At 36.2% G+C, this 121,896-nt stretch overlaps 3 protein-coding genes, 1 long non-coding RNA gene and 3 pseudogenes across 10 annotated transcripts; 1 reads left to right on the forward strand and 6 right to left on the reverse strand.

Moving 5' to 3' along the window:
• The first annotated feature begins 12,341 nt into the window (after positions 1-12,341).
• LOC142617141 (putative RING-type E3 ubiquitin transferase C3H69) lies at positions 12,342-20,027 on the forward strand. 2 transcript variants are annotated; one of them, XM_075789856.1, is made up of 8 exons: positions 12,350-12,533; positions 13,377-13,464; positions 13,575-14,368; positions 14,726-14,795; positions 18,098-18,186; positions 18,285-18,345; positions 18,805-18,891; positions 19,568-20,027. In XM_075789856.1, the coding sequence occupies exons 1-6, from the start codon at positions 12,523-12,525 to the stop codon at positions 18,319-18,321; spliced, it is 1,089 nt and encodes a 362-aa protein (XP_075645971.1). In that variant the 5' UTR covers positions 12,350-12,522; the 3' UTR covers positions 18,322-18,345; positions 18,805-18,891; positions 19,568-20,027. The 2 variants fall into 2 exon arrangements, with proteins under 2 accessions (XP_075645972.1, XP_075645971.1); XM_075789857.1 differs by lacking the exons at positions 18,098-18,186; positions 18,285-18,345; positions 18,805-18,891; positions 19,568-20,027 and adding an exon at positions 16,987-17,662 and having other exon boundaries at positions 12,342-12,533.
• Positions 20,028-25,345: 5,318 nt separating this feature from the next.
• LOC142617787 (putative disease resistance protein RGA1) lies at positions 25,346-37,270 on the reverse strand. 6 transcript variants are annotated; one of them, XM_075790756.1, is made up of 20 exons: positions 33,553-37,270; positions 33,138-33,245; positions 32,788-32,876; positions 32,321-32,604; positions 31,819-31,902; positions 31,662-31,724; positions 31,425-31,568; positions 30,929-30,989; positions 30,341-30,765; positions 30,152-30,180; positions 29,869-29,949; positions 29,684-29,781; positions 29,475-29,575; positions 29,172-29,336; positions 28,102-28,435; positions 27,872-27,943; positions 27,409-27,526; positions 27,055-27,143; positions 26,587-26,903; positions 25,346-25,875 (listed from the first exon to the last, which is right to left on the reverse strand). In XM_075790756.1, the coding sequence occupies exon 1, from the start codon at positions 37,268-37,270 to the stop codon at positions 33,614-33,616; it is 3,657 nt and encodes a 1,218-aa protein (XP_075646871.1). In that variant the 3' UTR covers positions 25,346-25,875; positions 26,587-26,903; positions 27,055-27,143; positions 27,409-27,526; positions 27,872-27,943; positions 28,102-28,435; positions 29,172-29,336; positions 29,475-29,575; positions 29,684-29,781; positions 29,869-29,949; positions 30,152-30,180; positions 30,341-30,765; positions 30,929-30,989; positions 31,425-31,568; positions 31,662-31,724; positions 31,819-31,902; positions 32,321-32,604; positions 32,788-32,876; positions 33,138-33,245; positions 33,553-33,613. The 6 variants fall into 6 exon arrangements, with proteins under 6 accessions (XP_075646871.1, XP_075646868.1, XP_075646867.1 ...); XM_075790753.1 differs by having other exon boundaries at positions 26,587-26,844; positions 29,084-29,336; XM_075790752.1 differs by having other exon boundaries at positions 29,084-29,336.
• A 15,675-nt stretch (positions 37,271-52,945) lies between these two features.
• On the reverse strand, positions 52,946-71,141 carry LOC142617789 (stromal 70 kDa heat shock-related protein, chloroplastic-like; annotated as a pseudogene).
• Positions 71,142-71,619: 478 nt separating this feature from the next.
• Positions 71,620-76,800, reverse strand: LOC142617788 (putative disease resistance protein RGA1). Its single transcript, XM_075790759.1, has 6 exons — positions 73,537-76,800; positions 73,104-73,211; positions 72,745-72,831; positions 72,278-72,561; positions 71,776-71,859; positions 71,620-71,681 (listed from the first exon to the last, which is right to left on the reverse strand). The coding sequence occupies exon 1, from the start codon at positions 76,763-76,765 to the stop codon at positions 73,598-73,600; it is 3,168 nt and encodes a 1,055-aa protein (XP_075646874.1). The 5' UTR covers positions 76,766-76,800; the 3' UTR covers positions 71,620-71,681; positions 71,776-71,859; positions 72,278-72,561; positions 72,745-72,831; positions 73,104-73,211; positions 73,537-73,597.
• Positions 76,801-93,586: 16,786 nt separating this feature from the next.
• On the reverse strand, positions 93,587-95,252 carry LOC142617790 (uncharacterized). The gene is made up of 3 exons (XR_012841042.1): positions 95,186-95,252; positions 95,001-95,099; positions 93,587-93,847 (listed from the first exon to the last, which is right to left on the reverse strand). It is a non-coding gene; the product is annotated as an uncharacterized LOC142617790 (long non-coding RNA).
• Positions 95,253-95,421: 169 nt separating this feature from the next.
• On the reverse strand, positions 95,422-100,573 carry LOC142617003 (stromal 70 kDa heat shock-related protein, chloroplastic-like; annotated as a pseudogene).
• An 8,982-nt stretch (positions 100,574-109,555) lies between these two features.
• Positions 109,556-121,185, reverse strand: LOC142617795 (putative disease resistance protein RGA1; annotated as a pseudogene).
• Positions 121,186-121,896: the final 711 nt, after the last annotated feature.

A 121,896-nucleotide genomic window follows, 5' to 3' on the forward strand; every position in this document is an offset into this window, starting at 1 on the left:
TGTTTGTTTCTTAAAAAAAAAAAAAACACTAGTCTGTTTTTAATGTAGGTGGGGATTGAACTCTACATTTTTTATTCAACCATCAGAAATTTTACAAGTTGAGTTAACTGGAACTTACAAATTTTAATAATTAAGTATGCTAACATTTATTACCTCATTGAAATAAAGTTACTAAATTTTAAAAAAGCATTTCTTTAAAATATGAAAAATGCATGCAGTCTAATCTTTGTACATGGTAACTAAGGGCTGGATTGGTAGGAGGGTTTTTGTTTTTGTTTTCAAAATAGTATAAAAACAATTTTCAAAAAATTGAACTTGAAACTAGTTTTTAGATAATAAATTTTTTTTTTATTTTACGTGTTTGGCTTCCACTTTAAGAATAATTTTCAAAATACTAAAAACAAAAAATAATTGTTTAGGAGACCATTTCTGTTTTTGATATTTTTAAAAAAAATTACAAAAAGTAATGTGTAAAATTTGTAGATTACTTTTTTCTTTTATGGATAATGATAAGGAAATAGAGCTCATCGCGTATTTTTTTTTTTTTTAATGATAAGTTTCAAATTTGAAGTGTGAGAATTCTTTTTGTGATAAAGATAAGTTTCTTAATTTAGGAGATAAAATAAATCATGTTCTAGACTAGGAAAATATGATACATCTTTTAAAAACTGTATTTTGAAAATATTAGCCCAAACAATAAATTCAAGTGTAAGATCCACCATTTTATGGATTGCAAAACAAAAAACTATATTTAAATACTCTTATCAAACAGGTCCTAATAATTTTAATGTGTAGTTTTGAAGTTTTTGTGATCAAAGATTGATTTGGCCATATCAGGGGAAGCTTGGTAGTGTCGTCTCTAGAGATATGTAAGTTGTTTTTTTCAAAGAGAATTTATTCAAATGGTGCTTCTATTATTGCAAGTTTGCAACATTCTCCAATGGATTAAAAATATAATTAGTGTAATCAGTTAAATTTGTATCTATTGAATTGTCCTTCCATGAGTGTGAGAATGCATTAAGCCCTGCTCAAATTTTTTTTTCTTTTTCTTTTTTACAATTGATTTGGAATTTATGACATTAGCTTGCTCATATTTAGTTTCTTCAGCAACATTTGATACATATACAATCAAGAGTACTAAAAAAATTATGCCCTTCCCATTGTATTCCAAACAATGGGTTGATGTTTTAAATTAACCAAAAAACTTAAATCTTTAATATGCATTTATTATTTTAAATGATTTAGATAGAGTCAATGGATGACTTTTCAATGTAAAATTGCAAGAGTCAAATTTAACAGATTGAGTAATATGATTATTTGTCTCTACACATTTGACCAATCAAGCATAATTAGCAACCTCCTTCATAGTTTTCCTTCAAGAACTAAGTTCAATGTAGAATTGCATGAGTCAAATTCAATGGATTTGGGTAATAAAATTATTTGTCTCTACACATTTGTGCAATCAAATATAAATAGCAACCTCCTTAAAAGTTGTCCTTCAAAATAAATTTTGATGGTGTTACTTTTACAGAATAAAGGAGAAGTAGGAGTTTTGACTAATTGTGATAACAAGCCACTCAATGCTAAAAGTAGGAGTTTTGACTAATTGTGATAACAAGCCACTCAATGCAGCATTGAGTAGCAAAGAGAGAGAAATTCAAATTCAGGGGAAGCAAAACCAGCAACAGCTGTTTAGGTAACTAATTTTGCAATTTAAATACGTGTATGCAATTAAGATATGTGTAAGATATATCATGTTATAAGGAGATTTAGAATATGTTATTGACAAGTTTCAATATAAGGAGGAAGATAATTCATGGTTGGAAGCGATGGTAGAGGCAGCAATCTTAGGAAAATATTATGTAGTCATAAAGATAATTTCATATAAAATATATATAATTTTTTATAAAATATTTTAAAATAAGTTTATACGGTACTCGTGCATTGCACAAGACATTTACTAGTACGTGATAAAAGCCAAGTCCTAGAAACTGTGGTGTTACCGATGGACTATCTTTTCTTCATGATAAGTGATTAGTAGTTATGCTCTTTTTTTTTCCTTTTTTTTTTTTTGAACAACATTAATTATTAAGCTAGTTTAGTTTAAATGAAATTCTATTATCAAAATATCAAGTGATAATAATTGATGATAGGATAGTTTATTCTTGTTAACTAAGTTTCAAAAAATTAATTAAAAACAAACATTTCAAAAAATTTAATTTTCAACTCCAACTAAAAATCTTTTATCATGGAAAATAATCAAAATTTACATTCCACCCATTTACCAGCTAATTTTTTTTTTAAGAAGGATTTACCAGCAAAACTTGGACAAGTGAAATTGTTTCTTTCTTAAAATTATAAGTTATAACAAAGATGATTGTGGGACTTGAATAATGAATGTCTTATTTAAAAACACTAGAAAGTAGTGGTTTACTACAAAACTCTTGGCAAGTGAAACTAATTTTGAAATCACTAGAACTGCTTTTTTTTTTTTCTTTTTTTCTTTTTTGAGAATGAAACCTGCTCCTTTAATTAATCAAAAGAGGCTAAATCAACTTGAACAACATGAAGAATGTCTGGTGGTACATCACTGGAACTACTATTTTGTATTGCTAATTTCAAGTTCATTAGAGGAAAAAAAAAGTGTGAAAAAATTATATGAAATTATCAATTAAGTGCATGGTATTTCAAGCTCATTAGACATTGTCTCATGAATAAATAAAGTGATTTCCTGATTTGTGGTCGATTTCATGATTGCATGAAATTGACACTAAAGAAAAAAGAGTTCAAGTGTCAATCTCTCCTCTTTTTTTCTTTTCTTTTTTTTTTTTTTTTTGGAAATTTGAGCTTGAAATTTTCAGGCAATAATTCAAATTCAAGATCTTTCAATTAAAAAGAAAAATTCATTCCATGTAATTATCCATATATCACTTTTGAAATTGGCGCCTAGCAGCCATTATTAAGTAAAAGTCTAATATGTTTGTGGGCAAACAGTTTTAATAATAAATTTCCAATAGACTAGAAATGGAAAACTAATTGCAAACTAATATTATTTATATAATAATTTTGATAAAAAATAATAAACTACTAATCTAAATTTAAAAACTTAATTAAAATATTTTTTAAAATTTTGTGAAATATATCTATATCAATGCTGGCATAATAATAATATCCTTCCTACTCGAGCTAACACTTTCCATGAGGAAAATTGTTTCAAACACAATTTGTGTGATATGCGAAGAAGAGGCAGAAACACTTGCACAATTTAAGCTAGTTCTTTGGATTTGGTTGATAGATTGAGTAGCAATTTGAACTTTAGTGAGAGTTGGTGCATTGAGATTGAGTTTCCACACCTGTGTCACAAGCATGTGTTCTCCATGATCTTAAAAGTACAGGACATAAAACTAGAAGAATAACTTCTTAATTCACTATTACAGTGATATTTTTTCTATAAATTACTTGAAAAACTACGGGAGCTATGTTTTATTTCTTTTGCTGCATAAATTTCCTTCAGTTAGTATGATGGCCTCATTCATATCATATTTTTTAGTGATTTTGTTTGAGAAAACACTATTATTAATTTATTGTTGTATCTGTGTTTTATACTGTTCGGTTCAATGGTACTAAATCTTTATTTTTTAAAATTTTATAATTTGATTTATGAAATACCATTGTTCATGCTTCGTAATTCTGTCCATGAAATACAGTTGTATTTATTTGACTTACTGTTTCCAATCATATTGATGAAATACTGTATTCTCGATATTCGATATGTATTGGCCAGAGAGAGTTCACGAAATAAAGTAAATTTTATCAAAATGACCTACGCTCTGTTTGTTTCAATAAAAACTCTTGTGTAAAGATAATTTTTTTTATTTTTCAATGTTTGGTAGCATAAAAAGTGAGTCAAAGAAAAACTATTTTTGGTCAATATAAAAAGTATGGCTTACTTTTAAAAATTATTTTCCATTAAATTTTTTTGGAAAACAACTCTATCTCACAGCAAGCTAAATAAGGGAAGTTAAGAGGTTGTTTTTCAACTTACTTAAAGTTATTACCAAACATTGGAAAATGAGATAGTTTTTTAGAAAATGACTCATTTTCTAACATCATTATTAAAACAAACAGAGCATAATTAGTCCAGAACTGGTTAGGAGTTATTATGGCTACGTCAAAATACAAAAGCCACACTAATCACCTTTTCCTAAACTTTTTTTTCCTACCCAAAAAAAAAAAGTGTCAATTTCGATCACTCCAAAGAATTTATGGTAACGCTGATACCCCCAATTTATGCATTTTATTTATTTATTCTTCATATGCACTAAAACTTATAAGTTGGTAAATAAAATATTAATCTGAACTTCTTCACTTTTCAAATATATAAACAGGCCAACAATTTAAAGTTGTAGTCAAATGGTATTCATGATGATACAAAATATCAAGTGTGACACTGTCACTATGTTATGCGTGATTTTAAAATTTTATGGTTATACATGAAAATTTAGTCAATAAATCATTAGAATGAATAATACTCTTTTTTTTATAGGAAGAGTGGATAATACTTTAAGCATGTTTAAAGTTTCTTTGCACTTATGTTGTTTGAAATATTAATTTATGTCATTATTTTAAATTTTTGACCCAGCTTATGAATGTTAAAATGATTGGAGATTTGCTATAGCATATTAAGGCATGATGATAATAATATAAAAATAATTTTCTATGAAATTCATAATTTATAGTATATTGGCATATATTCATAAAGAAAAATAGTGTATATAGTGGTAATTAATCATGAAGCTAGTGACTTGGTCCCATAAAACAGTAATTATTTTTATGATTTAAATCATACTGTTTTTTCAAAACCATTTTGTGAATCAATACTACTGAAAAGGTATGTAAACCTTTGATTTTGGTAGCACATTCTCTTTGTACACAATATATATTCACTGAATTTGTTTTCTGTTCATGCAGATTTTTCACTAGAGTCAGTTTATGATGGAATTGCACAAATCAACACAGTTGAAAATGAACATATGCAATAGTAAACCTTAAATTTTGGTAGTCATTAAATTTATTCTTACGGTTCATTACATTTTGGTTGACAAAGTGTTTTTTTTTCTTTTTTTGTTCATGCAGATTTTTTGCTAGAGCCATTTTGTGATAGAGCTGCACAATCAACACTACTGGAAAGGAAGGTATGTAATCATAAACCTTAAGGTGTGTTTGTTTGGAGGTGAAGTAAGGTGAATGGAAAACTTTGGAGAGAAAATAGGAAGGAAAATTTTTTTGAAGTGTGTTTTTTTGGGTGAAGAAGAAGGAAAATAAATGGTAGGGTTTAAGTGTTTTCTCTTCGGACTCACTAAAAAGTTTTATCACCAAAATGGAGAGAAAACTGAAAAGAAAAAATAGAGCTGCTTAATGGACAAAAATGTCCTTATGCACTTGCACATGAGCTGTCCGTACATTGCTCTTCTTTACTTTTTTATTTTTCATTTTTCTTGAACATTGTTTCCTCTTCTTCCTCTTTTTTTTTTTTTTTCCTTCCTCCTAGACATTGCCTCCTCTTCTTCTTCTTCTTTTTTTTTTTCCTAGACATTGCCTCTCTTTTTTTCTTTTGATTTATTGAGCAGGCTTCGTCTAGTCTCATATTCTTTTCTTTTTTCCTTTTGCTCTCTTTTGTGTTTTTTTTTTTTCACTTTTTTTGGTTTTAATTGAGCATCATTTTAAACAAGGATATATGAGTAAATTTATACAAACTCACTTTTTCTATTTCTCCACTTTTTTACTCCCAACCAAACAAAAAGGAGGGAAATTAAAATCTTTTCTATCCTCTCACTTTTCTATCCTCCTACCATTTTCTATCCTCCAACTTTCCACCATCCCAACCAAACGAACCCTAAATTTTGGTTGACAGAATGTTCACTAATTTTTTTTTTTTGGAGAAAAAAAATACAAAATTCATGCATATTTTTTTGCTAGATCTGATAGAGTTGTACAATTAACATTGCTGGAAAAAAAAATCATGCAGATTTTTTTGCTAGATCTATTTTGTGACAGAGCTACACAATCAACATTGCTAGAAAAAAGAGAAAAAAAAAAAAAGAGAGAGAGAGAGGTATGTAACAGTAAACTTTAAACTTTGGTAGTCATTGAATTGATTATTATTGTTCATTTGAGTTGTACAGTAATGGATTGGATGATCTTTTACCCAAATTATTGTCATATGATCTTTCTTCATCTTGGTTTGGAAAGAAAAAGAGCGAGGGCTTTCTTATAAGCAAGCCGCCAAAACAAAACCAACACGTCACCACCCCATTTCTCCTCATGTAAATCTCCACGTTTCCGTCTAGACCTTTATGGCCTGTTTGGAAGTTTAAACAAGGAGGGGGAGTAGAGCAAAGGGAGGGAGAGTAATTCAATTACCTTATTTGAAAGTTTTTTAAGAAAGGAGGGGAGGGGTTTGAAGGGGTTTCAACTACCTCTAACTTCTCATTTTTAATTCCTCCAAATTGGAGAGATTTGGAGGGAGAGTAGAGTAGATAAATTATTGACCAAATGAATTCTCTAATTTACCCTTTCTAAATTAACAAAATTACAAACCGATTATATAAATAACCTTTGTTTGTTATAATTTTGGGCAAAAGTTAGACTAATTAAGCCTAAGCTTTTGTCTTTTCATCTAGCATTATGAGAAATACAATAGTTTCTTCCTTTCTCAGCAACCAAATAGATAGACATCAATTGAGAAACAATGTTTCAACTTTCCTACATTTTTCTAGGCAAAACCAAACACAGCCTTACACACACAAAAAAGAAAGAAATTGAGTGTAGTTTCAGGAATGGGGAAAAAAAGATAGATGGATACGTACGGAGAGGTGTCGAAGAAGTTGATACCGAGACAAAAGGCTTAACGAATGGAGGCATTTGCTTCTTTCTCAGAGACTGTGTCGAAAACGTTGCTGAGAGGCAATGCACCGAAGCCTACACAGCTAAACTTTAACCCCGTGTTCCCTAGCTCCCGGAGCTCGAGCTTGGACATTGGATTCTGAGTTATTAGGGTGTTTGGGAAGTGAGAAAATTGTTGAAGATGAAGAAAGAGAGAAAGAGATTTTAACGGTCAGATGATGGAAACTGGATTGGAGTTTACTGGATTGGTCCCAATAATTTGGACCTAATCACATCGGAAATTGGAGGAGGTTTTTGATTTTTTATTATAAATTTTTTTGAGGTAATAAAAATTATTTTATAATAGTTAATAGTAGTTTTATATACTTTTATTAGTGGTATTTGATGGAATGAGAATGTTGATTAAATAATTTTTTAATCTAACAAATTAATCATAGACCAATGTTGCAAGTCCATTTTCAAATAGGGGTAAATTTGTCTATTTAAATCATTTTCTCTCGTTTCCCTCTTAATTTTTAAAACATCCAAACAAGAGGAATGACTAATTAGTCCATTTCTCCTTACTAATTTTAAAAACATCCAAATAAAGTGGAGGATAATCATTCCCCTCTACTCTCCTCCCTCTTTAAACTTCCAAACAGGCCATTAAAATAGAATATAAGATAAATAAAGGTTAAATAGTATAAACTGTTTTCTAAATAACAAATAACCAATATTTTGTCTTTTTTATTTTTCACTTTTTAAAAATGAAGGTATAAAGTTATCCTCACCAATGTGAAATTAGGTTAATGGCAAACGCAGTTGGAAAGCAATTATAATGGTGAACAAAAGATATTGCTCCACCAACTTCTTCAATAGCTTGCATAGTTTGAATATGATTTTTTACGATATTTCTAATGTGGTGAATTTATATACAATTTCTTTTAATGTAAATATTTCAAATTCCTTACATTGATCCATTAACTTCTTAATAACAGATTCCATAAACAATTGCACACACTATTTTAAACTGCTTATAATTGCAAAATCGTACTATACATTTTTACTTGATGTAAATTTTTTATAATTTATTTTGATAGTCTAAAATTAACACTAATCACGCATTCTTTGCTATTGGAAAAACTAGCTTCCAAGCACGTGAGTTGCGCATGCTCAAAGGCTCTTCTATTTTTTTGGGTAAAGGTTAATAATTTGCATTTATTATGATTTGAGATTGCTACATTTTCTAATCACAAAAAAAAAAAAAAACCCTAAGAGGGTGATGAGTATTATGCGTTTGTGGGTGAATTTTGTTTTATCACACCCTTATATTTTTTTGTGATTGAAAAATGTAGTAATTCCAAATTATAATAGATGCAAATGATTAACCTTTATCCAAAAAAATAGAAGAGTCTCTGAGTACGTGCAACGCAGTAATATTTATAAGTATTTGAGTCAAAATTTTGGTCTAATACACTATTAGTAATTGTTAAATAAAATATTTTAATTAATATTTATATGGTTTTTTTAAGGAATATATGGCTTATAAATCATATAGAATACATGACATGCGATTTGAGAATTGAGAGGGAAAGAAAGGGTACAATAATATAATATCACTTTACATTTTTTCTTCAATAAAATAGATTTTAAAATTTTACATGTTAATGATCAAGAACGAAACCAGGACTTGGAGTTAGGGAGGTGGCTTTGTTGCTAGCTGTGTGCGGCAGTTCTGACCTTTGACTCTACTACTTTATCACTAAGGATTTTTGTTTAAAACTTTTTAAATGGCCAAGTTGTTTGTTTTTGGTAAAATAGATTGATTTGACTTAATTTTTTTTAAACTTTATTATTGATAATTTTTGTTATTGGGCTAATTTTTTTGGACTTGTATATTTTGTTTTAGATTTAATCTATTAATTTTTAGGGCCTTTAAAAGGTGGAAAATGCTAAAACTACAAAAAAAAAATTCAAATTGCTAATGTGGTAAGTGGTTATTGACAAGTAAAAAGTTATGTAAACGTGTGAACCAATAAAAATTTGCTATCTCAATAGTTTGTAAAAATGTTGTAAAAATATGTGTGATTATAACATTACTCTTAAAAAAATTGATAGCATTGTTAAGGGGGACACAATGTAATTTTATTGAGCAAAATTGCTAAAATTAGTACCTATTAATATCCTATATTTTTATATTAAAAAAAAAATTAGGGGGGCCATTGCCGTAGTCAATATACAGATCGGTCCCTGTTAATGATGTAAACTCTTTTTCTTGAGTTCTTACTTAGTTATGTGTTTTGGAAATATATATAGTAATTTAAAGAATACTTATATTTTAAGTTACAAAGAAAAATTGATGGCTATGGCTATGCCACTTTGGCAATGCAGTCTCAGCAGCAATGTTCAAAAATCTACTGATGTGGTAATAAATGATACTGGAAAAACTATGGCTACTAGTACTGGGTAAAGCTTTTTGATTTGGGGAAGGTAACCATACCATAGACCTCTTAGTGCATTTATGTCCGATTCTGTATAGTTTGGTTTAATTCTTTTTTTTTTTTTTTTTCTCATGTACTTATGAAAAATACCTTAATAGGCTACACTCTCTACTCTTCTACCACGCTTCATCATTTAAATATTATTTTATTCTTTCTCCATATGTAGATGGTTAAGAAAATATTGCTTCTTTATATATTTTATTTTTCCATACATAAATAGCTAAGAGCATAAGTGTTTATTATGGCAAAAAAATTTTGCTCTTTTTTTTCCTTCTTATAATTTGATAGTTGCGAATAAATTATTTGATCTGTGGATGCTTTCTTTTGTATATTTAGTGAAAAAACTATCGAAAGCTACAAAATACTTAATGTAAACTAGGTATAACTTGGCCAAAATGGGAATATACACTTAATTTTAAAATTAAGTAACAAAATACCCCACTTTTCAAACTATTTAGCAAAATATCATTGTGAACTCGATTTTAACAAAATCTAGTTCTGTATAAAACTTGATATCCTTAAAATCAAGTTCTAAGTGTATTTTTAAGTAGAACTCGACATTAGCAATTTCAATTTTCACTTAAATTTTCAAAAAAAATTTAAGTGACAAAATATGCATAGAACTTGACATTGCTAATACTGAGTTCTACCTGTAACTTGATTTTGTTAAAATCCAATTCCAAAAATAGGGATATTTTGCTAGATACTTTCAAAATAGTGGCATTTTCTTACATAGTCTTAAAATTAAGGGTATTTACCCATTTTGCCTGTATAACTTGATGAGTGAATAGATGACAGTATCAACTCAACAATGTCGAACCAATAGTATTGACCCAGGCAATACTACTGATGAGAGAAAGGGAGATTTTAGTTTAAAATACTCTTTATTTTGAAATTCGAAGAATCGAGTGTGAATGCTTTTATGGAAGCTTTTAAATCACACGATTTTGCCTCTTGTGCTGATCATCTCATAGATGATTATAATCGACCTAGAACCATTAGTTGACATTGATGAGAGAGAGAGAGAGAGAGAGAGATTCTAATTAACAATACTCTCTATTTTGACTTTCGAAGAATGGAGTGTGAATGTTTTTTTATGAAGTTTTTTAATCACACCAATTGTGCCTCTCATGTTGACTGTCTAGTAGATGACTGTAGTACACATTGATGAGAGAGAGATTCTTGTTTACTATATTATCTATTTTGATTTCGAAGAATCGAGTGTGAATGCTTTTATGGAAGCTTTTTAATCACATAATTTTTGCCTCCCATGTTGACCACTCTGTATATGACTATAGTGGATCATTAGCCACTAGTCGTCATTTATGAGAGAGAGAGAGAGAGAGAGAGAGAGAGAGTTTACAATACTCTCTATTTTGACTTTCGAAGAATCGAGTGTGAATGCTTTTATGGAAGCTTTTTAATTACATGATTTGTGCCTCTCATGTTGACAATCTAGTAGATGATTATAATGGACCTAGAACCACTAGTCGGCATTGATGAGAGAGAGAATCTACGTTACAAAACTCTTTGTTTTGGCTTTTGAAGAATCTAGTGTGAATGCTTTTATGGAAGATTTTTTAATCACATGATTTGTGCCTCTCATATTGAACATCTAGCAGATAACTATAGTCAGCATTGATATGAGAGAGAGAGAGAGAGAGAGAGAGAGAGCAAGTCTACGTTACAAAACTCTTTGTGTTTTGGCTTTCGAAGAATCGAGTGTGAATACTTCTATGGAAACTTTTTAATCACATGATTTGTGCCTCTCATATTGAACATCTAGCTAAAAACTATAATCGAGCCGGAACCACTAGTTGGCATTGATGAGAGACAGAGAGAGTCTACATTACAAAACTCTTTGTTTTGGCTTTCAAAGAATCAAGTGTGAATGCTTCTATGGAAGCTTTTTAATCACATGAATTGTGCATTTCATATTGAACATTTGGTAGATAACTATAATCAACCCAAAACCACTAGTCGACATTGATGAGTGTGTGTGTGTGTGTGTGTGTGTGTGTGTGTGTGTGTGTGTGTGTGTGTGTGAGAGAGAGAGAGAGAGAGAGAGAGAGAGAGAGAGAGTCTACGTTACAAAACTCTTCGTATTTTAGCTTATGAAGAATCGAGTGTGAATGCTTTTATGGAAGCTTTTTAATCACATGATTTGTGTCTCTCATATTGAATATCTGGCAGATAAATATAACCGACCCAAAACCATTAGTCGGCTTTGATGAGAGAGAGAGAGAGAGAGTATAGTTTACAATACTCTGTATTTTAAATTTCAAAGAATCATGTGTGAATTTTTTTATGGAATTTTTTTAATCACATGATTTATGCCTCTCATGATAACCATCAGGAAGATAACTACGAACGAGAGGAACAAAATATAAAAATATTCTATCTTCTAACAAAATATAAAAATATTCTATCTTCTAACAAAATATAAAAATATTCTATCTTCTACTTATGACAAAGTATTATTATTATTTTTTATAACAAGAGATCATTAATCGGTTAAAACTTAGATACAATCCTTAACTATAATGCATTAGATTCATCAATTAAATTTAAATACATAATTGCATTAACCAATAAAATACAAACAATAATATATTTCTAAAAATAATTAAAATTAATGTAATAAACCGTATTTATGTTTTACTCATATTTCCAACAAAGGTGTATAATTGTAATTTACAAAAAAAAAAAAAAAAACTTCTTTCAACATCGCAAACCAATTACTGTCTTAACAATACACAACCAATCACAAAGTAGAAGCAAAGGCTCATATCCTATCAAATTCATTTAAAAAAAAAAAAAAAAAAAACTTCACCACAATTTCACTACTACCCCTACTCTTAACCAACAACACACCCTATCTCTCTTTCCCACCAAGGGCCATTTCCGTAATTTCACCTCCAAAAACCCAATAACCCCCAAAAAAATTCACACACCGTACACAGTAGTACACGTACAGCCAAAAAGCCCTAAGTCTTCTCACAGACTCTCTCTCTCTCTCTCTTTCTCTCTCCTCCTTTCTTTTTCTTCTCTTTTCAGCTCCCTTCATTTCAAATCAATTCGATCTCCAGCTTTAGGGTTTCGAATTTTCTCTCTCTCTCTCTCTCAATATCTATCCATGTCCAAGAGGTGAGTGATTCTTCCTATTCTTTTTTCTGTTTTTATTTTTCAATTTAATTTGATATTATTCTATGCTTGATTTTTGATCTTTGTGGCATTCATAGCGATTGGATTGATTTTTTTAATTTTTAATTTTTAATTTTCGATTTTTTTTCTTGTTCAATTTTGTGAAAATTTGATCTTGGTTGAGTATGGAATTGAATTGATTTTGTGATTATTTTGTGCTTATATGCTTGTTGTTACTGTGCTTTAATAAAAAAGAATGGGTTTTTTTTTTTTTGGGTATGTTTAAGTTCTTGGCTTTTGTGAGGTTGATGTATTTCGAAAAGATTTGATTTTTTTGATGTTTCTGAGTTTTGTTTGGTTGCAAAGAAAATGTGGGAGCTGGGTTTTTATGTTTAAGTGGTTACCTTTTGTGAAAGACTATGGCTATCAATTCATGTAACTTTGATGTGTTAGAGTTTTTTTTTTGTTGTTGTTGTTGAAGTTTCTGACTTTTGTTTGGTGGCAATGATAATTTGAGAGTTGGGTTTTTATGTTTAATTGGTTGCCTTTTGTAAGGAATTATTAATGGGTTTAAAGAGGAAGATCAATTCATGTAACTTTGATGTATTTTAAAATTTTTCTTAAGAAAAAAAGATTTTTTTTGGGGGTTGAAGTTTCTGACTTTTGTTTGGTGGCAAAGAAGATTTGGGAGCTGAAATGAAGATTTTGTAATCAGGATTGTTTTTTTTTCTATGGGACACCTAAATTGGGTGGGGTAGGGGTTCTATAGAAATTAATTGATTTATTTATTTTTGGGGTTAAAGTTGATTGGAATTTTTATGATCTTTGATTTTCTTGCTCCTGCAGGGTTCTCTGCAAGTTCTTTGCTCATGGGGCGTGTCTGAAAGGGGAGCATTGTGAGTTTTCACATGATTGGAAGGATCCTCCACATAACGTAAATCTTTTGATCTCAGCTTGATTTCATTATATTTGCCCATTAATTTTCATTTAGTAAGGTTTCCTTCTTTCTTTATCATTGACTCTTGCTGGCTTTTTTGGTCACAGATTTGCACCTATTATCAGAAAGGACTTTGTGCATATGGTAGTCGTTGCAGATACGAACATGTTAAAGCTGCTCGAAGCCATTCTTCTGCTTCATCTTCATCAACAAATGCACGCCAATCTCTCGTTTCAGATATTGTTCCTTTGGGTAATAGTACTAGATCTGTATTTGGTGGTTTAACGCCTGTCCCAGGAAGTCCTATGGAGCTATCTGCTTCAAGTAGACCTTTCATTCCTCCTACTAAACCTGCCTGGAATCAAGAGTATGGGCACCACGATTCTCTAGATGACTGGGATATTGGGGAAGCTAGCAGTATTAGACCATCTGATCGTCCCATCTGTTCATTTGCTGCTGCCGGTAATTGTCCCCGAGGAGAAAAATGCCCTCATTTACATGGTGACTTATGTCCCACATGTGGAAAACATTGCTTGCATCCTTTCAGACCTGAGGAAAGAGAGGAGCATTTGAAATCATGTGAGAAAAAGCAAAAGCACTTGGAGGCATTAAAACATAGTCAAGAAATAGAATGCAGTGTTTGTCTAGAACGTGTTCTCTCAAAGCCCACGGCAGCAGAACGGAAGTTTGGCTTGCTGTCGGAATGTGACCATCCATTCTGTATATCCTGCATTAGGAATTGGCGTAGTAGTTCTCCAACCTCTGGGATGGATGTCAATAGTGCATTGAGGGCATGCCCAATTTGTCGCAAGTTATCATACTTTGTTATTCCAAGTGTCATTTGGTATTCTTCGAAGGAAGAGAAGCAGGAAATTGTTGATAGCTACAAGGCAAAGCTCAAGTAATTTCTTAACTCTTGTCTAGACGATAGACCTTCATGTTACTTGTGATCCTGTTTCTGGTTTTTGATTTTCAAATTTGATTTGTGTCCCCCTTTAAATACTTCTACTAGAGTTGTAATTCACTAACATTCTAGTAACCCGGAGTCATCTACTACTACTCTCTTGTTTAGTTGAGAAAATTTTATCAGAAAGTTTTTGAGAACTTGCGACTTTCAGATACTGTTTAGTCAATTTTCCTGAAAGTTTTGGTAGTAAATTCAAGAAACTGATTAACAATTTAGATAACTAACAATTGAAGTATTGTGAATTCATATTGTTGTTCTCAGTTTTGTAATTTGTTATTGTCTTTCTTGCAGGTCCATCGATTGCAAGCACTTTGATTTTGGGAATGGAAACTGCCCATTTGGGAGTAGTTGCTTTTATAAGGTAACGTGAATGTTAATAAGATAAATAGTTATTTTGATTTTCATTTTTCAAAGGTTTCTGGTTTAACTAATCTTAAGTGCAACGGTTTTACTTGTATGCTATACATATAATCAAATTTGACTCTCTTTAGTGTAATGGTTATTGTAAGCACCCTTTACTACCTGGAAATTTATTATTCTGTGTTAGTAAAGATTTATGTCTCATTGATTCTTGATCTTCTGGGATTTGGCAGTGAAGATGTGGTGGTTTTCTATAATTGTTGTATTTTGCATTTTGTTGGTTGATGACTTGTTTTTACTTTTTGGCTTTCTTTTAATTATCTTTTGAGTAGTTGAATGCATGCTCCGTTGCTTAATTGAACACAATGGTGTTTTACACAAGAATATAAGATAAGTTATGCTTTAGTTCAGATATACAAGTTTGGAAATCTGAAAATTTCTTATCATTTCTTCCCTTCTCTTGGCCTTTTCTAAAGAAACAAAATGACTGATATCAAAATCATACAACTTTCTTACTTCTAAGGAAATCATCTATACAATTATATACAATCCTTCTCCCATCATTCCACATTCCAGTGAACATGGCCTACGGCGTTCACCTTTTTGTTTCACATATCAGAATGGTCCTTCTTTTTGGTAGATTAGTATGCATCCTAGATTATTGGGATAAGTATTTTTTATTGGATCAACCTGGCTTTGGAAAACAGTACTACATCATAATCTTTAATGATGATTCGATGTATTATTGTTGTTGATGCTGTTGTCTTTAGTGTTATTATTGTTTTGGGTTGCATCTCAACAGCAAAACGAAGCCTGTTGTGATTAACTGGGCTTGCTTAGTGGTAACTGGAAGACCAGAGGATAATTTATTAACTTTTTTTCTTTTTGAAGTTACAGAAGAAACCTGCCTTGGATGGACCATAGGAGATTTAGTTATGTATTATTTATAATTTTGAAATTATATTTTACATTGATTGCTATTTTGTTTAGCACCTGGGATTTTAATGGTTTGCTACATGCTGTATCTATTTTGTTTAAACCTGTGTTTACATATATGCAACCTAAACAGGGAGTAGGGTATTATTATGTATCTAAATGTAGCATTCTAATCATAAATTACTAATTAGTGTACACAAATAAGCTTATAAGTTATAAGCTCATGTCCTTGTTTTGTAAATTTATTAATAGTGTGGAAAGAAAAAAAGAATGTGTTAAATTACTGATTGCCCCAAAAGCTTAAGCTTAAGTTATTGGGATATGGTAAATTTTATCATTTAACCACGTACTTTTAACAACATGAATAAAATAAGACCTAGAAAAGAGAATATACCCTTTCACTTGACTATGTTGATACCATCTCTACCAACACCTTGACCACACAGATTGGAATACCACCCCTCGTCTTCACAACTTACATCTTACTCTTGTTCTTAGCACTCTGAGGAACCAATAACCTGCAACTGCCAGCACCTCAGGACGTTTTTGCCTGTAATTCAGACATCTGCATTTCATATCCCCTTCTTGCCAGATTATACCTGAAGCACCGGTGAAATTTTATGTCACTAAGGATGTTATGGTACTAGTGGTACTTTCCTGTTTGCTTTTCACTAAGGCCTCCCAAGTTTCCCTATTGAACATGCTCCTTTCTTGCTTCGGTTTATTATTATTATTGGTTAGAAATCATAATGCTACTACCTGAACCCCTCCCTTCCCTGTACCCCAAGCACGTATCTGCTTGGGAGGTACCAATCCGCATAAGAGGCGGTTGGTTGCTACATTGTGCATTTCAAGTGTCCCATATCTGTATTCTGTGCCAGGAACTGATATAATCATCCACAAAATTACAAATTGCTTACCTCACCGAAGGCGAGCATAGCAAATTAACATTTTCTTAAACAATGTGACAATTTTGTTCTCTCACACTCTCTTTTGTGCTTGTTTTTCTGAGTCTCTGTGGTTTATTTTCTGGCTTTATCGATAAGTATAGGTGGGGCACAAATGGTCTATTTCTTTTTTCTTTTTCTTTTTTTTTGTGGCAGTTGTATTATTGATGTTCCTAGAGTTGCTGTCAGAATGGCTTCTAGTCAATGCTGCTCCAAGAATTATACACCTTTTGTTTGTAATTTACTTCCATCTAGGAGAGGGTTAGCTTTATCACTCCTTTAATGGGTAGAATGTTTGTTGTGTTCCAGCATAAGGTCAAGCCAGGCTCATACACTTGGAGACATCACAGGCCCCCTCCACGAAGGTCCCCTCCACGAAGATCTGGTTTTGTGGATGACCTGTTTGATATGTTCAACTCCATAGAAGAATTAAGAGCCTCTGAGACAGCTCTTGACCCCATGGAAGAATTAACATCCTTAGAGATGGCTCTTTTATTAAGGGATCTGATTCTGGATACATCTGACTCATCAAGTGATGAAGAAGATTTTTATAGCCCATGAGCTACTAGATATAGCCAGTTGTGATCATGTTGATTGTCTGTGGGGATTTTCTAAACATTGCCATGTTGGCATTTTCTCAGCCTACTACTCTTTGCATCAGCAGAAAGACTTGCTTGTAGTTTTTGAACTCTATATTATGACAAGATACTATTATTTATAATTGATATCTTGGTTTCCCTGCTGGGGTTAGATTGTTTCTGCTTGGGATGATTACTGGCATTATCCAATGTTGATGTCAATAAGCCTGGAAGTGTAGGTTCTTTGGTAGATATTTGATTGCTGGAGCACATAATAATTTTATGTTTGTCATTAATGGTGCTCAGTTTCCTTGGATACTTTGTAAGCAAAGAACTTCATTGTAGTTTGACATTTACACAACAATTTCCTGTTTGAAGGTTTTCCTTTTACACATTTTCTCTTTTTAGTGAGTTTATACTCCTTACAGTTTGATATTTTAAGACATTTGACAAACATGGCCGGTGAAGTGATTACCACTGTGGTGTATAATGTTATATTTGTTATATTTCTTTCCCATGAGTGGAAGAGGGGTTACTAAGCTTGTTGAGCTTCTTTTTAAAAACCTTCAGTAAAGGGTTCTGTGGACTTGCTTTATGAAGTGGTTTGTTTGCAAATACGGGTTGTTACAGAAGGCTCATCTTTGTGACTTGTATGTCATGTTACAAATGTACTCATTGTCTGTGCTGCATCATTTTTCTCTATACAGGTTTATGAGCCTTCTCAGCTTGAAAGTATATGCATCTGCCTTTTATTTCCCCTATTTTGGTTATGGGGGTTGCATGCAATGTAATAAGTTCAGAGCCTCATTAGGTTTTTCTGCGTGGATGTTCTCTTATTGCAGCATGCATATCGAGATGGCCGTCTAGAGGAGGTAGTTCTACGTCATCTTGGGTCTGAAGATGGAGAAACTGTGATAGCTAAAAATATTAGGTTTTGTCTGTACCTTTTGTTGTTATTCTACTCGGTCCATTTTTTTTCCCTTAAATAATTTCATACTCCCATGCTCACTGAGTTTTGGTTATTGCCAGGCTGTCAGAGTTCCTTGGTAACATGCGTATAAGGTGAACAGATGCTGTTTTATAGTCTAGAGTAAGTATGAAGTTATGACTTGGATTCTGCTTTCTGTACAAGTATTTGTACATTGGGACTTGACATGTGGATTAATTTTTTGATGTTCCTTAATTTTAGGAAATTTTTTATTCCAACGAGCTCAAACTAGTAAATAAAAGTAAATCTGTATACTGTGTACCCGTGGTGCAAGGGTTTTACCTGAACTCTACTTGGAATGCATTAGCAGTCATTGATATGCTAGGTATATTGAGCAAAAAATATCAGTCTTTGACAAATAATGGCTTTGTTGGCCATCAGGAAAGTTTTCAATGATGGCATGCTCTCGTACTCACTGAATCTAAAGGATTGTCTTGATGGTTATGAACTAATAATACCACCTTAGCACTGTGGTTTTGCCAAAAAACTGGTTATCAGTTGCACCAGTTTCATCAATTGCAAAAAATCTCTTAATTGCTTGAACCTGTTTTCATATTGCAGGATATCTAATGAAATGGAGAAATCATGCGCCACTTCAATTGCTGAGTTCTTTTCAAATGCCAGTGTGGCACTCCAGTTGTTTTTGAGGTATGATGCAATAGAGATATTTATATACTTTTCTAAGATTTGTGTAAGTTGATGGTTGCTCAGTTGGACCCCAGAAGTGACCTTCAATGTCTCTTTGCTTTACAAATATATATTTTGGTTCCATTGCCACTGCTTCCTAGTTGTATTTTATTCACCTTTCAATGGTGAGATGTTTGATTCTACCTGTTATGGGTGTTGGGAATTTTAGGTTTCAGTATTTTTTTGGTCCAACAAAGTGATTTAGAGGTTGGGTTTTGGTGCAATGTCAAGTGCCTTACACAAAAAGTAACAAGTTGTGGATTTGACCTTGGTATTTGACTTGATGTTTGGTTCTTATTTCTAAGTTTATATTGTTAACTTGGATTGGCATGAAACTATTGGGCGATTCTTACAACTCATGCCAAATGAAATATGCAGTAATAGCTTATTATAGGTCATAGGCTTTTGTTAGGATTTACATTTCCCGTACAAATCAGGTTTCAAGATTCTTCTACAAATCTGTGAATCCTAGGAATTCTTTCTCCATGTCACTTCTTTTTAATTAATTTATGATTAAAAAAAACGACAGGAAAAAGTCAAGATGAAGAAATTGTTATATTTTTTATTTTTTATATTTTTTTATGTAACTTTTTTTAGTCACTTTCTCTGAACCTCTCAATGCTATCATGAACTCCAGATTTTCTTGCTGGAGGGGACCAGAACATGGAGTGTTGGGCATGATATACTATTTATCAAGGTGCATCTTCTATCAAAGTAATAAAAATCGTCATGCATTCGATGGGTATGTTTGAGAGAGTTCTCATCAGCTGTCTATTTATGGGACAATTATTTTTAGTAACGGACGTGCAAATAGCCGTGCTGTTACCTAGCTGTATGGTTCCCTCACCAACAGTGATATATTTGGAACTGTTTATATAATTGTTTTTTCTGGCTTCCATTCTTGTCAATATGGAGCTGTGGTGACATGTTCTGGGCAACATTGTCTGAGGTCTTTTGTATTCTAATCTGAATTTTCCTGCTGTTTGAGGACATTGCATCTTGCGGGATGTAAATGGGGTTAAGAGCTCCCTAAAATCAATAGCGTTTACAGACACTTATATCACTTGTTATACATGAAAGATTAGCTTCCTCTCTCGTCCTCTTCCTGCTTACTAGCTCAAAAATGGCAAGAGTTTTAAAATGAACGTTTCAGTGCAAAATGTAATAAAAACTTTAGCCTTTTTAATTGTATAATTCTAGTCATGAAAAATATATGAATGGAGATTAAACTCTTGAGTCTTGATAAATGTATAATTTAGGCAAAAATATTCTTTTCGGCTTGAAATATAATCTAGCTAGGATTTTACATTTCAAATTTGCCCATAAAATTTATAATGTCCCTCATCAATCTGTTTTGGTTATGTTTTCCATCTGTCTGTTGAACGAAATGCATAGCTTGGGAATCAAAATAGAAACCAGACAAGTTTTTTAGAAATGAAAACTTCATCTTTGTAATATGATTTTTTTTAAAACATGTAAAAGAAATTAACAAGATTTCACGAAAACACCAGATGTAGGACATTTTAACTCTGTGGACAGAAATAAAACCTTTTAAATCTTAAGAATGAGAATCAAAGTAGAAAGTGAGATAATCAATTAAAACCTCCAGGTGCCATTGGTTTACAGGCTGCTTCCTTACATAGGAATCTTGAGTTGATTAGAATTGAGAAGGTGACAAGTGCATATGCAATAGTCGCAAAAGACTTGAAATGTGCTTGTTTGTGCCTTCAAAATGCTATCAATTTGTAGTTTCACAATTCGATCTTATTAGCCCAATCTATTATACATAAAAATAAAAAAAAAACTTTAATTGGGGGCTGCTTTAAGATATTACACTTTAATTAACATTGTTTTGAAAGCTATACTATAGGCCAGATATTACAAATACAAACCTTGTGAAATATTTGAAAGTTAGAATCCTCTTGACCTTAAAATCCGACGCTGTTGTGAAACAATGTATAACTTGCTGCAATTTGCCAAGGCAACATCATTCATGCACGGACTAAGAACCTGGGATCGATGTAAAAGGTGATCCATTTTGGGCTGAAGCCGAAGCGACACTCTTGGTTGTTTCTAGTGCATTATATGCTGGTTTGGAGTTTGGACTACATCATTTTTGTTGAAGGCAACGCCCTAAATGTTATTGGATCCATTCAAAATGTTATTGGATCCATTCATATTATTCAGCATATATATATATATACACACACACACACATACATACATACTAGCCATAGAAGAGACTAAACCGTCTGCCAACTTTTATGCCATTAACAATTAACCATTCTCTAAATCAAATTGAAAATATACACACCATAACCATACTTTGCAAAATCACAAGCAACATAGGCTGTACAAACTAACATAGAAATTACACAAGTGTGCATGGTCAGAATAGAAATTCTGTGAGTTACTTGCTATCAGTAAAATCTGCATTGATTAGATTATCACCATTTGGTTGTTTTTTCGTTTAATCTAAATGACCCAAGTGTAGTGCCAGAAGCAACCCAACACTGAGTTGGCTGGGCTGGCAATAGATTGACTATTGCGGGAAAGGTTATTCGGATAGCACTCCTGCATAAGATTTATTTATAAAAATATTATGCCTTTAGAAAGATCTCACACACAAATATTATGAAGGAAAAAAAAATCCCTAAAGAAAAATAGCCAACCACAAATAAGAGAGAACACTAAAGATTTACGTGGTTCGGCCTTTGGCCTGCATCTACGGGTGACGACAAGAAAAAAGTTTCACTAACAAATATGGAGAGTACAAAGGTGGTGTAGAACCACTCTCACAAACCCAAACCCCATTACACCCAAATAACTCTATATCACAGAGTTCTCTCTCAACTCTTAATATGATTCAAGGCTAAACAATAGTTGTTGTTCATGCAAAGAGGTCAATCCGAAAAAAGCTAACAGACAACCCAATTCAAAGTCACATGATTCACATCAACATTGACTATCCCAGTTACATAATTACTTGATTCAGGACAGCCATTGCATCATTAATGGCTTGGGTAGAGCCACCAGAATGGCATCCTTGACATCATTATTCACTTTAGCCTCTACATTCTCCTTGTCTAGCTAGGAACATTGTCTCCTAGCTCTTTTAATTGCTTCTAGTTTGGTACAAAACTGAGTCAGCTTGTTCTGTTTGTCTATTGCATCCTTCTTTTCCTTGTCTTCCTTTTGCAAAATTTTAAGCTTCTTTAACAATACTATCCACTTGCAACATTTTTATTTTGTACATACAAACATGGGGTTTAGTAACATAATTAGGTTAGGTTTACTAGTACTAGTAAAAAATGTGAATGTTTCCATTTTAAAAAATAAAGATAAAAAACATAGATACTTGAAATGCTGATATTTCAGAAGGAAAAGAAAGATGTAGGTTCTTTGTAGAACATGGTAGCATCATTGAAGTTACAAAAATGAAGATATAAAAGCATTTTTTAGTTTATATACAAATTAGAACAAAAACAAAGGGGGAAAGCAGCAAATTCCACTAATGGTCTAAATTTTTCTTGACATATATATATATTAGTTATTTCTCAAATAGATTAAATAATTATAGTTAGCTAAGATCGTTTGGGTTTCAGGCTTATTAAAACTCATTCTAATAATATCTCTAGCCACAACGTCTTCAACCACCTGATTCTAATTCATGTCTTCTGTTAAGAACTAAAACTTGCTATATCTGGATTGAACAAATACCGAATATTCTTCAAAACAAAAGTTTTTGCAAATACATACCTCATCACTTGGCATGGTGTGATGGTGCTAGCATCGGTTTTAGTGTCTAAGCTCATTCATAAACAGAGCATTGATTTTCAAAATCCCGGAGACAAAGACAATGGCTCAAAATTCAAGGATCATTTTAAGGTATATGGTAGTACAAATTGAAATTAAAAAAAAAAAAAAGATAAACAAATTCAAAAAAATAAACTTGATAGTAGAAATTAAAAAAATAAATTACACTTTATATTTAATAAGTTTGGGTTCATTTGGATTGGGATTGGACTCTAGATTTCACCTTACTCCAAGAGTGACCAACACCATATCATTAGTTTACAAATTTTTTCTACAAAAGGGCATATGTGTTATTGTGTAGTTTTAACCAATGGTTTTTTTTTTTAATGAAAAAATAGATTAGATCTTAGAAAAATAGTTTTCTTTTCTCTCATGGTTTTAGATTTCGCTTTAATGAATCTTTCTTCTCAAATGGTAGTAGCGAGCATTGGATAGGTTGTGAAAGATCATGCTTCTAAGCCGAATCTAACATGTAATGCCAAAGTCTACCATCCTGATAGGTCTTTTGAGTTGTTGAATGCATGGAAGACCAAAGGGATAATTTATGAACATTTTTTTTTGAAGTGACAGAAGAAACCTGCCTTGGATGAACCATAGGAGATTTAGTTATATCTTCATTATAATTTTGAAATTGTTTTTTACATTGATTGCTATTTTGTTTAGCACCTGGGATTTTAATAGTTTGCTACATTGTGTATCTATTTCGTTTAAAAATGTGTCCACATATATGCAACCTAACAAGGACTAGATATTATTCTGTATCAAAATGTAGCATTGTAATAATCAATTACTAATTAGTGTACAAAAATATGCTTGTAAGCTATAAGATATATATAAAACATGGACATTTTTTTTATGATTCTCAAAAAAAAAAAAAATGTCCATGTTTTATTTTATTTTTGAGAATACTAAATATTTTAACACACACACATGGGGAGAGGGGAGAAAGTCTTATAGAAATTAATAGTGGTGTATATTCAAAAGAACATTTTATAAATGTGATGTATATCCAAAAGAACATATTTCATAAATGTTTTATGGTGTGTAGAAAGAAAAGAAAAGAAAAAAAAAGAACATGAATACATTAATACCTAGAAAAGAGAACATGAATACATCTCTTGACCATGAACACGACGTTGTTTATAGGTCCCACGTGCTGAACACGTGCATTACTAAATGTCACGGCGTTGTATATTCTTTAGTTGTTGTCCTTTTATACCATATATACATATATGTTTTTGGTCCAAGTCCCATTAAGGACTGGACTAGACCGAACAATAACTAACTATATTTAAATTTTAATATTTTATATTTATAAATAAAAAAAAAAACCAAAAACTCTCTCATCTCCCATGATCTCACTCTCATTCTCTGTCTCACTTGTTTTTGTGGTGTTGTTATACATGAAAGACTAGGGGCTAGCTATGCTTAGGTAGCTGCTTCCTCCATGACTCTCTCCTCGCTTAATTGCTGAAAAATGTTAAGAGTTTCAATTGAACAATTAGATGTAAAAGATAATAAAAACATTAATCTTTCGTACTTGTATAAAATTCTAGACATGAAAATAATATGAACATAGATAATTTAAAGTATTAACTAATATATAATTTTTGGCAAAAAAAAAAAAATTCTTTAAGGTCTTGAAATATAATCTATATTTTATTCCTTTCGCTTAAAATATAAGAGGTTTTATTCCAGTTCTTGAAAATTTATAATGCCCATCTACCTATTTTTGTTATATTTTTTGTTTATGTGTAACACAATGCATATTTTAGGGATCAAAATAGAATCAAGACTATTTTAGGAATGAATGAAAGTTTATCTTTGAAATATGCTTTCAATTTTTTTTCGTCCTTTAATAAAAAAAAAAAAAGATTGGAGGAAAATACCAATTGAAGAACATTTGAATTGTTTATGGAAGAATGAGAATGAAGATAAAACTTTAACCCATAATGAATTATCTCCAATGTTCTTTCTATTCTAATGCTTGAGATATAGAATAAACAACAATAGAGACCTGCAGATGACAACCCCTCTGTACCATTGGTTTCACAGGCTTCTCCTTACATAGAAATCTTAAGCTCATAAAAATTGAGAAGGTGACAAGTGCATAGGCAATATTGGCAAAAGACTTTGAAATTTGCCTTGCTTGTGCCATAGAAGAGACTAAACCTCCTGCCTATGCCATTAAAAACTACCCATTCTCAAAATCACATTTGAAAATATACACATCGTACTTTCCAAAATCACAAATCAACATAGCCGGTACAAACTAACATAAAAATTAAAAACATTTGCAAGTATACATGGTCAGAATTGAAGTTCTAAGAGTTGCTCACTATTTATGAAATTTGCATTGATCATATCATTGCCATTAGCTTTTTTCCAATTGATCCCGAGTGTAATAGCAAAGCAACCCAACACCAAGTTGGCTGGGTTGACTATAGATTGACTGTTGCAAGAAAGAGTATTCAGATGGCACTCCTGGATAAGTTTTATTTATAAAAATATTATGGCTTTAGAAAGATCTAACAAATAATTATTATGAGATAAAAAAAAAAAAAAAGAATGAAAGAGAAATAGACAACCACACACGAGAGAACACCAAAAATTTACGTGGTTCGGCCTTTGGCCTACATCCACGGGCGGTGACAAGGAGAGAGTTTCACTAACAAATATGGAGAGTACAAAGGTGGTGAAGATCCACTCTCACAAACCCAAACCCCAATACACCCAAATAACTCTATATCAAAGAGTTCTCTCTCAACTCTAACATAATTCAAGGCTAAACAATAGTTGCCGTCCATGCAAAGAAGTCAATCAAAAAAAAGCTAATAGACAATCCAATTCATATCAACATTGACTACCACAGTTACATAATTTCTTGATTTAGGACAACCATTGCTTCTTTAATGGCTTGGGTAGATCCACCAGAGATGGCATCCTTGATCTTATTCACTTTAGCCTCTACATTCTCCTTGTCTAGCTAGGAACATTGTCTCCTAGCTCTTTTAGTTGCTTCTAGTATGGTACAAAACTGAGTTAGCTTGGTTCTTTGTGTCTATGGCATCCCTCTTTTCCTTGTCTTCGTTTTGCAAAATTTTCGACTTCGTTAACCATCCTATCCACCTGCAAAATTTTTATTTTGTACATACAAACATGGGGTTTAGTAACTTAATTAGGTTACTAATATAAAATGTGAATGTTTCCATTTATTTTTATTTATTTATTAATCAAAAAACATAGATGCTAGAAATGCTGAGATTTTAGAAAGAAAAGAAAGATATAGGTTCTTTATAGAACATGGTAGCATCATTGAAATGGGTAATTTAAAAAAAAAAAAAAAAAAAAAGCTCTTTGTGCCACAACATAAATTATAAGAAAAAAAAATTGAAGTTACAAAAATGAGGAAATTAAAGCATTTTTCAGTCTACAACAAATTAGAACAAAAACAAGGGCGGGCGGGGGGTGGGGTGGGGTGGGGTGGGGTGGGGGGGGGTCGTGACTTTGAAGCCACTGCCAATGGCTATGGGTCTCCACCAAGATAAGAAAGCATCATATTCCACAAATGGTCTAAATTTTTCTTTATATATATATATATATATATATATATATATATATATATATATAGTTATTTATCAAATAGACAAATTAGTTATAGTTAGCTAAGATAGTTTGGGTTTCAGGCTTATTCAAACTCATTCTAATAATATCTCTAGCCACAACATTTTCAACCATTAGATTCTAATTCATGCCTTCTGTTAATAACTAAAACTTGCTATATCTAGTTTGAGTAAAAACCAAATTCTCTTCAAAACAACAGTTTTTGCAAATACATACCTCATCACTTTGTGTGATGGTGCTAGCACCAGTTTTGTTGTCTAAGCAAAAGCTTCCAAGGGATTTGTTGTCCCTCATGAACTCTCTCTCACCCTTTTTTCAGAGAGATAAATACCTCTCTCTCACCCTTATAGACATTAATCTCTTCACTGGTCTATCCATCTGCTGCAGTGGAGAACAACTCTGATTTGGAAGTTGGTGAAGTTGTCTTCCTTGGGATATTTTTTGTCATTACGCAACCCAAAGTTTCAAGTCTTTCTACGGTGAGACATCCAAGAGCACAATGTCAATAACTTCTCCAGCTAAAAAACACCAGTCTAGAAATAAAAGAGACAAAAATAAGTATTGATGCCTCAACAGTTAGTGCAAGTTCCAATAAGTATTAAAATAGACAATATTAGAAATCGAGAGCTCTACTTGTTTTTTTATGTGAAGAAAAATAGAATGATCCCAAAACAAGAAAATCACCTTAGCTGTTGACTTGTTGCACTTGTTCATGTGGTTCTGAATATGCCTTGATATATACACATTCTTTCATTTTGCGTTTCCAATTCAATCTACATCCAATTCAAAAGTGATTAGAGTAAAAAACATTACAATTTGAGTTACTAAAAGGATTAGGATTGTTAATTAACATTTTTTTAGTATATGTATATATGAAAACATTATGATTTGAGCAGAGTAAGGCCAACCCTCCCCTTTTTGTTGTTGACTATGGAATATTTATTAGACTTTTTTGTTTGATTTGGAAGCAAATTGATTAACTCAAGCACCATAGTATTGATAAGCACAAATTAGAAATCCCAATGCGAGTAGAATTACCTCATCAATATCTTTGAAGTAAAGCTTTGTATCTCTTAAGGAAGTTTCAACTGGTGCTCAAAGCCAATGAGAAAGTTAATTGCAGTTGTAGTCCAGTGAACTTCAGCAGGCAAGTAGACTACCAGATGACATAAAAAGTGAGTTCAAAATCAAAAGAAAGAAAACTGAAGTGATGGAGATAAAACAAATACAGTGATATTACAAAAAAAGAACTATGCATTTGATGTGAGAATTCAATTGGTTAACTCTATATTTTCATTTTATTGATCCTATCTTTGTATCCAAATAGCGTGCTTAAAGTAAAATCCATCACAGCACTTCTGCATGTCCAAACTAAGTTATTTGTACAATGAACAAAAATCAGACATAATATAAGAACCCAAAAACCACACTGGATATTGTTGTTCGTTGATGAAAATAGGTAGTAATAATAAAGTGTTAAAGCTAACAAAATAACAAATACCTGAACATAAAACAGCTTCCTAGAGAGTAGTTGTTAATAATGATCATTCACCAGAATGTTATTGATATTACTCTGTTTATTCAAAATCAAGAACATAAACAAAGAAGTGTCATTTTGTAGTTTATATAAAGGCAGAAATCATTAAAATGAACAAACAAATGTGAATCATATCTAGAATGAAATTTGTATGCAAAGGGAAAAAAGAATGAAACACAAAACAAGATAATCACCTAAGCCATGGACTCGTTGTACTTGTTCCTAAGGTTCTGAACCAATTCAAATTCACATCAACATTGACTACCACAGTTACATAATTTCTTGATTCATGACAGCCATTGCATCTTTAATGACTTGGGTAGAACCACCAATGATGGCATCCATGACCTCGTTCACTTTAGCCTCTACATTCTCCTTGTCTAGCTAGGAACATTGTCTCCCAGCTCTTTTAGTTGCTTCCAATTTGGTACAAAACTGAGTCAGCTTGATTCTTTGTGTCTATGGCATCCCTCTTTTCCTTGGTCTTCCTTTTGCAAAATTTTCAGCTTCTTTAACCTTCCTATCCACCTACAACATTTTTAATTTGTACATAGAAACATGAGGTATAGTAATATAATTAGGTTAGGTTTACAGGTACTAATAAAAAAAGTGAACGTTTCCATTTTTTTTGTTTTTTTAAAATCAAAAAACATATATGCTTGAAATGCTGAGTTTTCAGAAAGAAAAGAAAGATGTAGGTTCTTTGTAGAACATGGTAACATCATTGAAAGAGGTAATAAATATAAAAACAAGAAGCTCCTTGTGCTACAATATAAATTATAAGGAAAAAAAATTGAAGTTAAAAAAACAAAGAAATAAAAGCATTTTTCAGTCTACACACTAATTAGAACATAAACAGGAGGGGGGGGGGGCAGGGGGGATTCGCAGCCACTGCCAATGGTTATGGTTCTAGAATTATAATATAAGAAAGCATCATATTCCACTAGTGGTCTAACTTTTTCTTGATATATGATTATTTCTCAAATAGATAAATAGATTATAGTTAGCTAAGATACTTGGGTTTTAGGCTTATTCAAAATCATTCTAATAACATCTCTAGCCAAAACGTACTCAACCACCAGATTCTAATTTATGCCTTCTGTTAAGAACTAAAACTTGCTATATCTAGTTTGAACAAAATCCAAATTCTCTTCAAAAGTTTTTGCAAATACATACCCCATCACTTGACATGGTGCTAGCACCGGTTGTCCCTCACAAACTCTCTCTCACCCTTTTTTCAGAGAGATAAATACCTCTCTCTCACCTTGATAGACATTAATCTCTTCACTGGTCTGTCCATCTGCTGCGGTGGAGAACACCTCTGATTTGGAAGTTGGTGAAGTTGACACCACCCAAAGTTTCAAGTCCTTCTATGGTGAGACATCCAAGAGCACAATGTCATTAACTTCTCCAGCAATAAAACACCAGCCTGGAAATAAAAGTGACAAAAAAATAGTAAGTTGAATTACATAATAACAAGAAAAGGACAAACCTGAACTACAGCCCCAAGAACAAAAACTTCATCCATATTTTTCAGCTCCTAAACAGCTGGGACAAGTTGAATTACATCCATATCTTTGAAGGAAAGCTTTGCATCTCTCAGGGAAGTTTCAACTGGTGCTGAAAGCTTATGAGTTGTAATCCAGTGAACTTAAGCAGGCAATTAGACTACCAAATGAGAGAAAAAGAGAGTTCAAAATCAAAAGAAAGAAAACTGAAGTAATGGAGATAAAAAAAAATACAGTCATATTACATATGACTACTAAAAAGGCATACCTGTCTAACAAATCTGAAAACAGTTCTTCAAATTTGACACTAGTCAGTGTGGTGTCAATGTGTTTTGGGCCATCTGAATGGCGATAATGAAAGGTAGACTGGAAAATCAAATGTTTTTTCTCTGTGATTATGGCAAAGAGAGAGAGATCAACTTAAAGAAAGAAGGCATAGAAACAGCCACATACCTAATATTATTGGTCTAAGTAAGAGATGACAGCTCCATCTTTGCTTTCTCAGCAATCTCTATGAGACGTTGTAGAGCTTGCCTGTCATTCAGAAGATCTATGCCTTCATCTTTCTTAAAGTTTATTCTCTATTTAAAATTATAGAATGTAAGGGTGTAATTTAGTAACATATAACAATAAATCAGAAAACAAAGAATATAAGGTAATGATCTACTAAATCTCTTGTTTCAAACTTGTTGAAATCATCACCTCCTAGATGAGTATCAGCCAAGGTAGAACGTACCTCAAATTCTTCATCTCCAGCCTCAAGAACTGCATAGGAAAAGCATAACAGAAGTATATAAGGTTCATTACCTATTCTTTATATATTTACATGTCACAACTTGAGATTCTTCAAATTTGATTATGATCAAACATAATATTTGATTATGATCAAACATAATATTTGATTATAAACAAGTTTAATTGGTACCTTAGCTACATCAGCTTCTCAAATCCAGAAACTATCCAAGCAATACATCCCATCATCAAATTTCCACAGAAATTTCTTCAGATTATCTGATTCTTCTTGATAATTGGCATATTCTAGATGTTTAATCCCTATAAAATATTTCTCAAGATAGTTCTTATAATTAAGTTCATATGGATGCTTTAAAGTACAGTTATGTATATAGGTAAAAGGGTTCCAATTTGAAAAGCATTAAAAAAAAAAAAATTCATAACAAGCTTGTTTTGTTATTGAAACAATTACACTAAGATAAATGTTTGCAATCAGCTTAGGTTTCACAGAGGGTGGCTGAAAATTCTAAGAACCAGTCACCCGGAAATTGAACTTTAGCTGAAGATAGGCAGTAATCTTGTTGCTAACACCAAGGTACAGTCTTCATCTGCTTCAACCTATCAAAAATAAGTTTGAGAATTAACTTAAGGAAAAGGAAAAGATAGGAAAATAATACTATTTCTACTATCTTGCAATCAAATTTCCAAAAATTCAAAACAAGTGAACCATGTAACCTAATCTATGTAATAAGATATATAAAGATAGGAGTAAGATATACACCTATTTATCTTGCATTTGCTGTAAATTCACTAAAAACTTTCTGTTTCCAAATTCAAAGTTCCTGCATACAGAATTCAATAACTGATAAATTCACTAAACCTGAAACAAAGAGGAAGAATGAACAGAGCCAGTATTTGGTAAATTCAAAGTAAACTTAGAAAGGAGATGCACAAATGTAAGAAAGTAGTGGCGTTAAATCCCTCTGGTCAACTGACCAGATCTCAAGATTTTTTTTTCTCAATAATATTGGTGTTATGAAGCATCTACCTAAGTGAAAAACAATTTTTTTTCCCTTCCCAGTTCCCAAATAACAATTTACTAAGATAAAACTAAATAAAAATTTATAGTTGCATTGTAGAGAACATGATTTTTATTACTCATTTTATGATTCATATGGTTATAGAGTGAAGTGAGTTACAGAACTAAAGCTACAAACTGAGAATCGTGGCCTACTTGTTTTAATTAAGAAATAAATATAGTGAGTTGAAATAATTACATGTTTAGGTTGAAAATTTTCAATAGCTTCATTAAAAAGTTGTCAAATATCCAAGAATCAGCTGCAAGAATAATGAAGCCGTTCTTGAAAAGGAACAACTCTTCTGTTTACACCTAGTTGTGATCTTTATCCATGCCAAACGTCCTGAAATAAGTTTTAGAACATAAGAAAATAAGCATATAAATGAAAGAAAAAAAAAAAAAAGATTTTCCAACAATTTTTTCATTAGAGGCTTACATAATTGTAGTATTGACTCACTTTGGAGATCAGAAACTCTGGTCTGTTTTTATATTCCATACACTGCACAAAAATTATACTTCTAATTGAAGGAAAACATGAGGAATTTGGATAATTTATAAACAAAGAAAACTTAATTTAAAGGAGATGAATGGACCTGTAGTAATATTGGACCAGAACATCCTTCTAAAATACATTCAATTAAGGATTCAAGCAGTCTTGGACCATTTCCCACCAATTTCTGCCAGGAATCATTCCAAAAAAGTGAGGAAAAAAACATAAAACAAAGTTTCTAATATTATGTTTCATGTCAGTTTGGTTTACAAAAAAAAGGACTACGCATTTGATGTGAGAATTCAATTGATTTTTTTTCTCCTCTTTCAAATGACAAACTATGTTATGTATAACTCTATATTTTTATTTTATTGATCCTAACTTTTTATCCAAATATTGTGCATAAAGTAAAATCTATCACAGCACTTCTGCATGTCTAAACTCAAAATCAGAAGCCATACTTTAATCCAAACTAAGTTATCATTGTACAGTGAACAAAAACCAGCAATTATGTAAGAATCCAAAAAACCATATCTAGATATTTTGTTTGTTGATATAAATAGGAAGTAATAATAAAGAGTTGAAGCAAACAAAATAATAAATACCTGAATATAAAACCTCTTCCTAGATGGTGGTTGTCAAATAATGATCTCTCACCAGATGTTATCAAAATATCAACAAGTACCAGACTTCAATCTATTTAGTTGATTTTTCCGAAGATCCAGAAGCAAAGCACCATTTCAGGCAGGAGACAGGAAAAGAAACGGCTCCAAAGAAAGAAATTGGGGTTCCCAATGCTTCCCCGGACCATCAAACAACAAAAGAGTGTAGCTTTTTTGAAGAAGTTAAGGGCTTGAAATTGAGTACTGCCTTCCCGAGTGTACTTCGCCTAAAGAATGCAACAGAAAAGTGTCATTTTATAATTTATATAAAGATAGAAATCAATCAAATGAACAAACAAATGTGGATTTATGTGTCTTCCCTCTTGGGTCCCCTCTTAATATAAGAATCATATCTAGAATGAACATTTTACGTGAGGGAAAAAAGAATGAACCCAAAACAAGATAATCACCTTAGCTGTTGACTTGTTGCACTTTTTCATATGGTTCTCAATATGGCCAGATACATACACCTCCTTTCCTTCTGTGTTTCCAATTCATTCTACATCCAATTTTAAAAGTGAGAAGAGTCAAAAACATTACAATTTGAGTTACTAAAACAGTATAAGATTGTTAATTTTGAGCAGTGTAAGGCCAACCCTCCCCTGTTCATTTTTTCCAATTGTTAAGACATTTTTTGATTGATTTGAAAGCAAATTGATTAACTCAAGCACCATTGTTTTGATAAACACAAATTGGAAATCCCAATGCTATTCCAAAAAATTCAATAATCATTAGATTATAAATGAATCTAACTGAATACCTTCGCAGCATCAACTTCCCAAATCTTGAAACTATCCAAGTGATTTATCCCATGACCATATTGCCCCAGAAACTTATTCAAAATCTTCAGATAATTATCTCCATGAAGCTGTTAACAGAACACAAAGCATGTATTTTAAAAAAATATTAACAATAACCCTTTAAAGTAGAACTCTGAAGCAACATTCAACAGTTCGGTTGTCGAAATTCTCTGATGTTTTATTACCAAAAAACCTAAACAAAATAACAATTCAATTATACCAGGGCTGAATACATATATATATACATAATATTGTTTCTATAAAGAGTAGAATTCGAAAAAGTAACTGATTTTAATTAATTATATGGAAATCAACGAAATACAAATAATATAATTGTAAAAAGCTCAGTTTCTTTTGAAAGCATAGAATGCGTACCAAGTGAAAGAGGGGAGGGGCTGTTGCAGAAGATGAAGTAGAGCCGTTTGCTGCTGTGGTCTCAATAGCCAATCCATTTGATTTCCAAATTAGGGAAATCCTTTTCGATTTTATTTTTGTATTTTTCAGCTAACTGAGGACAACCCCGAATATCCAGTTCTCGTAAAGACTTGAGACAACCATCATTAGGTAGTGTTGTGAGATTGGGACATCTCCAAATGGAAAGCCTTTCAAGTGAGATTGGATTCCTAATTGATTCGGGGAAAGTAATCAAATTGGGAAAGTCTTCAATCTGCAGCGACCGTAAAGAAGTGAGACAACTAATCTCAAGAAGTGATGTCAGATTAGGCTCGCATCTTTTAATCCCAAGATATTCAAGTGAGGTGAGCTTCGGCAAAGTCATTAAATTGGGACAGTTTGAAACGGTGAGCTGTTTTAGGGTGGAAATACATTGAAGACCCACAGGGAGAGACTTCAGTTTCGGAATGCCACTGAAACATAAATCACGGAGGCAAATGAGGCATCGCCATTCCATGCCATCATCATGCATGTCTCTTAATGGATCGAACTCCTCACAATCGGCAATTAATAGCTCACAGAGGGAGGTGAGATTACGCACCGCTCCAGACATAGATGTTAGTCTAGGGCAATTCCAAATTCGTAGTACCTTGAGAGAATATAGAGCCCACTCAGCCGGAAGAGACTCTATATCTTCTACAGAACGCAAAGTCATTTTATTTAATTTGGAGAGAGGAGAAGAAGAGGATAATGAAGAGGAGGAAGAGGGAACTAAAAAACTCATTGACATTGTCTCTTGCAAAGGCTTCGAACTGACATTCTCTAAATATAGAGATTCTTTGAGATTGGGAAACAGGGGCATGGAAGTCATTTTAGGGCAATATTTAATCCCCAAATAAGAAAGAAGAGGAAATAAAGGCAGTGAGTTGTGAGACTGATCTTGTTGATGATTTAGTGTTGACGCAGATGTTGTTGCAACTAAATCCCTCCCTGTTCTCCCCCACCATCCCTTCAAATTAGGACATTTCAATATTGTGAGTGACTTTAGAGATGGGAAGAACGGTGTTGATAATGCTGTGGATGAAGCAAACACCTCTTTACTCATATCATTATCGGATATGTACTCCAAATCATTCATCGTATCAAGGCTTAGAGATTTTAAAAAGAGGAGATGAGACAATGGTGGCAGATATCGGCATCTCTCACAATTCTCTATCTTTAAATCAACAAGATTTGTGAGAGAAGAGACCCAACTTGAAAATTTCACACCCTTGTACTGATACACTTCCAAATATTTGAGATTTTGATGTGGGTGGAGGTCTTCTAATAACTTCACATCTTCATTATTATCTACTTGATCTTGATGATACCATTTTAATATCAATTTTTCAAGATGTTGCTTCTCCCTTAAATTCACAACAATGGATTCTGAGTTAGATTCTTCCAAGCGTTCCAAATGTGTGATCTCTAATGTTCCTCGAAGGTTGTTTAGGTCCTTCAATTCGCCTAATCCACCAGTGTGGGAGGAGGTGCTCACAATGAATAATGGTAATGATTGAAGTGAAGTCATTTGCCCTAATCCACAAGGCATATGACTCAAATTATCACAACCATCATTATAAAGATGTTTGAGGCTAACCAATTCTCTAAACTTTTTGGGTAATTCTTTAAGACCTTTACAATCATAAAGTTTTAGTACTTGCAAATTCAACAATGTAGTAATTGAATCAGGGAGAGTTTTAATATCCCAATTAAAAGAAAGATCGAGGTACTTTAGATGTATTAACTTCCCTATAGAATTTGGTATTGATGTAATCTTCAATGCATGTAAATCTAATGCACGCAAGCTCTTGAAACTCAAAATAATTGTATTCAACATTGACTCCTCCAAGGCACCAGAGAACTCCTCATAAAATGTTAGAAGAAATGTACGTGGTTTGACCGCTTTAACCAACAAGCTTAAAGTTTCCCTAAAAGATGGGTTAATTTCAAATGGACATGATACATGACGATTTTTTTCATTAATATCTTTGCCATTAAAACTAACAAGCTTGCACTCCTCGCCTATGATAGATTCTGCAAGATCATGAATTAAATCATGCATCTTGTATCTTAAGCCTTTGTAAGTCTCTACTTCTTCAAAGAAGGACCTCCAAAGTAAATCTTCGAAGTAATCATCGCCAACATCCTCTAATTGTTGGTTTTTGTTTGATGATTGGACAAACCCTTGTGCTATCCATAGTTGTATCACTGTTTCCTTATCCATCTCATAATCTTTGGGAAACAAAGAGCAATAAGTGAAACAAGTCTTCAAATGTGATGGGAGATGATCATAGCTCAACTTTAAAATTGGTAAAATTTCACCCCCTTGAGTTACATTTGCTTCTATTTTATTCTTCACGAATGACCATTCAAACTTCTTCTTTTTTAAGAATAACAAATTTCCTATGGACTTTATAGCAAGTGGAACCCCTTGACACATGTTTACAATCTCCCTTCCAATTGTCTCTAGTTCAGAATTGTTGGCCTCTAGCTCATTTCTAAATGCCACTTGCCTAAATAAAACCCAAGGTTGTTCTTTGGACAGACCTTCAAGAAAATATGGTGAAACTGTGTGTGTAATTTCTGCAACCAATCTAAGACGAGTAGTTATTATAATCTTACTGCCTTTGGAACCACCCATTAAAAGACATTTCAATTCACGCCAATTTTCAGGATCTTGCGTCCATATATCATCCAATACAAGTAAGTATTTTTTTTTATCAATTTTTTCACGAAGTTGACTTTGCAACTGATCTATTCTGAAGTTTCCAACTGGTGTATTACCAGAAGTAGATGCTATTATATTTTCAATAATTACTTTTAAATCAAAGACATCAGAGATGCACGCCCACATTTTTAACTCAAAGTATTTTTTAACTTCCTCATCATTATACACATATTTAGCAAGTGTAGTCTTCCCTAGGCCCCCAATCCCCACAATGGGAATGACCGAAACATTCTCTTCTACATTAGAGTCAAATAACAGGTTTATGATCTTCTGTTTGTCCTCATCCCTCCCAATAACATCTTCTCCCTGAACAAAAGAGTGAGTCTCCCTCTTCCTACTCATATCATTTGTCTCTACGTTGTCTACTTTCAAGCTAAACTTGTTCTTATCTTCTGCTATTGCATTTAGCTTTTGCCTCATCGCCTTTATTTTACGACTCATCTTATAACGAAAAGCAAGTGGGTTTGAACATGGAAAGCAAGTGCGTACCTCTTTTACGACTTTATTCCCACTCACCAGGCTTCGCCTTGTAGCTTCAGTGTAAAACTCGCTGAACAAGTCATCTGCCTCATAAATTGCATCGTTGAGCTTTTCGAGCCAGTGCTTGACTTGATTGTTATGACTTTGCTGCTCCGCTGCATCCTGAAGTACAGCTTGGATTGTGGAAACAGTGTCCTTGACTTTTTCAAGCTCACCTTCGACACCCCAGAGTGATCCAATGTCTTGGAAAGTTCGAGAGGCCAAATTTTCAATCATTTTCTGTGCAAGACCAAAGAGGATTGCTTCGGCCATTTTTTTGGCCAAAAGGAACGCTGAAAGAGTGAGAGGAGAGGTAGAGGGTTGGCTTGAAGTGATGAAGTTTGAGCGAAAGTAATGCTGCAGTGAAGGAAGAGACCGAGTTTTAACGTGGACTAATGTCATCGATGTCATTAGTCTTCTTTGGCCCCTTCTGCACCGAAACAAAAATAGTGGGCCACAGGCTTGCTTGGAAATTTTGTCCACTAGCTGGAAAATTATTCTGCCATTCATAACATCCTTTCTAATGGTAGACCATGTCCAAATTTTGGGCCACTGAGAACTCATCTAAACTCAATTTTAGCTAACCAATTTTAATCTTTAAAAAAAAAAATTTATATCTTAGAAAAAAGATATAATATAAGTACAGTATAATAGTACTTTACTCTCAATCATTTTCCAATTCCGCCAAACATACATGATGGAAAGCAAATATATTGTACAGGATTAATTACAAGAGAAAAAAATATCAAATTTCAGCTCAAGTGGATTTTTTCTTCTTAAATTTCTTTTTTTTTTTTTTAAATTTTTAGAAAAGGCAACGCATGCATTACTTTCTCACTATTTAGGTGGGGAGAGAAACAAATGGATAAAGTGATACATTAGCCTTAAGAGAGATTAATAAAGACCATACGCTCAAAATCCAATTAAGTAGGCTTGGCTTTTAGTGTGATGAATTAATTTTTGCATGGATTATCTCTCTGCAGAAATAATGTCCGCAAATAAAAGGGTTTTGAGTCTCTTATTTTGCAAATGATAATTAGTTTATATCACTTTCAGTTTTTCTTTTTAAATAAATATTTTTCTAATTGAACTTTTTTATGAATTAATTGATTATTCTAAAAAAATTCTTTTAATTAAAGAACATTTTTGGCTCTTAAAGTTTGGGATAGTATTTAATTTAGCCCCTTACATCTCATTTTGACTCTTTATATTTAATTTCATTTTTATATTGGCTTTACCGTCCATTTCCACTAGTCATATGGTGACAACTATCATAATATCGGTGACCTGACTTAATAGACACCAATTATTTGATAGTAAATGGTCAGATTACTAACAAAAATAAACTGTAAGGGTAATATGAAAATGAAATTAAACATGAAGGAAGATAGCTCCAAAGTCCAAACTATCTAGTTTTGAGCTAAAATTTTTCCTAATTTTTTACAACCTCTTTAACATAGCATGTTGTATTATAAAAAATAATAATAATAAAACATGTAGTGATTGATGCATAATAAAATTCCCGTCAATGGTAAATTCATACAAAAGTGATGTTGCTCTACTTATAATTTACCTTCTTAATAAGATATATTGTAAAAAGGATTGTGTCTCTAGTATTACTTGTTTAAAAGTCATAAAAGCATTAAATTAGAAGAAATATAGTCATCAAATTAAAGTGAGAAGTTTGAGAATTGAACTAACACCAAAATATCAAAAGAAACAATGAATAGATAAACCCATGGAACTCAAAAGAAGGGAAGTTTATGTCTTATTCCTCCCATTTCCATCAACAGCTCTAAAAGGCCTAGATGGCTTTTGTTGATGATAAGAAAGCTAAGGAGGAGGAATGGCCAGCAATATTGGTCCCCTCAGATCACTTTCAAATTTTAATTCAAGACGGGGAAATGAAAATAATGTAAGGTATAAAGGTCCACACGGTTTTCTCTCGATATTAAAGGGACCAATATTGCTGACTATTCTTCCTAGATTTCCTTTTATCATTAACAAAAGTCATTTTGGCATATGAGAGTTGTTGACGGAAATGGGAGGAGTAAGACATAAAAATTCCCTTCTTTTGCATTCCATGGGTTTATATTTTTTTGGAAAATTATTAGATACTCCCGGAGTACCATAAATGCATACTCCCTCCTCTCACATAAATGGTGGATCTCACTAATTAAATTCATAGTTGGATGAGGGAGTACCATGAATGGTAATTCCCACTATGAATTTAATTAGTGAGATCTACCATTCATGTGAGATGAGGGAGTACGTATTTATGGTACTTCGGGAGTACACAATAATTTTCCAAAAAAATATAAACCCATGGAATGCAAAAGAAGGGAATTTTTATGTCTTACTCCTCCCATTTCCGTCAACAACTCTCATATGCCAAAATGACTTTTGTTAATGATAAAAGGAAATCTAGGAAGAATAGTCAGCAATATTGGTCCCTTTAATATCGAGAGAAAACCGTGTGGACCTTTATACCTTACATTATTTTCATTTCCCTGTCTTGAATTAAAATTTGAAAGTGATCTTTACCAAAATTCTTAAATTTCAGTCATCTTTACTTATATTTTCATGTGAAGATAAGGCCTTAATCCCTTTCTAAACCAGAAGAAAATTGTGTGTACTCTATTATTTTCCTGCATTATTTTTGTTTCTCCATCTTATATAAAAAATAGTCTTAAACATTGAACATGTGATGTGAACATAGGCCTTAGGCTTCTATAAAACAAAGAAAACAATGTGTACCTCCATTCTTTCCTCACATTATTTTTATTTCCCCAGCTTAAATTGTCCAAACCCACTAGATGTTTTAGTAGGCTTTGTTGGGCCAGATACATATTCCTCAACAGAAGCTCACAAAAAAAGCTCATCCAAGCTCATTCATAAATGGAGTACTGATTTTGAAAATCCCGGAGACAATGACTGAAAATTCAATGATCATTTTAAGGTATACAGAAGTATAAATTGAAATTTAAAAAAAAAAAAAAAAAGCATTGTACAAATTCATAAAATAAACCAAAACAAATGTAGATTTCTTTTTTGAAAATTTTCAGGTTTATAGTCAACATTTAAATTGTGTGGGGCAAAAGGATCCTGGTGGGAATGTGGGCCTTTTGGGCCTTGTTAAAGAAGGCCGACCTGACCCTGGGGTTAGAGATTGTTGGTCTTGGGTCGGCCTATACGCCGAGGATCCTAGGATCCAAGGAGATGGTTTTCCCCTGACCGACATCAAAGAACCTGAGACTTCATGGTAAAGATTAGGGAATGATACGGTCAAGACCAACGGTTAAAGGGAGAGAACCCTTGAATGTCCTAGAAGCGCCGATGTTGGAAGAATATCAAAGGTAAAGGCTGCTACCTCCACATTAAAGACCCTGCACCTACCACCCTGGCCGCATTAATGAGGAAGTGACACTTAAACAGTGGAAGGGAAACTTCTAGTTACTGTTCAAAGGCACTAAGAAAAGAAATATCTAGGCTAAGGGAGGAATTGGGGGGCAACACGTGGATAAAGTATTAAAAAGAGGAGTATTTAAGGAGGGACCGGGAACAGAAACAGGACGGAACTTTTTGTAACCTAAAAAGAAGAAGGAAAAGAGAGAGATATAAAAGAAGAACGGTTTTCGGCTTACGTCCGAGGAGGTCTATTTACATTACTCCTTTTTGTCTCTAAGTACTTGGAATCTTTAGTTTGTCATTTCATCCTCATACACTTCTAACCTGGGTTTCAAGCCCACACTCTACAAATTCTTATTGTTTAAGGCTCATTGGGTCTGAGCCCATAACTATTCTTGGGTCCAGGTGCAATTGTGCACTTACAATTGGCGCCGTCTGTGGGAATCTAGTCTAGAAGTAGTAGGGATATTATGGCAGGCTTAGGCTCTCATCATGCAGAGTCACAAGGGTCACAACCTGAAGATCATTTCGAACGTCTTGAACAACGTAGGGATCGTGAGGGAAGCGTCCATACAGAATATCCAGGGGCTAGCCATACTCATGGAGGGGGTAGCACTACCCACGATGAGGGCTCTAAATCCATGCAGAAGGAAATCAATCGTTTGAAGAGGAAGTTACGCCGTGCTAAACGTAAGGTTTCCCCGTCCTCATCTAGTTCTTCCTCGCAGAAGGATGGGGGACATGGCTACGGTTCAAGGGCAGATTCCCCCACCAGGGCCACATCCTCTGGTGAGGAGAACGACCAGCCAATCCGCAGACGTAAGAAGCTTCGTCCTAGGGGTTTAGGCAACGATACCATGAGTAGGGCGTTGCACCAACTCTCTAAATCTCCGTTTTCACGAAGGATTGAGAGGGGGAGGCTCCCCAGGAGGTTCACCCAGCCCACGTTTACCATCTATAATGGCCGGACTGATCCGGTGGAGCACGTGAGTCACTTCAACCAAAGGATGGCAGTGCACTCTCATAACGAGACTTTGATGTGTAAAGTCTTCCCCTCCAGCTTGGGACCTGTGGCTATGAGATGGTTCAACGGTCTCAAGTCGGGGTCTGTAGGCTCGTTTGGGGAACTAACTAGGGCGTTTGCTTCTCGGTTCATTACTTGTAGCAGTCCCTCGGCCACTGGACTCATTGCTATCCATGGTCATGAAGGAAGGGGAGACACTGAAAGCATACTCCGACAGATATTGGGAGATGTTTAATGAAATAGACGGCGACTTTGATGAGGTGGCGCTAAATACCTTTAAGGTAGGCCTCCCTACTGATCACGACCTAAGAAAGTCTTTGACGAAAAAGCCCGTCCGCAGCGTACGTCGTCTTATGGATCGTATTGATGAATATAAAAGGGTAGAGGAAGACCAGCAACAGGGAAAAGGAAAGGAGAAGGTTATCCCGCAGTAGAGAAGGGATTTCAGGTCGGACAGATATCACAACAACAAGCCGAGGAGGGATTACTTCGGACAACCCGGCTCGGCAGCACCCCAGGCTGTAAATACTGTGTTCCGAGAACCAGTGCATCAGTTATTAGAAAAAGTTCGTAAAGAGCCCTTCTTCAGGTGGCCGGCAAAATGGCGGGTGACCTGCGAGAAGAAATCAAAACCTTTTCTGTCGGCACCATCGGGATGTGGGCCACACTGCGAGAACTGTCGAACCCCGTGGAACCATCTAGAGCAGCTCGTCGGTGAGGGAAAGTTAAAGCAAGACTTGTGTCACCACCGGGCAAGTCGATCAAGTTGGTTCAAACAACCAGCGGAATAGTTCATCTCGGCCAGCATTGGGGACGATTAATGTTATCTTCGCTGCACTGTAGGACGGGCTCGGGTCCTACTAGGGTTATGGCGGTTTCCCATTCGCGGCCGAGGATGTGGGTAGCAGGCCGAAGAGATTAAAGAGCACTTTACCTGTCTTGGGTTTCTCCGAGGAGGATAAAGTAGGGACTATCCAGCCCCATGACGATGCTCTTGTGGTTACCCTCGAATAGGTAATTATGACGTGAAGAGGGTAATGATAGATCGGGGCAGCGGTGCGGATATCATGTACCCCGATCTATTTAAGGGGTTAAGGTTGGAGTTGGAAGATTTAACTCCTTATGACTCACCTCTTATTAGCTTTGAAGGGAGAGCCGTTGTGCCAAAAGGACAGATCCGTTAACCCGTTCAATCCGGCTCTTAAACGGTTGAAGTATATTTCATTGTGGTTGACGCGTACTCTCCATATACAGCCATCCTCGCCAGGCCATGGCTGCACGCCCCGGGAGCCGTTTCCTCTACCTTGCACGTTAAGGTTAAATTCCCCTCGGGGGAACATGTTGAGGAAATCCTCGGCGATCGGGTAGTGGCCGAGCAATGCATCTCCGCCGCAAGATTTCGTCGGTCGAAGTCGAGTTATCAACCTTGCCCATCCAGGAGTCATAGCAATTAACGGCTCGGAGGCACCTGGAGCGATGACGAAGATGAGGCTGTTTGCGAGGAGTTAGAGAAGTTTGTAATAACCGACGATCCGGAGAGGTTCTTTCAAGTTGGCATACGATTGCCACACCAAGAAAAGATGGAGTTGTTGAAATTTCGAAGGATAATCTAGATGTCTTTGCATGGGACCCCTATGAGGCTCCAGTGTGGATCCGAACTTTATTTGTCATCATCTAAACGTCAATCCGGCCATTGTTCCGAGGAGGCAGCCACCTCGGCGATCTTCCCGAGAACATTCTGAGGCTGTGAAGGAAGAGGTTCTTAAACTCAAAAGGGCGGGGGCTATCAAAGAAGTTTTCTACCCTGAATGGTTGGCTCATACTGTTGTCGTTAAGAAGAAGAACGGCAAGTGGAGAGTATGTGTAGACTTTACTGATCTGAACAAGGCCTGTCCTAAAGATTCATTCCCAATGCCACGGATTGATCAACTGGTAGATGCTACTGTCGGACATCCTCGGATGAGTTTCCTGGACGCCTTTCAGGGTTACCACCAAATCCCCTTGGCATTAGAGGATCAGGAAAAGACTGCTTTCATTACTCCAACGGGGAACTATCATTATAAAGTCATGCCATTTGGGTTAAAAAATGCTGGGGCTACTTATCAAAGAATGATGACCCGAATGTTTGAACAGCAACTGGGGAAAACCATAGAAGTATACGTGGATGACATGGTGGTAAAGAGTAAGACGGTACCTTCGAACATCACAGATTTGGCCGACACCTTCCAAATGCTGAGGAAGTATAAGTTGCGCCTTAACGCCTCCAAGTGTTCTTTTGGAGTGGGATCTGGAAAGTTCTTAGGATATATGATCACTCATAGGGGCATAGAGGTGAACCCAGTGCAGGTTAGGGCTATTCAAAATTTGCAGCCGCCTCGGAACCCAAAGGAGATTCGAAATTGACCGGAATGATTGCGCGTTGAACGTATTTATTTCTCGGTCGAGTGACCGGTGCCGTCCTTTCTTTCGGTTGTTGAACAAGTGGAAAGGGTTTCGATGGACCGAGGATTGTGAGTCGGCTTTCCAACGGCTTAAGCAATATCTATCTCGGCCACCCATTTTATCTCGCCCTGAGGTGGACGAGGTTTTATTCGCTTATCTTGCCGTGGCTATTCATGCGGTGAGTCTAGTCCTTATAAGGAATGAAGATGGAGTGCAGAGGCCGATCTACTATGTTAGTAAGTCCTTGAATGAAGCCGAGGTGCGCTATTTGCCCTTGGAAAAAGCACTTCGGGCCGTAGTCCACGCCACGCGCAAACTACCTCATTATTTCCAATCTCATACTGTGGTTGATTTGACCCAGTTGCCGCTCAACGCTGTGTTGCGTAGTGCAGATTATTCTGGCAGAGTGGCAAAATGGGGAACCATTTTGGGAGCCTTTGATGTTAAGTACAAGCCTCGCACCTCGGTGAAAGGTCGTGTCCTCGCTGATTTGGTGGCGAGTTTGCCGAGCCATTGTTAGAAGAAACTTCAAAGGTAGCGCACATGGGTGAAAAATCAGTTGGTGTGATCACGGCCGTATCGCCCTCGGCTTGGAAAGTTTATGTGGATGGGGCTGCTAATCATAAAGGGTCCGGCGTTGGACTTGTTCTAATGTCCCCGAAGGAATTGTCTTTGAAAAATCTTTGAGATTGGCTTTCTCGGCTACTAATAATGAGGCCGAGTATGAAGCGATCTTGGTAGGCATGCGAATGGTACATAAGATGGGTGGCAAGGAAATCCATGTGTTCTCGGACTCTCAATTAGTGGTCGGCCAAGTCATGGGGACCATGGAGGCTAGAGATTCCGGAATGCAGGAATATTTGGCCCAGTCAAGCGTCGCAGGCCGAATTCGACTCCTTTGCCTTAGTTCATGTCTCTAGGAGTGGAAATACTCATGCATTCTTTGGCTACGTTGGCAACATCCTCGGCTCAAGGTCTACCAAGGGTTATTCTCGTTGAGGATTTGGTAGAACCTTCTCTTATAGCCGCTAACGCACCTCGCGTCCATCTAATAAGGCCTGGTCCTAGTTGGATGGATTCGATCATATCTTTTCTCAAAAATGACATCCTTCCCGAAGACAAAGTTGAAGCGTAAAAGGTACGTCGAAAGGCGCCGCGTTTCCGGTTGTCCGAGGACCGGAAGCTATACAAACGATCCTTTTCGGGACCGTATTTGTTGTGTGTACACCCCGAATCAACGGAATCATTACCGGAGGAATTGCATGAAGGAATTTGTGGGAGTCACACTGGGGGAAGGTCCTTAGCTCATAGAGCCCTTACTCGGGGTTATTGGTGGCCCAATATGCGAGAGGGAGGCTCGGGACTATGCTAGAAAGTGTGATCAATGTCGAGGTTCGCTCCTAATATCCACCAACCTGGAGGGGTTCTTAACCCTCTCGTCTAGCCCTTGGCCTTTCGCACAATGGGGCCTGGACATTGTCGGGCCATTTCCGAGAGCCGCCGGCAACAAAAGATGGTTGCTCGTGGGAACGGACTATTTCACTAAATGGGTTGAAGCCGAGCCATTAGCCAATATCCGAGATGTTGATTCCAAGAAATTTATATGGAAAAACATTGTTACTAGATTTGGTATACCGCACACTCTTGTCTCGGACAACGGCGTTCAATTTGACAAAGAACGCCTTTAGGCAATATTGTGGTGACATGGGTATCATAAATAGATATTCTACCCCAGCTTATCCTCGAGGGAATGGGCGGTGCCGAGGCCGTTAACAACGTCATAGCCAATGGGCTCAAGAAGAGGTTGGATGATGCGAAAGGCAGATGGGTAGAAGAGCTCCCTCATGTTCTGTGGACATATCGGACCACACCACGCAGTCCACCGGAGAGACACCATTTTCTATGACTTATGGAGCCGAGGCGGTGATACCACTAGAATCTGGTTTTCCTACTCTAAAGACAAGTTCTTTTAGCCCCGAGAATAACCAGGGACTTTTGGAGAAAGATCTTGATTTACTTGAGGAACGGCGTGAGGCAGCTATGGTCCAATTGGCTTATTATCAGCAAAAGCTAAAACGAGGATATGATGCCCACGTGAAGCTAAGGCCACTTGCACCTGGTGATCTTGTATTAAGGAAAGTTGTAGGCACTTCTAAGAACCCAGCATGGGGTAAACTAGGACCTAACTGGGAAGGCCCCTATCGCATTGTTTCAATAGCGTGCATAGGGTCGTATAGGCTAGCTGACCTAGATGAACGAGTTGTACCACGTCCATGGAATGTAAATAATCTTAGAAGGTATTATTATTAATCAAATAAGCTTTTGTCAATTAATATTTTAAAGTTATGGCTAGCTCTTATATTTGGAGTTACAATTATTAAGAATCAAACAGAAACTTGGTTAGTGTAGTCCTCGGACCACAAACCTTGTGGAAATTGATGTCTTGTCATTTGTTAAACAGAACCTTAGTTATGCCGGGTCTTCGGACCTCCTACTTTGGGAAAATTAACATTTGAAGTTACAATTTTTGAGAATCAAACACTAACTTTGTTTAGTGTAGTCCTCGGACCACAAACCTTGTGGAAATTGATGTCTTGTCATTTGTTAAACAGAACCTTAGTTATGCCGGGTCTTCGGACCTCCTACTTTGGGAAAATTAACATTTGAAGTTACAATTTTTAAGAATCAAACAGAAACTTGGTTAAGTGTAGTCCTCGGACCACAAACCTTGTGGAAATTGATGTCTTGTCATTTGTTAAACAGAACCTTAGTTATGCCGGGTCTTCGGACCTCCTACTTTGGGAAAATTAACATTTGAAGTTACAACTTTTGAGAATCAAACAGAAACTTGGTTAAGTGTAGTCCTCGGACCACAAACCTTGCGGAAATTGATGTCTTGTCATTTGTTAAACAGAACCTTAGTTATGCCGGGTCTTCGGACCTCCTACTTTGGGAAAATTAACATTTGAAGTTACAATTTTTAAGAATCAAACAGAAACTTGGTTAAGTGTAGTCCTCGGACCACAAACCTTGTGGAAATTGATGTCTTGTCATTTGTTAAACGTAACCTTAGTTATGCCGGGTCTTCGGACCTCCTACTTTGGGAAAATTAACATTTGAAGTTACAACTTTTGAGAATCAAACGAAACTTGGTTAAGTGTAGTCCTCGGACCACAAACCTTGCGGAAATTGATGTCTTGTCATTTGTTAAACGGAACCTTAGTTATGCCGGGTCTTCGGACCTCCTACTTTGGGAAAATTAACATTTGAAGTTACAATTTTTGAGAATCAAACGAAACTTGGTTAAGTGTAGTCCTCGGACCACAAACCTTGCGGAAATTGATGTCTTGTCATTTGTTAAACGAGAACCTTAGTTATGCCGGGTCTTCGGACCTCCTACTTTGGGAAAATTAACATTTGAAGTTACAATTTTTGAGAATCAAACGAAACTTGGTTAAGTGTAGTCCTCGGACCACAAACCTTGAGGAAATTGATGTCTTACCATTTACGGTTACAATTTTGAAGAATTGAACGAAAGATTGCTTAAGATTTATCTTCGGACTATGACTTTGATTAAACTTAACTTCGATTATGCCTGGATGTTAATACCTTACCGTTTATTAACTCGGATCTTACAACCTACTAAAAACGGTGTTATGCATTGTAAGGGCTTAATTGTTATATGAAGTCCTCTTTCCTTTTTTAATCGAGGTATTATTCAAAGGAATTAACCATGTCACCTTGTATTAAATCTTTAATAATATACGCATGATTATGTGAAAGTTATGACTATGCAATCCTTGGAGTTAGATTTTTATGCTCGAGAAACTTCGATATGACTTAATGGGAAAACTTTTGTAATAAGTACATAAAGAATAAAGAAAAAGCAGACACAATCCAAGTGAAAAGCAAACGAAATTGTTCTTCATTAATCAAGGTGAATGTACATTACAATATATAATTCAAAAACAAAAAAAAATGGAAAAAAAGAAGCCCTAAGCTAAGTCCTAAGCTGTTGGAGGAGGATCTTGCTGAGAGGTACTAGTGCCCTCGGTCTTTCTCAACTCCAGCTCAAAAGGAGTCATAACCTGCTTTCCTTTATCCGCTGTCTTTGGTGGAAGGACGTTGGGTTCCACTATCTGGTTCAAGTCCCTCTCTGCATCCACCCTTCCTTCCTTTTCTTTATTGGAACCAGAAGGTTCTGTAGGATCAGGAATTTCTTTGCTGGGACCATCGGAGGTAGGACAGAAGAGTTGTCTCGTGGGTAGGAGTAGCGGCGGGAGCCTCTTCAATCTCCCGTATTTCTAGGGGAAGCCAAACGTTCTCGGACTTCCTCAAATCCGAAGACCGGGGGAACTCCTGCTACGTTTAAAGCTTCCCCCATACTTTTTGACGGTATTCGCGGCATAAAGCCGCGAACTCCTCCGTCACCGCTCCTCGGTAGTGGCTACCCCTTCATCAAAACTTGCTCGCTTCGCAGCTTGAAGAGAGAGTTGGAAGGAACCGGCTTCTTCTTTCATCGGCGCCAATCGCTTCTTCGCATCCGAGCACTCCTTTTGAACTTGGGAGAGCTCTTCATCTCTTGCATGAAGGAGCTTGCGCCGTCCTTCTATCCGGGTCTTCATTTTCTTCAAGTTTGACTCGACCCCATTCTTCTCTCTCTCCTCAGCTCTGCTACCTCCGAGGTCGGCTTTTCGTTCTCGGCAAGGGCCGTACCCAAGGACTTCTCGGTCTCCACCCTAATTTCGAGCTCAGCCCCTCGGCTACTTTCCGAGCGTCTTCAATAAACTTTTCAGCTACAAAGACCTCCGAATAGCCCGTAAAAAAGCATGATGGAGTTAGGAATAACAAAAACTAATTTACTTATAAATATTGTTAAAAGGAGAAACACTTACCGGTGCTAAGTCTCTTTTTAGAGAGAGGAATAGTTGTGGTTGGCCCATCTTTTCCAAGGTCTCCATGTCCTTGGGCGGCGAAGAGGGCGTTCTAGGACCTCGGCCGGGTGGTGGGCGTGGCCTTGTTGAAGCTGCCCTTATGCGGACTCGACAGAGATAGGAGCGCCGTCCGGCCTTAGATCGGGGGACCAAGTGGCCGGTGCTCGGTGCACTACGGCCTCATCCCCGATTTCCCCAAGTTCGCCGAACGGGCTCTACCCTTGCCTTTGTCCGGCCTTCGCCGCTGGGCCGGTGGGAGTTGTTGGCGTGGTTTCTTGGGGTCTTTAGTAATCGTCCCCTCATTATCTCCCTTCCTCTTCTTCTTGGGATCCTCGGCCGGTAGTTTTGGCTCGCCTAGAGGAGGAGGAGGAGGTAAGGCTGGGAACTTGGGACGTCCCCGTTTTCTTCTTCTCTGCAACTTTGGCAGCCCTATTAGTGAGAAGACCCTCCATTCGTCCCATGCCTTCTACGGATTCGTCCTCGGGAAGGGCAACTACAAACCCTGCGATTCCGCAGGCCTCGGTGGCTTCTTCCTCCTCGTCGGAAAGTACCACGAACTGGTTTCCGCGAGGTCTCTCGGTGTCTTCAAGATGGAATTGGTCTATCTCGTCGTCAAGAGTGTGTGAAGAAGACACCTCCTCTTCCGGAACGACAGTTGTTTGTGAGTGTATGGCGAGAGGGACCGCCGCTATCGGCCGGTTGTACAAAATAGTGTCGGGAGCGTCCGGAGGTCACGGTCGTCCAAAAAATGGGGCCGAGCTACGTTTATCCTCTTCCGTCTTCGGTCGCCGGCAATAATGGCGTCCTCTATCTCCCGAAAGTCTTTGGAAAGGGGGTGTATCCTAGAATGAGATGAGCAGCCCGGAGTTGTAGGTCCGCACTAACGAATACCTCGGAGCGAAGTACTCGGTTTAGATCGGCAACGTTACGGTGACTTAGACGAGGACGCACGTGTTGCTTATCTGCAAAAAAGACATCAAACAAACAAACCTGGTCGATTCACACAAATATTTAACGAATTTAAGTAAATACAAATACGCATTTCGTGTGTGTGTTAGGAGAAGTTGTGTTGTGGGGAGATTAATCCTATGGTGTCGCACCTGGATCCCCCCACCGAACCGGGCAATGGAGGCCGTCGTGCCGGTTCCGGACACGATCAGGTAGTCGTCCTTCATGCCTTTGTTTGATTTGGGCGGACGGAGATTAGCCTAACGGTGCTAGACCGAGATTTCATATAATAGCCTACCTTAGAGAGTTTGTGGGACTCATATAGGAACACGACATCGTGCCATGTGAGGTTTAAACTCATCTCGCTCGTTTAGAGCATCTACACTACCTAAAACTCTAAAAACATTTGGAAGGCATTGGTCGGGGCACAACCGGTGGTTGCGAAGATACTCCCTCATTACGGGTTTCATTGGTAGGGTCATCCCACCCTCTATGAAGGCTATCATAGGAATGATAACCTCTCCCTCTTTCCTAGAACCAGCCACGGCTGTTGCGGGCAAGATTCTAACCCTACGTCGCCGGGAATATGGTATTTGGCTCTAAAGCCTTCCATCCCGGCGGCGGTATCAACTAGACACTTGAATCTTCCCATTACGGAGAGACGATAGACTAAACTTTAAAAGGGAGAGTGATTGTATTGGTAGCCGAGGACCGTATCCGAGGAGAAAAGGTCAAGACTAGAGAGCAAGAACTTACAAGGTTGAAGGTACGGGTTTCCACGTTTTTCTGCTGGTGAAGAATGATTGTTGTTGTTTTGATGGGATTGATCCCTGATGACTTAAATGAAGGCGCAGGTTCCCGAAGCGTCACGACGTGCGAAAAGGCGGCCTCAAAAATTATGTCTGTCCCGCCTAAAATTTCGTGGAGTGAGGAGAACCGTTGGATGCCCATCTCACCGTTGAGCGTGGGAGACAAAGAGTAACTTACAGTAATAAATGCGCGCGTTTTCGAAAATGAAACCGCCAAGTGTCATCTTCTGGGACGCGAAACGATTTCCACACGTGTCGTCACTTATAAAGTGTGTAGAGCAGGTTCTCGTCGGATCAAAACCCTATTTTTTCTCCTCGGATGTCGAAAATTAGAGTTTTGAGGGGCTATTGTGTGGGGCAAAAGGATCCTGGTGGGAATGTGGGCCTTTTGGGCCTTGTTAAAGAAGGCCGACCTGACCCTGGGGTTAGAGATTGTTGGTGCTATGGGTCGGCCTATACGCCGAGGATCCTAGGATCCAGCCGAGGATGGTTTTCCCCTCGGACTGACATCAAAGAACCTGAGACTTCATGGTAAAGATTAGGGAATGATACGGTCAAGACCAACGGTTAAAGGGAGAGAACCCTTGAATGTCCTAGAAGCGCCGATGTTGGAAGAATATCAAAGGTAAAGGCTGCTACCTCCACATTAAAGACCCCGCACCTACCACCCCGGCCGCATTAATGAGGAAGTGACACTTAAACGGTGGAAGGGAAACTTCTAGTTACCGTTCAAAGGCACTAAGAAAAGAAATATCTAGGCTAAGGGAGGAATTGGGGGGCAACACGTGGATAAAGTATTAAAAAGAGGAGTATTTAAGGAGGGACCGGAACGTAAACGGGACGGAACTTTTTGTAACCTAAAAAGAAGAAGGAAAAAGAGAGAGATATAATATAAGAACAGCTTTCGGCTTACGTCCGAGGAGGTCTATTTACATTACTCCTTTTTGTCTCTAAGTACTTGGAATCTTTAGTTTGTCATTTCATCCTCATACACTTCTAACCTGGGTTTCAAGCCCACACTCTACAAATTCTTATTGTTTAAGGCTCATTGGGTCTGAGCCCATAACTATTCTTGGGTCCAGGTGCAATTGTGCACTTACATAAATACTTGTACAATGATTTATTTTCTCAATTATGTTCATGAATATGTATTTTTATATTTTGTTAATATCTATTAATTGATACTTGAAATGAAAGATATAAATTACAATTTTTATATTTTTTTGCTGAATAAATTACGATTTATATATAACAAGTTTGGGCTCATTTGGAATAGGAATGCTCAATCCTGGATTTCACTTTAATCCAGGAGTGACCAACATAATAATCACCAGATCATTATTTTTCAAATTTTTCTTACAAAAGAGTATATATGTTATTGTAGTTTAGCCCACTTTTTTTTTTATAAAAGAAATAGCTAGATTAGATCTTAGAAAAATATTTTTCTTCTCTCTCATGGCTTTAGATTTTGCTTTAAAGAAACTTTCTTATCAAATAGTACTGGGCATTGGATAGGTTGTGAAAGATCATGCTTCTAAGCCAAATCTATCATGTAAATGAAATGACAAAGTCTACCATTCTATTAAATAATCATATATTTAATTTTTTATTAGATTCTCTAAATATAAATTTTCCAACATGTAAACATCAAGATTTATAATTTTTTGTGTGTGTTTATATATTACATTAATTAAAGTGCAGGCCAAGTGGTTTATCTCTTTAAATTTTAAACCTTGATATATTCAAAAAGAAAAATGCTACCCTATGTATTCAAATTGTTCTCATGTCAATTGAAAAATATGTTTCAGACCCTTTTATTAAATATGTAATAAAATGATTAATTAATTATCAATTTATCTCAATTATATGATCAACAAGATAATTGTATTTTATCACAATTACATACACCAAATCATAAAGTAAGCAATATAAATAATAATAATACTGGATTTGGTGAGGGCTTGTAAAACCAAATTTTACAAATACAAACATTGTGATATATTTAAAAAATAATAATAATCCTCTTGTCATTAACTAGCCATAGAAGAGACTAAAAAAAATGAGTCATAAGACTTGTTTAAATAAGCTCATGAGTTACGTGACTTAATACATGTGAATAATTTTATGAATAACAATATAATAGGTTGGAGAAAATTCCTTCAAAGCCTTTCGGAGGTAAACTATAATAAACTTTTTGTTGTTGTTTTTGGATAATTCTAGGTTTGGAGGAATCCAGTGCTTAGGGAGGATTAACTCCACGAACCAATGTGCTGAACGAGGCCCATCCAATCCTTCAAATTGTTGATAGGACCATTTCATTTGGCAAAGCCCACATGGCCACATTGTCTTTTCCTTACCATAAATCTCAAAGCAAACGAAAAGGTTGAATTGAAGCAAATAAGATCACAAAAAATATTGAACTGGTAATAATTAGTTACTTTCTAATAAGGACCACTAATTTAAGTAGTTCTACTGCTCATTAAAACTTGAAAGTAAGACGTTTGATGCACTTGTATGGCGCTAAAAACTTATTTCATATACACTGTTGATGCAAAATCATCATGAAAAACTAAAGATAAATAAACCTTGGTGGCACTGATTATACAAATCAACCACCTACTTGACCAAATGTAGAAATTAAAAAAAACGTACAAACTCCAATTTTTTTAGTTAATTCTTTCAAGAGGATGCCCCATAGACTACCCATTTTCAAATACAAACATTGTGAGATATTGAAAAAAGGAATCCTCTTGATATTAACTAGCCATGGAAGAGACTAAACCACCTGCCAAGTTTTATGCCTTGACTACCTACCCATTGTCTAAATCACATTGATCACTATGAAGAATTGGGCTGGCAGGAGTCATGATGTACATCATAGCTAACAAAATCACAGCCAACAAAGCCTGTACAAACTATCATAGAAAATAAACCAAGTATGCATGGTTGAAATTTTGCCCACCACCAAGTTATGTGATTTACTTGCTGTCAGTAAAATCTGCTTCAATCACATCATCACCATCAGCTGTTTTCCCAGTCGATCTTGATGACCTTGGTGCAGTAGCAGAAGCAGGATCAGCATCCAGTTGGCCAGGTTGGCTATAGATTGATTGTCCTAGTTGCATAACTTTGATTTAGTGCAGCCATTGCATTTTAATGGCTTGGGTTGATCCACCAGAGATTGCATCCTTGAGCTCTGTCACTTTAGCCTCTACTTTCTCCTTGACTGGGCCAGGAACTTTGTCTCCCAGCTCTTTAAGTTGCTTTTTAGTTTGGTACAATACTGAGTCTGCTTGGTTCTTTGCGTCTATGGCATCCCTCTTTTCCTTGTCTTCCTTTGCAAACTTCTCAGCTTCTTTAACCATCTTATCCACCTGCAGTTTTTTATTTTTTTATTTTGTACATCCAAAGATGGGATTTAGGAACATAAATAAAATAGGTTTATATGTGGTAATAATAGCTTCAACAATAACAAGTAGTAGAACATCCTTTTATCATGGTTGATATGTGCAAAAGCATATCTACTTGAAATGCTGAGATTCAGAAAGAAAAGAAAGATATAGGTTATTTGGAGAACATGGTAGCATCATTAATGACAGGGATAACTAATAAAATTAAATATAAGAAAAAAAGACCCCAAAGTTAAAGATCAAAAAAGAAAAACAAATTAGCTTCATTTATCAACAAATTAGCATAAAAACAAGAAAAAAATATATCATTTTTTTGCCAACAATGGCTATGGTTCTAGGAGTATAATATATGTAACCAACAGATAGCTCTAACAAAAATTTATCTTGATTTACTTGGTGTGAAGTGAATCTAGTGATGTTTATTCTTTTGAGCTATTATGAAGGTTAAGGAATAGTTAGGAGGGTCCTTTTGGCATGAAAATGCAATCAAACAACTAATTAGCTATAGAATAGGTATTCCATTTTTGGGTCTATTCCTATTCACCAAACATGCAGTCAATGTGTGCACAGTGCACTAGTCAAATTGGTTACTGATGATGGAGTCAAACAAGATTGCGTTTTATGGTTCTAGCACTATAATACATGTTAGCAGCATATAGCAATAATACACAAATTATTCTTGATTTACTTGGTGTTTGGTGACAAAATCTCTCATAGTTCTGCAGTTGCATTTATTGTGTATATTCAGTTATTTCTTGTGTAGTTAATTGATTATAGTCAGCTAAGATAGGTTCTGCTTAGGCTATTCAAACCCACAAATTAACCACACATATTGATTTCAAACTCATTTAAATAACAAATCTAATTTGAACTACAACTAGCTATCTCAAGTTTGAAAAGGTGACAACCCTCTTCATAATAATAGTTTTTAGAAACATACCTCATCACTTGGTAAGGTGCTAGCACTAGTTATGATTATATCTTGCTTCTTTCCGGTTCCCTTGTCAGTAGCGGTGACAAAAAAGATGCCCATCTCTCTCACCCTGACAGATATTAATCTCTACACAGGTCTGCCCATCTGCCGCAGTGGAAAACACCTCTGATTTGGAAGTCGGCAAAGTTGTGTTCTCTGGGATAATCTTTGTCATTACACCACCCAAAGTTTTGAGTCCTAGAGACAATGGAATGACATCCAAGAGCACAATGTAGCTAACTTCTCCAGCTAAAACACCATCCTGAAAAAAAAAATGGCCAAAAAAAATATTGATGCCTCAACAATTTATGCAATATCAATAAGTATTACAGCAGATAATATCAGAAATAGAGAGTTATAGTCATTTATTTTTCAAATAGACTAAGAAAAAAATTTAGAGCATGTTAGAATAATGGTTAAATAATTAAATTCACCATTTCTAGTAGCTTAAGCTATTAAAACAAGTAGTAATTTATCTTCATGTCAGAGAGTTCAACTGCTCTACCTCCTATTAAAAAAATTAAAAAAGTCCTACATGTTAGCAACCCACTTAAGTGGTAATTTATCTCAACAAGATAAGGACAAACCTGAACTGCAGCCCCAAGAGCAACAACTTCATCAGGATTTACAGTCACATTGGGCTCTTTTCCAGTCATCTTCCTCACAAGCTCCTGAACAGCTGGGATGCGAGTAGAACCACCAACAAGGATTACTTCATCTAAATCTTTGAAAGAAAGATTTGCATCTTTCAAGGCAGTTTCAACTGGTCTTCGTAGCCTAAGAAAAAAATAGATTTCAGTTGTAATCCACTGAACTTATGCAGGCAGATAGGTATTCATATTGGCAAAAACATACCGTTTTAAATCAAAAGGCAGCAAACCCCAGTAATGGAAATCAAACACACACTAATATTTCATATGAGAATTATTCCATTTTGGAACAATGCATAGAGGGCAATAACAGAGTAGCAGTTTTCAACTTACATACCTGTCTAGCAAATCTGAACATAATTCTTCAAATTTGACCCTTGTTAGGGTGGTGTCAATGTGTTTTGGGCCATCCACAGTGACGGCAATGAAAGGAAAACTGTAAAAACAGAAAGCTTTTCCTCAGTGATCATGCCAAAGAGAGAGATACATTTATATAAAGAAAGCATAGAAATTGTCACATACCTTATACTGGTCTGAGTCAGAGATGACAGCACCATCTTTGCTTTCTCCGCAGTCTCTGTGAGACGTTGTAGAGCTTGCTTGTCTTTCAGAAGGTCTATTCCTTCATCTCTTTTAAAGTTTTGGGCAAGCCAATCAACTATTCTCTGTTTTTAAGATTATAGAATATAGACGTGTAATTTTAGTAACAACTAACAGACCAGAAAACAAAGAATAGCAAAAGCTCTATTCATTTGTCTTGTTCAAACCTTGTCAAAACCATCTCCTCCTAGATGAGTGTCCCCTGATGTGGAAAGTACCTCAAATACTCCATCTCCAACCTCAAGAACTGCAGATTGAAAACATAACAATCACTGACTAACGATTTCCTTGTGCACCAAAAGAAAACAAGTGAAAAATCACATCTGATGAGTATTAGTGTGTTGTTTAATTGAATTAAAGGACACCAAGAAGTTCCGGAACTAGAAATCCATTTCAGAAATTTACACACCAAACATAATTGCATAATTATGAGGTCAAAAACCAGAATGGTCTTATTGTTTTTCTTCTCAAACCCATAAGCAAGCGAAGCTTCATCTAACCCTGCATGCAATGCGACCTGCATCTTTCGTAGCTTCATTTAAGCACACGGCGTCGTTTACAGGTCCTACATGCTAAACACGCTTTGCATTACGACGTCGTTTGTTCTATTGTTTAGTTGTTGACGCAACCATATAGGTTTTCAGTCCAGGTCCAGACTATTCTAGGGATCACTATTCTAGGGATCAAAATAGAATCAAGACTATTTTCAGAATGAAAGAAATTTTATCTTTGAAATATGGTTTAGATTTTTTTTTTGTCCTTTCATTAAATATATATAAAAAAAACTTAATAAGATAAAAATTTATTATATTTTAACCCATAACAAATTATCTCCAACGTTCTTTCTATTCTAATGCTTGAGATATAGCATAAGCAACAATAACGACAAGCAGATGACAACCCCCTAGTATGATTGGTTTCACCGACTTCTCCTTGCATAGAAATCTTAAGCTCATAAAAACTGGGTGTAGAGAGAGATTTAAGATTTTTAAGGTCAGATCAAGGTTCAACTAATGTAGAACTATAATGACATCAAAATTAATTTAATATTAATTAAAATAAAAATAAATGTATTAAATGTGTAAAAATATGACAATTTACCCTTTAAAAAATATTAAGAAATTTAAACAACTTTCAAATGTATTTTTGTTATTTTTATAAAGTGAATAGAAAATAATAAATATAAACAAGCTTTAAAAAATTGTAATTATTAATCTTTCAAATAAAAAATGCATTTTAATTTAAAATAAAATCATTTTTAACATAAATTTACAATTTTCATATTCATATTTATTGATGTGAAAGAATAATTCTTGAACAAAAAAAAAGAAAGAAAATACTTTTAAGTAAATAGTGACAAAATTAAATCCAAAACTATTAATCTTGTAAAATTAAAATAAATAAAATATAAATTTCAAGTAGGACACAAGGAAGCCAACTAGTTCAGCGATTAGTGTGTAGGACAAAGCTCCAAAACGCCTAGGAGGCTGCTGGTTCTATACCTCGAGCACACGTTTTTCCCATTTTTTTGGGACCCGTATTCACTTGCTAAAGAACTGGGTTGGGGCATGGGTAACCGGGTCGGACCGTCCGGTCCAGATTTGACAACCAATAGTGATAGATGACTCTTTTTTTTTTTTACTGAAAAGTTAAGAGACAAATGACTTGAATGTGCTTTGTTTGTGCCATCACAATGCTCTCAGTTTGTAGTTTCTTTCATAATTTGATTTTATTAGGCAGATCTTTTATAAAGAAAAACATTACTTCAGCCATAGAAGAGTACTATAGGAAACATGAGGAGTAATGTGATCTTTTAAGATATCACACTTTAATTAACATTGTTTTGAAAGCTATATACTATAGTCCAATCTTTTATACAGAAACAGCTTTAATTGGAGGGCTGCTTTACCCAATTCGAAATGTTCCCCTGCAAATTAACATTACTTCAGCCATAGAAGAGTACACTATAGGAAACATGAGGTGTAAATATTACACTTCAATAAATATTGTTTTGAAAGCTATATACTACAAGCCAAATTTTGCAAATACAAACCTTGTGAAATATTTGAAACACGAAATCCTCATAACCTCAAAAAATTTGAAACACGGAATCCTTATAACCTCAAAATCCGATGCTGCTGTGAGACCAAACAATGTATATCTAGCTGCAATCTGCTAAAACCATTTAGGAAACATCATTCATGCATGGACTAGGATTGATGTAAAAGGTGATCCTCTTTAGGCTGAAGCCTAAGTGGCACTCTTGGCTATTTCTAGTGCAATTATACATGCGTGCATGGTCAGAATTGAGGTTCTTTGAGTTTACTCGCTATCAGTGAAATCTGCACTGATCAAATCATCGCCCTCAGCTGCTTTCCCAGTTGATCTAAATGACCCAAATGTCGTACTAGAAGAGATCTCACAAATAAATATTATGAGGGAAAAAAAGAAAGAAAAATAGACAACCACACACAAGAGAGAACACCAAAAATTTACGTGGTTCAGCCTTTGGCCTACATCCACGGGCGGTGACAACGAAAAAGTCTCACTAACAAATATGGAGAGTGCAAAGGTGGGGTAGGCCCAATCTCACAAACCCAAACCCCAATACACCCAAATAACTCTATATCAAAGAGTTCTCTCTCAACTATAACACAATTCAAGGCTACACCATAGTGGCTGTCCATGCAAAGAAGTTAATCTGAAAAAAGCTAATAGACAATCCAGTTCAAATTCACATTAACATTGACTACACAGTTACATAATTTCTTGATTCAGGACAGCCATTGCATCTTTAATGGCTTGGGTAGATCCACCAGAGATGGCATCCATGACTGCATTCACTTTAGCCTCTGCATTCTCCTTGTGTAGCTAGGAACATTGTCTCCTAGCTCTTTTATTTGCTTCTAGTTTGGTACAAAATTGAGTCAGCCTGGTTCTTTGTGTCTATGACATCCCACTTTTCCTTGTCTTCCTTTTGCAAAATTTTTGGCTTCTTTAACCATCCTATATACCTGTAACATTTTTATTTTTTACATACATGGGGTTTAGTAATATATTTAGGTTAGGTTTACAGGTACTAACAAAAAAAGTAAACGTTTCCATTTTTTTTTTTTTATTTCGAAAACATAGATGCTTGAAAGTTGGAATGCTGAGATTTTTGAAAGAACAGAAAGATGTAGGTTCATTGTAGAACATGGTAACATCATTGAAAGGGGTTATAAATATAAAAACAAGAAGCTCCTTGTGCTGCATATAAATTATAAGAAGAAAAAAAATTGAAGTTAAAAAAATGAAGACATAAAAGCATTTTTCAGTCTACACACTGATTACAACATAAACAGGAGGGAGGGGGGGGGGGGGCGGTTCGCAGCCACTGTCAATGCCTATGGTTCTAGAACTATAGTATAAGAAAGCAACATATTCCAGTAGTGGTCTAAATTTTTCTTGATATATAATTAGTTATTTCTCAAATAGATAAATTAATTATAGTTAGCTAAGATAATTTGGGTTTTAGGCTTATTCAAAATCATTCTAATTATATCTCTAGCAACAACGTCCTCAACCACCAGATTCTAATTCATGCCTCCTGTTAAGAACTAAAACTTGTTATATCTAGTTTGAGCAAAATCCAAATTCTCTTCAAAACAAACAGTTTTTGCAAATAAATACCCTATCACTTGGCATGGTGCTAGCACTGGTTCTCCCTCATGAACTCTCACTCACCCTAATAGACATTAATCTCGTCATTGGTCCGTCCATCTGCTGTGGTGGAGAACACCTCTGATTTGGAAGTTGGTGAAGTTGACACCAGCCAAAGTTTCAAGTCCTTCTATGGTCAGACATCCAAGAGCACAATGTTATTAACTTCTCCAGCAAAAAAAACACCACTCTGGAAATAAAAGTAACAAAAATAATAATAACAAGTTGAACTACATGATAACAAGAAAAGGACAAACCTGAACTACAGTCCCAAGAACAAAAACTTCATCCATATCTTCCAGCTCCTAAATAGTTGGGATATGAGTTGTAAACCAGTGAGCTTAAGCAGGCAATTAGACTTCCAGATGAGAGAAAAAGAGAGTTCAAAATCAAAAGAAAGAAAACTGAAGTAATGGAGATAAAAAAATACAGTGATATTACATATGAGAGTTATTCTATTTCTGAACATGCATAGTGCGAAACCATAGAGTAATAATTTCTATTGTTAAAAGGCTTACCTGTCTAACAAATCTAAACACAGTTCTTCAAATTTGACAATAGCCAGTGCGGTGTCAATCCGAAAAAAGTTAATAGACAATCCAATTCAAATTCATATCAACATTGACTACTACAGTTACATAATTTCTTAATTCAGGACGGCCATTGCATCTTTAATGGCATGGGCAGATCCACCAGAGATGGCATCCTTGACCTCATTCACTTTAGCCTCTACATTCTCCTTGTCTAGCTAGGTACATTGTCTCCCAGCTCTTTTTTTTGCTTCTAGTTTGGTACAAAACTGAGTCAGCTTGGTTCTTTGTGTCTATGGCATCTCTCTTTTCCTTGTCTTCCTTTTGCGCAATTTTCAGCTTCATTAACCATCCTATCCACCTGCAACATTTTTATTTTGTATATACAAACATGGGGTTTAGTAACATAATTAGGTTACTAATATAAAATGTGAACGTTTCCATGTATTATTTATTTATTTATTAATTGAAAAACATAGATGCTAGAAGTGCTGAGACTTTAGAAAGGAAAGAAAGATATAGGTTCGTTGTAGAACATGGTAGCATCATTGAAATGGGTAATAAATATATATATAAAAAAAAAAAGTTCCTTGTGTCACAATATAGATTATAAGAAAAAAAAAATTTTGAAGTCCCAAAAATGAAGACATAACAGCATTTTTCAATCTATTTACAAATTAGAACATAAACAAGGAGGAAGGGGGGGTGGTGAGGGAATTTGCAGCCATTGCCAATGGCTATGGTTCTAGACCAATATAAGAAAGCAGCACATTCCACAAATGGTCTAAATTTTTCTTTTTAGATATATAAAAGTTATTTATCAAATATATAAATTAGTTATCGTTAGCTAAGATAGTTTGGGTTTCAGGCTTATTCAAACTCATTCTAATAATATTTCTAGCCACAACATTTTCAACCACCAGATTTTAATTCATGCCTTCTGTGAAGAACTAAATCTTGCTATATCTAGTTTGAATAAAAGCCAAATTCTCTTCAAAACAACAGTTTTTGCAAATACATACCTCATCTCTTTGTGTGATGGTGCTAGCACCGGTTTTGGTGTCTAAGCAAAAGCTTCCAAGGGATTTGTTGTCCCTCACGAACACTCTCTCACCCTTTTTTCAGAGAGATAAATACCTCTCTCTCACCCTAATAGACATTAATCTTTTCACTGGTCTGTCCATCTAATGCGGTGGAGAACAACTCTGATTTGGAAGTTGGTGAAGTTGTGTTCCTTGGGATAATCTTTCTCATTACATCACCCAAAGTTTCAAGTCCTACTGCAGTGAGACATCCAAGAGCACAATGTCAATAACTTCTCCAACTAAAAAACACCAATGTGGAAATAAAAGTGACAAAAATAAGTATTGATGCCTCAACAGTTAGTGCAAGTCGTTCCAACATCAACAGTTCTTGAGGTTGGAGATGTACTCCATCTCGAACCTCAAGAACTGCAGATTTAAAACATAATAGACCACAACTATGACTGACTAACAATTTCCTTGTGCACCAAAAGAAAACAAATGAAAATTCACATCTGATGAGTATTAGTTTGCTATTTTTAGAAAACTATAGTCATATTTTCATAATTTTGGTAAAACTATCTCTTATACAAGCTGTTTAATTGAATTAAAGGACTAGAATCCAATAGCAATGGTAAGAAAAAGGTAAAAGTAGTGAAAAGGCATAGTGTTCAAATGATTGTATGCTACCTAACTATAGTTGTGTTAAATCAAAAACCTTTTAAGAGATCAGATGTTTCAAAATCACAAGGTCCAGGTCACTCTTTCAATCTATAAAACTGCTTTTGGAAGATTGTATTTCGGGAATCACAAAATACCATATGTTCACTGAATGCTTATTGACACAAGTAAGGATCGCCACATTACCACCTTGTGCTTGTTAATTTGTTTCATATGTATTCCTAAGAGGCTAATACTTTCCTCAATTTTTTTTTTTGGCAATCTCCCCAATATAATACCTGAATATAATACTTAAAATTACAGTTGGGGAGCAGATGCCAAAGCAGCAATATAGGTAAAACCTTTTGCAACACTGTAAATAGAGCTTCCAAACTGCAGCTGGAAGAACAACATCCGAACCTGAGCTATATTTCATGCAATGGTATAATCCCACAAACTAGAAAAAATGAGCTATGCCTTGTATAGATCAGCCAACATTTATCTAAAGACAATGACACCAAGAAGTTCCTGAACAAGAAATCCATTTAAGAAATTCTCCACAAAAATAATAGCTTTATTTCAAATTACATTAAAGGGCAGCAAAATCAATTAAAATGTTCATATCATTGCCCAAAAATCCCAAAATGCTATAGAGAGAAGTCCTGACTCAATTCATGAGAAAAGTTGAGGCATGCTGACACATGTAAGGATCGCCATATCATTGATTGAATCCTCCTCTGTCCCAGGATCCCCGTGGAGCTGCGAATCCAACTCATTTAATGTTGGACCCTCGAAAGTCCAACTTTGCAAATCTGAATTCTCAGACCCAGGATTCTCGCAGGAACAGTCTTGGGAAGGTGGATTCTCCTGACAGAGAGAAGATCTTTTCAGCTGAAAGTGATGATGGGATGAGTTTGGAACTCTCTTTTAAGCTGGTCCGTGGGCCCAGTGGTAAGTGGGAGATCTGCTGGTCCAATGTCAAGGAGGTGGTTCCTTCTATGGGCCTAGCTTCTAACTTCAAGCCCACCATTTCTTTTAAGCCCAACTGCCTCCCCCTGTTTAACCATATCCCAAACCCATTACCATCTCAAGCCTCTAACCCAAAGCCCATTCCTAACCCAAACTCCCTGCAATCCTGTCCTACCCGTGGGCCTATCTCCAAACCAAAACACATCCTTCCCTGCCTAACTCCAAACCCAAACCCGTGGGCCTAACTCCAAACCCAAACCCAAAACACTCCAAACCCAAACTGAAAACTGCCTTTAAATGGAAACCCAAACCTTCCCAGCCCCTCGTGTTTAAGTCTCAGACCCACCCACTGGCTGTCTTCTCCTCGCAAGCCCCTCACTCCCACCTTGTTTCGTCGGCGACAACAATTACAGGTTACGCTAAGCCTGTCGGCGTGCCTGTCTCTTCTCGGAGCCTGTCGCGCTTGGAACCAACGTGCACCGAGAAGTCTCTCTCAGTGCCCGATATCTTCGAAGCCTCCGTGAATGAGTCCCTCTGCTCCGATGCCTCGGTGGAGGTGTCCCTGTGCTCCGATAATGATGGGGGTGAGTCCCTGTGTTCCGATAATGAAGCGGTTGGGTCCCTGTGCTCCGCTAATGTTTTGGATGAGTCCCTGTGCTCGGATACTGAAGTGGACTTGCATCGTGACATCCAACGGATCATCCATGAGCACACAGACAAAGCCATCAGGAAATGGGGTAATTCTGAGCAATGGGTTCTTGAATTACGAGACGGTAAGAGAGTGGCTGTCCCGATTCTTATTTCTTTGCCATCGGATGCTGCGGTTGCTGGAACGAATGAGTCGAACCAGTTGGTGTTGGTTCCAGAGGAGTATTCGGAACCTAGGGAGATTAATTCTGATCTGGATAATGGGGCTGAGGTTAGTGTGGAGGATTGGGTATCAGATATTGGTTCAGAGGATGTTTCCCAATTCTCTGATTTTTCGGCTCCTCTCAATGTTAAACCCCTGGCCGTCTCCTTACCTACGGGTGTCAGGGATATTCCTGAAGGGTCAACAACTTTGGTGGATAACTTGTTGGGAAAGGGCAAGTACTCAGTGTGGTTTCAGGAAAAATTCAGTGGTTTTGATGATTTTCTTGGGACATCCCTCACAGGTTTGGAAGAGCCAGTTACCAAATTCCTGTTGGCTGTTGAAGCTGAGTTACAGCAAAGGGATTTTAAGGTTCATTCTGATAAAGCTTTGAAGAGCTCAGGGAGGAAAGGGATTAGGGAATTGAGGGGTTTGTTTAGCTCTGTCAATTATGGTCCAGCCTCTTATAGGCGCAGTGATAATGGTAAGGATAGGGCTCTTTTTATTTCTCAATGAATCTGAAGATTATATCTTGGAATGTCAGAGGTCTGAATGGTAAGGAAAAACGACTCAAGGTTCGTAATCTTTTACGCTCTTGGAAGGCTGATATAGTGTGTTTGCAAGAGACAAAACTGGAATGGATTACAAGAGGCCTTGTTAGAAGTATATGGAGTTGTCCTTTCATAGATTGGCTTTACTTGGGTTCTGAGGGAGCTTCCGGTGGTATTCTGCTCTTGTGGGATAGAAGGGTGGTTGAAAAAATTGAAGAAGCAGTGGGGTGTTTCTCAATTTCGTGTAGGTTTAAAAACGTTAGTGACCACTTTGAGTGGGCCTTCACAGGTACCTATGGCCCTAATTTTTATAGAGAGCGTCAATATTTGTGGGAGGAATTGGCTGGCTTGATTAGTTGGTGGAATTTACCTTGGTGTTTGGGAGGGGATTTCAATGTCACCCGCTTTCCTTCAGAGAGGTTAGGGGCGGGAAGATTCACCCGCTGCATGACTGATTTTTCAGATTTTATTTCTCTTCATGGGCTATTGGATAACCCTTTGGAGGGAGGCCTTTTCACATGGTCTAACTCTTCCTCGGCCTCTAGAATTGATCGGTTCCTCTTTTCTCCGGCTTGGGCAGATCACCTCTCTCATTTCTCTCAAAAAAGGCTTCCTAGAGTGTTGTCCGATCATTTTCCTATTCTTTTGGAGAGTGGGAATCTTCGCAGAGGGCGAACCCCCTTTCGTTTTGAGAATATGTGGTTGAAGGCAGATGGGTTTCTTGATAAGGTGCAGTCTTGGTGGGGTAATTACCATTTTCAAGGGTCCCCTAGTTTCATTCTTGCCAAGAAATTGTCTGCCCTAAAATCTGACCTTAAGCAGTGGAATGAATCAGATTTTGGCAATATCTCAGTTAAGAAAAAGTTGTTATGGAGCAAGTTGAATGCTCTTGATGTCAAAGCGGACACTCAACCTCTTTCAGATCAAGAAATGTTGGAAAAAGCTTCCCTTCGTGTCGATCTTGAGAAGGCAGCCTTGCTAGAGGAGATTAGCTGGAGGCAAAAGTCCAAAGTGTTGTTTTTAAAGGAGGGAGATTCAAATACGAGGTTTTTTCATAGGATGGCGAATTCTAATAGAAGAAGTAATTGTATTGAAAACCTTATCATCGATGGGGTTTTGTCTTCCAACCAGGATAGAATTGCTGACCATATTGAACAATTCTATTTGAACCTTTACTCGGAGCGACAAGAGCAGCACCCTTTCCCAGATGTTTTGGATTTTCCTAGGATTTCTAGGGATAATGTGGATTGGTTAGAGAGACCTTTCGAGGATTCTGAGATTTTTGATGTCATCATGGAGTTTAATGGGGATAAATCTCCTGGGCCTGACGGTTTTTCGATGGCTTTCTTTCAATCTTGCTAGGGGATTCTCAAATCAAACATCATGGCAGTGTTCCACCACTTCCATGATACTAGCCAATTTGAAAAAAGCTTGAATGCAACTTTCATTGCTCTCATTCCCAAAAAAGTTGCAGCAGTGGAACTAAAGGACTTCCGCCCTATTAGCCTTGTTGGGGGGATTTATAAAATTCTTGCCAAAGCTTTGGCTAATCGTCTTCGCATGGTTTTAGGAGAGATCATCTCAGCTCCTCAGAATGCCTTTGTTCTTAATAGGCAGATCCTTGATTCTGTTCTTATTGCCAATGAATGTCTTGATAGTAGATTAAAGGCTGGTCAGCCAGGGTTGTTATGTAAACTGGACATAGAAAAAGCCTTCGATCATGTGAATTGGAGATTCCTTAATTACTTGCTTGAGCGTTGCGGTTTTTCAGATAAGTGGAGACGTTGGATTTCCTTCTGTGTATCAACGGTTCGTTTCTCTATCCTCATCAATGGTACTCCTCATGGGTTTTTTGGAAGCTCAAGGGGGTTGCGGCAAGGTGATCCTTTATCCCCCTTGTTATTTGTTTTGGTTATGGAAGCCATTAGTAGAATGTTGGATAAGGCTGCCCTTGAAGGCCGTTTATCTGGCTTTAGAGTTGGTGTTTCTGATGGTAATCCTTTGATGGTTTCCCATCTCCTTTTCGCTGATGATACTCTTATTTTTTGTGATGCTAACATTGATCAGCTGCTGACTCTCCGTATGGTGCTCATTTGGTTTGAAGCTGTGTCGGGTTTGAAGGTTAATTTGGGTAAGTCTGAGCTGGTGGCAGTGGGGTCAGTGCAAGATATGGATCTTTTAGTGGCTGTCTTAGGTTGCAATCATGGGTCCCTCCCTATGAAATACTTGGGTCTTCCTTTGGGGGCAAAATTTAAGGACAAGTCTATTTGGATTCCTATTCTTGAAAGGATGGAAAGAAAATTAGCAGGTTGGAAAAAATTATATTTATCCAAGGGAGGTAGAGTCACTTTAATTAAAAGCACTCTCTCCAATCTTCCTACTTATTTCCTTTCCTTATTCCCTATTCCTGCTTCTGTGGCCAACCGTATTGCTAGACTTCAACGTGACTTTCTTTGGGGTGGTCTAGGAGATGAGCCCAAATTTCATCTGGTTGATTGGTCTTCGGTGTGTTCTCCCCTCTCTTCAGGTGGGCTGGGGATTAGGAATCTGAGAACCTTCAATATTGCCTTATTAGGGAAGTGGTTATGGAGATTTGGGCAAGAAAGGGATGCTCTTTGGCGTCAAGTGATTGCGGTGAAGTATGGTTGTGATTGGGGTGGCTGGTGTTCCACCTCTTTCTTTGGTCCTTATGGTGTCAGTTTGTGGAAAAACATCAGACGGGGGTGGCACTCCTTATCTCGTTTAATTATGTTTGATATTGGAGATGGATCAAAGGTGCTGTTCTGGCTAGATCATTGGTGTGGTACTTCTTCTCTTGCCGTTCGCTATCCGGATTTACTTAGGATTTTTTGTAGAAAAGAGGCTACTATGGCGGATCTTTTGAGGTACACCAATGGAGTCCTCCATTAGGAGTTTCAGTTTTGTAGAGATGTGCATAATCGTGAATTGGAAGCTTTCAGGAGCTTCATCAATTCCATTTATAGCACTCCCGTAAGGGGGATTGAGGAGGACAAGTCCTGTTGGCTGCCCTATAAGAGTAAGGGGTTCACGGTTAGTTCTTACTACCATCTTCTTGTTGGCCATAAGGAGCAAATTTTCCCTTGGAAAAGCATTTGGAAGCAGAAGATCCCCTCTAGAGTAGCTTTCCTTGTTTGGACTGCGGCTTTGGGAAAATGTCTAACTGTAGACAATTTAAGAAAAAGAAAGATTTGCATCATGGATTGGTGTTATATGTGCAAGTGCAATTGTGAAAGTGTAGACCATCTCTTTCTTCACTGCCCGGTTGCCATGGAATTGTGGGACATGGTCTTCGGTTTATTTGGAGTTTACTGGGTTATGCCAAGGTCTGTTGTGGGGCTTTTGGCTTGCTGGCAAGGTCGTTTTGGTCGCCATCGTAATGGAGATATTTGGAAGGCCGTTCCTCATTGCTTGTTGTGGTGTATTTGGAAGGAGAGAAATAGTAGATGTTTTGAAGACTTCGAGAGTTCCATGCCTGTTCTTAAGTCTCTTTTTTTTCGAACCTTACTTGATTGGTTCTCCGTGTGGAGAAACCTTCCTTTTCTTTCTATTTTGGATTTCCTTGTTTTTTGTAATGTTCGTCTTTGATTTGTTCTCCCTTGTATACTTCCTGTGTACTTGGGTGACTCTTTTTTTTCAATAAATTTCTTTATTACTTATCAAAAAAAAAAGTTTTATGGAATAGTTTGCAGCAAAGCTGCTAGTTCTCTGTAATCTGCCCTGAAGAATTCCTCTGGTTTGGATAAAGATCTTATCATCCCCCAAAGAACAAATGAATAAAGAGAGTGAATGAGAGGAAATCTATCATTATTAACCTATGGTCAAGCAAAAGCATCCATATTATCTAATACCTAAGACAGCTAGGAATAGATACAAGAATAAAAGGCACACCAAAATATGGAGGAATCACTCACACATGTAGTCATCTCATTTGTGTTATTGCATACCCCCACCTCTCAGATAGTCAAGCTGAGAAGAATTTCAAACATTAATATTCGTCAAACTCACTAAATTATAACACATAGAATGAGTGACTTGGAACTTGTAAACCTCCAATTTAACAAACATTTGAGGCAATGACCAGAACTAATACATGGTGGATAACCCAAAAGATTCTACTTCGCATATGCAAATGGAACAGCCTGACTACAATCCACAAGGATAATTTTCTATAAAATAAGTAAAAACAAACATGTGAGGTGGATTAGCCGGAGAAAAGGAAAAAAGTCAATGAACTCTGCTTTACTCCTCTCATACAAAGGGCTATGGGTGAGATTTTTCAACTGGGTGTGCATGTAACTTACCAATAACAAAGAAAAATCCAACAAGAGGAGTAACAAAGCAATTGGCATACCTGAAACGTCAAAAGTACCACCTCCAAGGTCAAAAACCAGGATGGTCTCATTGTTTTTCATCTCAAACCCATAAGCAAGCGAAGCAGCAGTAGGTTCATTGATTGCAGGACGTCTAACCCTGTAATGTGACCTGCATCTTTCGTAGCTGTCCTCTGCGAATCATTGAAGTATGCCAGCACTGTGATTACTACTTTACTCACCCCATCATTCAGAAACTTGGATGCATCCTCCACAAGCTTCCTCAATACCTGTGCAAAAATCTCCTCAGCTGCAAATTGCTTGCCTATGGCTGGACACTCGAGCTTCACATTGCCATTTTCGCCCTACACGACCTTTTATGACACCTATATTGGAATAATGGTTAAATGATTAAATTCACACTAGTTTATCATAGTATCAAACAATTGATCCAAAAATCCTATCTCTAATTAGTCAACTACTAGTTAAAATATTATAAAGATTAACAATTTAAGCTTTTTTAATAAGTAATAGTTTCTCATGATATAAGACATCAGATGATCCAAATTCAAATTATCTCCAACATACTAATAATTAAATGATTTTATTAAACATTTTCTATCATGATATCTGAACATGTGATAGCATATTAATGGTTATAAGAATAAAAAATTATCAAAACTTACCATTTAAGTGATAGTTTATTATGATTGCATAACAAGTAACATCTAATCCAAATTCAAATCCTATCTATAATATACTAGTATTTAAATGATTAAATTTACAGTCATTTATAAAAATAATATACGTTTGATTCAAAAAAAAAAAAAAACCCATTCAAGATTAATCTAAAAATTGGGTTTTGATCAAACAATACCAGAACATGTCATGGTATCCAACAAAGCAATCCTAAGTTCCTACCTCCAAATGGCATACTAATAGTTAAAAGATCATTAAAATTCACAGTTCAAGCTCATGTGAACACTAATCCAAATACAAATGCTGTCTCTAATCTACAAATTCTGCCTCCAATTTACAAATGGTCAAGTTAAAATACTAACTTTACAGTAAAAAGTCATAAGAAAAGTGATAAATTTACCAACCTGTTTGGCCTCCTCATCAACTTCAGACATTTTCCTCCCAATAAAGCTTTTCACAGAAAAGAAAGTGTTCTCAGGATTCACCACAGCTTGTCTCTTAGCAATTTGCCCTACAAGCCTATCACCATTCTTAGTGTACGCCACAACAGATGGTGTCGTTCTCTGCCCCTCAGCATTAGTCACAATCGTTGGCTTCCCACCTTCCATGGCTGCCACTGCACTGTTAGTTGTTCCCAAGTCAATATCAACCACTTTCTCACACACCACCACATTGTTGTTCCCATTGCTCCTCCTCCTTCTACAACTACAACTACTCCATTTCGCTTTTGGTTGCTGACCCAAGAACAAGTTTCTCACCCAAATAGACATTAACCTCTTCAATGGTCTGTCCATCTGCTGCGGTGGAGAACAACTCTAATTTGAAAGTTGGTGAAGTTGTGTTCCTTGGGATAGTCTTTGTCATTACACCACCCAAAGTTTCAAGTCCTACTGCAGTGAGCCCTGATATCCTTTCATTTTGTGTTTCCAATTCATTCTATATCCAATTTCAAAACTGAAAAGAGTAAAAAATGTTACAATTTGAGTTACTAAAAAGGATAAGGATTGTTAATTAACATTTTTGTGTTATATATATGAAAACATTACGATTTGAGCAAAGTAAGGCCAACCCTCCCCTTTTTGTTGTTGACTTTGGAATATTTATTAGACTTTTTTGTTTGATTTGGAAGCAAATTGATTAACTCAAGCACGACAGTGTTGAAAAGCACTAATTGGAAATCTCAATGGGAGTAGAATTACCTCATCTATATCTTTGAAGTAAAGCTTTGCATCTCTTAAGGATGTTTCAACTGGTGCTCAAAGCATATGAGAAAGTAAGTTGCAGTTGCAATTTAGTCAACTTAAGCAGGCAAGTAGACTACCAGATGACAAAAAAAGAGAGTTCATAATCAAAAGAAAGAAAACTAAAGTGAGAGAGATAAAACAAATACAGTGATATTACATATGAGAGTTATTCTATTTCTGAACATGCATAGTGCGAAACCATATAGTAATAATTTATATTGTTGAAAGGCTTACCTGTCTAACAAATCTGAATATAGTTCTTCAAGTTTGACACTAGTCAGCGTGGTGTCAATATGTTTTGGGATTTCCGCAATGGCAATAATGAAAGGTAAACTGGAAAGGCAAATGTTTTTTCTCTGTGATTATGGAAAAGAGAGATATATCATCTTAAATAAAGAAGGCCAAGAAAAAGCCACATACCTAATATTGGTTAGAGTTAGAGATGACCACTCCATCTTTGCTTTCTAGCAGTCTCTGTGAGATGTTGTAGAGCTTGCCTGTCATACAAAATATCTACGCCTTCATCTTTAAGACGTTTTCAGAAAGCCAATCAATTATTCTGTATTAAAAATTATAGAACGTAAGGGACTAAGGGTGTAATTTATTAACTACTAACTATAACTCAGAAAATAAAGAATATAAGCTAACGATGTACTCATTTCTCTTGTTCCAACCTTGTTGAAATCATCACCTCCTAGATGAGTATCAGCCAAGCTAGAACGTACCTCAAATACTCCTTCTACAACCTCAAGAATGCATAAGAAAAATGTAACAGAAGTACATAACGTTCATTACCTATTCTCTATATATTAACATGCTCACAACTAAGGAAGTAAGGATTGTTCAAATTTGATTATGATCAAACATAAGATTTGATTATACCTAGTTGTGATCTTTATCCATGCCAAACTACCTGAAATAAGTTTTAGAACATAAGAAAATAAGCATATAAATGAAAGGAAAAAAAAAAGATTTTCCAACAATTTTTTCATTAGAGGCTTATATAATTGTAGTATTGACTCACTTTGGAGATCAGAAACTCTGGTCTGTTTTTATATTCCATACACTGCACAAAAATTATACTTCTAATTGAAGGAAAACATGAGGAATTTGGATAATTTATAAACCAAGAAAACTTAATTTAAAGGAGATGAATGGACCTGTAGTAATATTGGACCAGAATATCCTTCTAAAATACATTCAATTAAGGATTCAAGCAGTCTTGGACCATTTCCCACCAATTTCTGCCAGGAATCATTCCAAAAAAGTGAGGAAAAAAACATAAAACAAAGTTTCTAATATTATGTTTCATGTCAGTTTGGTTTACAAAAAAAAGAACTACGAATTCGATGTGAGAATTCAATTGATTTTTTTTCTCCTCTTTCAAATGACAAACTATGTTATGTATAACTCTATATTTTTATTTTATTGATCCTAACTTTTTATCCAAATATTGTGCATAAAGTAAAATCTATCACAGCACTTCTGCATGTCTAAACTCAAAATCAGAAGCCATACTTTAAACCAAACTAAGTTATCATTGTACAGTGAACAAAAACCAGCAATTATGTAAGAATCCAAAAAACCAAATCTGGATATTTTGTTTGTTGATATAAATAGGAAGTAATAATAAAGAGTTGAAGCAAACAAAATAATAAATACCTGAATATAAAACCGCTTCCTAGATGGTGGTTGTCAAATAATGATCTCTCAGCAGATGTTATCAAAATATCAACAAGTACCAGACTTCAATCTATTTAGTTGATTTTTCCGAAGATCCAGAAGCAAAGCACCATTTCAGGCAGGAGACAGGAAAAGAAACGGCTCCGAAGAAAGAAATTGGGGTTCCCAATGCTTCCTCGGACCATCAAACAACAAGAGAGTGTAGCTTTTTTGAAGAAGTTAAGGGCTTGAAATTGAGTACTGCCTTCTCGAGTGTACTTCGCCTAAAGAATGCAACAGAAAAGTGTCATTTTATAATTTATATAAAGATAGAAATCAATAAAATGAACAAACAAATGTGGATTTATGCGTCTTCCCTCTTGGGTCCCCTCTTAATATAAGAATCATATCTAGAATGAACATTTTACGTGAGGGAAAAAAGAATGAACCCAAAACAAGATAATCACCTTAGCTGTTGACTTGTTGCACTTTTTCATATGGTTTTGAATATGCCCAGATACATGCACCTCCTTTCATTCTGATTCATTCTACATCTAATTTCAAAAGTGAGAAGAGTCAAAAACATTACAAATTTTTTATAAGTAAAAAAAAAATATATATATATATATATATATATATATATTGAGCAGTGTAAGGCCAACCCTCCCCTGTTCATTTGTTCCAATTGTTAAGACATTTTTGGATTGATTTGAAAGCAAATTGATTAACTCAAGCACCATTGTTTTGATAAACACAAATTGGAAATCCCAATGCTATTCCAAAAAATTCAATAATCATTAGATTATAAATGAATCTAACTGAATACCTTCGCAGCATCAACTTCCCAAATCTTGAAACTATCCAAGTGGTTTATCCCATGACCATATTGCCCCAGAAACTTATTCAAAATCTTCAGATAATTATCTCCATGAAGCTGTTAACAGAACACAAAGCATGTATTTTAAAAAAATATTAACAATAACCCTTTAAAGTAGAACTCTGAAGCAATATTCAACAGTTCGGTTGTCGAAATTCTCTGATGTTTTATTACCAAAAAACCTAAACAAATTAACAATTCAATTATACCAGGGCTGAATATATATATATATATATATATATATATATATATATAATATTGTTTCTATAAGGAATAGAATTCGAAAAAGTAATTGATTTTAATTAATTATATGGAAATCAACGAAATACAAATAATATAATTGTAAAAAGCTCAGTTTCTTTTGAAAGCATAGAATGCGTACCAAGTGAAAGAGGGGAGGGGCTGTTGCAGAAGACGAAGTAGAGCCTTTTGCTGCTGTGGTCTCATAAGCGATTCCATTTGATTTCCAAATTAGGGAAATCCTTTTCGATTTTATTTTTGTATTTTTCAGATAACTGAGGACAATCCCAAATTACCAGTTCTCGTAAAGACTTGAGACAACCATCATTAGGTAGTGTTGTGAGATTGGGACAATGCAAAATGAAAAGCTTTTCAAGTGAGATTGGATTCCTAATTGATTCGGGGAAAGTAGTCAAATTGGGAAAGCGTTGAATCCGCAGCGACCGTAAAGAAGTGAGACAACTAATCTCACGAAGTGATGTCAGATTAGGCTCGCATCTTTCAATCCGAAGAAATTCAAGTGAGGTGAGCTCTGGCAGAGTCATTAAATTTGGACAGTTTGAAATGGTGAGCTCTTTTAGGGTGGAAATACATTGAAGACCCACAGGTAGAGACTTCAGTTTCGGAATGCCTTCGAAACGTAATTCACGGAGGCAAATGAGGCATCGCCATTCCATGCCATCATCATGCATGTCTCTTAATGGATCGAACTCCTCACAACAGCGAATTGATAGCGAACAGAGGGAGGTGAGATTACGCACCGCTCCAGACATAGATGTTAGTCTAGGGCAATTCCAAATTTGTAGTTCCTCGAGAGAATATAGTGCCCACTTAGCCGGAAGAGACTCTATATCTTCTATAGAATCCAAAATCATATAATTTAATTTGGAGAGAGGAGAAGAAGAGGATAATGAAGAGGAGGAAGAGGGAACTAAAAAACTCATTGACATTGTCTCTTGCAAAGGCTTCAAAATGACATTCTCTAAATATAGAGATTCTTCAAGATTGGGAAACAGGGGCATGGAAGTCATTTTAGGGCAATTTCTAATCAACAAATAAGAAAGAAGAGGAAATAAAGGCAGTGAGTTGTGAGACTGATCTTGTGAATGATCTGGTGTTGACGCAGATGTTGTTGCAACTAAATCCCTCCCTGTTCTTCCCCACCATCCCTTCAAATTAGGACATGCCCATATTGTGAGTGACTTTAGAGATGGGAAGAACGGTGTTGATAATGCTGTGGATGAAGCTGACACCTCTTTACTCATATCATTATCGGATATGTACTCCAAATCATTCAACGAATAAAGCCTTAGAGATTTTAAAGAGGGGAGATGAGACAATGGTGGCAGATATCGGCATTTGTAACAATTTACTATATTTAAATCAACAAGATTTGTGAGAGAAGAGACCCAACTTGAAAATTTCACACCCTTGTACTGATACACTTCCAAATATTTGAGATTTTCGTGTGGTTGGGGGTCTTCTAATAACTTCACATCGTCATTATTAACTACTTGATCTTGATGATACCATTTTAATATCAATTTTTCAAGATGTTGCTTCTCCCTTAAATTCACAACAATGGATTCTGAGTTAGATTCTTCCAACCGTTCTAAATGTGTGATCTCTAATGTACCTCGCAGGTTTTTTAGGTCCTTCAATTCGCCTAATCCCCCAGTGTGGGAGGAGGTGCTCACAATGAATATTGGTAATGTTTGAAGTGAAGTCATTTGCCCTAATCCACAAGGCATATGACTCAAATTATCACAACCATCATTATAAAGATGTTTGAGGCTAACCAATTCTCTAAACTTTTTGGGTAATTCTTTAAGACCTTTACAATCATTAAGTTTTAGTATTTGCAAATTCAACAATGTAGTAATTGAATCAGGGAGAGTTTCAATATCCTTATTAAAAGAAACATCAAGATACTTTAGATGTATTAACTTCCCTATAGAATTTGGTATTGATGTAATGTTCAATGCATGTAAATCTAATGCACGCAAGCTCTTGAATCTCAAAATAATTGTATTCAACATTGACTCCTCCAAGGCACCAGAGAACTCCTCATCAAATGTTAGAAGAAATGTACGTGGCTTGACTGCTTTAACCAACAAGCTTAAAGTTTCCCTAAAAGATGGGTTAATTTTAAATGGACATGATACATGACGATTTTTTTCATTAATATCTTTGCCATCAAAACTAACAAGCTTGCACTCCTCGCCTATGATAGATTCTGCAAGATCATGAATTAAATCATGCATCTTGTATCTTAAGCCTTTGTAAGTCGTTACTTCTTCAAAGAAGGACCTCCAAAGTAAATCCTTGAAATACTCATCACCAACATCCTCTAATTGTTGGTTTTTGTTTGATGATTGGACAAACCCTTGTGCTATCCATAGTTGTATCATTGTTTCCTTATCCATCTCATAATCTTTGGGAAACAAAGAGCAATAAGTGAAACAACTCTTCAAATGTGATGGGAGATGATCATAGCTCAACTTTAAAATTGGTAAAATTTCACCCCCTTGAGTTACATTTGCTTCTATTTTACTCTTCACGAATGACCATTCAGACTCTTTTTCCTTGAAGTATAACATATTTCCTATGGACTTTATAGCAAGTGGTACCCCTCGACACATGTTTACAATCTCCCCTCCAATTGTCACTAGTTTAGGATTGCTGGTCTCTTGCCCTTTTCTAAATGCCACTTGCCTAAATAAATCCCAAGACTGATTTTTGGACAGACCTTCAAGAAAATATGGTGAAACTGTCTGTGTAATCTCTGCAACCAATCTATTACGAGTAGTTATTATAATCTTACTGCCTTTGGAACCACCCATTAAAAGACTTTTCAACTTAAGCCATTTTTCACGATCTTCATTCCATATATCATCTAATACAAGTAAGTATTTCTTTCCATCAATTTTTTCACGAAGTTGACTTTGCAACTGATCTATTACAAGGTTTCCAGATGAATTACCAGAAGTAGATGCTATTATCTTCTCAATAATTAATTTTAACTCAAAGACATCAGAGATGCACGCCCACATTTTTAACTGAAAACATTTTTGAACTTCCTCATCATTGTACACATATTGAGCGAGTGTAGTTTTCCCTAACCCCCCGATCCCCACAATTGGAATGACTGAAACATTCTCTTCTACATTAGAATCAAATAATTGGTCTATGATCGCCTTTTTGTCCTCTTCCCTCCCAATAACTTCTTCTTCACGTACAAATGAGTGAGTTGGTTCCCTCTTCCTACTCACAACATTTGTCTCTGCATGGTATTCTTCCAAGCGAAAGTTTTTCCTATCTTCTGCTATCGCATTTAGTTTTTGCCTCATTGCCTTTATTTTACTACTCATCTTACCACGAAAAGCTAGTTGGTTTGACTTTGAAAAGAAAGCACGTACCTCTTTTGTGGCTTTATTCCCACTCCCCGCTCTTCGCCGCATAGCTTCAGTGGAAAACTCACTCAACAAGTCATCAGCATCATAAACTGCATCGTTGAGCTTTTGGAGCCAGTCCTTGACTTGATGGTCATGACTCTGTTTCTCCGCTGCATCCAGAAGTACAGCTTGAATTGTGGACACACTGTTCTTGATTTTTTCAAGCTCACCTTTGACACCCCACAGTGATCCAATCTCTTGGAAAGTCTGAGAGCCCAGATTTTCAATCATTTTCTGTGCAAGACCAAAGAGGATTGCTTCGGCCATTTCTTGGTTGTAGCTGAAAGGAACGCTTAAAGAGAGAGAGGTATGCTAGCTAGAGGGTGGGTTAGAAGTGAATTGTGAGTAAAAGTAATACTGTAGTGAAGGGTGACCGAGTTTTAATGTGGGCAAACATCATCGATTTCATTATTTTTATTTTTCATTTTCTTGGTACAATAATGCAAAGAAAAAGCAACCAATAGTCTCAAGAGCACATGTGTCACAATGTGACTGTTGGGCCTCGGGCCCCTTTTGCATCGAAAGAAAATAAGCGGGACCACCAAGCTGTAAATATAATGTGCCAGTCATACCGTCTTCTAATGGAGGAGAATCTCATTTATCAAAATAATATAATAATAATATTCGAGACCATGTCCAAAAAAACAACTCATGGAATTGGCCCTGAAGAGGATAAAAATAGTAAATGGACGGAGATAATGAGGACGGATAGACGCTGTAAGTGAATTCGGCTATGACGGTTAAGTATTGCTTAATATCCGTCTTATATAAATAAAGTGTGGATTCCACGTGGCATGTTGTTTGATATATTTCAGATGAGCTTTTGCTTTATCCCCACGCAAGCGTGCATACTTGGACTTCTTGCGACACACGTTTGGGAAGACTCCTATATGGAAAGGAACTTGAGAAGGAAGTTGTATCCTAAAAGAAAGGTAATTCTACTCAATATAAATACCCCAGAAACCCTAGGTACGAAGGGACGCACAATATTCTTAACTCTGGCACTCTAGGGTTAAAAGGAACAAGATTCTAACTTGACCTTCGGAGGGTATTCGGCCGACACCACACCGGTGCTCCCTTCTAGGTCCTTTGTTTTCTTTTTGCAGGTATTGCTTTCGTTTGAGGAGCGCTTGCAACTCACTGGTGATATTTTCGGCATCATCAGTTGGCGCCGTCTGTGGGAAACAAGGAGGAAGAAAAACTTCGGATTATTTTAGCCTTGCTCTATCCCTGAGACAAAGAGTTGCATGGCACTCACCCGATCGATGGCAACGAACAACAATCAAGGCGACGAACCACGCGCCACCGCTTTGGAGAGGCAGGTCCAAACGCTTGCGGCGGCGGTTGAGCGCCTCACTAAGCAGAATCATGATTTGGAAGAGCAGTTGCGGCAAATAACCGCACATCAGAGTGCACCACAGGAAGATCAGGAGGGCGCTAGTCCCGAAGGAAGGAACGCGGAAAGACCTGAGGGCAGCAACGCTCCGGCTAGACCCGAGCGATAAGAAACCAATCAACCACTTGCTTTAGACCCTGTGCCGACTCACATAGCCACCGAAATGTAGGAGATGAGGGAACGTATGGATGCAATGATGAACGCCCTAAAGGGACGGGTATCCAGCAATCTGGACGACCTAGTCCATAGAACGGATTCACCATTCACAGTGTTGGTGAATTCATGCCCCGTCCCTTCAAAGTTTAAAATGCCCCATGTGGAAAACTATGACGGATCCAAGGACCCGTTGGATCACCTGGAGTCTTTCAGAACTCTAATGCATCTTCAGGGTGTACCGGACGAAATCATGTGCAGGGCCTTCCTCACCACTTTGAAAGGGCCTGCGAGGGATTGGTGCAGCAAGTTAACGCCTAATTCCATCGGCACTTTTAAGGAATTAGGTGCACAGTTTGTATCACACTTCATTGGAAGTCATCGACACAAGAGGTCTATTGCATGTATACTGGGAATTAAACAACGAGAAGGTGAGACATTAAGGTCTTATATAGCCCGCTTTAACAAGGAATCCCTCTCGATAGACGAGGCAGACGACAAGACACTTGTGGCAGCATTCACAAACGGGTTACAAGAGGGTAAGTTCTTATTTTCCCTATGTAAAAATGACCCAAAGACTATGTCCGATGTCTATTACAGGGCGACGAAGTATATGAACGCGGAGGATGCCTTGCGGCCGAGACGACTATAAACCAAAGAAAAGGGAAAGACAGAAGATATGAAACCGGATAACGGACGAAAAGTGGCTAGAACCAGAGGATCGACGAGAAGACCGGAGACCCAAACCACCTTCAGGGAGGTTTACAAGTTTCACCCCCCTCACAGCCCCAATTGACCAAGTGCTTATGCAAATCAAAGATGAAGGAAGCTTGACATTCCCGGGCAAGTTGAAGGGAGATCCGAACAAGAGGCCAAGGGATAGATATTGCCGTTTTCACCGTGACCACGGCCATGATACGACGGACTGTTATGACTTGAAACAACAGATTGAAGCCCTTATAAGGCAGGGGAGGTTGCAAAGGTTCGTGAGGAAGGAAAGAACTGATCAGCCCTAGGAGCAGAATCCTAGACGGGAAAACGAGCGTCCCAGACCACCGGTAGCAGATATACGGATGATAATGGGGGGCAACGCTTCAGTAGGATCGTCCAAGAAGGCCAGAAAGACCTATTTATGGACGGTACAAAATGTCAGTCGACGGGACCTTCATTGGAAAGAATACGGCAGAACGACTCCAGTATCGAGTTTTTTGAAGACGAGGCCCGGCGCCTTCACCACCCCCATGACGACGCGCTTGTGGTTAGCATACAGGTAGGAGACTTCAACGTCCACCGAGTTCTAGTAGACAACGGGAGCTCAGCAGACATCCTTTACTATCCTGCGTTCCAGCAGATGGGGATTGCAAAGGAGCGCCTGATCCCGGCATGCGCGCCCCTCGTCGGCTTTGGGGGAACCCGGGTCCATTCTTTAGGATCCGTCACATTGGCGGTGACGGTAGGAGACTACCCACAACAGATAACTAAAAATTTCTCCTTTCTAGTGGTTGATTGCTCCTCAGCATACAACGCCATACTCGGACGTCCTACTCTCAACGCATGGAAAGCCATCACTTCAACCTACCATCTGATGATCAAGTTTCCCACTGAACATGGAGTTGGAGAACTGCGCGAAAATCAGGTAACTGCACGGGAATGCTACGTGGCCATGATGGAGATGGATGACCATGTACAGACAATGAGCATCGAAGAACAGAGAACAATGGCAGAACCCATGGAGACATTGGAAGAAGTCCAACTAGATGATTCAAGGCCCGATCGAACCACCAGGATAGGAACCTCGGTCGACCAAACGATTCGACATGCGTTCCTACTGTTCCTCAAAGAAAATCAAGACGTGTTTGCATGGAGCCATGACGACATGCCGGGAATAGATCCAGCAGTCATAGTTCATAAATTGAATGTATCACCTTCCTTCCCCCCAGTTCGACAAAAGAAACGCGTGTTTGCCCCTGAGCGGGATCGAGCCGCAACAGAGGAAGTGCAGAAGCTACGAGAAGCGGACTTCATACGAGAGGTGTACTACCCAGACTGGCTGGCAAATGTGGTGATGGTCAAAAAGTCAAATGGGAAGTGGAGAATGTGCGTTGATTTCACGGATCTAAATAAAGCGTGCCCTAAAGATAGTTACCCGCTCCCACGGATTGACGCCTTAGTCGACTCTACCGCAAAACATGAGTTGTTGAGCTTCATGGACGCCTTCTCGGGGTACAACCAGATTAAGTTGGAGAAGACAGATCAAGAGAAGACGTCATTTGTGACGAGTCAAGGGCTCTTTTGTTACAAGGTGATGCCATTCGGGCTCAAGAATGCAGGAGCCACATACCAACGATTAATGAACAAGATGTTCGAGCACCAGATTGGCCGGAACGTCCAAGTCTACGTAGACGACATGTTGTTAAAAAGCGTAAAGTCGTCGGATCATCTGAGGGACCTCCAGGAGACTTTCGACACTCTTCGAACGTACAAAATGAAGCTGAACCCAAGCAAATGCGCATTCGGAGTAACTGCTGGAAAGTTCTTAGGGTTCATGGTGTCCCAGCGGGGCATTGAGGTCAACCCCGAGAAAGTGAAAGCAATTATGGATCTATCTCCTCCGAGGACGGTGAAGGAAGTGCAAAGCCTGACAGGGAAGATAGCAGCCTTGAATAGGTTTGTATCAAGAGCAACAGACAAGTGTCTCCCTTTCTTTAGGACGCTAAGGAGATCTTTCGAGTAGACGGACGAATGCCAAAGGGCATTTGAAGAGTTGAAGGCATACCTCTCTGCCCCGCCATTGCTAAGCCCGTCTACACCGGGGGAGGAATTATTCATGTACCTTGCTGTCTCATAAGCAGCGGTAAGTGCGGCTCTCATTAGAGAGGAAGGGAAGGTACAGAAGCCCGTCTACTTTGTAAGCCGGGCGCTACGAGGCGCAGAGGAGAGGTACCCACGGATGGAGCAACTCGCCTTCGCGCTTGTAACTGCAGCCAAAAAACTGAAGCCATATTTTCAAGCACACGCAATAATAGTCCTGACGGATCAACCATTGCGGAGAGCAATGAACAATCCTGAAGCCGCCGGACGGATGGCTTTGTGGGCTATCGAGCTAAGTGAGTACGATATCCAATACCAGCCACGAACAGCTGTGAAAGGAAAAATATTGGCAGACTTTATTGCGGAATTCACTACACATGAGGAGCAGGGGGCAGCAGAGAAGCCCACATGGAGAATTCACACAGACGGATCCTCTAATAAGCATGCGGGAGGAGTCGGAGTTGTACTCCATACCCCGGAAGGAGATAAGATTGAATGTATGATCCGTCTGGAGTTCCCTACTACGAATAATGAAGCGGAGTATGAGGCCCTGATGGCGGGATTGGAGCTTGCAATAGCGGCTGGGGCCAGAAAGGCAGTGGTCTACTCCGATTCCCAAATCGTAGCTAGCCAAGTTAATGGGAGTTATGATTGTAGGAGTGAACGAATGAGAAAGTACCTCGGAGAAGTGAAGGGTCGAACGAGTGACCTCCAATTCACAATAACTCAAATCCCGAGAGAAGAGAATCAAGAAGCGGATCGACTCGCAAAGGCTGCTTTGGCCGAACCTATGGTCGTCCCAGAACAGGTATTGTCCTTCGTCCAATATTCGTCGTTGCTAGATAACGTTCAGGTGCAGGAATTAACCACTGAAGACGATTGGACGATTCCAATTGTGGCGTACCTCAAGGACGGCAAGCTGCCAGACGGGAAGGAAGAAGCTAGGAAATTGAAGGTTAGGGCTGCCCGATTCATACTGATCAAAGGCATCCTCTACAAAAGAGGATTCTCCCGACCATATCTAAGATGCCTGGGCCATGACGAAGCAGACTACATAATGAGGGAAGTTCATGAAGGGATTTGTGGAAACCACTCAGGATCAAGGTCTCTGGTACACAAGCTACTCAGAGCTGGGTATTACTGGCCGACAATGCAGAAGAATGCCCATATGTACGTGAGAGCCTGCGATAAGTGTCAACGGTTCGGCAATCTTATTAGGCAGCCAACGGAGGAACTCACACCCATGACGGTCCCATGGCCGTTCGCACAATGGGGGTTGGACATCATGGGTCAATTTCCAATGGCGGCAAGACAACTGAAGTTCTTGGTAGTTGGTATCGACTACTTCACCAAGTGGGTGGAAGCAGAAGCACTTGCTACTATCACGGAGAAAAATATTCGCAACTTTGTATGGAGAAATATTATTTGCCGATATGGGATCCCGAGAGTGCTCGTGTCGGACAACGGGAAGCAATTCGACAACGATGCGTTCCGAGACTTTTGTTCTCAGCTGGGAATCAAGAATCACTACTCGTCGCCCGCTCATCCACAGGCCAACGGACAAGTTGAAGTTACGAACCGATCCTTGTTAAAGATCATCAAGACCCGGCTCGAGGGGGCAAAGGGCATATGGTCGGACGAACTACCAAGTGTCCTATGGGCGTACAGAACAATGGCAAGAACGCCAACGGGAGAGACACCGTTTCGATTGGCGTTTGGTGCCGAAGCCCTCATACCGGCAGAAATGGGGTTGACGAGCTACCGCATGGAAAGCTATGACGAGAGTAAGAATGCTGAAGCATTACGTCTAGAGCTTGACCTTGTTGATGAAGTCAGGGCAACAGCGGCCCAAAGACTGGCGCGGTACCAGGACATGATGGCAAAACATTACAACTCTAAGGTTCGGCACCGGGACTTCAAAGTTGGAGATCTAGTGTTACGAAAAGTGCTTGGCACTACGAAAGATGCATCCCTGGGAAAGCTGGGTCCCAACTGGGAAGGCCCGTACCGAATCATCTCATGGCGCAGGAAAGGAACGTACTACTTGGAGACATTAGACGGAAAGAAGTTGGGCCATCCCTGGAACACAGAGCACCTGAAGAAGTACTACCAATAGTGCAGCAGTCACAATACCTACTGCCTTACTTTTCAGTTTAATTTTAGACAGTTGTAGCTTTTACTTTTTAGAGCTCAGTTTTTCTTTTCCATGAACAATTTGGTTTGTTGAACTTATGAGAGGAATTTTTAAAAAATTCATGCTGATGAAAATCTACAAGTCCAAAAGTGGACGGTCAATCAAAAACGATGAAATCTACAAGTCCACAAAGTGGACGGATCACCCAAAGGGTGAAAAACCTACAAGTCCACAAAGTGGACGGATCACCCAAAGGGTGAAAAACCTACAAGTCCACAAAGTGGACGGATCACCCAAAGGGTGAAAAACTTACAAGTCCACAAAGTGGACGGATCACCCACAGGGTGAGAAACCTACGAGTCCACAAAGTGGACGGTTAACCTAAAGGGTAAAAAACCACAAGTCCACAAAGTGGACGGATCATCCCATAGATGAAAGTCTACATTGTGGACGGATCACCTGAAGGATGAAAAGTTTTACAACTCCATAAAGTAAGACAGACTATACAAAAAGATTAGAAAACCTAGTTCACAAAGTGGACGGTTAGCAAAAATACATTTGAAAGTCCGTTCACAAGTGGACGGGTTATCTAAATATACGACGGATAATAAGCAAGCAACAGGCAATTTAATATTTGATAAGTCAAGTTTAATAATTACAAATGACGGTTCAAATAAAGTTCTCTTAACAGTGATAAATTTTTTACAAAAAGGAAAGTATTCTATTCATTCTTTGGAGATGAGTTCCCGTCCAATGGACCGTCGTCTGGCTGAGTAGGAGGAAGAACTTCACCTTCATCGGCTAGAGCAGTGACGGCAAACACTTCATCTGTACTTTCTGACTGGACGGATTGCGCGAGTGTTTGCCCTTGAGCATCAATGTTGATATGAGATACGTCCAAGTCAGGGTACGACGACTTAACCTAACGGATAGCGTCATCGAACCCGTCTGCAAAGGAGTTTCCAAGCTCCGTTAGAAGATTCTCAGAATCACGGTATTCCTGGACGGCTATCTCCTTTGCATTGTCAAGCTTCGATACTGTCTCCGTCAGCTGCTTCTCTTTGTCCTTCAAAAGTTCGCGTAGATGCCCATTCTCTTTCTCTACTTCGCCTCTAACTTGCTCCGAGCACTTGAGCTTTCTGTCCATATTGATCTTATAGGTCTTCAGCTCGTGTAACTCATCCTCCATCGTCTTGTTTTTCTGTCTCAGACGGTCCATGGATGTCTCATGATTAAGGCAACGGCCAAAAAGCCCCTTCATCATCACCATGGCCTGGAAGCGAAACACAATGTCATGATAATGACGGGTGTAAAGGAACTTAGCAACAATACTAGACGGATCCAAAATTACCTGTGCAAGGGTGAAAAGACCCGTTTCACCCATCGCCTCTGTCGAATGGTTGCCAAGGTCTGCGTAGTCGTCAGCTGTCAGCATGGACGACATCTTCTCAAGGGCATAGCTGGAATCTTCCCGGAAGAGAACGGGTGGTTTCTCCCCTGAAGGTGCTGGACCCTTCATTAAGCCTTTGCCTTTTCCATGTTTGACGGGCGTTTTCTCAGCTTGCAAGGCCACGACGGGCTCGACGGTGGTCTTTTGTTTCTTTTGAGGACGGTCCGTCTTTTCATGATGAGTTCGTTTTGACGGTACCGTCGGGGCCGTCTCCTTTGTTTGACCCCCGTCCTGCTTTTTCTTCGCTGCTTGTTGTTTAATGAGGGCTCTCCTCCTGGCGGCGTCCATCTCTGCAAATCAAAGACGGATGAGAAAGGAAAGGTAAAGTAAAGCAAAAGAAAAATGAAAGATGGGTATAGTTTTGACGAACTTACGTTTTCGAATTCTGTTATCGTATTGACGGGTAGCGGATGAAGGTTCGGGTCCGTCACAATACCAGTGAAGCGTATCGAGTGTGACGAGTTGAGCCCAAGTTCTTTCCTGCAGTTTCGTCTTGTTAAAAATTCTCTCCAAAAAACTCCACTGCTCCAAGTTAACCTGAGGACGGTCCCGAGCTGCAATAAGGGACGGTTAGACCTAGAAAATAAGTTAAATTAACTTCAAAGACTGGACGGAAGCAAAAAGGGTACACATACCCGACGGAGGCATTATGCCCCATGTTGTGTCGACGGGCATGTTAGTTACATCTCCTGGACGACACATCCATTCGTCCCCTTCCAAGAAGAAGTAACGACTCTTCCAGTCTCTGTTCGAGTCTGGAGTGTCACTGACGAGCCTCAATAAGGGACTTCTAGCTGCAAAGCTATACATCCCCTTGGATTTGACAATCTCTGTTGGACGGTAACAATGGAAAAATTCTTCCACCGTCAATCTTCGGGCACCTTCAGACATCGCCCCATACAAAACCTCAACCCCAATGAACACTCTCCAGGCATTTGGGGAGATTTGGGTGACGGACAGACCAAGATATTGAAGAAGTTGACGGTGAAGAGAACTTAATGGAAATCTGAGCCCCGCCTTTAAAGCTTGCTCGTAGATCCCAACACCGTCTACTCCCTTGTAGTAGCATTTCTCGGATTTTTCGGGAAGGCGTAGACGGATGTTGTCTGGTATTTGGTACTTGGTCCTAAGTGTGTTGAGTTGAGATTCGGTCATGGACGACCTAAAATCGTTTACCGTTCAGAGAGGCAGCATGACGAACTCCCTAAGGCCATCCGGGCCAATTACTGACTGGACGGGGGGATCCACACCGTCCAAGCTACTACTGGACGACTCTGAACTCTCCGTCTCCAGACCACCATCAAGGGAAGAAGAGGTACTTGACGGATTCCTCTCTTCACATGAAGTGTCAGGATCTCTTGGACCTGACGGAAACTTTTCATCGTAGCCCACCCCCTCACGGACAAACGACTGGTTACTTGACGCACTAGACATTACCTACATTTATGACGGTATGACCTAAGACACTGACGGATCTAAAGAAAGCACATATATTTGAAACAATAAAATTAAAGGGAAGACGGAGAAAGGTTTGGAATACATACCGGAGCGAGATTGTTTCTGACGAGGAACAATGGACGGATCTGCTGAACAACAGGAAGACACAATAGATGTGACGGATTGCACTCTACTCGCTAATTTTTTGATAAGAAGAGAAAATGAAGGGAGAAAAATCTGGCTTTTTATAGAATTAAGGGCACAGAATACGAAGCGACGCCTCGTTTTGGGGAAATAGCCAATCCACGGGTGCCACGTGCTCTTCGTCAGAAATGCAGGCCACGTGTCATCCGTTGTGGTATATCAAGGCCGTCCCCACTTAATACATTGTTTTTAGTCATTCCATGGATCCGTCAGGTTCTAAGGACGGATCCAAGGACTGAAGGGGGCAACTGAAGGGGATAAAAATAGTAAATGGATGGAGATAATGAGGACGGATAGACGCTGTAAGTGAATTCGGCTATGACGGTTAAGTATTGCTTAATATCCGTCTTATATAAATAAAGTGTGGATTCCACGTGGCATGTTGTTTGATATATTTCAGATGAGCTTTTGCTTTATCCCCACGCAAGCGTGCATACTTGGACTTCTTGCGACACACGTTTGGGAAGACTCCTATATGGAAAGGAACTTGAGAAGGAAGTTGTATCCTAAAAGAAAGGTAATTCTACTCAATATAAATACCCCAGAAACCCTAGGTACGAAGGGACGCACAATATTCTTAACTCTGGCACTCTAGGGTTAAAAGGAACAAGATTCTAACTTGACCTTCGGAGGGTATTCGGCCGACACCACACCGATGCTCCCTTCTAGGTCCTTTGTTTTCTTTTTGCAGGTATTGCTTTCGTTAGAGGAGCGCTTGCAACTCACTGGTGATATTTTCGGCATCATCAGGCCCCTTCTGCAAAAAAGAGAGAGACCATGTCCAAAAGTTGGGCCCCTGATCAAGAACCGAACTAAACTCATGGTACTGTAATTTTAGACCGATAACCAGTTTTTGTCTTCTTCTTTTTTGTTTTTTTTTTTTGGTTGAAAAAAGAGGTTATATCTTAGAAAAAATATTCTTTTCTCTAATGGCTTTAAATTTTGCTTTAATGAAACTATCTTCTCAAGTTGTGTTGGACATTAGATAGGTTGTGCACTTGTGCAATATCATGTAATGCGGAAGTCTACTGTCCCGATCAATAATTATATATTTAATTTTTATTAGATTCTTTATATATAAATTTTGCAATCATCAAGTTTTTATTTATTTTTTATTATACAATTACAAACATTAAAGGAACCATAATCCCAAAACTTATAGAATTGCTCCACTCGGTTTTGTCATTTTCTTGGTACAATCATATATAAATACTAAGTCTAATATAAAAACCGAACAAAATATGAAAGTCCAAAAATGAGAACTTTGAAAAGTAAAATGTTAAAATAAAAATAAACCTAAGGACTAAAATAAACTTTTGTCTTTTCTTTTAATAGAAAACTTAATGTCAGGTACAAAATGTAACAAGAGTCATATTTTAGGGTACAAAATGCGTATTCGAAAAGTTTAGAGTACAAAATGAAATATATGGTATTATTTAGGGCGGTAACATATAATTTCTCTAAAACTTGACCTGACAGGATAAAAGACTAGAAATATTAATTGCTAATCAAACATTATTATATATGTATAGAATATGGTATAGATATTAGATATTATACATTTGAGGTTTCTATCTCAATGGACAAAACAAATTTCAATTCAACTGATTATATGATGCATTTGACGTAGTATAATTTTTTTTTATTCTATACTTTGTATATTTGCATTTGCTGGATACTCTTTTATCGTTCTTTGAACTCACTTTTAGACTCTTTAATAAACAAGTTAGATTTTCAACATTGAGTTGAATTATGTACCTATAAATACAAATTTCATTATTTTTTATGTTGGATTAGATATATTTATACTGACAGATATAAATAATGTTGAGTTGAATTGGAAAATTGCACTTACATCCACAATAATCACACTAGAAGTCATCTTATATTATTATTATTATTTTGTTGATAATTTGGATAGTTACAATTAAAAATGAGAATTTATATTCTAAATGTCACCATTAAAAATATTAAAAAGTGCTTGTGAGGAGTAAAGGACTCAAGCAGGCATTTGAGCCTTTGGGCTCTAGTAAGATGGGCCGATCTGTTCTTGAGCTAAGGATCTGTTGGTACTGCGAATCGGCCCACACGCCGAGGGTCCGAGGACACATCCGAGGGTGAGTTTCTCCTCAGACGGACCCAAGAGAACTTGGAGCTTCATTATAAAGGTCAAGGCACAACTCTAGGAAGACTTTGGTTAGAAGGGGGAACCCTTGGATGTTGTAGACACACCGGTGTTAGGAAAATATCATAAGCAAAGGCTGCTATCTCCACATTAAAGACTCTGCACCTACTCCCTGGCCGCATTAATGGGAGGTGACCCCTGAACAGTAGAACTGAAACTTCTGGTTACTATTCAAAGGCACTAAGGGAGGAAATATCTAGGGGGAAGGGAATTTGAGCAACACGTGGATAAAGCACTAGAGAAAGAAGTATTTAAAGGGGGCTAAGGCCAAAAGAAGGGGGATCGGTCAATTGTAAAGAAAGAAACAAAGAATTGTAATCTTTAAGAAATAAAGAGAAATAAGAGAGAGGTAGTCCTCGGCTTACATCCGAGGAGGTCCATTTGCAGTTATCATCTGTTATTTACAAGTATTTTCATACTTTAGCTTGTTGTCAGTTTCTCAGCACCTCTAACCTAGATTTCAAGCCCGCACTCTACAAATTTCATTGTTTAAGGCTCGTTGGGCCTGAGCCCATAATTATATTTGAGTCCAGGTACAATTATGCACTTACAGTGCTAATTAAACTACATATATGGAAAAGTTGCCAAAAAGAATGAATGTATAATCAAAAGCCATCTTCTATCCTGTTTGATAAGATTATAGGGGCAAAAAAAATTTCTTAAGGACATCGTAAATGTTTTGAATGATATATAAAGTTTATAAACCCTTGCGTAGTAGTTAGTAGAGCAACAAGGACCACACCAATTAAATAATATTCAGCAACAAGACTGCATTGAATAAAACCAACCATTTGAACTATAGAAAATTGTTCAAATGACTAAACAAAAAGCAGAGTTGCCAGATAGAATAATTAATAAATTTCCCGTAAAGTTTTTAGAAATAGCATAAATAACCACCAAGAGAAAGAAGAAAATCAAAGAGAGAGAATACTCGTATTTTTGTTGAACAAATCTTGGAATGAATAAATGAGGGAGGTGCATAAGAAGAATTAGCAAATAGATGGAAAAAAATCTGTTGAATTATATTGTTTAAGTATTTTTAATATATGTGTAAATAAAAAGGTACGTAAAATTATGTATAATATTATTTAAAATAAGTTAAAACTACCGTGTCAAACGAGCCAACGTTGAAGAAATCTTGAAATGAATAAAAGGGAGGTGCATCGAAATAATAACAAATCTATGGGAAACACGAGATGGTATGGATGATACTACAGAGTCCAGACAGTACACTGCTGGCAAACAACGTGTTCTTTAAATATTACACTATCAGGAGTGATCTTTAACATCATGAGATATTTGAAAAAAGGAATCCTCTTGATATTAACTACTTCCAAGAAAAGCAGGACCGAGTTTCAATGTTGACTAGATGCAACGTGTTCTTTAAATATTACACTGTCAGGAGTAATTTTTAACAAAAATGATTGGGATCCGGTGCAATTGCACCGTGCAATTCACCCATCTCTTCATAAATTTTTTTTTCTTTTACTTTTTTATTTTTACTTTTTTTTTATATTGAATGGCTGAGATTTATGCATCAAATGTATTACGTACTGCAACTGATCTCAATCATGATATTTTTGATAAAAAGATCCTCTTGATATTAACTACACACAAGACCCATAAAAAAAAAAAACTACACCCAAGAAAAGGAGGACCGAGTTTCAATGTTGACGAATTTCATCGATATCATTAGTTTTATTTTTCAGTTTCTTGGTACAATCAAGCAAAGAAGAAGCAACCAATGGTCACGTGAAGCACAACGGAAGTGTTGGGCCTCGAGCCCCTTCAGAATCTAAAGAAAATTAGTGCAACCGAGGATTAGCTGTTAATTTTGTTCCCTAGCTGATAATTTAACGTGCCAGCCATACGTCATTCTAACAAAGGACACTTCGTTTTATATAAATAATAAGAATTTTGTTACTGTGTGTGCTATGACACATAATAATTAATTATTTTTAAAAATAATTTTTTGAGAATTGAAAAAGTATTGACAGTTTTTTAATTTTTGAAAAAATATTTTTAAAAATAGATAGTTTAATATGTGCCTTTAGGGGACACATTAACCGAGCCCAAATAATAAAGCAAAAATATAAAATTAACCCTCTAACTTTTGGGTCTGTTTGGTAAGCATACTCAAACTTACATTTTTACATTTTAAACAATTTTATACATATTTTCACACTTTTTCACCCACACAAATTTCAAAAACTACAAAATCTCATCTCAAACTACTCTACCAAACACCCCTTAATGTTTTTCATTTCAGTTTTCTAACTTTCAGTTTTGTCATTTCAGTCCTCTAACTTTCAATTTTTGTCAATCCAAGCTTCCATTAAAAGCCAATCAGGGGCTGTCGTTAGTGCCACTTAAACAATGCCATTTTTGCCTCTTTTTTTTTTTAATTTCGGAATTAAAAGGAAAAAAGAAAAATCTGTAAAAAAGAAAAAAAAAACATTTTAAATATTTTTTTTAAAATGATTTAAAAAACCCCCTTCCCCTAAAATCTTTTTTTTTTTTTTTTGAAAACCCCCTTCCCCTAAAATCAAAACCCAAATCCCTAACGTAAATCCCAAACATTGAGAGAGGAAGAATCACCGGTTTAAGAGAGAGAGAGAGAGGCCGAGTCCGTTTGAGAGAGAGGCTTAGTCAGATTGAGAGTCCGAGATAGATCGAAAATACCAACCACGATCGTTACTACTATTTTTTTTCTATGCAGTGGTTCTCTGCGCACCCTTCTTATCGTGCGTCAGGACAATAACAGAAATTGAAGCCTTAACATCTTTCAAATTCAATCTCCACGATCCACTTGGAGTGTTGAACGGCTGGGATTCGTCGTCGCCATTAGCTCCCTGTGATTGGCGTGGAGTCGCGTGCTCTAGCAACCGAGTCACCGAGCTCCGATTGCCTCGCCTCCAACTCGGTGGCCGACTCAGTGACCGTCTCGTTGACCTAACCATGTTGCGGGAGCTGAGTCTATCTCGGACTCTCAATCCGACTAAGCCTCTCTCTCAAACGGACTTGACCTCTCTCTCTCTCTCTCTTAAACCGGCGATTCTTCCTCTCTCAATGTTAGGGATTTACGTTAGGGATTTGGGTTTTGATTTCAGGGGAAGGGGGTTTTCAAATAAAAAGATTTCAGGGGAAGGGGGATGTTGTCGTTCCCCTAAAAATGTTTTTTTTTTTCTTTTCTTACAGAATTTTCTTTTTACAGATTTTTTTTTTTCCTTTTAATTCTAAAATAAAAAAAAGGCAAAAACAGCGTAGTTTAAGTGACACTAACAGCAGCCCTTAACTGGCTTTTAACGGAAGCCTAGATTGACAAAAATTGAAAGGTAGAGGAATGAAATGACAAAACTGAAAGTTAGAGGACTGAAATGAAAAACATTGAAAGTTAGAGGGTCAGTTTTGCATTTTTTTCCTAATAATAATAATTGGTCATGTTAACTGGGGCTCTTAAAATAATAGTTAACAATTTATTTTAGGAAAATTTTGTTTTGATACTATTTTTATGAAAAACTAGTCACAGATCCATGCGATGAGTGAGAATAAATAAATAATTTATAATTGTAATATAATGTATAATTTGTTCTCTCTAAAAATTAAACAATTGCTATTCGGTCCAATTAGGTCTACTCCACTTTGGTCTCATTTGGTCCACTCGATCAATTTCGGTGCATTTTGAACAAATTGAGACTTAAATTAATTCTTTTGTAGGCTGCCTTGTCAAATTTAGCTCAAATTTTTTTTTTTCTTAATGTTGGGTTGAAAAGTATGAGATTTTATTATATCTGGGCTAAGCTCTTCAGTTTTGAATAAAAAAATCCAAACAAAATAAAAATAAAAAATTAGAGATATGAGCCCTAAAAATGATAAATATTCAAATGTATTATTTGGTCCACATCGGTCCTATTCAGTCCACATTGGTCTATTCTGCCCACTTTGGTTCTATTCGGTCCACATTATCCTATTTGGTCTTGGTCCTATTTAGTCGACATTGGTCCAATTCGGTCCTATTTGTTCCTACTCGGTTCACATTGGTCCACTCTGTCCTATTCAGTTCACTTTGGTCCTATCCAGTCCTCCCTGTTTCCATTCGGTCCTATTTTGTCCATTCAGTCCACTATGTTCCATTTGGTCCATTTGTGTTCACTTTGGTCCATTTAAACCACTTAGATTCATTTGTGTTCACTTCAGTCCATATTAATCTACTTCAGTCCATTTTTATACACTTGCATATAGGCATAGGAAGAAGACATGTTTAGGTTAAGAGTACTAATTCTAAATCCATATATATATATATATATAACATGTAATATCTAAAATCTTAAGCATAACATTTATTATTGGTACACTTATTTTGAGCCACATTAACATAGCATTTCAGTCCACTTTAGTCCTGCTAAATTTTAGTGAAAGTTTTTCTAAACATTAAGGTTATAAGTATACAAATCTAATATTTATGGTAGTTACTCATTTATTTTAACATCATTACTTTTAAATGAATTGCATGAGGTTGATTATATATTCAAGCAAAAAATAATAAAATAAATAAACAAATATGTGTGTGCGTGTGTGTGTAACTGGACCGAATTGACCTTATGTACCAAATTGGATCGAATAAACCTAACTAGACCGAATTGACCAAATTGCACTGAATAGATCGAAGTGAAATAAATGGATTGTATGGACCGGGTAAGACTGAACAGGACTGAATTGACCAAAGCAGACTGAATGGACCGAATTAGACTGAATGGACCGATCTAGGCCGAATAGACCTAAGTGGACCGTATGGACCAAATTGACGTAACTGGACCGAATTGGCTAAATTGGACTGAAAAGACCTAGTTGGACCATCTCGTGAAGTGCCCAGGATCATCGACCTACAATAACATGATGACATCTTTTGTGAAATCACGTCGAGGTGATTTGATTTGGCCTCCAAATTCCGTGTGGTTGTCCCTTTGGGTTGGAAGACACTGCAAGACTACTTTGTCGCGGGTAGATCTGCTTCTATCAGAGGATCTTTACACTACATTCCATCTAGTTGATCGACACTGACTACGGTATCATGGTGTTCATATCTTTCGAATGAACTAAGTGACCCTTTGTCACGAGAAGAGAACAATAACTTGTCTTTTCCCCCACAGACGGTGCCAAACTGATGATGCCAAAATCATCAGTTGGGTCACTCATTCAATCTGGAGCACTAGACGATCTTATAGGGCCTGCAAGATAAATGAAAGATAGATCGAAAAAACCATCGGGTTAAAAATAGATAGTTGATGCAGTCTCTGACGTAGCTTAACAATAAATTGTAATAACCTCACAGTACTATAATTTTAGCTAACCGGTTTTCACCTTAAAAATAAATTTTTTTTTAAAAGAAGAGATTTAAAAAAAAAAATTGTTGAAAAATATCTTAGAAAAAAGGTTTTATGTTCTCTAATGCTTTAAATCTCGCTTTAATGAAACTTTATTCTCTAGCAGCAGGGACGAACCCACGTTGGGCTGGATTGGTCCCACGCCTCCCTTTATAATTTCTGAAAATCAAATATTACTTATAGTGCTGGTTTGGATCCAGCTTATTGCTGCGTCCACGTTTTACTTTTTTTTTTTTTTTTTTTTCCTGTTGCAGGGGACAAGCGCTCAGTGCGCGTACTGTGCGTGCACTGTGCGCGCATTGTTCATGTACTTTTTTAAAAAAATTTTATTAAAAATGGGTCCCGCAGTACTATTCACACATTTAAAAATTATTTTGCTACAGTGTTCTCAGTTTTCAGTTTTCAGTAATAAGTTCTATCCAAACGGACCAATAGTGTAATGGTCCAAAATTCCCCCCCCCCCTAATCCCAACGGCGCCCACATCTGCTGCTTCTTAAAATAATTTTTTTGTGAAAAAATTTAAATTTTATCTTCTTAAAAATTTGATTAGTTCAAATGCTTTCAAAAAAAAAAAAAAAAAGGTAAGCTAATCTATAACTTGTATCTCTATACTAAATATGAAACCTTTTAACATAAAACATTTTTAAAAATATCATATTCTACATTATTTGGTATTTTTAGTGGCTAAAAAAAAAATACTTACATTGTAAACAATTTTTTCAAATACAAACATTGTGAGATATTGAAAAAAGGAATCCTCTTGATATTAACTAGCCATGGAAGAGACTAAACCACCTACCAAGTTTTATGCCTTGACTAACTACGCATTGTCTAAATCACATTGATCACAATGAAGAACTGGGCTGGCAGGAGTCATGATGTACATCATAGCTAACAAAATCTCAGCCAACAAAGCTTGTACAAACTAACATAGAAAATAAACCAAGTATGCATGGTTGAGGGCAACCACAGAGTAGCAGTTTTCAACTTACATACCTGTCTAGCAAATCTGAACATAGTTCTTCAAATTTGACCCTTGTCAGGGTGGTGTCAATGTGTTTTGGGCCATCCGCAGTGGCGGTAATAAAAGGTAAACTGTAAAAACAGAAAGCTTTTCCTCAGTGATCATGCCAAAGAGGGAGATCCATTTATATAAAGAAGGCATAGAAATTGTCACATACCTTATACTGGTTTGAGTTAGAGATGACAGATCCATCTTTGCTTTCTCCGCAGTCTTTGTGAGACGTTGTAGAGCTTGCTTGCCTTTCAGAAGATCTATTCCTTCATCTCTCTTAAAGTTTTGGGCAAGCCAATCAACTATTTTCTGTTTAAAATTATAGAACACAAACGTGTAATATTAGTAACGACTAACAGACCAAAAAACAAAGAATAACAAAGCTCTATCCATTTGTCTTGTTCAAACCTTGTCAAAATCATCTCCTCCTAGACGAGTGTCATGTGATGTAGAAAGTACCTCAAATACTCCATCTCCAACCTCAAGAACTGCAGATTTAAAACATAACAGACCACAACAACCATTGACTACCAATTTCCTTGTGCACCAAAAGAAAACAAGTGAAAGATCACATCTGATGAGTATTAGTGTGCTATTTTTAGAAAACTATAGTCCATATTTTCATAATTCTGGTAAAACTATCTCTTATACATGCTGTTTAATTGAATTAAAGGACCGGGATTCAATAGCAATGGTAAAAAAAAGGTAAAAGTAGTGAAAGGGCATAGTGTTCAAATGATTGTATGCTACCTAACTACTGTTGTGTTAAATCAAAAACCTTTTAAGAGATCAGATGTTTCAAAATCACAAGGTCCAAGTCACTCTTTTAATCTATAAAACTGCTTTTGGAAGATTGAATCTCAGGAATCACAAAATACATGTTCACTAAATGCTCATCTATGAAGCATGGGTGCGTTTTGAGATTTGGGTGTAGGTGCGGGAGCAGGTGCGGGACTCGCCAATTTTTGAAAAAGTAGGGTGCAGGTGCGGCGGGTGCGGCGATTAAAAAATTATTAAAAATATTTTTATTTATATTTTTAATATATTGCTAAACATACTTTTTTCACATTACATAAACATATACCAAATTTAAGAACAATAGTAAATAATAACTAGAATACAACTCCATTATATAAACATTCCATGATGTTCGAAGACTCACAAAAAATCAGCTAGTGTCACAAGACTCACAAAAAATAAAATAAAAAAAAATAAAAAATTCAGCTCATCACAGATTCACAACACAATCACAAATCACAATGAGTAATAATAATTATTAACTAAATAAAAAATCATCTATTAACAATTAACTAAGAGTGTGAGTGTGAGAGCTATGATACCTGACAGTGAGAGGAGACGGAGAGCAAGAGAGACGAAGTGGAGCGCTGAAAAATGAGACTAGCACAGCTGAAGAGTGAAGGTAGAGAATGGGAGAGAGCCTAGTTGAAGAGTGAAGGCAGAGAGTGGGAGAGAGGCGCAAGAAAATGAAGATTGAAGAGGCAGAGGGCTGGGTCGGCTAAGAGCAGAAGCGGACTGAGTGAAAAACTGAAAATTGAAGAGAAATGAGAGTTTTGGCTGAGAGCTATAGGGTTTTTGTTTTTTTCCAAACGCACCGTTTGCACTTTTTTTTTTTTTTTTTTTTTAAGAATTTTGGCCGTAACGGCCGATTTCGCCAGTATCAGCCGGTATTGGTGTTGCGCCCGATACGGACCGATTCTGGCCGAATCGGCGCAAATCGGCCCGATTTCGCGTGTGTCGGCCCGAATCGGCGCGTATCGCGCCGAAAAAATTATTTTTTTAATGTCCAACATGGCATGGACGCGCAGGCAGCGGCGCGCGTCCCCGCGTCGGACGCGGGTGCGGCGGCCCAAACGCTGCACCCGTGCTTCCCAGATGCTCATTGACACATGTATGGATTGTCACATTACCACCTTGTGCTTGTTAATTTGTTTCATATGTATTCCTAAGAGTCTAAGACTTTCCTCGATTCCTTTTTGGCAATCTTCCCTAACATAATACCTTTATATAATACTTAAAATTACAGTTGGGGAGCAGATGCCAATGCAACAAGATAGGTAAAACCTTTTACAACACTATAAATAGAGCTTCTAAACTGCAGCTGAAAGAACAACATCTGAACCTGAGCTATATTTCATGCAACGGTATAATCCCACAAACTAGAAAAAATGACTATGCCTTGTAAAGATTGGCCAACATTTATCTAAAGACACTAACACCAAGAAGTTCCTGTACAAGAAATCCATTTCAGAAATTTCTCCTATAAAAAAAAAAATGCTTGATTTCAAATTACATTAAAGGGCATAGCAAAATCAATTAAAACGTTCAAATCATTGCCCAAAAATCCCAAAATGCTATTGAGAGAAGTCCTGACTCAATTCATGAGAAAATTTGAGGCATGCTGATTATTTTTGATTGGTCCTGGTTTGTTTTTTGCAATTTGGTTGTGTCAAAAATATATATAATATGTGTGTGTGTGTGTGTGTGTGTGTGTGTGTGTGTGTGTAATTTGTAGAGGATGACGGAAGCTTTAATTGGTTCTTTTGCTAACAGCCAAGCTGCTAGTTGCTCTTTATCAACAATAATGGTCCGTTTGGATTAAGGGAGAGGGAGGGAGAGTAGAGTAGAGCAGAGTAGATTTAACACAAAATTAGTTAGTCAACACTACTCTACTCCCCTTCTTCCCCCCTCCATCCAAACAGGCCATAAGTCCCAAAGGGGCTCATTCTATTTTTGGAAGTCCCAAGTGGTCAATGTAGTCATCAAGCTGAACTGCATTGAGGAACCCAATGTACAACACCAAAGGAGCTGTACCTAAATTTTAAGGAATAGTTTGCAGCAAAGCTGCTAGTTCTCTGTCATCTGCCCTGAAGAATTCCTCTGATTTGGATAAAGATCTTATCATCCCCCAAAGAACAAATGAATAAAGAGAGTGAACGAGAGGAAATCTGTTATTGTTAACCTATGGTCAAGCATGTAAGTTATCAACAATGCATCCATGTTATCTAATACCTAACACAGATAGGAATAGACACAAGAATAGAAGGCACACCACAATGTGGAGGAATCACTCACACATGTAGTCATCTCATTTGTGTTATTGCATACCCCCAGCTCTCAGATAGTCAAGCTGGGAAGAATTTCAAACATTAATATTTGTCAAACTCATTGAATTATAACACATTGAATGAGTGACTTGTAACTTGTAAACCTCCAATTTAACAGGCATTTGAGGCAGTGACCAGAGCTAATACATAGGGGATAACCCAAAAGATTCTACTTTGCATGTGCAAATGGAACAGCCTGACTACAATCCACTGGGAAAATTTTGTACAAAATAAGTAAAAACAAACATATGAGGTCAATTAGCAGGAGAGAAGAAAAAAGTCATGAACTCTGTCTTACTCCTCTCATAAAAAGGGCTACGGGTGAGATTTTTCAACTGGGTGTGCACTTAACTTACCAATAACATAATAATAATAACAATAATAACAACAATAAGAACAACAATAACAACAATAATAACAATAACAATAATAATAATAATAATAATAATAATAATAATAACAACAACAGCAATAACAACAATAAGAACAACAATAACAGCTACGGGTGAGATTTTTCAACTGGGTGTGCACTTAACTTACCAATAACATAACAATAATAACAACAATAACAATAACAACAACAACAACAACAACAACAACAACAACAAGAATCCAATAAGAGGAGTAACAAAGCAATTGGCATACCTGAAACGTCAAAAGCACCACCTCCAAGGTCAAAAACCAGAATGGTCTCATTCTTTTTCTTCTCAAACCCATAAGCAAGCGAAGCAGCAGTAGGTTCATTGATTATTCGCAGGACGTCTAACCCTGCAATGCGACCTGCATCTTTCGTAGCTGTCCTCTGCGAATCATTGAAGTATGCTGGCACTGTGATCACTGCTTTACTCACCCTATCATTCAGAAACTTGGATGCATCCTCCACAAACTTCCTCAATACTTGTGCAGAAATCTCCTCAGCTGCAAATTGCTTGTCTATGGCCGGACACTCGAGCTTCACATTACCATTTTCGTCCCGCATGACCTTGTATGGCACCTATATTGGAATAATGGTTAAATGATTAAATTCACACTAATTTATCATAGTATCAAACAATTGATCCAAAATTCCAATCTCTAATTAGTTAACTACTAGTTAAAATATTATAAAGATTAACAATTTAAGCTTTTTCAATAAGTAATAGTTTCTCATGATATGAGACATCAGATGATCCAAATTCAAATTATCTCCAACATACTAATAATTAAATGATTTTATTAAACATTGTCTATCATGATATCTGAACATGTGATAGCATACTAATGGTTATAAGAATACAACATTATCAAAATTTACCATTTAAGTGATAGTTTATTATGATTGCATAACAAGCAACATCTAATCCAAATTCAAATCTTATCTATAATCTACTAGTATTTAAATTATTAAACTTACAGTCATTTATAATAATAATATATGCTTGATTCAAAAAAAAAAAAAAAAACCATTCAAGATTAATCTAAAAATTGGGTTTTGATCAAACAATACCAGAACAAGTCATGGTATCCAACAAAGCAATCCTAAGCTCCTGTCTCCAAATAGCACACTAATAGTTGAAAGATCATTAAAATTCACATTATAAGCTCTAGTGAACACTAATCCAAATACAAATTCTGTCTCTAATCTACAAATTCTGCCTCCAATTTACAAATGGGCAAGTTAAAATACTAACTTTACAGTATAAACTTATAACAAAAGTGATAAATTTACCAACCTCATCAACTTCAGACATTTTCCTCCCAATAAACCTTTTTCACAGAAAAGAAAGTGTTCTCAGGATTCACCACAGCTTGTCTCTTAGCAATTTGCCCAACAAGCTTGTCACCATTCTTAGTGTACGCCACCACAGATGGTGTCGTTCTCTGCCCCTCAGCATTAGTCACAATCGTTGGCTTCCCACCTTCCATGGCTGCCACTGCACTGTTAGTTGTTCCCAAGTCAATACCAACCACTTTCTCACACACCGCCACATTGTTGTTCCCATTTCTCCTCCTCCTACTACTACAACTACAACTACTCCATTTCGTTTTTGGTTGCTGACCCAAGAACAAGTTTCTTGAGCTGGTTATGGTACACCAAGTGTTTTTCTTGGCTTATGGGAACATGAAGGATAGAAGTGGATATGGGTTGGTGTTAAAGTTGCCATTTTGGGTTTGCAATTTGCAAAGACTTCAACTTTTTGTGTTTGTGTGATAATGCAAAGAGTGTTTTGGGTTTTGTAATAACAGCGAGATATCCATGTGGGCACTTCCGGAATGCTCTGAGTTTGCTTAGTTCTGTCACTCGCTGAGACTGTGTAGAAGGTGTGGATTTTTTGGAAGGAACAATAAGGAAGCGCCTAGAAAGTCGAAAGCTTGGGACTTTGAACTATTTCTAGTATTCTCGTTTCGCATGTGTGACATGGTTCAAGGAATGGGATGAATAAAGATTAAAAAAAAAATAGAAAATCTTTTTTTTTTTTTTTTAGATTGAAAATAGAAAATCTCTTGGTCATTAGATCATAGTAGTAAAAGAGAACTAGAGAATGTGAAGGGTTCGTTCAACCCAACAACTTGGCTAATTTGGCCCAACCCAATATCTTGGATTTGGATTAGTAAGATTTTTAACCCAAGTAATCTAACCCAATCAATATTATTAATAGTTTTAAAAAATGTATTTTTTTAATTTATTAGTTTGATTTATTCTGGATTTTGGGATTTAGTTTAAGCTTTAGAGTGAAATAGTTTAATTTATTTTGGTACTTTTTTAGACTTAGTTTTGAAGAAATTGGAATATATTAGGCTCAATTGTTGTAATTATTAATTAATTAAAAGAAAAAAATTGTTGAATAAAAACCTAATTATTTTTATTAGGTCTCACAGGTGAGACTAACCCAATTCACCCAGGTTGGGTTGCTTTTAAAGGTAACATGGATTGGATTAGCTTGGACCATGGAGATTTCTCAACTCAAATGTCTGATTAAGTTGAAAATATATACTACAAATCTAATCCAACCTGACCTACAAATTGAAAGAAATTAAGCCTTTTTATTCAAGAAATATGAGTTAATAATGTTCTTTCAGCTAAGATTTTCCAATTTCCACTAAAAAACAATTCTTGAAAATTTAAGCCCATATGCAAAAGAAATTTCTTTTAGTAGTTACATTCAACTTAAATATCGCAAGCTAGAAAAATTGAAAGAAGTAAGAAGTAAAATAAAATAAAAATAAAAATTAGAGTATAAAGAATGAACCACTGACATAATACAATTACATACCTTCTAATGGAGATATATTAATACTAATAATAGTACAGTATAATATAATTGGTACATTAGATTGAGAATGCATGATGATATGCAAAAAGTGAAAGGGAAATTAAAAAAATTAATATGATTCGTTCTAATTCAAACTTTGCGCATTAAAATTGCCAACAAGATATTAACCCTTAACAATTAATGTATGTGTTTTTAAATAAAAACATAGCTTAGCCCCATGACTCAAAAAAGTGATGACGATATAGATTTAATAAAATTAATTTTTCACGGATTAGTATTTGCAATTTGTGAGGGGCATTTTGGGTGGCCTTTTCGTCCTTTATCTAAATTGTGCGAGAAAAGCGCAAAGCCAATCTTAGGAAATAGTGAAACTTCATAGGGTTCTTTTGTCTAGATGTAGGTAACCCGCATCTTGTTTTGGGGTTTTTAATTATATAATCATTTTCCATTCTCCCCAAAAAATTGTTACACAATAATACATCCATATAATTTTTTCCACGTTCAAATTTGTAGCGTGATACTTCAAAATGAAGATATGGACCATTACCATAATAAGACCATTTTTACTGGTTTAACATTTTAATGCTTCATTGTTGGGAGTGTGTCATAGCCTGTAACGAAATAAGTTTAGAGATTGTAACTTATAACCCAAGCCTCTCCACTCCAACAGTGAAAGTCTACATTGTCTCTCGTTGCCACTCTTTTCAAAATGATTTACATTTTATGCTTGTGTCCAATATATCAGTGTACTAGACACGTTGAAATTCAGACATGAGTTTAATTATGGACACGCGTCCAATATATCAGTGTACTGTGATCACTACTTTACTTACCTCATCATTTAGAAATTTGGATGCATCCTCCACAAGCTTCCTTAATACCTGTGCAGAAATCTCCTCAGCTGCAAATTGCTTGCCTATGGCCGGACACTCAAGCTTCACATTGCCATTTTCATCCCACACGACCTTGTAGGACACCAATATCGGAATAATGGACACCTATATTGGCTTTTAAGCATTGTTTATATATCATAGTATCAAATAATTGATCCAAAGTTTCTATCTCTAATTAGTCAACTAATAGTTAAATTATTACTAGTCTCATCACATGTGCGATAAGACTCTTTTTTCTTTTGAATTTAATGTAATTTTTCCTTTTGAATTTTTCTATTATTAGTAAGGTTACATAGAAAGGGATTTTTAAGAGATTAAAATTTAGGATTTGAAATAGAGTAAACTCCTAAGTTTAGTGCGAGCAAGTTTTTAAGAAAAAATATATCCCGCTTGGGTGAGATATATTTAAAAAGAAAGTGGTAATTTTTAGGAAAATAAGTTTCTCTGGTATTTTTTTTTTTTAATAGATTTTGCTGAATTACAATTTTAACCATATATTTTATTTTTTTAAAAATAAAGATCATCTAATTAGCTTAGGGGTATTTTTGACATTTTCTGAAAACATAACTAACTTTCTGAATCCTCTTAGTATGTGTTTGGATACCGCTCATTTTGTTGAAAACTAAAAATAATAAAAAAAATAATTTCTTGTTACTGTTTATTACTGTTCACTATTGTTCATTGGCCTAAATATACTGTTCACGTCCCATGAACAGTGCATTAAGTGCTGGTTAAAAAAAAATAAAAATAAAAACGCCTAAAACGCAAATGTCCAAAATGTGGACGTTGCCAAACAAACACTTAATATATAGAGATAAAGATTTTATTTTTTTTTAGAATGAGATAAAGATTAACAGTATAAGCTTTTTTAAGAGCATCCACAGCAGTGGAGCTAAAATTTTAGCAATTTAGCTCTACAAAAAGTTACTTTATCTATTTTACCTATATATTTTACAAAACATGATGCAGCAGTGGATCTATTTTAGCTTTCAACACACTAAAATAATATAAACATCACAATAAAATAATATTTCTATTACACTAAAATAATACACCCACAAAACAAAAAAACACCACAAGTCGGCGAAGATCGGCGAAGAACAGGCGAAGAACAGGTTGGCGAAGATCGGCGAAGAACAGGTCGGCGAAGACCGGCGACGAACAGGCGAAGAACAGGTCGGCGAAGATCGGCGACGAACAGGTGAAGAACAGGCGAAGAACAGGTCGACGAAGACCGGCGACGAACAAGCGAAGAACAGGTCGGCGAAGATTGGCGAAGAACAAGTCGGCGAAGAACAGGTCGGCGAGGACCGGCGAAGAACAGGTCGGTGAAGAACAGGCCGGCAAAGCAGAGAGTAGATGAGGGAGAGAAAAAAAAAAGAAAAAAAAGAAAAAGAGAGAGAGACAGAAGGAAAAACGAAGAAGGAAGAGAAGCCGGAGAGAGTGAGAAAAAGAAAGAAAGAGAAAACATTTTTTAAATGAAAGAGAGAGAGAAATTTAATAAAATAATTTTTTTTTTTTACCTTTGAGCTACAGTGCACATCTATCTTTAGATGTGCACTGTAGCTGGAAGCAAAAAAAATTTTGCTATAGCTCCACTGCTGTAGCATCAGTTTTAGTGGTTGAGAAGCTAAAATATAGCAATATAGCAATATACAACCACTGTTGTGAGTGCTCTAAGCACATGGCGTCGTTTACAAGTCCCACATACTGAACACGCTTTGCATTCCGGCGTCGTTTGTTCATTTGTTTAGTAGTTGCCCTTTTAGGCTATTAAAAAACCCAACGCAAGCATATAGGGGTTCAGATATACAAGTTTGGAAATCTGAAAATTTCTTATCATTTCTTCTCTTCTCTTCCCCTTCTCCCATCATTCCACATTCCAGTGAGCATGGCCTACGGCGTTCACCTTTTTGTTTCACATATCAGAATGGTCTGCCTTTCTGGTAGATTAGTATGCATCCTAGATTATTGAGATAAGTATTCTTTATTGGATCAACCTGGCTTTAAAAAAACAGTACTAAATTGGGTGGGGTAGGGGTTCTATAGAAATTAATAATTGGTTTATTTATTTTTGGGGTTAAAGATGATTGGAATTTTTATGATCTTTGATTTTTCTTACTCCTGCAGGGTTCTCTGCAAGTTCTTTGCTCATGGGGCGTGTCTGAAAGGGGAGCATTGTGAGTTTTCACATGATTGGAAGGATCCTCCACATAACGTAACTCTTTTGATCTCAGCTTGATTTCATTATATCTGCCCATTAATTTTCATTTAGTAAGGTTCCCACATGTGGAAAACATTGCTTGCATCCTTTCAGACCTGAGGAAAGAGAGGAGCATTTGAAATCATGTGAGAAAAAGCAAAAGCACTTGGAGGCATTAAAACATAGTCAAGAAATAGAATGCAGTGCTTGCCCATTAACTTTTTTTCTTTTTGAAGTTACAGAAGAAACCTGCCTTGGATGGACCATAGGAGATTTAGTTATGTATTATTTATAATTTTGAAATTATATTTTACATTGATTGCTATTTTGTTTAGCACCTGGGATTTTAATGGTTTGCTACATGTTGTATCTATTTTGTTTAAACATGTGTCTACATATATGCAACCTAAACAGGGAGTAGGGTATTATTATGTATCTAAATGTAGCATTCTAATCATAAATTACTAATTAGTGTACACAAATAAACTTATAAGTTATAAGCTCATGTCCTTGTTTTGTAAATTTATTAATAGTGTGGAAAGAAAAAAAGAACGTGTTAAATTACTGATTGCCCCAAAAGCTTAAGCTTAAGCTATTGGGATATGGTAAATTTTATCACTCATGCATGGACTAAGAACCTGGGATCGATGTAAAAGGTGATCCTTTTTGGGCTGAAGGCGAAGCGACACTCTTGGTTGTTTCTAGTGCATTATATGCTGGTTTGGAGTTTGGACTACATCATTTTTGTTGAAGGCAACGCCCTAAATGTTATTGGATCCATTCAAAATCATCCATTCAAAATGTTATTGGATCCATTCATATTATTCAGCATATATATATATATACACACACACACACATACATACATACTAGCCATAGAAGAGTCTAAACCGTCTGCCAACTTTTATGCCATTAACAATTAACCATTCTCTAAATCAAATTGAAAATATACACACCATAACCATACTTTGCAAAATCACAAGCAACATAGGCTGTACAAACTAACATAGAAATTACACAAGTGTGCATGGTCAGAATAGAAATTCTATGAGTTACTTGCTATCAGTAAAATCTGCATTGATTAGATTATCACCATTTGGTTGTTTTTCCGTTTAATCTAAATGACCCAAGTGTAGTGCCAAAAGCAACCCAACACTGAGTTGGCTGGACTGGCTATAGATTGACTATTGCGGGAAAGGTTATTCGGATAGCACTCCTGCATAAGATTTATTTATAAAAATATTATGCCTTTAGAAAGATCTCACACACAAATATTATGAAGGAAAAAAAAATCCCTAAAGAAAAATAGCCAACCACAAATAAGAGAGAACACTAAAGATTTACGTGGTTCGGCCTTTGGCCTGCATCTACGGGCGACGACAAGAAAAAAGTTTCACTAACAAATATGGAGAGTACAAAGGTGGTGTAGAACCACTCTCACAAACCCAAACCCCATTACACCCAAATAACTCTATATCACAGAGTTCTCTCTCAACTCTTAATATGATTCAAGGCTAAACAATAGTTGTCGTTCATGCAAAGAGGTCAATCCGAAAAAAGCTAACAGACAACCCAATTCAAAGTCACATGATTCACATCAACATTGACTATCCCAGTTACATAATTACTTGATTCAGGACAACCATTGCATCATTAATGGCTTGGGTAGAGCCACCAGAATGGCATCCTTGACATCATTATTCACTTTAGCCTCTACATTCTCCTTGTCTAGCTAGGAACATTGTCTCCTAGCTCTTTTAATTGCTTCTAGTTTGGTACAAAACTGAGTCAGCTTGTTCTATTTGTCTATTGCATCCTTCTTTTCCTTGTCTTCCTTTTGCAAAATTTTAAGCTTCTTTAACAATACTATCCACTTGCAACATTTTTATTTTGTACATACAAACATGGGGTTTAGTAACATAATTAGGTTAGGTTTACTAGTACTAGTAAAAAATGTGAATGTTTCCATTTTAAAAAATAAAGATAAAAAACATAGATACTTGAAATGCTGAGATTTCAGAAGGAAATGAAAGATGTAGGTTCTTTGTAGAACATGGTAGCATCATTGAAGTTACAAAAATGAAGATATAAAAGCATTTTTTAGTTTATATACAAATTAGAACAAAAACAAAGGGGGAAAGCAGCAAATTCCACTAATGGTCTAAATTTTTCTTGACATATATATATATTAGTTATTTCTCAAATAGATTAAATAATTATAGTTAGCTAAGATAGTTTGGGTTTCAGGCTTATTAAAACTCATTCTAATAATATCTCTAGCCACAACGTCTTCAACCACCTGATTCTAATTCATGTCTTCTGTTAAGAACTAAAACTTGCTATATCTGGATTGAACAAATACCAAATTCTCTTCAAAACAAAAGTTTTTGCAAATACATACCTCATCACTTGGCATGGTGTGATGGTGCTAGCATCGGTTTTAGTGTCTAAGCTCATTCATAAACAGAGCATTGATTTTCAAAATCCCGGAGACAAAGACAATGGCTCAAAATTCAAGGATCATTTTAAGGTATATGGTAGTACAAATTGAAATTAAAAAAAAAAAAAAAAAGATAAACAAATTCAAAAAAATAAACTTGATAGTAGAAATTAAAAAAATAAATTACACTTTATATTTAATAAGTTTGGGTTCATTTGGATTGGGATTGGACTCTAGATTTCACCTTACTCCAAGAGTGACCAACACCATATCATTAGTTTACAAATTTTTTCTACAAAAGGGCATATATGTTATTGTGTAGTTTTAACCAATGGTTTTTTTTTTTAATGAAAAAATAGATTAGATCTTAGAAAAATAGTTTTCTTTTCTCTCATGGTTTTAGATTTCGCTTTAATGAATCTTTCTTCTCAAATGGTAGTAGCAAGCATTGGATAGGTTGTGAAAGATCATGCTTCTAAGCCGATTCTAACATGTAATGCCAAAGTCTACCATCCTGATAGGTCTTTTGAGTTGTTGAATGCATGGAAGACCAAAGGGATAATTTATGAACATTTTTTTTTGAAGTGACAGAAGAAACCTGCCTTGGATGAACCATAGGAGATTTAGTTATATCTTCATTATAATTTTGAAATTGTTTTTTACATTGATTGCTATTTTGTTTAGCACCTGGGATTTTAATAGTTTGCTACATTGTGTATCTATTTCGTTTAAAAATGTGTCCACATGTATGCAACCTAACAAGGACTAGATATTATTCTGTATCAAAATGTAGCATTGTAATCATCAATTACTAATTAGTGTACAAAAATATGCTTATAAGCTATAAGCTATATATAAAACATGGACATTTTTTTTATGATTCTCAAAAAAAAAAAAATGTCCATGTTTTATTTTATTTTTGAGAATACTAAATATTTTAACACACACACACACATGGGGAGATGGGAGAAAGTCTTAAAGAAATTAATAGTGGTGTATATTCAAAAGAACATTTTATAAATGTGGTGTATATCCAAAAGAACATATTTCATAAATGTTTTATAGTGTGTAGAAAGAAAAAAAAAAAAAAAAAAAAAGAACATGAATACATTACTACCTAGAAAAGAGAACATGAATACATCTCTTGACCATGAACACGACGTTGTTTATAGGTCCCACGTGCTGAACACGTGCATTACTAAATGTCACGGCGTTGTATATTCTTTAGTTGTTGTCCTTTTATGCCATATATACATATATGTTTTTGGTCCAAGTCCCATTAAGGACTGGACTAGACCGAACAATAACTAACTATATTTAAATTTTAATATTTTATATTTAAAAATAATAACAAAAACCAAAAACTCTCTCATCTCCCATGATCTCACTCTCATTCTCTGTCTCACTTGTTTTTGTGGTGTTGTTATACATGAAAGACTAGGGGCTAGCTATGCTTAGGTAGCTGCTTCCTCCATGACTCTCTCCTCGCTTAATTGCTGAAAAATGTTAAGAGTTTCAATTGAACAATTACATGTAAAAGATAATAAAAACATTAATCTTTCGTACTTGTATAAAATTCTAGACATGAAAATAATATGAACGTAGATAATTTAAAGTATTAACTAATATATAATTTTTGGCAAAAAAAAAAAATTCTTTAAGGTCTTGAAATATAATCTATATTTTATTCCTTTCGATTAAAATATAAGAGGTTTTATTCCAGTTCTTGAAAATTTATAATGCCCATCTATCTATTTTTGTTATATTTTTTGTTTATGTGTAACACAATGCATATTTTAGGGATCAAAATAGAATCAAGACTATTTTAGGAATGAATGAAAGTTTATCTTTGAAATATGCTTTCAATTTTTTTTTCGTCCTTTAATAAATAAATAAAAAAAGATTGGAGGAAAATACCAATTGAAGAACATTTGAATTGTTTATGGAAGAATGAGAATGAAGATAAAACTTTAACCCATAATGAATTATCTCCAACGTTCTTTCTATTCTAATGCTTGAGATATAGCATAAACAACAATAGAGACTTGCAGATGACAACCCCCCTGTACCATTGGTTTCACAAGCTTCTCCTTACATAGAAATCTTGAGCTCATAAAAATTGAGAAGGTGACAAGTGCATAGGCAATATTGGCAAAAGACTTTGAAATTTGCCTTGCTTGTGCCATAGAAGAGACTAAACCTCCTGCCTATGCCATTAAAAACTACCCATTCTCAAAATCACATTTGAAAATATACACATCGTACTTTCCAAAATCACAAATCAACATAGCCGGTACAAACTAACATAAAAATTAAAAAAATTTGCAAGTATACATGGTCAGAATTGAAGTTCTAAGAGTTGCTCACTATTTATGAAATTTGCATTGATCATATCATTGCCATTAGCTTTTTTCCAATTGATCCCGAGTGTAATAGCAAAGCAACCCAACACCAAGTTGGCTGGGTTGACTATAGATTGACTGTTGCAAGAAAGAGTATTCAGATGGCACTCCTGGATAAGTTTTATTTATAAAAATATTATGGCTTTAGAAAGATCTAACAAATAATTATTATGAGATAAAAAAAAAAAAAAGAATGAAAGAGAAATAGACAACCACACACGAGAGAACACCAAAAATTTACGTGGTTCGGCCTTTGGCCTACATCCACGGGCGGTGACAAGGAGAGAGTTTCACTAACAAATATGGAGAGTACAAAGATAGTGTAGATCCACTCTCACAAACCCAAACCCCAATACACCCAAATAACTCTATATCAAAGAGTTCTCTCTCAACTCTAACATAATTCAAGGCTAAACAATAGTTGCCGTCCATGCAAAGAAGTCAATCAAAAAAAAGCTAATAGACAATCCCATTCAAATTCATATCAACATTGACTACCACAGTTACATAATTTCTTGATTCAGGACAGCCATTGCTTCTTTAATGGCTTGGGTAGATCCACCAGAGATGGCATCCTTGATCTTATTCACTTTAGCCTCTACATTCTCCTTGTCTAGCTAGGAACATTGTCTCCTAGCTCTTTTAGTTGCTTCTAGTATGGTACAAAACTGAGTTAGCTTGGTTCTTTGTGTCTATGACATCCCTCTTTTCCTTGTCTTCGTTTTGCAAAATTTTCGACTTCGTTAACCATCCTATCCACCTGCAAAATTTTTATTTTGTACATACAAACATGGGGTTTAGTAACATAATTAGGTTACTAATATAAAATGTGAACGTTTCCATTTATTTTTATTTATTTATTAATCGAAAAACATAGATGCTAGAAATGCTGAGATTTCAGAAAGAAAAGAAAGATACAGGTTCTTTGTAGAACATGGTAGCATCATTGAAATGGGTAATTTAAATAAATAAATAAATAAAGCTCCTTGTGCCACAACATAAATTATAAGAAAAAAAAAATTGAAGTTACAAAAATGAGGAAATTAAAGCATTTTTTAGTCTATAACAAATTAGAACATAAACAAGGGTGGGCGGGGGGTGGGGTGGGGTTTATTTGATAAATAACTATATATAGTTATATATAGTTATTTATCAAATAGACAAATTAGTTATAGTTAGCTAAGATAGTTTGGGTTTCAGGCTTATTCAAACTCATTCTAATAATATCTCTAGCCACAACATTTTCAACCACCAGATTCTAATTCATGCCTTCTGTGAAGAACTAAATCTTGCTATATCTAGTTTGAATAAAAGCCAAATTCTCTTCAAAACAACAGTTTTTGCAAATACATACCTCATCTCTTTGTGTGATGGTGCTAGCACCGGTTTTGGTGTCTAAGCAAAAGCTTCCAAGGGATTTGTTGTCCCTCACGAACACTCTCTCACCCTTTTTTCAGAGAGATAAATACCTCTCTCTCACCCTAATAGACATTAATCTTTTCACTGGTCTGTCCATCTAATGCGGTGGAGAACAACTCTGATTTGGAAGTTGGTGAAGTTGTGTTCCTTGGGATATTTTTTGTCATTACGCAACCCAAAGTTTCAAGTCTTTCTACGGTGAGACATCCAAGAGCACAATGTCAATAACTTCTCCAGCTAAAAAACACCAGTCTAGAAATAAAAGAGACAAAAATAAGTATTGATGCCTCAACAGTTAGTGCAAGTTCCAATAAGTATTAAAATAGACAATATTAGAAATCGAGAGCTCTACTTGTTTTTTTATGTGAAGAAAAATAGAATGATCCCAAAACAAGAAAATCACCTTAGCTGTTGACTTGTTGCACTTGTTCATGTGGTTCTGAATATGCCTTGATATATACACATTCTTTCATTCTGCGTTTCCAATTCAATCTACATCCAATTCAAAAGTGATTAGAGTAAAAAACATTACAATTTGAGTTACTAAAAGGATTAGGATTGTTAATTAACATTTTTTTAGTATATGTATATATGAAAACATTATGATTTGAGCAGAGTAAGGCCAACCCTCCCCTTTTTGTTGTTGACTTTGGAATATTTATTAGACTTTTTTGTTTGATTTGGAAGCAAATTGATTAACTCAAGCACCATAGTATTGATAAGCACAAATTAGAAATCCCAATGCGAGTAGAATTACCTCATCAATATCTTTGAAGTAAAGCTTTGTATCTCTTAAGGAAGTTTCAACTGGTGCTCAAAGCCAATGAGAAAGTTGATTGCAGTTGTAGTCCAGTGAACTTCAGCAGGCAAGTAGACTACCAGATGACATAAAAAGTGAGTTCAAAATCAAAAGAAAGAAAACTGAAGTGATGGAGATAAAACAAATACAGTGATATTACAAAAAAAGAACTATGCATTTGATGTGAGAATTCAATTGGTTAACTCTATATTTTCATTTTATTGATCCTATCTTTGTATCCAAATAGCGTGCTTAAAGTAAAATCCATCACAGCACTTCTGCATGTCCAAACTAAGTTATTTGTACAATGAACAAAAATCAGACATAATATAAGAACCCAAAAACCACACTAGATATTGTTGTTCGTTGATGAAAATAGGTAGTAATAATAAAGTGTTAAAGCTAACAAAATAACAAATACCTGAACATAAAACAGCTTCCTAGAGAGTAGTTGTTAATAATGATCATTCACCAGAATGTTATTGATATTACTCTGTTTATTCAAAATCAAGAACATAAACAAAGAAGTGTCATTTTGTAGTTTATATAAAGGCAGAAATCATTGGAATGAACAAACAAATGTGAATCATATCTAGAATGAAATTTGTATGCAAAGGGAAAAAAGAATGAAACACAAAACAAGATAATCACCTAAGCCATGGACTCGTTGTACTTGTTCCTAAGGTTCTGAACCAATTCAAATTCACATCAACATTGACTACCACAGTTACATAATTTCTTGATTCATGACAGCCATTGCATCTTTAATGGCTTGGGTAGAACCACCAATGATGGCATCCATGACTTCATTCACTTTAGCCTCTACATTCTCCTTGTCTAGCTAGGAACATTGTCTCCCAGCTCTTTTAGTTGCTTCCAATTTGGTACAAAACTGAGTCAGCTTGATTCTTTGTGTCTATGGCATCCCTCTTTTCCTTGGTCTTCCTTTTGCATAATTTTCAGCTTCTTTAACCTTCCTATTCACCTACAACATTTTTAATTTGTACATAGAAACATGAGGTATAGTAATATAATTAGGTTAGGTTTACAGGTACTAATAAAAAAGTGAACGTTTCCATTTTTTTTGTTTTTTTAAAATCAAAAAACATATATGCTTGAAATGCTGAGTTTTCAGAAAGAAAAGAAAGATGTAGGTTCTTTGTAGAACATGGTAACATCATTGAAAGAGGTAATAAATATAAAAACAAGAAGCTCCTTGTGCTACAATATAAATTATAAGGAAAAAAAATTGAAGTTAAAAAAACAAAGAAATAAAAGCATTTTTCAGTCTACACACTAATTAGAACATAAACAGGAGGGGGGGGGGGGGGCAGGGGGGATTCGCAGCCACTGCCAATGGTTATGGTTCTAGAATTATAATATAAGAAAGCATCATATTCCACTAGTGGTCTAACTTTTTCTTGATATATGATTAGTTATTTCTCAAATAGATAAATAGATTATAGTTAGCTAAGATACTTGGGTCTTAGGCTTATTCAAAATCATTCTAATAATATCTCAAGCCACAACGTACTCAACCACCAGATTCTAATTTATGCCTTCTGTTAAGAACTAAAACTTGCTATATCTAGTTTGAGCAAAATCCAAATTCTCTTCAAAAGTTTTTGCAGATACATCCCCCATCACTTGACATGGTGCTAGCACTAGTTGTCCCTCACAAACTCTCTCTCACCCTTTTTTCAGAGAGATAAATGCCTCTCTCTCACCTTGATAGACATTAATCTCTTCACTGGTCTGTCCATCTGCTGCGGTGGAGAACACCTCTGATTTGGAAGTTGGTGAAGTTGACACCACCCAAAGTTTCAAGTCCTTCTATGGTGAGACATCCAAGAGAACAATGTCATTTAACTTCTGCAGCAATAAAACACCAGCCTGGAAATAAAAGTAACAAAAAAAATAGTAAGTTGAATTACATAATAACAAGAAAAGGACAAACTTGAACTACAACCCCAAGAACAAAAACTTCATCCATATTTGTCAGCTCCTAAACAGCTGGGATACAAGTTGAATTACATCCATATCTTTGAAGGAAAGCTTTGCATCTCTCATGGAAGTTTCAACTGGTGCTGAAAGCTTATGAGTTGTAATCCAGTGAACTTAAGCAGGCAATTAGACTACCAAATGAGAGAAAATGAGAGTTCAAAATCAAAAGAAAGAAAACTGAAGTAATGGAGATAAAAAAAAAAAAATACAGTCATATTACATATGACTACTAAAAAGGCATACCTGTCTAACAAATCTGAACACAATTCTTCAAATTTGACACTAGTCAGTGTGGTGTCAATGTGTTTTGGGCCATCTGAATGGCGATAATGAAAGGTAAATTGGAAAAGCAAATGTTTTTTCTCTGTGATTATGGCAAAGAGAGAGAGATCAACTTAAAGAAAGAAGGCATAGAAACAGCCACATACCTAATATTATTGGTCTAAGTAAGAGATGACAGCTCCATCTTTGCTTTCTCGGCAGTCTCTATGAGACGTTGTAGAGCTTGCCTGTCATTCAGAAGATCTATGCCTTCATCTTTCTTAAAGTTTATTCTCTATTTAAAATTATAGAATGTAAGGGTGTAATTTAGTAACATATAACAATAAATCAGAAAACAAAGAATATAAGGTAATGATCTACTAATATCTCTTGTTTCAAACTTGTTGAAATCATCACCTCCTAGATGAGTATCAGCCAAGGTAGAACGTACCTCAAATACTTCATCTCCAGCCTCAAGAACTGCTTAGGAAAAACATAACAGCAGTATATAAGGTTCATTACCTATTCTTTATATATTTACATGTCACAACTTGAGATTCTTCAAATTTGATTATGATCAAACATAATATTTGATTATAAACAAGTTTAATTGGTACCTTAGCTGCATCAGCTTCTCAAATCCAGAAACTATGCAAGCAATACATCCCATCATCAGAGTTCCAAAGAAATTTCTTCAGATTATCTGATTCTTCTTGATAATTGGCATATTCTAGATGTTTAATCCCTATAAAATATTTCTCAAGATAGTTCTTATAATTAAGTTCATATGGATGCTTTAAAGTACAGTTATGTACATAGGTAAAAGGGTTCCAATTTGAAAAGCATTAAAAAAAAAAAAATTCATAACAAGCTTGTTTTGTTATTGAAACAATTACACTAAGATAAATGTTTGCAATCAACTTAGGTTTCACAGAGGGTGGCTGAAAATTCTAAGAACCAGTCACCCTGAAATTGAACTTTAACTGAAGATAGGCAGTAATCTTGTTGCTAACACCAAGGTACAGTCTTCATCTGCTTCAACCTATCAAAAATAAGTTTGAGAATTAACTTAAGGAAAAGGAAAAGATAGGAAAATAATACTATTTCTACTATCTTGCAATCAAATTTCCAAAAATTCAAAACAAGTGAACCATGTAACCTAATCTATGTAATAAGATATATTAAGATAGGAGTAAGATATGCACCTATTTATCTTGCATTTGCTGTAAATTCACTAAAAACTTTCTGTTTCCAAATTCAAAGTTCCTGCATACAGAATTCAATAACTAATAAATTTACTAAACCTGAAACAAAAAGGAAGAATGAAGAGGGCCAGTATTTGGCAATATTGGTGTTATGAAGCATCTACCTAAGTGAAAAACAATTTTTTTTCCCTTCCCAGTTCCCAAATAACAATTTACTGAGATAAAACTAAATAAAAATTTATAGTTGCATTGTAGAGAACATGATTTTTATTACTCATTTTATAATTCATATGGTTATAGAGTGAAGTGAGTTACAGAAACTAAAGCTACAAACTGAGAATCGTGGCCTACTTGTTTTAATTAAGAAATAAATATAGTGAGTTGAAATAATTACATGTTTAGGTTGAAAATTTTCAATAGCTTCATTAAAAAGTTGTCAAATATCCAAGGAATCAGCTGCAAGAATAATGAAGCCATTCTTGAAAAGGAACAACTCTTCTGTTTACACCTAGTTGTGATCTTTATCCATGCCAAACTACCTGAAATAAGTTTTAGAACATAAGAAAATAAGCATATAAATGAAAGGAAAAAAGAAGAAGATTTTCCAACAATTTTTTCATTAGAGGATTACATAATTGTAGTATTGACTCACTTTGGAGATCAGAAACTCTGGTCTGTTTTTATATTCCATACACTGCACAAAAATTATACTTCTAATTGAAGGAAAACATGAGGAATTTGGATAATTTATAAACAAAGAAAACTTAATTTAAAGGAGATGAATGGACCTGTAGTAATATTGGACTAGAACATCCTTCTAAAATACATTCAATTAAGGATTCAAGCAGTCTTGGACCATTTCCCACCAATTTCTGCCAGGAATCATTCCAAAAAAGTGAGGAAAAAAACATAAAACAAAGTTTCTAATATTATGTTTCATGTCAGTTTGGTTTACAAAAAAAAGGACTACGCATTTGATGTGAGAATTCAATTGATTTTTTTTCTCCTCTTTCAAACGACAAACTATGTTATGTATAACTCTATATTTTTATTTTATTGATCCTAACTTTTTATCCAAATATTGTGCATAAAGTAAAATCTATCACAGCACTTCTGCATGTCTAAACTCAAAATCAGAAGCCATACTTTAAACCAAACTAAGTTATCATTGTACAGTGAACAAAAACCAGCAATTATGTAAGAATCCAAAAAACCATATCTGGATATTTTGTTTGTTGATATAAATAGGAAGTAATAATAAAGAGTTGAAGCAAACAAAATAATAAATACCTGAATATAAAACCGCTTCCTAGATGGTGGCTGTCAAATAATGATCTCTCACCAAATGTTATCAAAATATCAACAAGTACCAGACTTCAATCTATTTAGTTGATTTTTTCGAAGATCCGGAAGCAAAGCACCATTTCAGGCAGGAGACAGGAAAAGAAACGGCTTCGAAGAAAGAAATTGGGGTTCCCAATGCTTCCCCAGACCATCAAACAACAAGAGAGTGTAGCTTTTTTGAAGAAGTTAAGGGCTTGAAATTGAGTACTACCTTCCCAAGTGTACTTCGCCTAAAGAATGCAACAGAAAAGTGTCATTTTATAATTTATATAAAGATAGAAATCAATAAAACGAACAAAAAAATGTGGATTTATACGTCTTCCCTCTTGGGTCCCCTCTTAATATAAGAATCATATCTAGAATGAACATTTTACTTGAGGGAAAAAAGAATGAACCCAAAACAAGATAATCACCTTAGCTGTTGACTTGTTGCACTTTTTCATATGGTTTTGAATATGCCCAGATACATGCACCTCCTTTCATTCTGATTCATTCTACGTCTAATTTCAAAAGTGAGAAGAGTCAAAAACATTACAAATTTTTTATAAGTAAAAAAAATAAAATTGAGCAGTGTAAGGCCGACCCTCCCCTGTTCATTTGTTCCAATTGTTAAGACATTTTTTGATTGATTTGAAAGCAAATTGATTAACGCAAGCACCATTGTTTTGATAAACACAAATTGGAAATCCCAATGCTATTCCAAAAAATTCAATAATCATTAGATTATAAATGAATCTAACTGAATACCTTCGCAGCATCAACTTCCCAAATCTTGAAACTATCCAAGTGATTTATCCCATGACCATATTGCCCCAGAAACTTATTCATAATCTTCAGATAATTATCTCCATGAAGTTGTTAACAGAACACAAAGCATGTATTTTAAAAAAATATTAACAATAACCCTTTAAAGTATAAGTCTGAAGCAATATTCAACAGTTCGGTTGTCGAAATTCTCTGATGTTTTATTACCAAAAAACCTAAACAAAATAACAATTCAATTATACCAGGGCTGAATATATATATATATATATATATATATATATATATATATAATATTATTTCTATAAAGAATAGAATTCGAAAAAGTAACTGATTTTAATTAATTATATGGAAATCAACGAAATACAAATAATATAATTGTAAAAAGCTCAGTTTCTTTTGAAAGCATAGAATGCGTACCAAGTGAAAGAGGGGAGGGGCTATTACAGAAGACGAAGTAGAGCCGTTTGCTGCTGTGGTCTCAACACCATCTGATTTCCAAATTAGGGAAATCCTTTTCAATTTTATTTTTGTATTTTTCAGCTAACTGAGGACACTTCACAATTTCCAGTTCTCGTAAAGACTTGAGACAACCATCATCAGGCAGTGTTGTGAGATTGGGACAATTCCAAATGAAAAGCTTTTCAAGTGAGATTGGATTCCTAATTGATTCGGGGAAAGTAATCAAATTGGGAAGGTCTACAATCCACAGCCACCGTGAAGAAGTGAGACAACTAATCTCAAGAAGTGATGTCAGATTAGGCTCGCATCTTAAAATCGCAAGATATTCAAGTGAGGTGAGCTCCGGCAAAGTCATTAAATTGGGACAGCTTGAAATGGTGAGATGTTTTAGGGTGGAAATACATTAAAGACCCACAGGGAGAGACTTCAGTTTCGGAATGCCTTCGAAACGTAATTCGCGGAGGCAAATGAGGCATCGCCATTCCATGCCATCATCATGCATGTCTCTTAATGGATCGAACTCCTCGCAATAGCCAATTGATAGCTCACAGAGGGAGGTGAGATTACGCATCGCTCCAGACATAGATGTTAGTCTAGGGCAATTCCAAATCTGTAGTTCCTTGAGAGAATATAGTGCCCACTCAGCCGGAAGAAACTCTATATCTTCTATAGAACCCAAAGTCATTTTATTTAATTTGGAGAGAGGAGAAGAGGAGGATAATGAAGAGGAGGAAGAGGGAACTAAAAAACTCATTGACATTGTCTCTTGCAAAGGCTTCGAACTGACATTGTCTAAATATAGAGATTCTTCGAGATTGGGAAACAGGGGCATGGAAGTCATTTTAGGGCAATTTCTAATCCGCAAATTAGAAAGAAGAGGAAATAAAGGCAGTGAGTTATAAGACTGATCTTGTGGATGATCTGGTGTTGACGCAGATGTTGTTGCAACTAAATCCCTCCCTGTTCTCCCCCACCATCCCTTCAAATTAGGACATTCCCATATTGCGAGTGACTTTAGAGATGGGAAGAATGGTGTTGATAATGCTGTGGATGAAGCAGACACCTCTTTACTCATATCATTATCGGATATGTACTCCAAATCATTCATCGTATCAAGCCTTAGAGATTTTAAAAAGAGGAGATGAGACAATGGTGGCAGATATCGACATCTCTCACAATTCTTTATCTTTAAATCAACAAGATTTGTGAGAGAAGAGACCCAACTTGAAAATTTCACACCCTTGTACTGATGTACTTCCAAATATTTGAGATTTTCGTGTGGTTGGAGGTCTTCTAATAACTTCACATCTTCATTATTATCTACTTGATCTTGATGATTCCATTTTAATATCAATTTTTCAAGATGTTGCTTCTCCCTTAAATTCACAACAATAGATTCTGAGTTAGATTCTTCCAAGCGTTCCAAATGTGTGATCTCTAATGTTCCTCGCAGGTTGTTTAGGTCCTTCAATTCACCTAATCCACCAGTGTGGGAGGAGCTGCTCACAATGAATAATGGTAATGATTGAAGTGAAGTCATTTGCCCTAATCCACAAGGCATATGACTCAAATTATCACAACCATCATTATAAAGATGTTTGAGGCTAACCAATTCTCTAAACTTTTTGGGTAATTCTTTAAGACCTTTACAACCATAAAGTTTTAGTACTTGCAAATTCAACAATGTAGTAATTGAGTCAGGGAGAGTTTTAATATTCTCATTAAAAGAAACATCAAGATACTTTAGATGTATTAACTTCCCTATAGAATTTGGTATTGATGTAATCTCCAATGCATGTAAATCTAATGCACGCAAGCTCTTGAAACTCAAAATAATTGTATTCAACATTGACTCCTCCAAGGCACCAGAGAAAACCTCATTATATGTTAGAAGAAATGTACGTGGCTTGACTGCTTTAACCAACAAGCTTAAAGTTTCCGTAAAAGATGGGTTAATTTCAAATGGACATGATACATGACGATTTTTTTCATTAATATCTTTGCCATCAAAACTAACAAGCTTGCACCCCTCGCCTATGATAGATTCTGCAAGATCATGAATTAAATCATGCATCTTGTATCTTAAGCCTTCATAATTCTCTACTTCTTCAAAGAAGGACCTCCAAAGTAAATCCTTGAAATACTCATCACCAACATCCTCTAATTGTTGGTTTTTGTTTGATGATTGGACAAACCCTTGTGCTATCCATAGTTGTATCACTGTTTCCTTATCCATCTCATAATCTTTTGGAAACAAAGAGCAATAAGTGAAACAACTCTTCAAATGTGATGGGAGATGATCATAGCTCAACTTTAAAATTGGTAAAATTTCACCCCCTTGAGTTACATTTGCTTCTATATTACTCTTCACGAATGACCATTCAGACTCTTTTTCCTTGAAGTATAACATATTTCCTATGGACTTTATAGCAAGCGGTACCCCTCGACACATGTTTACAATCTCCCCTCCAATTGTCACTAGTTTAGGATTGCTGGTCTCTTGCCCTTTTCTAAATGCCACTTGCCTAAATAAATCCCAAGACTGTTTTTTGGACAGACCTTCAAGAAAATATGGTGAAACTGTCTGTGTAATCTCTGCAACCAATCTATTACGAGTAGTTATTATAATCTTACTGCCTTTGGAACCACCCATTAAAAGACTTTTCAACTTAAGCCATTTTTCACGATCTTCATTCCATATATCATCTAATACAAGTAAGTATTTCTTTCCATCAATTTTTTCACGAAGTTGACTTTGCAACTGATCTATTACAAGGTTTCCAGATGAATTACCAGAAGTAGATGCTATTATCTTCTCAATAATTAATTTTAACTCAAAGACATCAGAGATGCACGCCCACATTTTTAACTGAAAACATTTTTGAACTTCCTCATCATTGTACACATATTGAGCGAGTGTAGTTTTCCCTAACCCCCCGATCCCCACAATTGGAATGACTGAAACATTCTCTTCTACATTAGAATCAAATAATTGGTCTATGATCGCCTTTTTGTCCTCTTCCCTCCCAATAACTTCTTCTTCACGTACAAATGAGTGAGTTGGTTCCCTCTTCCTACTCACAACATTTGTCTCTGCATGGTATTCTTCCAAGCGAAAGTTTTTCCTATCTTCTGCTATCGCATTTAGTTTTTGCCTCATTGCCTTTATTTTACTACTCATCTTACCACGAAAAGCTAGTTGGTTTGACTTTGAAAAGAAAGTACGTACCTCTTTTGTGGCTTTATTCCCACTCCCCGCTCTTCGCCGCATAGCTTCAGTGGAAAACTCACTCAACAAGTCATCAGCATCATAAACTGCATCGTTGAGCTTTTGGAGCCAGTCCTTGACTTGATGGTCATGACTCTGTTTCTCCGCTGCATCCAGAAGTACAGCTTGAATTGTGGACACAGTGTTCTTGATTTTTTCAAGCTCACCTTTGACACCCCACAGCGATCCAATCTCTTGGAAAGTCTGAGAGCCCAGATTTTCAATCATTTTCTGTGCAAGACCAAAGAGGATTGCTTCGGCCATTTCTTGGTTGTAGCTGAAAGGAACGCTTAAAGAGAGCGAGGTATGCTAGCTAAAGGGTAGGTTAGAAGTGAATTGTGAGTAAAAGTAATACTGTAGTGAAGGGTGACCGAGTTTTAATGTGGGCAAACATCATCGATTTCATTATTTTTATTTTTCATTTTCTTGGTACAATAATGCAAAGAAAAAGCAACCAATAGTCTCAAGAGCACATGTGTCACAATGTGACTGTTGGGCCTCGGGCCCCTTTTGCATCGAAAGAAAATAAGCGGGACCACCAAGCTGTAAATATAATGTGCCAGTCATACCGTCTTCTAATGGAGGAGAATCTCATTTATCAAAATAATATAATAACAATAATCGAGACCATGTCCAAAAAAACACCTTATAGAATTGGGCCCCTTCTGCAAAAAAGAAAAGAAAAGGTGAAGTGTGAGACATTTTCACATTCTAATGGAAGAGAGAGACCATGTCCAAAAGTTGGGCCCCTGATCAAAAACCGAACTAAACTCATGGTACTGTAATTTTAGACCGATAACCAGTTTTTGTCTTCTTCTTTTTTGTCTTTTTTTTTTGGTTGAAAAAAGAGGTTATATCTTAGAAAAAATATTCTTTTCTCTAATGGCTTTAAATTTTGCTTTAATGAAACTATCTTCTCAAGTTGTGTTGGACATTAGATAGGTTGTGCACTTGTGCAATATCATGTAATGCGGAAGTCTACTGTCCCGATCAATAATATATAAATTTTGCAATCATCAAGTTTTTTATTTATTTT

Source organism: Castanea sativa, chromosome 11 (assembly GCF_040712315.1).
Source record: "Castanea sativa cultivar Marrone di Chiusa Pesio chromosome 11, ASM4071231v1".
NCBI lineage: Eukaryota > Viridiplantae > Streptophyta > Magnoliopsida > Fagales > Fagaceae > Castanea > Castanea sativa.

Bases quoted from the DNA above. Each gene is read 5' to 3' on its own strand.
- LOC142617141 (XM_075789857.1), top strand. The intron at 13,465-13,574 runs GTAAATCTTTTG...TTTTGGTCACAG, and splicing joins GGAAGGATCCTCCACATAAC to ATTTGCACCTATTATCAGAA. The intron at 14,796-16,986 runs GTAACGTGAATG...GTTGTGTTCCAG, and splicing joins GGAGTAGTTGCTTTTATAAG to CATAAGGTCAAGCCAGGCTC.
- LOC142617787 (XM_075790757.1), bottom strand. From the start codon at position 37,270: ATGACATCGATGACATTAGTCCACGTTAAAACTCGGTCTCTTCCTTCA.
- LOC142617788 (XM_075790759.1), bottom strand. From the start codon at position 76,765: ATGAGTAGTAAAATAAAGGCAATGAGGCAAAAACTAAATGCGATAGCA.